Raw genomic sequence first — 142,765 nt, forward strand, 5'->3', positions numbered from 1 at the left:
CAAGCTTCCCCAGACATCCAGGTGGGAGGGGTCTCCCACCTGGAGGGGTGAGTCCCCTCTACTTTGGCTGGTGCCATATTAAGAACTCCCAGGATGCCCATGTGGGAGGCGTCTCCTGACTGGAAGGGGGAGGCCCCTGTATCCTGGCTGCTGTGGTATAGGAGCTCCCCCCCTATACCAAGATGGGAGGTGTCTCTTGCTGAAAGGTAGAGTCCCCTCCACCCTGGTTCTCCAGATACACCAGCTCACCCCCACACTTAGGGTGGAGTGGTCTGTTGCCTTGAGGGGCAAGTCCCCTCTACAATGGCTGTGGCGGGATCAGAGCCTCCCTGACAACCAGGTGAAAGGGGTCTCCCTCCTGGAGGCACGAGTCTCTGCTACCCTCGTTGTAGCTGTATTCCTGCCCCGCTCCAACACCCAGGTGGGAGGTGTCTCCCACTTGGAGGGGCGAGTCCCCTCTACCCTGGCTAAGGCAGAATTCAAGCTCTCCCTGGCACCAAGATGGGAGGGGTCTCTCGCCTGGAGAGGCCAGTGGGCTCTCCCCTGGCTGCTGCTATATACGAGCTCCCCCAGACACCCAGGTGGGAGGGGTCTCCTGTGTAGAGGTGCGAGTCCCTTCTACCCTGGCTGCAGTGGTATAGGAGCTCCCCTGACACCCAGGTGGGAAGGGTTCAGCAAGCAAGGAGGGGCGAGTCCCCTCTACCCTGTGTACAGCTGTATAGGAGCTACCCCCCACCATACCCATGTGGGAGGGGTCTCCATTATGGAGGGTCCAGTGCCCTCTACCCTGGCTGCTGCAGTATATGAGCTCCACCTGACACCCTAGGGAGGGTGTCCCGCCTGGAGGGGTAAGAACCCTCTATCCTGGCTGCTGTGGTATATGACCTCGGCTGACACTCAGGTGGGAGGAGTCTTTTGCCTGAAGGGGTGAGTCCACTCTAGCCTGGCTAAGGTGTTATACATACTCCCCATGACACCCAGTTGAGAGGGGTCTCCTCCCTAGAGGGGAGAGTCCCCATTACCCTGGCTACAGTGGTATATGAGCTCCCCCACCCATACCCAGGTGGATGAGGTTTCCCACCTGGAGGGGTGAGTCCCTTCTACCCTGGCTGGGGCAGTATACTAGCTCCTCCTGACACCCAAGCGGGAGGGGTCTCCCGCCTGGAGTGGCAAGTTTCCCCTACCCTTCCTGTGGCGGTATAGGAGCTTCCCTGGACATTAAGATGGAAGGGGTCTCCCCCCTGGAGGGGCGCATCCCCTGTACCCTGGCTATGATGGTATAAGAGCTCCCTCTGACACTCAGGTGGGAGGCGTATCCTGCCTAGAGGGGCGAATCCCCTATACCCTGTCTGTGGCAGTATAAGAGCTCCCCTGGACACCCAGGTAGGAAGAGACTACCGCCTAGAGCAGCGAATCCCCTCTACCCTAGCTGTTCAGGTATACAAGCTTCCCCAGACACCTAGGTGGGAAGGGTTTTCCGCCTGGAGGGGCGAGTCCCCTTTAATCTGACTGCAGCAGTATAGGGGCTCCCCTAACACCCAAGTGGGAGGGGTCTCCAGCCTGGCTGGGTGAGTCCCCTCTACCCTGGCTGTGGTGGTATATGAGCTCCCCTGGACACCCAGGTGGGAGGGGTTTTGGTCTGGAGAGGTGAGTCCCCTCTAAACTGGCTGCAGCGGTATACAAGATCCCACAGACACCCAGGTGGGAGGGGTTTCCCGCCTGGTGGTGCGAGTACTCTCTACCCTGGTTGGGGCGGTGTACTAGCTCCTCTGACACCCAGTTGGGAAGTGTCTTCTGCCTGGAGGTGTGAGTCTCCTCTACCCTGCCTGAGGAGGTATAGGAGTTCCCCCAGACACCCAGGAGGGAGGGGTCTCCCGCCTGGAGGGGCGAATCCCCTCCGCCCTGCATGTGGAGGTATATGAATTCCCTCAGACATTCACGTGAAAGGAGTCTCCCGCCTGGAGGGGAGAGTCCCTATTACAGGGGCTGCAGCTGTATAGGAGCCCCCCCCACACACTACAAACCCAGGTGGGAGGGGTCTCTTGCCTGAATGGCAAGTCCACTCTACATGGGCTGAGGCAGAATACAAGCTAGCCTGGATACCAAGGTGGGAGGGGTCTCTCACCTGGAGGAGCCAGTCTGCTCTACTCAGGCTGCAGAGGTATAAGAGCTCCACAGACAACCATGTCCCTTTTCATTCACCCAGGCCCAGGTCCTAGTGCTTGGCTCTCCATTACTGGGCCTGACTCCTTGCTTGAGCCCCTGGCGCCCTTCTTGAGGACCCTGTCCCTGTCCCTTGTTTTCAGGCCCCTTTTACCAGCCCTCTCCTGTGACTTCCCTCTGTTCCCCTTATGCTGAGGTATCCTGGCACTGCCCAGACCCTCTGCTCCCCCAGCTTCTTTCTAGACTGGGCTCCTCAATGGGTCCTGACTGCCCACTGACCCCACCCCAAACTCTGAAACCCAAACCACAGGTATCACCTCTCAGTGCCTGCTTTTGCCCCTCCTTTGGTCCAGGTCCTTCTCTGAGGATCTACTCACCTGGGCAGAGGAGCAGAATTGGCTGGCCTCTGCACCCTGAATGCTCCCAGTGGGAAACACAGCCCTGCCACTCACCTGTGCCCCCTTTTGCTGAGAGCCATGCATCATTCCAAGTAGTTGCTGTTTGAACCTACAAGGCTTTGTGGTGGCTTGGTTATTCGTGCCCAGCCAGACCGCGGCACCCTTTGCCACCTGAACCTTGATGCCTGGCAGTTAACATGTGACTTGCTCCAACCCAGCCCTGAGAGATCCCCTCCCTTCTCTCCAGTGCCCTCTTGCCTTGCATGCTGCCCCTACCCCAACCCAGCCTTCACTAACCTTGCTCCGTTGCATTCCACTCCCAGGGCCTGGCTGCTCACCTGAGCCCCTGACCACTTTCCTCATGTCCTTTAGCATAGCATGGAGTCTCTGTATTGGGTCTGACCTGGGGGCCTCCTGCTTTTGCCTACCAGTGGGCTTCCCTAGATGCCCCTTGCACTCTTCTCTGTCTTCTGGTCCTCTTACAACCCCTTCCTCTCATTCCCCTTGAGAATTATCCTGGTGCTTGTGGGTCTCCTTCTCTTTGTGTCTTCCATGCATCTCTTTGGGTCTCTCATCCATGATCTGTTGGGTGGGTCCCTTTCCTGGGCTGCTGGCTTGGGTCCTGGGTCTTGCCCCTGTGAGCACCCACCATGACCCCCCACCTTCTCTCCCATCACCCTCCTCCTGTCCCCCTTTCCTTTTCAGGCCTCCTTTGCCAGGTCCCTGGCCCTGGATTCTAATCTAGGCTAGGGCACCTAATGGAAAACAGAGCCCTGCCCCTCACCTGGGCCCCTTGCTCTTTCTGGGTTGTTGGTCCTGCACCCAGAATCCTGACACCTGACAGTGGCCCTGGGCCTGTACCTGCCTGACCCTGTTGGATCCCCTGCCTTCCCACCCAAGTCTTGCCACTGTCCTGAGCCCTCTGCCCCAGCCCCAGGCCTTGGCTCTCCATTCCCTGTCCTGGCTCTTTTCTTGAGCCTCTGATGCCCCTTGTTGCCCAGAGTGTGCCTGGGTGTTGACTGTGGGCCTCTTGCTTGGGCTGCTTCCCTGCTCCCCTTGGTGTTCCCCCACTGCAGTCCACTAGTGCCACCCATCTGCCCAGTCCTGTCCTTCCCTGTTCTCCCCTGGTGTGGGCCCTCCTCTAGGTCCTAACCGGGGCTCCTTGCTGGGGTCCAGGTCCTACCCAGCACCCATCCTCTGGCCCTTCTGCTGTGCCCTTCTATGGACCTCTTTTCGTTCCTGTCCCTGCAAAGCCCCCTTTCCTGATCCCTTCCCCGGGATTCACACCCACGCCAGGGGAGTCGACCTGGCCTATTGGCCCTCCTGGCTCCCTAAGGGAAAAAGTAGCCCTGCTCCTTGCCTGGGCCCTTTGGCCTCCTTCAGCCGGGGTCCTGCTCCCCAACCCTGACACCTATCTGTAGAGCTGGGCCTTCAGCCTTCATCTCTATGGGCCACCAGCTCCCCTCTTTCCTCTCCCTACCCTCCCCAGCCCTGCTCTGGTCCAGGTGCCTCCCTGAGGATCTACTTACCTGGGGTAGAGGAGTGGAATTGGCTGGCCTCTGTGCACTGAAAGTTCCTATGGGAAACAGAGCCCAGCCCCTTGCCTGAGCCCCTTTGGCTGCCCGAAACTTGATATCTGGCAATGGACTTAGGCCTTGTGCAGACTTTACTCTGCTTGATCCCCTCCCTTCCCACCTCTGCCCTCTTGACTTGCATGCTGCCCCTAACCAAACCCAACTTCCCAGAACCCTGACCCTTTGTGCTCCAGTCTTCAGGCCTGGCTCCTCGCCTAGGCCCCTGACTGCATTTGTTCTTCGTGTGGAGTAGTGTCACATGGCTTCACATGGCGTCTCTTCATGTGGGGTGGGAAGGGGGTCCCTTTCTTTTGCCCCCTATCTCACTCCCCTCAGTACCTTTGCATTGCCCACCTGCCCACTGTCTCCTCATTCTTGTGTCACCTCTTCCTCCCCTTCCCTGCTTGCCACTTGTGCAGTTCCCTATTTGTTGGGTCTCTCATCATCTTGGGTCAGGTCGGTCCCTTGCCTGGACTCCTTGCTTGGTTCCTGGCTCTCGCACCTCTCCACACCACTGGGACCTCGTGTGAAGCCCTCCCCTCGCCTTCCTTCTGGCCCCCTTTCCCTTGCCAGCCACCTTTGCCCAGTTCCTGGCTTTGTTTCCTATAAGCCAATGCAGCTTATAGGAAACAGAGCCCTGCCCCTGGCCTGGGCCCTTTGCTCTCCCTGGGCCCTTGGTCCTGCCCCCGGAGCACTGAAAGCTGGCAGTGGCCCTGGGCTTGGAGCCTGCTTCCTCCATGCGGGATCCCCTGCCTTTCTCCCCACACTTGTCCACTTACCTGAGGCCCTGCTCCAGCCCTTGGCTCTTCATTCTCTGGCCTGGCTCCTCACTTGATCCTCTTGTGGCCCTTCTTGCTCAGGGTTTCCCTCAGGCCCCTCTCTAGGGCTGCTTCCCTGCTCCCCTTGGATTCCCTGTACTGCAGTACCCTAGTGCAGCCCCACCTTACCAGCCCCGCCCTTCCCTGCTCTCCCCATAACTGGGCCCTCCTCTAGGTCCCTAACCTGGGCTCCTTGTTTGTATTATGGCCCATATTCCACCTTTGGGCTGTGCCCTCCTTTGGCCCTCCTGTAGTCCCTGTTAATGCTGGGCCCCTTTTTCTTATCTCTTTCCCAGGATACTGACCCAGGCCAGGAGACTGGACCAGGCCTTTTGGCCCTGCAGACTCCATTTTGTTAAACATAGCCCTTCCGCTTGCATAGGCCATTTGACCTCCATCAGCCCAGGCCCTGTTCCCGGATGCTGACAACTGCAGTGGGCCTGGGCCTTGAACTTCCCTCCTTTGCGCCACCAGCTCCCTCCCTTGCCTTCCTCCCCTCACCAGCCCTGTCTGTTTTCATGCACCTCTGCCCCCAGAACTTGCCCTTGGCTCTCTGTTCCTGGGCCTGGCTCCTTGCTTGAGCCCCTGGCCATCCTTCTTGAGGACCTTGCTCATGTACCTTGATTTCAGGCCCCTTATTCGGGGGCCTGTTATGACGTCCCTCTGTTTTCCTTGTGCTGTGTCATCCTGGGAATGCCTGGACTCTTCCTTTCACTGCTTCTGCCTAGACTGGGTTACTTGATTGGGTCTTGCTCCCTACCAACTCCCCCACCATATCAGGATGAAAGGCATTTCCTCGCAGTCCCCTCCTTTGGCCCTCCTTTGCTTCTGGTCCCTCTCTGAGGATCTACTCACCCAGGGCAGACTACTGGCCTCTCCGTCCTGATATCTCCCTATAGAAACAAAGCCTTGTCCCTCCCCTGATCCCCCTCGCTGCGGAAACCTGACTCCTGGCAGTGGAAGTGTGCTTTGCACCAGACATGCCCTGCACCATTCCCTCCCTTCCCTCACCTGCCCTCTGGCCTTCAATGCTGCTACAACCCTAACCCAGCCTCACTGACCCTGAACCTTCAACTGAGCCCCTGATCACATGCCCTAGCTGCGTGGCATCATGTGGCTTCACCTGGTGTCATTCTATTTTGGGCTCCCTAGGGTGCTTCTCTTGGTTTTCCCTGTGCTTCCAGCTGACTCCTCCTTCTTGTGTTGCCACTTTCTTCCCATCCCCTTATGTTTTACCTGGGCACACCTGGGAGCCTCCTGCTCTTTGGGTCCCTCATTTTTGGTCAGTCGGGTGAGGCACTTGCCTGGGCTCCTTACTTGGGTCCTGGCTCTGGGCCCTCTCTGCATCCACCTTGACCCTGCACCATGCCCTCCCATTGACCTCTTCCAGGGCCCCGTCCCTTGCCAAGCCCCCTTTGCCTGTTCAATGGCCCTGGATTCTCATCTGGGCCAGGGCACCTTATGGGAACAGAGCCCTGCCCCTCACCTGGGCTCCTTGTTCTCCTTTGGTGCTTGGTCCTAAACATGGAACTTGGACACCTGGCAGTGACCCTGGGCCTCCAGCCTGCCTGTCGCCTCTCAGATCCCCTGCCTTCCCTCCCCGGCCCTGTATACTGTCCTCAGTCCCCTGCCCCAGCCTTGGTCCTTGGCTCTCAATTCCCTGTCCTGGATCCTTCCTGGAGCCTCTGGTCCCCCTTCTTGCTCCCAGCTTCCCTAGGCTTTGACTTTGCACCCCTTGCTTGGGCTGATTTTCTGCTTCCCTTCCTTGCAGAACCCTAGTGCTGCCTGACTGCCCATTCCTGTCTTTCCCTGCTGTTCCCTGGCATGAGACCACATCTAGGTCCCTAGCCTGGTCTCCTTGCTGGGGTCCTGGCCCCCAACCCAACAACACACATGGTCTGGCCTATTCTGCTGTGCCCTTCTTTGGACCTCGTGTTGTCCCTATTTCTGCCCTGCCCCTTTTCCTGATCCCTTTACTAGGATGCACACCAGGGCCTGGGACTTGACCTTGCCCTTTGGCTCTTTGAGCTCCCTTTGGGAAAATGTAGCCCTGCCCCTTGCCTGGGCCCTTTGGCCTCCATCAGCTCAGGCCCTACTCCCCAACCCTGACACCAAGCAGTGGACCTGGTCTTTGAGCCCTCCTCTCCCTGCGCCACCAGCACCCATTTCTATTCTCCCTCCCCTCCCCAGCCCTCTCCATTTTCATGAGACACCTGCCTAGGTCCTGCCACTTGGCTCTCCATTCCTTGGCCTTGTATCTCGCTTGAACCCCTGACCACCCTTCTCAAGGATCCTGTCCCTGTCCCATTTTTTCAGGCCCATTTTTCCAGCCCCCTCCTTGGCCTTCCTCTGTTCCCCTTGTACTGTGGTATCCTGGCACTGCCCGGACCCTCTCCTCTCCCTGTTTCACCCTAGTCTGGGATACTCGAAGGGGTCCTGGCTCCCCACTGCCCCCACCCCCAATTCCAGATGCAAGGTAAACCCTTACAGTGCCCTGCTTTGGCCCTCCTTTGGTCTTGGTCTTTCTATGAGTTTACTCACCTGGGGCAGAGGAATGGAATTGATTGGCCTCTGGGCCCAGAAGGCTCCCTATGGGAAACCCAGCCCTGCCCCTCGCCTGAGCCCCCTTCACCTTCCAAACCTTGAAACCTGGCAGCGGACTTGGGCCTTCTGACCTTGTCCTGCATGATCATCTCCCGTCCCTCCCCTACCATCTAGCCTTACATGATGCCCCTACCCCAATCCAGCCCTCCCTAACCCTGATGTTTTGCATTCTAGTTTCCAGACCTGGCTGTTTGCCTAAGCCCCAGACCACATTCCTCATGTTGCATGGCATCCCAAGGTGGCACTTCGCCTTAGGGATTACCTGGGATCCCTTGCTTGGGCCCCTTAGTACACTCCACCGGGTGCACTTTGCTCTGCCCTCTGTTTCCACATCCTAGTGCCAACCCTTCCTCTTCTTCCACTCTCATTTTCCTCTAGAGTGCTGGCCTCCTGTTTCTTGGGTTTCTAATGCTCTGTTGGTGGGATTGGTCTCTTGCCTGTTATCCTGGCTTGGGTCCTGGCTCTTGCCTCTCTCCGCACCCACCACAACCCTCTGCCCTGCCATCCCGTCATCCTCCTCATAGCCCCAATCCCTTGCCAGGCCCTCGTCTGGGCAAGGCAACTCATGAGAAAGAGAGCCCTGTCCCTAGCCTGCACCCTTGGTCCTACTCTTGGAAACCTGAGTCCTGGAAATGGCCCTGGACCTGGAGCCTGCCTCCCCACTGCCATATCCCCTGCCTTCCCCCCTCTGCCATGTCCACTGTCCTGATCCCTGGCCCCAGCCCTGGCCCTTGTCTCTCCATTCCCTGGCCTGTCTCCTCACTTGAGCCTCTGGCAGCTCTTCTTGCTCTCTGCTTCCCTGAGCTTGTACTGGGGGCCCCTCCTTTGGGCTGCTTCCCTGCTTTTCTTGGCTTCCCTGCATGGCAGAACACTAGCACTGCCTGCTTGCCCAGCCCCACCCTTCCCTGATCTTTCAGGATGCAGCCCTCCTCTAGGTCCCTAGCCTGGTATCTCTGCTGGGGTCCTGGCCCCCACCCACTCAAAAGACATCCTGCAGCACTTCCTGCTGTGCCCTCCTGGGACCTCCTGTTGTCACTCTCCCTGAGGTGCCCCTTTTCGTGATCCCTTTACCAGGATGCTCACCAGGGCCAGGGTACTGGACATGGCCTTTGGCCCAGCAGGCTCTCTTTTGGAAAATGTAGTCCTTCCCCTTTTTCTGGACCCTTTGGCCTCCCTCAGCCTGGGCCTAGCTCCCAAACCCTGACACCCATCAATGGACCTGAGCCTTGAGCCCTCCTCTTCCTGCACCAGCTGCGCCCCTTTCTTCCCTTCCTCCCCTCCCTAGATGTATCTGTTTTCATGGGACCCCTGCCCAGGCCAATGCACTTGAATCTCCATTCCTGGGCTGGGCTGTTGCTTGAGGCCACCCTTCTCTAGGACCCTGTCCCTTTTCCTTGATTCCAAACACCTTTTTTGAGCCCCCTCCTGTGCTTCCCTTCTGTTCTCCTTCTATTGAAGTGTCACCCCCTTTCTCTACAGAAAAGTCTTAACTGGGCTTCTCCAGAATTTTTTACCATGGCTGTTTTTAGGACTGTCAGAAAAAGAATCTCTGCAAAAAAGCTCACTGTTGATTAACTTTCTATTTTCCTATTGCCCTGTTTTACTTGGCCACCAGCCAAGTAGATAACAACACTCCAGGTGCTGGGCACCCCTTACTAGCTTTTCACACATATCCAGTATAGTACTTTGTAGAAATGTGTAAACAAGGCTGCTGGCCTTGAGCTGGGCTTCACAGAGATGTCTACATTTTTAAGATATGCTACCAACTGGGCTCCATGGTAACAACTGGCAGGGAGAGGAAAAATGGGGAAAAGAAGCTCTCCCCTTTTCAGGAGTTGTCTTTGAAGAGTTAACTTGCCCAAAACAGTGAAAGAAAAAGCTGCTTTTATGTGAAATTTTTCAGACTGTGTACTTCTGAACCTCTCCCCTTACTTGCTGGGTATAAAATTCTGAAACTACCTGAACTCGGGTTTCATGGGATTGATTGATTACAGCAAAAGCAGTGCCCTCTAAGCCTGGTTGCAGCCAAATAAAACTGTTTCCTGCTATGTTCCGTGCCTTGCCTCGTTTGTCCCTAAAACATTTGTGGGGACCCAGATGGGACAGAGGATGTAGGAAAGGCTATTGTGCCTCTCTTATCTCTGGGGACCCACTTCCCTGGGGTGGTGGGGGTCAGCGTTCCCCTTGGCTCACCCAGGCAACTCTTGGCCTGAAGGAGGATCAACTCACCCAGAAACGTGGGGCTACCACCCCATAGTATAAAGGGACTCACAGGCAGCAGGAACAGAATTAGGATTTTGGAGCACTGCCCAACTTAACAGTTAGGACCTGGATCCATTTGTTTTTGAAGCCCACCTGACTTCCCCTTGGAGGCCTAAGCAGGTGAAGAGAGGCTAGATCAACCTCTGTTGGGTCCCAAGTATTCTCCAAAGTGGTTGGAGCTGAAACAGACCCAGGGAGTTGCCCAAGTAGACAGTGTTCAGGTCAGTGAGCAGAGGGGAAATAGTGACGCCTTTTTTGTTTGGTTTGGAATTGTTGGAATTTGGGCACTATAGAAATTTACTTCTGAACATGTCTGTGAGAAAATTATGCAAATGAGACGGACAAAGGGAAGGTTTCCTACCCAACCCCAGGGCGGAAGCAAGTGTGGAGTCCTAATCTGAGTTTCCATGGCCCCTCATATAGTCTATGGTGGAAATTCACCAACAAACATCTAGGTGAGTGCTCCAGGTCGGGGGTTGAGGCAGACCCGCAAGGCTAAGAGGGCCCTAAGTCCCCACAAAGGGAACAGCCAGAGATGGACAAAGCAAGTCTTGTCCTAAATGTGCAACGCCCATGCAGGCTGGAACATGGGAGGCACACAAAGAAAACTGCCTCTTCTGAAATGTTTGTTAGAAACCTCTAGGAAGGTTTTCCTGGTAACACAATGGTGGCATACTCTCTGAATTACAATGGCCCACCCAAGATATGGGTTGGCCACCAGAAGGATCTTTAGATGAGAGAGTCATTACTGAGGCCCTTTTGATTATTGTTGGAGTCACTTACATTGATTGCTGTCAAGAGATAGTATAGAAACAGCCCCCTTGGTCGAGAGCCTGTCTAGATGGACAGTCCAAGCTGATGTTAGCCAGGAGCCTAGTGGTCTCTAAGACACAGCAGAAAGCAGCTAAACAGAATACCTGATGAAGGAAAAACAGGAAGGGGAACAGTTTTCCCCATGATCCAGAAGAGGACCCACCACATTTTGTGCCACTCTACCCAATATTGCCAAGACCACTGGAACAGCAAACTGTCCCCTCAGCCCCATCATCCTCAGATGCAACAAATGATGGCCCCCAATACTGGCCATTACTTCCTCTTTGGGGTTCTCAGGGCCAAAGGCTTCCTAGAACCAAAGACTCTTAAACCTTCCAAGATTAAGTTGGGAGATTTGCACCAAGAATAGAGCCACAACTTAGAAGAGAGCACTCCAGGTGCTCCTGCAATGCACTAAAGGACCTGCTCATATTGACCAGAGGGAGACACCTGAGGAAGACAAGGCAGTTTTGTGTGGCAGCCTTTCACCTCCATTGTGCTGATAAGCTGGAGAAATCATACTTCCTCCTACATGGAGAAACCCTGGACCATGACTGATTTGATTCAGCTCATTATCCAGACCTAGGATGGGGCCCCAACAAAGAAGAAGGGCTAAAAAGAAAGAGATATCAAGAAGCCCTCATTGGAAGTCTAAGAGAAAAAAATAAGAAAGAAACTGTGCCCAAGAGTTAGAAGGAATCAGAGCCAGCCTTAAGCCCTAGCCTAAGCCCTAGCCTAAGCCAGAGCACATCTACAGACAAACAGAGCTGATCAAAGCCTTCAGCTACTCCAGCATCTCCCACCTTTGATAGCCCTGAACATTTCTCTGGACCCCACATCTTCCTAAGGTCCCTCTGCCTTATGAAACCTGCAGTAATGATCAAAAGATTTGTGCCCAACTGACTCAGAGCTGAGTGTCCAGGCCACTGCCACTGCTGCCCCTCTCACTGCCCAGAGTTGCCCAGGAGAAGAGGGGCTCCATACAAGCATAGCTGCCACGATGCAAGTTTTTCAGGGAACAGAAGCAGAGGCTCAAGCAACAGGTGACCAATGCAGCCTTTGTGGAACAGGCTCAGAGTGACATTTGCCAAAAATTACAAACTGGCTTTACTGAGAAGTGAGCCACAGAGATGATGAAGAGGGCCACCATAGTTTTCCAAAATGGAGACCCAGAGACTCAAAGACATGCAGACTAAAAGATAAAGAGGAGGATGAATCTCCTTATAGCTGCCCTCACCATAAACCCAGAGGTCACTCAAAGGGGGGTCTCACTAGAACAAAACCAATGGTCCAAATGTTTATAAGGAAAAAAAGCATGGCCAGACAAAAGAGGAAGGCTCCAGTGGCCCCGGTGGGCAAGCACTGCCATGCTCAAATGCTAAGCCTTGAACAAAGAAGGATTGAATGTTTTCCCCTAGCCTTTGGCCCCAACCCCTCCTTTCAGTTTCTTCCCAGTTGCTCGGAAGTGGATGATTGACTAATATGGCAGGGGTCCCATAGACACACACAACTGCATCTGATGCATGGGACCCACTACCTCAGGAGGGCTCAGCTGCTGCAAGCCCCAAAATGAACCAGAAATATATTCATGTTAATACCTGATAGTGGGCCATAGTGTGCATACTCCAAAAGGACATGCCACCCTGGCTCCAAAACAAATGCTGTGAGCCACCAACAGGAAGGGACACAGAGCCCCATGAACCAAGGCATAACAAACAAAAACACAAGCAGGGCAGCTACTATACACAATTAGAGCAGGCTCTCACCTACCAAGAGGAGAAAGCCACGCAGACAAAGAGCAACACCTAGGTGAGCACAATGTGGTTGCCACACCAGGACCTTCAGGGAAGCTGTCCTCCAACCTTGGCAGATGGCCCACACTGAGATTGACAAAGGTGCCTTTTATACAAATGATGTCCCAGGTCATCAATCCCTGTGAAGATTGACATTAGATTTGAGAGTTGGACAATCCCAGCAGCCAAGATCCTACACTGGGAGATAACAAAAAAAGTCCTGCATCTTAAAGCGCCAGAGAATCAATGTATGCTCCCCTTCCCTAAATGACATTTCCTCCTAGGGGCTTGAGGACACCATCCTTGAGACAGTACTGGACTCTGACTTAAAAGCCCCTATCTATCAAGGAAAAGGTCAAATACTTTGGTTACCATCTGACTCAGCAACAGAACAGACAATAGCCACTGGGCCTCAAAACTAACAGGAAATCTGCTCAATTCCATTCCTTTCAATCTGCCATCAGACTACAGAATTCTTGGGGGCTACCAGATCCAGCCATATATGGATCCCCAACTTTCAGTTATAGCAAACCCCAATAATAGCCATTTCTTCCTCTTTGGGGTCCTCAGAGCCAAAGGGCTTCCTAGAACCAAAGACTCTTTCACCTCCTAAGATTAAGTTGGGAGATTTGCCCCAAGACCAGAGCCACAACCCAGATGAGAGCACTCTAGGTGCCCCTGTGAAGCCACAATGGGGGGATAATGGGATCCTCTAATATGGGGGCCTGTGGTGAGCCACTTCTGCCGTTTCTGCAGACTATGGTCGCCATTACAAGATGGCGCTGGCTCCACTGTGGTCTGTGACAAACAACTCCTTATTTGGGAAAGTTGGCACATGATTTTTCACCACCCTATGAGAAAGCTCCACGTGGCAGCTTTGCATTGGGGCTTGAGATGCTTTATTAAGGCTGGGAGGGGCATCCGAAAGGGAGAAGAAGAAATATCAAGGGCCTGAATAAACTGCTGAAAGAAGATTCCTGAGTTGCGTCTTCCTTGCGGGCAAGGGGTCGCGACAAGTGGTGCCGAAACCCGGGAACCAGAACTTTCAGCAGTCAGGGGTGGTGCACCGGTTAGTCCCAGGTAAGTGGGATCCGCGACCAAAGCGGGGTTAGTCCCAGGTAAGTGGGATCCGCGACCAAAGCGGGGTTAGTCCCAGGTAAGTGGGATCCGCGACCAAAGCGGGGTTAGTCCCAGGTAAGTGGGATCCGCGACCAAAGCGGGGCAGCTCCTCTGTAAAGAAAGAGAGAGCATTACACTTTATTGCAGCTGCACTGTGTACTTTCACTTTTGTTTTCTGTGTTTTTTTTGTTGTGTCATTTCACTTTTGTTTTTTGTGCTTCTTTTGTTGTTGTGTCATGGGTGCCGCATCTTCAAGTCCGCTTCTCCTGGCCCTAGATGGCCTGTTACGTTCCAAGGGCCTGGAAGTGAAACATAGTACTTTACAGAGATTTTTACAGAAGATAGATATCGCTGCACCGTGGTTTGCATTTTCGGGCAGCCTTACTGTACCTAGTTGGGATAAATTAGGCAAAGATCTTGACTTTGCTTCTGAGCAGGGCATATTAGAGGGTGGGGTGATACCCCTTTGGAAAATGGTCCGTAGTTGCCTTACAGATGGCAGATGTCAGGAAGCACTTACTAAAGGACAGGAAGTTCTAGAGCAATTACATGAGGAGAAATCGGAGACGGCAGGAAGTGAGGTGCCTCAGGAGGATGGGAGTGTGCGGAGCGTGAAACAGGGGAGGAGACGATTGTATCCAGATCTCAGTGCGCTGCGCACACCCCCATGTGAAAGTGGGTCAGAGGAAGAGGAGGATGAGGAGGAAGAGCTCGGGAGGCTGTCTCGTCAGCTAGAGAGTTTAGCTATAGGAGAGGGGAACAGAAATAAACAGGGGCTCAAGAAAAGCGATCCCCCGGATCCACCGCCATATGGTGGGGGTGTTTCGGGGAGAGCTTTCCATGCCCAAACATGGAGGGCTGTTAACGCTGAGATGGGTCTTGCTTATCCAGTTTTTCAGGATGACAATAGGGGAAGATTCCATGAACCCTTAGATTTTAAAATTGTGAAGACCCTGGCGGAGTCTGTGCGCACTTATGGGGTGGATGCCGCCTTCACACTAACTCAGGTGGAGAGTCTGTCTAGATACTGCATGACTCCCTCTGATTGGGCTAGCCTTGTTCGGGCTTGTGTTTCCCCGGGTAAATATTTGGACTGGAGAGCATTTGTGCTAGAGGGCGCAATAGAGCAGGCCGCCCAAAACCATGCGGCGGGACACCCCCATTGGGACAAGGATATGCTTTTGGGGCAGGGTAGATTTGCAAATCAACAGACAGGATTTCCTCTTGAGGCATATGATCAAATTAACAACATTTGCATTCGGGCATGGAAGTCGCTTCCAAATAGAGGAGAGGTGTCTGGTAATTTGACCAAGATTCTACAAGGCCCTACAGAACCCTTTTCAGATTTTGTAGCAAGGATGGTGGATGCCGCTGGAAAGATTTTTGGGGATCCTGATAGAGCCATGCCCCTTATCAAGCAATTGGTCTTTGAGCAATGCACCAAGGAATGTAAAGCAGCAATCACTCCTTATAAAAATAAGGGCATAGAAGCATGGATGAAAGTGTGTAGAGAGATTGGAGGACCTTTAACTAACGCAGGTCTTGCAGCTGCTGTCCTTCGGATTGCAAAAGGGGGCAGTCCTGGTGCCGGAACATGCTTCCATTGTGGTCAACCCAGTCATTTCAGACGTGAATGTCCCAAAAAAGACAATTTTACTGGACCCCCTCACGGTGGCCCTTCCAATGGCCTTCGTCAACCGGGGCTGTGTCCAAAATGTAAAAAGGGAAAGCATTGGGCAAAAGAGTGTAGATCAGTGAGGGACATCCATGGACAGCCTATTTCAGCTGGGCCAAAAAACGGCCGAAGGGGCCCCCGACCCCAGGGCCCACAAATATATGGGGCAGTGGAGAATGTCACACCCGAACCCGAGACATGGCCATCTCTGCGCCATCCCATGAGACGCGGAGAGCCACTACAGGTGCCGCGGGATTGGACCTCTGTTCCACCTCCAGACTCGTATTAACACCTAAGATGGGAGTCCAATTGGTGGAAACTGAGTTCAAAGGGCCTTTACCACCTGGCACTGTAGGTTTGCTAATTGGACGTGCATCCTCTATCTTACAAGGTTTTCATGTCTTTCCCGGAGTCATTAGCCCTGATACTGTAGGGGCAGTAAAGGTTATGGTGGAGGCTCCAAGGGGCATTGTGTCTATCTCCCCAGGGGATCGGATTGCTCAATTACTAATTTTGCCTAGCTTACATAATCACTTCCCTGCTGGTACCACCGGAGGGAATTGTGTCTATTTGTCACTAGATATGAGCAATCGCCCCACTTTGGAATTAAGCATAGAAGGTAAATCTATTGTGGGATTGCTGGATACAGGAGCAGACCGTAGTATCATAGCCCTTAAGGACTGGTCTAAGGGATGGCCAATGCAGACTTCTGATCAATCCCTGAGAGGACTTGGATATGCCCAAGCCCCTCAAATCAGCTGTAGACATCTATCTTGGAAGGACCCAGAAGGACACAATGGCACCTTTCAGCCTTATGTGCTTGATTTACCTATCTCTTTATGGGGCCGTGATCTGATGAAAGACATGGGGTTCACTCTTAGTAATGACTATTCCCCAGTGTCTCAACAGATTATGCAAAATATGGGGTATAGGCCAGGTCTAGGACTAGGAAAACACCTACAGGGGCGTAGGCATCCTGTGCAAGGTCATCAAAAGCTTAACAGATTTGGTCTGGGTTTTTCCTAGGGGCCACTGGGGCTCAAATACCCATAACATGGCTCACCGAGGAGCCTGTTTTGGTGCCTCAGTGGCCTCTTCCCTCGGTTAAATTGGCAGCAGCTCATGATCTAGTCAAAGAACAACTTGACTTGGGTCACATCCAACCTTCTACTTCTCCATGGAATACTCCCATATTTGTTATTAAGAAAAAATCAGGAAAGTGGCGCCTACTGCATGATTTACGAGCAGTTAATGCTCAAATGCAACTTATGGGGCCCATTCAAAGAGGGCTGCCTCTGCTCTCCTCTGTTCCTCAGGGCTGGCATATTATTGCTATTGACATTAAAGACTGTTTCTTTTCTATTCCTTTGCATCCTAAAGACTCACAGCGTTTTGCCTTCACCCTTCCCTCGTGTAACCACGAGGAACCAGATCTAAGGTTTGAGTGGGTAGTGTTGCCGCAGGGAATGGCTAATAGTCCCACGATGTGCCAGATGTATGTGGGGAAGGCACTCGCACCTCTCAGACATAAGTATTCCTCCATCAAGATCATTCATTATATGGATGATGTGTTATTGGCCGCTAAGTTAGAGCAGACAGTTAATGAGGCCTATAAAGAATTAGTAAAGCTGTTAGCTCAATATGGGCTACATATCGCACCTGAAAAGGTTCAAACGGGGAATTCTATTGAGTATTTGGGAGCGATAATTGGGTATGACAAATTAAAACCACAAAAAATCACCATAAGAACTCAGGATCTCCAAACTCTAAATGATTTTCAAAAACTGCTGGGAGATATTAATTGGATAAGGGGATATTTACATATTCCTAATGGTGTGCTCCAGCCTTTGTATGCTACCCTTAAGGGTGATCCAGATCTTGCTTCTCCTCGTAGCCTCACCAAAGAGGCTAGAGCGGCCCTTATAACAGTAGAAGAAGCTATACAACATGCTACTCTATGCAGGCTCCAGAGTAATAAACCTTTCCAGTTATGTGTGCTTGCCACTATGCGGCAGCCTACTGGAGTACTGTGGCAAGATGGGCCTTTACTATGGATCCACCCACATATATCCCCAGGAAAATCCTTAGAATACTATCCTGATGCTGTTGCAGTGTTAGCACTTACAGGGATTCAACAAAGCATTCAATTTTTCGGACAATCACCTTCTTCTCTTATTATACCCTATACTAACGCTCAACTTAATGTTTTGTGTGCTACTCTAGACAACTGGGCTATTCTATGTTGCTCGTTTCAAGGGGATATTGATAATCATTACCCTTCCCATCCATTACTCCATTTTGTTAAAGAACATCCCATCATTTTCCCTAAGGTAACTTCACCCAATCCAATTCTGGGGGCTGTTAATATTTTTACTGATGGTTCCAAGTCTGGAATGGGAGCTTATGTAATTAATGATTCTCCCCCTGTTCAGCATCAATTTGCTCCTGGAAATCCACAATGGGTGGAACTGCAAATTGTTATTGAGGTTTTTAAACAGTGTTCTTTTCCTTTTAATCTTATTTCGGACTCCATCTATGTGGTGCAAGCACTAAAAGTCCTGGAGGCCGTGGGAGCTATTAGTAATGCCCATAATGCATCTGCTTACTTTAATCAGCTTCAACAGCTTATCTGTAGCCGCACTGCTCCTTTTTATCCAATGCACATCCGGGCTCATACCTCTCTTCCTGGTCCGTTATCACAGGGTAATGCCTGTGCGGACTCAGCCACTAGAGGTCAGTTGATATGCTTGGCTTCCTCCTTAGAGGGGGCTAAATTATTTTACCAGAATTTCCATGTTAATGCTTTAACTCTGCGCAGGCGTTTTTCCATTTCAAGAGCGGATGCTTGTTAGATAGTATTACAATGTCCCCATTGTGTCACATTTCTTCATCCCCCTACTTATGGAGTGAACCCACGGGGATTGAAGCCATTGGTTGTCTGGCAAATGGATGTGACGCACATACCTGACTTTGGTAACCTCAAGTATGTACATGTTTCTGTTGATACGTGCTCTGGAGTTATTCATGCTTCTGCTTTATCGGGAGAAAAGGCACGTAATGTTATTACTCATTGCCTAGAAACATGGGCAGCATGGGGTGCTCCTGCATCCCTTAAGACTGATAATGGACCTGCTTATACTGGCAGACAATTTACATCCTTTTGTTCTACCATGGGAGTGCAACTTACTCATGGTCTGCCTTACAATCCTCAAGGACAAGGCATTGTTGAGCGTGCTCATCGCACCTTAAAGGAAACTTTACAAAAACAAAAAGGGGGAATAGGAGCTGAACACACTCCTAAAGAACGCCTGTCCTTAGCTCTCTTTACCATTAATTTTTTGAATTTGGATATTCATGGTCGCTCTGTGGCTGATAGACATGTGTCCCCTCAGCCCTCTGTAATTGGCTATGTTAAGTGGAAGGATGTTCTTACAGGCCAATGGAACGGCCCCGACCCCGTGCTGACATGGGCGCGAGGATCTGTATGTGTTTTTCCCCAGGATCGCACGGAACCGTTGTGGGTCCCTGAACGCCTGACAAGAAGAGTCTTGACATCAACCGACCAGCAACAAGAGATACCACAGCAATCCCGTGATGAGGATCTTCACTCTGCTACGTGCTCTGGTTCTGGTGCTGGTGCCGATGGCACAGACGACACCAATGCAGTGGTGGGCAGTGGCACGGGCTTGGCCAATGCCGATGCCGGTTCATGGTAATTCTAGTGTCCTCCCCACTCTTTTCTCTACCTCATGTGAGATGTCTGCTCCCTGTGCCTCTCCTAGAGGGGACATGGAGAGCATTTTTAATCAATCTCAAGTTAATCTCACAGGAGTTTTTTGTTTCAGCCTTGGAAACGCTAATTGCATCAGCCTTAAGACCAAAAATTTGACTAACTGGGAGGACCCATTGCGGTCCAGTCAGGTCTCAGGGAGCATTATCAGTGCCGTACTGAGCCAAGTAGTTTCAGGGAAGCAATCAGGTTCAGGGACCCCCGCAAATAGCTCTGCTTTAAACATAACTACCTTGGCTATTATCTCCAAGGTACTAATCCCAGTGCCTCCTTCTTCTAATAGTACTTACAATGCCACTCATTTCAAGGCCTCTCCTTACTGTACCCCTAATCTTGGTTTCCCCCCAACATTTACGCCTTGTCAGGATCATTCTTGGGAGAAACATCAAGTTGCTAAAGGTTTCTCCTTTTCCCCCTCTCTTAAGAGATATGTTTATAACTTTAACAACAGTGCCAACTCCTCTACAGGAGTAGGTTGGTCCTGGTTTCAATGGCTGATTTCCAATGAGAAGGGGGCTTCAGCTGATATTTCTGCATTGGCTCAATTGCTGGGAGCCAAAAGCTGGCTGGCTAATGTTTCTGGCACTGTTAGGGAGAGTGAACGAGGTAATAGATTTACATCTGTTTCGTTCAACTCTTTGCTATATAATGCCACATTGCCCCCTGCAATGGTCTGCGTCCAATCCCCGTTCTTGCTCCTTTTGGCTAATGACACCTCGTTGGGGATGCTGGATTGTTCTAGTATTGCCTGTGTCTTATCTGAGTGTTGGAATGGTTCTTGGACTGTAGCAGTGGTTATGAAAATTCCAACTTTTGTCCCAATCCCAGTCACTGCGGACCCAGATAAATTCCCCATTGTTGAGCTACTTAGAGTCCGCAGGGATTTTGGAATTACGGCAGCTATAGTGACAGCTGTGGCAGTGTCTGCTGCTGCAGCGGTTACGGCCGGAGTGGCCATGGCCAGTCAAGTACAAACTGCTGCCACCATTAATCAAGTTGTTCAACAAACTTCCACCATACTTGAATCCCAAAATACAATTAATCAACATATTTTGTCAGGGATATTAGCTGCCAACCAAAGAATAGATTTACTCCAAGCTCAGGTAGAAGAATTGGCTGACTTGGTGCTTTTGGGTTGTGTTGACCAACGTGCACATTTATGCATAACCTCTGTCAGATTTAATGATTCCAGGAATGCCTCCCGCATCATTGGTGAATATTTGGCCGGAAATTGGTCCATGGCAGTGGAAGACATGATCCAGTCTCAACTAACCCAGATAGCTGTCTTGAACAGTACCCGTGTCGATCCCGTGACTTTGGGTCAATTCACCGATTGGATATCTTCTGCTTTTTCCTTCTTAAAAGAGTGGGTGGGAGTAGGCATTTTTGGTGCAATGTGTTGCTTCGGTATGTTCCTCTGTTTGTGGTTTCTCTGTCGCCTTAAGGCCCGCAGTGCTCACGATAAGGCTATGATCATACAAGCTCTTGCAGCTTTAGAAAATGGCAACTCGCCTCAAGTCTGGCTTGCGCATCTTAAACAGTAAACCTTTGACATGGTCGTTACACCCCAAGTTATTATAACATTGCACTGGGATCGACATGACTTTCCTTGTTATTCTCTTAGTGTTGGAAAGCCCTTGCACTCTGCCGGTCTTACTGCCATTGCACGCAGATGGGTTTCCACACTAGCGCTTTTCTATCGTCTTAAAGTCCGTGCCTTTCTTTCAGGGTGCTGTCAACTTGTTTGTCGTTATAAACAGCCACAGTTCAGCCTCAGCTATCCCCCTTCATCCACCATCGTCACGATACAGGATGCGAGGCAAGGCACTGCACTTGAGTGATCCTTGACGTGGACCTCAAGGAGAGCATGTCCTATTGCATGCGGGTTAGACGCGTCCACGCCCCGCCCCAGGAAAAAAGGCGTCGGCTGATATGGCCTCAGATCTGGGGAAGGGCCCTCCTTAGGACTGAGCCATACTATGCAGCCACTTCTGCACAGTGGGATAGGACCTCTACTCTCGCCTGTATTGTTTTAAGAAAACAGAAAGGGGGAACTGTGGTGAGCCACTTCTGCCGTTTCTGCAGACTATGGTCGCCATTACAAGATGGCGCTGGCTCCGCTGTGGTCTGTGACAAACAACTCCTTATTTGGGAAAGTTGGCACATGATTTTTCACCACCCTATGAGAAAGCTCCACATGGCAGCTTTGTATTGGGGCTTGAGATGCTTTATTAAGGCTGGGAGGGGCATCCGAAAGGGAGAAGAAGAAATATCAAGGGCCTGAATAAACTGCTGAAAGAAGATTCCTGAGTTGCGTCTTCCTTGCGGGCAAGGGGTCGCGACAGGGGCCACCTAAGCAAAAGACCTTTGAGGACATTTAACAAGCACTCTCAGTTCATCTGGACTAGGATTCCCTGACCTCACAAAGCTTTACTTTCTGTACATCCAGGAACAGTGTAAAATGTTTGTAGGAGTCTTGACATGGACATCTGTCCAAAGAACTGGGCTCTGTAGCCCAAGATTGTCCACATTGTTTACGAGCCCTTGCAGCCACAGATCTTCTGGTGTTGGAAGCTGATAAACTGGCTATGGGACAACTATTGGTTTTCAGGATTCCTCATTCAGCGTTGACATTGGTAGAGTACAAAGGACAATATTGGTTGACTAATGGTCAATACCATGGCATGTTATGTAAAAAACCTTTGTATCCATGGGGAATTCATCCAGACTCTGAACCCAGCAACCTTGCTGCCCATTGGACCTGGACAAACTGATCACAACTGTATTGAAGTCATGGATGAAATGTTCTCCAGCAGACCACACCTGGCAGACCAGCCCTCAGGAACCCTGATGTGGATTACTTCGCAGATGGAAGCAGTTTTATGAAAGATGGGGTATGTTTTGCTGGATATGCTGTGGTCACTCTGGACTCCACCGTCGTGGCAGAACCTCTGTCTCAGGGAACCTCAGCACAAAAAATAAAACTTATTGCTTTGACTCAAGCACCTCAGTTGACAGAAGGAGTCTGTGTGGATATTTACATAGACTCAAAATATGCGTTTGCTACCCTTCATGTTCATAGGGCCTTATGTAAGGAAAAGGGGCTCATTAACTCAAGAGATAAAAAAGGAATGAAAAATGGGCAAGAAATTCTTAAACATTGGAATGCACTGTGGGCTCCAAGGAAAGTTGTGATTATAGATTGCCAAGGTCATTGAAAGGGAAACACTGTGGTTTCTCATGGCAACCGGAGAGCTGACAGAGAGGCCAGGTTAGCTGTCTGCAAGAAATGAGAAGAAAATCCAATCCCAGGTTTAAAGGATGCCCTTCTGCTTGGCCATCTATTTAACAGAGTGGGAGCCAACATACTCCCAATATGAATGTAAATGGTTTAAGACTGAAAAATAAAATTTTCCCCAGGAGGATGATGGAGATATTGTGATGGCTGGTATAGCCATCCCAGAGATTCTAGCCCCAGCCTTTATCAAACAGTTCCACAGGAGAACATGTTGGACATTCCACACTTGAGACAGTTCTGAGTCAACATTTCTATGTCCCCTGGCTCACAAACTTCACCTGGATATTCTGAAAACAATGTGAGATTTGTGCTCACAACAATCCTTGTCAGGGGCCAGAGCTTCTGCCAGGAATACAAACTATAGGTGGAGCACCTTGTGAAGACTTGGAAGTAGACTTCACTGAACTACCACACTCATGGGGCTATAAGTAACGTTCGGTTTTTGTGTGTTCCTACTCTGACTGGGTGGAAGCCTTTCCCACCTGCCCTGAAAAGGCTAGGGAGATAAACAGGATGCTTCTCTGGGAAATAATTACAGATTTTTATCCCAATCTCTATTGGCTCAGACAATGGGCCAGCTTTTGTACAGAGGTGATATGATTACTGACCAAGAGTTTAAACATCAGATGGAAGTTACATACTGCCTATAGGTTGCAGAGTTATGGTAAAGTTCAAAGGATGGACAGGACTTTAAGTCTCAATTGGGTAAGCTGTTTCTTGAGACTCACTTATATTGTGATGAACTTCTCCCTACTACACTGTTGAGGATTAGATCCACTCCCACTAGGAGGACTGGATTCTCTCACTATGAGATAATGTACATGAGGCTCCCCCTTATTAGGGGACCATTGGGAGACTTAAGAGAGATAGGAGAATTCACCCTGAGATGACAGCTTCAGGCCTTAGGGAAAACTTTACAGGTTCTCAACCAATGGGTTTGAGAAAGATTGCCACTAAGTTTGACCACAGGTGCACACTCCTTCAAGCCTGGAGATTGATTCTGGGTCAAAGAATGGAATATTCAAACACCTAAACTTCTTTGGAAGGGCCCTTTCCCTGTTATTTTATCCACCCCAACTGCAGTCAAGTTAGCAGAAATAGGTCCCTTGATTGACTACACCAGACACAAGCCTCCAGGATTAATATATAGGGAGCATCATTAAAGGGGGGAATTTAAATGACACCCCCTTTCTCCACAGAAAAATCTTACCTGGTATTATAAAGGAATCTTCACCATGGCTGATTTTAAGACTGCCAGCAAAAGAGGCTCTGCAAAAGAGGTCAATGTAGATAAACTTTGTATTTTCCTGTTACCGTGTTTTACTTGGCCACTGGCTGAGAAGATACCAGTACTCCAGGTGCTGGGCACCTTTACTAGTTTTTCACAAACTTATCCTCTATTGTAGTTTGTAGAAATGTGCAAACAACACCTCTAGCCTCTAGCTGGGCTTCACAGAGATTTCTAAATTTTTAACATATGTTACCAAATGGGCTCCATGATAACAACTGGCAGGGAGATAAAAAATGGGAAAAAGAAGCTCTCCCTACTCTAGTATTATCCTTGAAGAGTCAACTTGTCCTAAACAGTGAAAGAAAAAGCTGATTTTATGTGAACTTCTGCAGACTGTGAACTTCTGAGCCTTTCCCCTACATGCTGGGTATAAAATTTTAAAACTGCCTGAAATCAGGGTTCAGGGGATTGATTAATCACAGCAAAAGCTGTTCCCTCTGAGCCTGGCTGCAGCCAACTAAAACTGTTTCCTGCTATGTTAGGTGCCTTGCCTCTTTGACCCTACAACAGTACTATTTTATCCTGGCATTGCCCGGAATCTCCCATTCCACTGCTTCTCCCTAGGCTGGGCTCCAAGATTGGGTCCTGGCTCCCCACTGACCCTTCAATTCCAGACACAAGGTATCCCCTCACAGTGCCCCCCTTTTGTACTCCTTTGATCCAGGGCCCTCTCTGAGGATCTACACCTCTGTGGCACAGGAGTGGAATTGGCTGGCCACTGCCCACTGAAGGCCAAGTGCTGACCTTGCCCTGTCTGGTCCCCTCCCTTCAATCCCCTGCCCTCCAGCCTTGCATGCTGCCCCTACCCCAACCCAGTTCTCCTAACCCTGATGTTTCACGCTCCAATTCCAGGACCAGGCTGCTCAACCTAAGCACCTGATTGCGTTCCTTGTGTTGCGTGGCTTCCCGCGGGGTCTCTTATTGTTGGGACAGATGTGGGGGCCCCTTGATTGGGCCCCCTATTGAGCTCCCCTCCTTGCGCTTTGTGCTGCCCTCTGTCTCCTCATCCTATCAACGGCCCTTTCTCTCCTTTCCCTAGGGCTTTCCCATGGAGTTTGGGCCTACTGCTACTTGGATTCTTAATCTTCTTTTGGGGGGTTGGTCCCTTACCTGGAATCCTTGCTTGGGTCCTGCCTCTTGCCCCTCTCCGCACCCACTGTGACCCTGTGCCATGCCTTGCGGTCGCTGTCCTGCTGGACTTTTCCCTTGCCAGGTCCCCTTGGTCTGGTCCCTGGCCCTTGATTCTCATCTGCACCAGGGCATCTTGTGGGAAAGAGAGCCCTGCCCCTCATGTGGGCCCCTTGCTCTCCCTGGGCTCTTGGTCCTGCACCCGGAACTATGACACCTGGCAGGGGTGCTGGCACTCGAACCTGACTCCCACCGACTGGAACCCAGCCTTCCCTCCCCAGCCCTGTTCACCATCGAGAACCCCCTATCCCAACCTTGGCTCTTAGCTCTCCATTCCCAGGCATGGCTGCTCGCTAAATTCTCTGATGGCCATTATTGCTCAGTGCTTTTCTGCACATTGTCTGAGGGCCTCTCACTGGGGTTGCTTCCTTGCTCCCCTTGGCTTCCCTGTACTACAGTACCCTAATGCAGGCCCGCTTTCCTGGGTCAGCGTTTCTTGCTCTCCCCTGGCCTGGGCCTTCATCTATGTCCCTTGCCTGGGCTCTTTGCTGGGGTCCTGGCCCCAAACCCACTAACACTTGACTTGCGAGCCTTCAGGTTGTGACCTCCTTTGGCCCTCTGGTTCTCGAATGGGTCTTGGCAGCCTAACCGACCACATACCTCCGCAAACCAGGTATCCTTCACAGTACCCTCTTTGGCCCCTCCTTTGGTCCAGGTCCCTCTCTGAGGATCAACTCACTTGGGGCACAGGAGTGGAATTGGCTGGCCTCTGTGCCCTGAATGCTCCCTATGGGAATCACAGCCCTGCCACTCACCTGAATCCCCTTCACTGCCTGAACCTTGAGGCCTGGCAGTTAACATGGTACTTGCTCCAACCCAGCCCTGAGTGATCTCCTCCCTTCCCTACCCTGCCCTCTCTCCTTGCATGCTGCTCCTACTGCAACCCAGCCCTCCCTAACCTGGACCCTTTGCACTCCAGTCCCTGGGCCTGGGCGTTCATGTGAGCCCCTGACAGTGTTCCTCATGTCACTTGGTGTAGCATGGAGTCTCTTCCTGTTGGGTCCCTTGTCTGGGACTGCCAGCTTGCTCTCCTATGTGCCCATTGTGCTTTTCTCTGTCTCCTGGTCCTTGCAAAGCCCTTCCTCTCCTTCCCCTCATGCTTTCCCCTGGCGCTTGCAGGTCTCCTGCTCCTTGGGTCCTTCATCCATGGTCCATCAGGTGGGTCCTTTGCCTGGGCACCTTGCTTGGGTATTGGATATTGCCCCCCCACACCCACTGAGACCCCCTGGAGTGCCTTCCCATCGCCCTCCTCCTGGCCCCCTTCACTTTTCAGGCCTCTTTTGCCATTTTTTTTGTCCCTGGATTCTCATCTGGGCCAGAGTGCCTTATGGGAAACTGAGTCCTGCCCCTCGTCTAGGACCCTTGCTCTCTCTGGGCCTTTGGTCCTGCACCCAGAAACCTGACACCTTGCCATGAGTCTGCGTGCCTCCTGCCAGATACCCTGCCATCCCTCCAAAGTCTTGTTCACTCTCCTGAGGCCCCTGCCCAAGCCCTGGCCCTTGGATCTCCTTTCCCTGGCCTGCCTCCTTGCTTGAGCCTCTGGGGGCCCTTCTTGCTCAGTGCTTCCCTGGGCTTGGACTGGGGCCAGTACCCTGCTGCCCTTGGCTGCCCTAAACCTCAGAGCCCTATTGTTGCCCAGCTGCCAGGCCCCGCCTTTCACTGCCCTTTCCTGGTATGGGCCCTCCTATTAGTCACTAGCCTGGACTTTTCTTTGGAGTCCTGGTCCGCACCCCATCAACACCTTTCCTCAGGCCTTTGATGCTATACACTCCTTCATCCCTCCTGTTGTCTCTGTCCATGCTGGGCCCCTTTTCAAGGTCCCTTTCCCATGATGCCCACCATGTCCAGGGGACTGGAACTGGGCATTTGGCCCTATGGGCTCCCTTTGGGAAAACATAGCTGTGCCCCTTTCCTGGGCCCTTTGGATTCTCTCTGCCCGGGCCCTGATCCTCAATCCTGACACCCAGAAGTGAACCTGGGCCTTGAGCTCTCCTCTCACTGCAACACCTACTACCCTTGTCCCCCTTTCTCCCCTCCCCAGCCCTGTCTGTTTTCATGGGACCCAGGACCGGGTCCTAGTACTTGGCTCCCCATTCTTGGGCCTGGCTTCTTTCTGGAGCCCCCGGTCACTTTTCTCCAGGACCCTGCCCCTGTCTCTTGATTTCAGGCCCCTTGCTTGGCCCCCCTCCTGTGCCTCTTCTCTGTTCCTTTTGTACTGTGGGTTTTTTTTATCATTGCCAGGACCCTCTCCTTTCCCTGCTTCACCCTACCATGGTCTCCTCCAATGGTTGCTGGCTCCCCACCGATAAACTCCCCCAAACTGGACCAAAGGTATCCCTCACATTGCCCTCCTTCGGTTCTGGTCTCTCTCTGAGGATCTACTCACCTGAGGCAGAGGAGTGGAATTGGCTGGCCTCTGGGCCATGAAGGATCCCTATGGACAACACAGCTCTTCCTCTCGCCTGGGCTCCCATTGCCACCCAAATTTGACAACTGGCAATGGGCTTGGGCCTAGTGATGATCTTGCCATGGATGACCCCCTGCCTTCCCTCTCTTGCCCTCTAGGCTTGCAAGCTGCCTTTAAGTCAATACAGCCCTCCCTCACTCTGACCCTTCGCCCTACAGTCCCCTGGCCTGCCAGCCTGAGCTCCTTAATCCATTACTCAGGTTGCGTTACTTTCTGTGGTCTCTTCCTGCCATCTGACCTGGGAGCCCCTTGATTTGACTCCCTAACTCTCTCCCCTCTGTACCCTTTGCGCAGCACTCTGTCTCCTCATCCTAGCACTGATCCTACCTCTCCTTCCCCTAATGCTTTTTCCTGGAGCAAGGGCCTCCTGATCATTGGGTCTCTAATACCTTTTGGTGAAGTCAGTCCCTTACCTGGTCTCCTTGATTGGATATTGGCTCTTGCCCCTCTCTTTATCCCCCACAACCCCCCACTGTGCCCTCACATTGCACTCCTCCTGACCCCTGTCCCTTGCCAGGTCCTTTGTTTGGCCTAGTCCCTGGCCCTTGATCCTCATCTGGGCCAGGGCACTTTATGGCAAACAGAACCCTGACCCTCGACTGGGATACTTGCTCCCTTGGGGCAGCACCAGAAACCCTGACACCTGGCAGTGGCACTGGGCCTTGAGCCTGCCTCTCCCTACTATTTCCCCTGCCTTATATCCCCAGTACTGTCCACTGTCCTGAGCCACCTGCCCCAGGGCTGGCCGTTGGCTCTCCATTCCCTGGACTGGCTCCTCTCTTGAGCCTCTGGGGGTCCTTCTTGCTTTGTACTTCCCTAATCTTGAAATTCGAGCCTCGCTGGGGCTGCTTGCCCACTCCCCTTGTCTTCCTTGCATCTCAGAACCATAGTGCAGCCCCTGCATGCCTGGTCCCACCCTTCCCTGCTCTCCCCTAACCTGGGCTCTATTCTAGGTCCATATCCTGGGCACCTTTCTACGGTCCTGGCCTGCACCTCACAAACAACCTTCTTCTAGAACTTCACGCTGTGCCATCCTTCGGCCCTCCTGTTGTCCTTGTTGAACCTGCTGGGCTCCTTTTCCAGATCCCTTTCCCAGGGTTCACCAGAGCCAGGGGCTGGAACTGGGATGTTTGGCCCTGCGGTCTTCCTTTGGAAAAAAGTAGCAGTGCCCCTTGCCTGGGGGCTTTGGCCTCCTTCAGCCTGGGGCCTGCTCCTCAGTCCTGACACTTTGCAGTGAATCTAGGCCTTGAGCCCTTCTCTCCTTGTGCCACCCTTTCCCCTTACCCCTTTCTCCCCATATACTGCTGCAGCCAGCAGAGGGGGGACTGGCACTTCCAGATGGGAGACCCCTCCCACCTGGGTGTCAGGGAAGCTCCTATGTTCTGTAGCAAGGATACAGGGCACTCCCCACTATAGGTGGGATACCCCTCCCATCTGGGTGGGAGTTACCCCCATTTCCAAGTGGCAGGTGTCTCTCGCCTGGAGGTGCGAGTTGCTGGCTGCGGGAGTTTATGAGCTCACATGACACCCAGGTGGGAGGGGTCTTCCCCCTGGAGGGGCTAATCCTCTCTACCCTGGCTAAGGTGGCATAGGAGTTACCCCCATTCCCAGTTGGGAAGTGTCTCTTGCCTGGAGGTGCAAGTCGCCTCTACCCTGGCTGCTGGGGTATATGAGCTCCATCTGACATCCAGGTGGGAGGGGTCTTCCACCAGGAGGGGCGAGTCCACTCTACCCTGGCTGCAGCAGTTTAGGAGCTCCCCCTGATACCCAGGTGGGAGGGGTCTCCCACCTAGAGAGGTGACTTCCCTTTACCTGGCTGAGAGGTTGTACCAGCTCTCGAAGACACCCAGATGGGAGGGGTCTCCTGCTTGAAGGGGAGAGTCCCCTCTACCTTTCTGCAGTGGTATACTAGCTTTCCCTGACACCCAGGTTGGATGGGTCTAACCCTGGAGGGGCGAGTTCTTCGTACCATGGCTGCTGTGGTAAAGGATCTCCCCCCGACACCCAGGTGGGAGGGGCCTCCTGCCTGGGGCAATTGTCCCCTCTACCCTGGCTGTGGAGATATACAATGTCTCCCAGTCACCCAGGGTCTCCCTCCTGGAGTGGTGAGTCTCTCTATGCTGGATAAGGCGGTATATAAGCGCCCCACTACACACAGATGGGAGTGGTATTCTGCATGGACGGGTGAGTTCTCTGTATCCTGGCTTTGGCAGTATACAACTCTCCAGACACCCAGGTGGGAGGGGTCCCACAATTGGAGGGGCACGTCCCCTCTTCCCTGGCTGTGGAGGTATAGGAGCTCAACCAGATACCCAGGTAGGAGGGGTCTCTCGACTGGAAGGGCAAGTCTGTTCTACCCTGGCTGCAGCGGTAGGAACTCCCCCTGACACTCAGGTTGGAGGGGTCTCCTGCCTACAGGAGAAAGTCCCCTCTACCCTGACTTTGGGGGTATAGGAGCTCCCCAGGACTTCTGGAGTGGTGAGTCTCCTCTACCCTTGTTGCAGCAGTATAATAGCTCCCCCTGAAACCCAGGTGGCACAGGTCTCCCGTCTGGAGGGAAGAGTCCCCTCTACCCTGGCTGTGGCAGTATAGGATCTCCCACCTGGATGACCAAATTTCCTCTACCCTTCTGTGGCAGTATAAAATATCCTCCTGACACACATGTGGGAAGGGTCTCCAGACTGGAACACCGAGTCCCCTCTACCCTGGCTGTGGAGGTATACAAGCTGCCCCAGACACCCAGGTGGGAGGGGTCTCCTGCATGGAGGGGCCAGTCCCCTCTATCCTGGCTGTGGAAGTATATGAGCTCCCACTGAACTCTGGTGGGAGGGGTCTCCCTCCAGGAGGGGCAAGTACTTTCTACCATGGCTGGGGTGGTAAATGAGCTCCAGATGATAACCAGGTTGGAGGGTACTCCCGCCTGGATGGGCAAGACTCCTTCACCCTGTCTAAGGTGGTCTACAAGTTCCCTGCAACACCCTGGTGGGAGGAGTCTCCTACCTGGAGGGGTGAGTCCCCACTACTTTGGCTGCAGCGGTGTAGGCACTTCCCCTCCCCCCAGGTGGGAGAGTCTCCCACCTGAAGGGGCGAGTCCCATCAACCCTGGCTTTGGGGGTATAAGAGCCCCCTCCTACCCCTAGTAGGAGGTGTCTCCCTCTTGAGGGGCAAGTCACTGCTACCCAGGATGCAGGTGTGTATGATCCCCCAACTCCAGCCACCTATGTGGGAGGGGGTCTTCCGCCTGGAGGGGCGAGTCCCCTCTACCCTTGCTAAGGCGGTATGGGAGTTAACCCGATTCCCAGGTGGGAGGTGTCTCTTGCCTGGAGGTGGGAGTCACCTCTTGCTGAGAGGCACAGCCTAGTCGGAATGGCCCCTGGCATTTTGCCAATAGTATTGGTTGAGAGGCGAGCCATTAAGATGATGCTGGATTGATTCAATTGTATATTAGACCTTTACTGTCTGCCTCGGGTGCCTGCTACTTTGGAGTTCTCCAGAGGATTGCCTGGGGAGTTCGTGTTGGTTGGGGAAGTTCCGGGAGAGGGAGTTCCAGTTGGTGTGTGGTGTTCCTGGAGAAGCCGAGTGGGTGGCATTCGGGAAAGTTCCCGTGGAGCGTGTGGAGTGTGCTGGTGGAGTTCAGAAATAAAGTTTGTTTCTGCTTGAGTGGCTCATGATTTGTGCCCAGCCAGACACGTTGCTAGAATGTTATGCCACACTTACAAATTTATTAAAAAATTATAATCTAGAGATAGCAATAGATAAAGTACAATTACATTTTCCAATTAATTATTTAGGAGTTCTACAACCATGGTCCATCCACCAAAAATTCAAATATGAGTAGATGAACTCAAATCACTTAATGGCTTTCAAAAGTTGTTAGGAGACATAAATTGGATAAGGCCTTATCTAGGCATACCAACAGGAGAGCTGGGACCTTTATTTGATATCCTAAGAAGACCATCAGATCCAAATTCACCCCGCATGTTAACACCTGAAGCAAGAAAGGCATTAAAAACTATTGAAACATATATGGAAAATATGCATTTGGATAGAATTGATATAAGTTTGCCTTTATTATTTATTGTAATACCAACAAAAATATTTTTACAGGAGTATTTTGGCAAGAAGGTCCATTATTGTGGATAATTTATCTTATTCTCCTAGCACTATTCTTACTAGGTTTCCTGGGGATGTAGGACAATTAATACTCAAAGGAATAAAAGCAGCAAAAAAGTGTTTGGAATTTCTCCCAATAAAATTATTACTCCATATACTATGGATCAAATTGATGAGTTAGCTAATGAGTTAAATACTTGGGCAATAATCATGTGTAAATCTAATATTTCATTTGATAATCACTTACCATCTAATCCTTTGTTGCCAGAATTCCTATCTTCATCCCAGTGCCATTGAAGACAAAGATAAAACCAAACTACAGCTTCTACGATAGGTATTACAACAAACTGTATAAACTGATGCATCAATGAATAATAACTCAACAAGTAATGCTCAATCAAGGAGTCGATTTACTTTGGGAGGAAATGGACATATTGATGGATTCCTCTGCTTTGAACTGCTTGCAGAACTTGCCTGGACTATGTATCACTTGTATGCATTGTGAACTACCTGTTGGTGCAGCAAATTGTGGTGGTGCTGGGGCATCTTTGCTGATGGTGTCATTGGTGGTACAATTTTTCAAAAAAGAGCCATCATTTGGCTTGGTGTTGTGGCATTTTGCATCCTCCTCCCTTCTACTAGTGATGGTCTAAAATTTGGGGGCCAACAGAGGTGAGGCAAAGAACCTTACCCCCCCACTGGCACCAAGGCGAAATTTGGGGGCCAACAGAGGTGAGGCAAAGAACCTCACCCTTCCCCCCACTGGTGCAAAGGCCTATCCACAAGTATGGCTGTATGCTGGACCAGTAGTCAGTGATGGGTAAGATCCAATTGCAGTGGTACCAACCTAAGACAGGAGGCTGACACCTTGAGGTCAGCTCATCCGATGATGGGTAAGGGCCATATGTAGTATTGGACAACCTAACAGGCATGGTCCTTAAGCCACATTGCTTGTTGTTTAATTAAACAGAAGGGGGGAGATGCTGAGAGCCTCAGCTGAGTCGGAATGCCCCCTGGCATTTTACCAATAGTATTGGTTGAGAGGCGAGCCATTAAGATGATGCTGGATTGATTCAATTGTATATTAGACCTTTACTGTCCGCCTCTGATGCCTGCTACTTTGGAGTTCTCGAGAGGATTGCCTGAGGAGTTCACATTGGTTGAGGAAGTTCCAGGAGACAGGGTTCTGTTTGGTGTGTCTTGTTCCTGGAGGATCCGTGTGGTGGCATTCGGGAGAGTTCCCGTGGAGCGGGTGTGGAGTGTGCTGGTGGAGTTCAGAAATAAAGTTGTTCCTGCTTGAGTGGCTCCTGATTTGTGCCCATCCAGAGTGCGGCAACTTCTACCCTGTTGGCTGCTGTATATAAGCTCCACCTGATACCCAGGTGAGAAGGGATATCCGCTTGGAGGGGCTAGTTCCCTCTACCCTGGTTAAGGCTGTATAGGATTTACTCCCATTCCCAAGTGGGAGGTGCTTCTAGCCTGGAGGGGCAAGTTGCCTCTACCCTGCTGCTGGGCTATATGAGTTCCTCCTGACACCTAGTGGGCGGGGTCTTCCACCTGGAGGGGCGGGCCCACTCTACCCTGGCTGCAGTGGTTAAGGAGCTTCCCCTGACACCCAGGTGGGAGTGGTCTCCTACCTAGAAGGGTGACTTCCCTCTAAGTGGCCTGCAGGGGTTCACCAAGTCTCCCAGACACTCAGGTGGGAGGGATTTCCTGCTTAAAAGACCCTATTCTGGCTGCTGTGGTATATGAGATCCCCCCTACATACCAATATGGGAGGGGTCTCCTTCCTGAAGGAGCGAGTCACCTCTACCCTGGCTAAGGAGATATAGGAGTTACTCCCATTCCCAGGAGGGAGGTGTTTCTTGCCTGGACGTGTGAGTTGCCTCTATCCTGGCTGCTGGGGTATATGAGCTCCACCTGACACCCAGGTGGGAGGGATCTTCCACCTGGAGGGTTTAGTCTCCTCTACCCTGGCTCCAGCGGTTAAGGAGCTCCACCTGACACACAGGTTGGAGGGGTCTCCAGCCTAGAATGGTGACTACCCCCTACCCTGGCTGCAGAGGTTTACTAGCTTTCCCAGAGATCCATGTGGGAGGAGTCTACTGCTTGGAGGGGCGAGTCCCCTCTATTCTGGCTGCTGTGGTATAGGATTCCGCCCCCCCCCAATACCAAGATGGGAGGTGTCTCCCCCTGGAAGGGGCGAGTCCCCTGTACCCTGGCTCTCGAGATACAGGAGCTCCCCCCCACACCCACGGGGGAGTGGTCTCTTGCCTTGAGGGGTGAGTCCCCTCTACAATGGCTGCGGTGGAATAAGAGCTCCCCCTGACCACCAGGTGAAAGGAGTCTCCCACCTGGAAGGGTGAGTCCCAGCTACCCTAGCTGTAGCTGTATACATAACCCCCCTGCAACACCCAGGTGGGAGGAGTCTCCCATTTAGAGGGGTGAGTCCTCTCTACCCTGGCTAATGTGGAATACAAGCTTGCCCTTGCACCAAGATGGGAGGCGTCTCTCGCCTGGAGGAACATGTCCACTGTATCCTGGCTGCAGCAGTATATGAGTTTCCCCTGACACCGATGTGGTAGGGGTCTTCCACCTGGAAGGGCAAGTCGGCTCTCCCTTGGCTGCTACTGTATAAGAGCTCCCCCAGACATTCAGGTGCTAGGGGTCTCCTGCCTAGAGGGGTGAGTCCCGTCTACCCTGGCTGCAGTGGTGTAGGAGTTCCCCTGACACCCAGGTGGGAGGGGTCTCATGCCTGGAGGGGCAAATCCCTAATACCCTGACTCGACAGTATAAGAGCTCCACCAGACACGCAGGTGGGAGGGGTCTCCAGCCTGGCTGGTCGAGTGCCCTCTACCCTGTTTTCAGTGGTATATGAGCTCCCCTCAACACTCAGTTTGGAGGGGTCTTTGCCTGGAGAGGCGAGTCCTCTCTAACCTGGCTGCAGCGGTATACAAAATCCCTGAAACTCTCAGGTGGGAGGGTGAATGTTAGAGTCTGTAAACAAATTTCCAGGTGTTATTTTGACTTGTTTACAGACTCTAACAGGAGGGTTCTCCCCTCCTGGAGGTGCAAGTCCCCTCTACCCTGGTTGGGGCAGTGTACTGGCTTCCCAGACACCCAGTTGGGAGTCATCTCCTGCCTGGTGGGGCGAGTGCCTTCTACCCTGCCTGTGGAGGTATATACAGTTTCCCCAGACACCCAGGTGAAAGGGGTCTCCCGCCTAGAGGGGCCAGTCCCTGCTACTCTGGCTGCGCCTAGAGAAGATTTTCCCCTGACACCCAGTGAAAGGGTTATCCCGCATGGAAGGGCAAGCCCCTGCTGCCCTGGCTGCAGCTGTACACGAGACCCCCCGACTGGGCACCCAGGTGAAGGGATCTCATGACTGTAGGGGTGAGTCACCTCTACATGGGCTGAGGCAGAATACAAGCTAGCCTGGACACCAAGGTGGGAGGGGTCTCTTGCCTGGAGGAGCCAGTGCGGTTTACCCAGGCTGCAGAGGTATAAGAGCTCTCACAGACAACCATGTACTTTTTCATTCACCCAGACCCAGGTGCTAGCAGTTGGCTCTCCATTACTGGGCCCAGCTCCTTGCTTGAGACCCTAGCTGCTCTTCTCAAGGACCCAGTCCCTGTCCCTTGTTTTCAGGCCCCTTTTACCAGCCCCTTCCTGTGCCTCTTCTCTGATTCCCTCAGGCTGTGGTATCCTGGCACTGCCCCAACCCTCTGCTCTCCCTGCTTCTCCCTAGCCTATGCTGCTCAAATGGGTTCTGGAAGTCCCCACCCCACTTCTGCACACCAGGTATCCCCTCAAAGTAACCTTTTTGGCCCTTGCTTTGGTCCAGGTCCCTCTCTGAGGATCTACTCACCTGGGGAAGAGTAGCAGAATTGGCTACCCTCTGCTCCCTGAATGCTCCCTATGGGAAACACAGCCCTGCCACTCATCTGAGTCCTCTTCACTGCCTGAACCTTGAGGCCTGGCAGTTAACATGGACTTGCTCCAACCCAGCCCTGAGCAATCCTCTCCCTTCCCTCCCCTGCCCTCTGGCCTTGCATGCTGCCCCTGCTGAAACTCAGCCCTCCTTATCCCTGACACTTTGTGCTCCAGTCCCTGGGCCTGGGTGTTCTCCTGGCCCTTGGCATAGCAGAGTCTCTTTGTGTTGGGTCTGACCTGGGGGCCCCTTGCTTGGGCCCACTAGCAGGTTCCGGTAGGTATCCCTTGGCTTCTCCTGGTCCTCACGCAGGCCCTTCCTCCCCTTCCCCTCATGCAGGCCCTTCCTCCCCTTCCCCTCATGCTTTTTTTCTGGCACTTGCATGTCTCCTGCTCCTTGGGTCCCCCATCACCATTGATCAGGTGGGTCCCTTGCCTAGGAACCTGGCTTGGGTCCTGGTTCTCTCCCCTATGCGCAACCCACACTGACCTCCTGCCATGCCCTCCCTCCTGTAGGGGTGAGTCCCCTCTACCCTGACTGTGGAGTTATTCAAACTTCCCCCAACACCCAGGTGGGATGGGTCACCCGAGTGGAGGGGCGAGTCCCCTCTACCCTGACTGTAGAGGTATAGGAGCTCTGCTGGACATCCAGGTGGGAGAGGTCTCTCTCCTGTAGGGGTGAGTCCCTACTCTCTTGGCTGAAGCGGTATATGAGCACCCCTGACACCCAGGTGTGAGGGGTCACCAGCTTGTAGGGGCAATTCCCCTCTACTCTGGCAGCTACAGTATAAAAGCTCCCCTATACACCCAGGTGGGTGGTGTCTCCCTCTGGAGTGGCGAGTCCCCTGTATCCTGCCTGAGGTGGCATATGAGCTCCCCTGACAACCAGGTGTGAGGGGTCTCCCGCCTAGTGGGGCGAGTCCCCGCTATCATGGCTGCGGTGGTAAGTGAGTTCCCTCTTCTCTCCCAGATGGGAGAGTCTCATGCCTGGAGTGGCTAGTCCCCTCCACCCTGGCGATATACAAGCTCCTCCAAAACACAGGTAAGAGGGGGTCTCCTGACTGGAGGTACAAGTCCCCTCTACCCTGGATTCAGAGGAATGCAAGCTCCCCCCCCACACATGTAGGTGAGATGGGTCTCACGCTTGGAGGGGCGAGTTCCCTCTACTTTGGCTGGTGCCTTATAAGAGTTCCCGGGACAACGAAGTGGAAGGGGTCTCACATGTGCAGGGATGAGCCCCCTCTACCCTGGCTGTGGCGGTATAAGAGCTGCCCCTCATACCCAGATGAGAGGGGTCTCCTTCCTGAAGGGGCGAGTCCTCTCTATCCTGGCTGCAGCGGGATATGAGCTCCACCCCCCTCCCCACCCCCCGCCACACACACACCAAGGTGAAAGTGTTCTCCTGCCTGGAGGGGCCAGTCCCTGCTACGCAGCTGTAGTTGTATACAGCCCCCCCCCCCACCACACACACACACACACAGGTGGGAGGGGTCTCCCGCCTGAAGGGGTGAGTCCCCTATACCCTGGTTAAGGCGGAATGCAAGCTCGCCTGCCCTGACATCAATGTGGGAGGGATTTATCGCCTGGAGGAGCAAGTCCCCTCTACCCTGGCTGCAGAGGTATAAGAGCTCCCCCTGACACCTTGGTGGGAGGAATCTCCCTCCTGGAGGGGCGAGTCTCCTCTACCATGACTGTGGCAGTAATCCAGGCCCCCGACACCCAGGTGAGAGGGGTCTGTCCCCTGGTCTGGGAGTCTGCTCTATGCTGGCTGCAGCGGTATAGGAGCTCCCCCTGACACCTAGGTGGAAGGAGTCTCCTGCCTGGAGGGGCGAGTCCCCTCTACCCTTGCTGCAGCGGAATACATGCTTCCCCAGACACCAATATGGGAGGGGTCCCCAGCCTAGAAACACAAGTCCCTTCTAACTTGGCTATGATGGTATACATGCTCCCCATGACACCTAGGTGGGAGGGGGTCTCCTGCATGGAGGGTGAATTCCCACTACTCTGGCTGCAGTGGTATATGAGCCCCCCTATGCCGACACTAAGGTGGGAGGGGTCTCCCACCTGGTGGGGCGATTCTCCTCTACTTTGGCTGGTGCCATATAAGAGCTCCCAGGACATCCAGGTGGTAGGGGTCTCCCGCCTGGAAGGACGGGTCCCCTCTACTTTGGCTGGTGCCCTATAAGGGCTCCCTGGACACCCAGGTGGGAGGGGTCTTTGCCTGCAGGGGCAAATCCCTCTACCCTGGCTCTCACAGTATAAAAGATCCCCCAGACACCCTTGTGGGATGGGTCGCGTGCCTATAGGGGTGAGTTTCCTCTACCCTGGCTTCAGCGATATTCAAGATCCCCTTGTCAACCAGGTGGGAGGGGTCTCCCGACTGGAGGGTCAAGTCCCTGCTACCATGGCTGCAGAAGTATGAGCCCCACGACACACACACCCATGTTGGAGGTGTTTCCTGCCTGGAGGAAAGAGTTACCTCTACCATGGCTGCTGGGGTATACCAGCTCCCATGACACCCAGGTGGGGAAAGTCACCCTCCTGGAGGGGAGAGTCTACTCTACCGTGGCTGTGGTGGTATAGGAGTTCCACTCGACACCCATGTGGGATGGGTCTTCCGCCTAGAGTGGTGAGTCCCCTTTACCCTGGCTGCAGCAGTGTATGAGCTCCCCCCAGACACCCAGGTTTGGAGGGGTCTCCCACATGGTTGGGCGAGTCCCCTCTATTCTGGCTGAGGCAGTATAGGATCTCCCCTACACCCAGGTTAGAGGGGTCTCTTGACCGAGGGGCGAGTACCCTCTACCCTGGCTGTGGCAGTATTCAAACTTCCCCCAAAACCCAAGTGGGAGGGGTCTCCGAACAGGAGGGGCCAGTCCCCTCTCCCCTGGCTGTGGCAGGATACAAGCTCCCTTGATACCCAGGTGAAAAGGGTCTCCATCTTGGAGCAACAAGTCCCCTCTACCCTGGCTGCAGCGGTATACAAGTTCCCCAGACTCCCAAGTGGGAGGGGTCTCCTGCATGGAGGGGCAAGTCCCCTCTTCCCTGGCTAAGGCTGTATATAAGCTCGCCCCACACCAAAGCACAGGTGGGCGGAAGCTTTTGCCTGCATGGGTGAGTCCCCTGGCTTCAGCGGTATTGGAGCTTCCCCAGACACCCAGGTGGGAGGGGTCTCCCGCCTGGAAGGACAAGTTCTCTCTACTTTGGCTGGTGCCCTATAAGGGCTCCATGGACACTCAGGTGGGAGGGGTCTTCCACCTGCAGGGGCAAAGCCCTCTACCCTGTCTGTCTCAGTATAGGAGCTCCCCAGACACCCTGGTGGGAGGGTTTCCCGCCTATAGGGGCAAGTTTCCTCTACCCTGGCAGGGGCGGTATTGAAGCTCCCCTTGTCAACCAGGTGGGAGGGGTCTCCTGACTGGAGGGGCGTGTCCCCTATACCCTGGCTGTGGAGGTACAGGAGCACCCCCAACATCCAGGTGGGAGTTGTCTCTCCCCTGGAGGGGTGAGTCCATGCTACCCTGGCTGCAGCAGTGTAGGAGCCCCCCCCCCCACAACTCAGGTGGGAGGGGTCTCCTGCTTGGAGAGGCGAGTTGCCTCTATCATGGCTGCTAAGTTATATGAGCTCCCATGACTCCCCAGGTGGGAGAGGTCTCCCTCCTGGAGGGGCAGGTTCCCTCTACCTTGGCTTAGCGGTATATGAACTCCACATGACACCCATGTAAAAGGGGTCTTCCACCTGGAGGGGCGAGTATGCTCTACCCTGGCTGAAGCAGTATACAAGCTTCCCCTGACAAGCAGGTGGAAGGGGTCTCCTGCCTTCCACGGTGAGTCCCCTATACCCTGGATGTGGCGGTGTATGAGCTCCCCCAGACACCCAGGAGGGGAAGGGTCTCTCTTCTGGAGAGGAGAGTCCCTACTACCCTGGCTGCAGTGGTATACAAGCCCTCTCTGACACCCAGGTGGGAGGAGTCTCCCACCTAGACTGGTGAGTCCTCTCTACCCTGGCTGGGGCGGTATAGGAGCTCCCCCTGACACCCAGGTGGGTGTCTTGACTGAAGTGGCGAGTCCCTTCTACCTTGGCTGCAGCTGTATAGGAGCTCCCCACTCCCCATACCCAGGTGGGAGGGTATCCCGCCTGGAGGGGCTAGTCCCCTCTACCCTGGCTTTGGCGATATAAGAACTCCTCCTGACATTCAGGTGGGAGGGGTCTCCCGCTTGGAAGGGCAGGTCCCCAGTACCCTGGCTTCAGCGGTGTAGGAGCTCCCCAGGACACCCAGGTGGAAGAGGTCACCCGCCTGGATGGGAGAGTCTCCTCTACCATGGCTTTGTCAGTATAAGAGCTCCCCCTGACACCCAGGTGGGAAGGGTCTCCCTCCTGGAGGGGCAAGTCTGCTCTTGCCGCAGTCCGGCTGCAGCAAAATAACCGGGGGATGACGAACAACTTGTGTAGATTGATACAGCAGGAGTGGAAGCCGTTTATTGCAGGACAGGAGTAGTATTTATACATTCCACACAGCTTATCTAATTAGCATAAAGTAGATACATCAGTCAACCAATAAGAAATCTCCACACTTAATGGCTCGCTGGTGTTACTTCACAAACCACTCCCTCTGGCATTTTGCCAGGCGCCATCCAGACTTGTTTACAGACAAATAATTTCCCCTTTTGTTTAATTTAAATAACAATTATAGTGGTTTTTACATAAACACCACAAATAATCTGAGCAGAAGGGGAGGATACAAAATGTCACAATACCAAGCCACTTGATGGCTCCATGCAAGAAGCCCTTGGAAAAATTATACCAGCAATGACACAGTTAGCAAAGATACCGAGTTACAATTTGTTGTAGATTACAGTTTGTTGTCTCAGTCCAGGTAAAGCAGTGTCTCAATAGATTAACTCACAGTCCAGGTAAATTATAGTCCAGGTAAGTTCTGCAGGCAGCTAGCTTAAATCACAGTCCAGGTAAGTTCTGCAGGCAGCTAGCTTGATTCGAAGTCTTGTCCTTTTCTCAGCCGAAGTCTCGTCCGGTTTTCAGCAACACTGGAAATTCTTCCACCCTCAATTTTATTGGCACTGGGATGAAGGCAGGAACTCCAGCAATGATGCTAAAGAAAATCCTGTAGCATTCCACTAAGAAAACAACCTTTTGAACAATTTAGTACATTATGTCAAGGTTTTTTACATTTGAAATAAGCCTTAATAGTGCTCATTACTCATTAGCTTCCAGGTGTGGGAGAACCATTGTAGTTATTGGCCTTGGAAATGACCAAACATCAGGGACACCGGTAGCGTCTTTTGCTGGCTGTAGCGTCCTGGGCAGCCCCAGATGGCCCTGGGGAGAGTCATGCTCTACTTTGGCTGCAGTAGTGTACAAGCTCCTACTAGACACCCAAGTGGGAGGGGTCTGCCGCCTGGATGGGTGACTCGCCTCTACCATGACTGCTGGGGTATATGAGCTCCCTTGACACCCAGGTGGGAGGTGTCCCGTGCCTGGAGGGTAGTGTCCCCTCTACCATGACTCAAACTGTATATAAGCTCCAAAATACACCCATGTGGGAGGGTGGAGAGGAGCGAGTCCACTCTACCCTGGCAGCAGCAGTATAGGAGCTCCCCCTGACACCCAGGTGAGTCCCCTCTACCCTGGCTTTGGTGGTGTATAAGCTCCCCCAGACACCCAGTTGGGAGGGGTCTCCAGCATGGAGGGATGAGTACCCTCTATTCTGACTGAGGTGATATAGGAGCTCCTCCGGATACCCAGGTTAGAGGAGTCTCTTGACTGGAAGGGCGAGTCCCATATTCCCTGTCTGCTGCAGTATTCCAGTTCCTCTGGACACACAGGTAGGAGGGGTCTCTCCTCTGGAGGGGCGAGTCACCTCTCCCAGGCTGCAGAAATATAAGAGCTCCCCAACACCCAGGTGGGAATGGTCCTCTGCCTGGATCCATGAGTCCTCTCTACACTGGCTGAGGGGGTGTCCCACCTACCCGCAAAACGCAGGTGGGAGGGGTTTCCTGCCTGGAGGGGCGAATCCCCTCTATTCTGGCTGCTGTGATATAAGAGATCCCCCCCATACCCAGATGGGCGGGGTCTCCCGCCTTAAGGGGCGAGTCCCATCTACCCTGGCTAAAGCGATATAAGAGTTACCCCCATTATCAGGTGCGAGTCGCACCTGAAGGTGCGAGTGGCTTCTACCCTGGCTGCTGGGGTATATGAGCTCCACCTGACACCCAGGTGGGAGGGGTGTTCTGCCTGGAGGGGCAACTCCTCTCTACCCTGACTAAGGCAGTATAGGAGTTTCCCCCATTTCCAGGTGGGAGGTGTCTCTCGCCTGATGTGCATGTAGCCTCTAACCTGGCTTCTGGGGTATATGAGCTCCACCTGACACCCAGGTGGGAGGGGTATCCCTCCTGCATGGGTGAGTCCTCTCTATGTTAGCTCTTGCCATATAAGAGCTCCCAGTACACCCAGGTGGGAGGGGCTTCTGCCTGGAGGGGCATGTTCCCTCTATCCTGCTGTGGCAGTATAGAGGCTCCCCCCAACACACCCAAATAGGAGGGGTCTCCCGCCTGTAAGGACTAGTCCCCTCTACCCTGGTTGCTGAGTAATCAAGCTCCCCAGTCACCCAGTGGGAGGGGTCTCCCGATTTAAGGGGCGAGTCCCCTCTACTCTGGCTGCAGAGGTATAGGAGCACACCCAGACACCCAAGTGGGAGGGGTCTCCCCTTGGAAGGGGAAGTCCGCTCTACTCTTGCTGCAGCGGTAGAGGAACTCCCCCTGACACTCAGATGGGAGGGCTCTCGCGTCCAGACATGGGAGTCCCCTATACCTGACTGCTTCGGTATAGGAACTCCCCTGACACTCCATTGGGAGGAGTCTCCTGCCAGGAGGCTAGAGTCCTCTCTACCTTGCTGCAGCGGTATAGGAGCTCCCCTGATACCTAGGTAGAAGGGGTCATCAGCATGGAGGGGGGAGTCCACTCTTCCCTGGCTGCTGCCATATATGAGCTCCCCCTGACACCCAGGTGAGAGGGGTCTCCCGCCTGAAGGGGAAAGTCCCCTTTACCATGGCTGCTGTGGTATAAGAGCTCCCCATTATACCTAGGTGGGAGGGGTCTCCTGCCTGGAGGGGCGAGTATCTAATTCCCTGGCTTCGGGAGTATAAGAGCTCCACCCCACACACCCAGGTAGGAGGGGTCTTCCCCCTGGAGGGGCAAGTCCACTTTACCCTAACTGCAGAGATATAGGAGCTGCCCCTCCACACACCGGGGTGGGAGGGTCTCCTGCCTGTAGGGGCGAGTCCCCTCAACCTGGCTGCAGGGGTATAAGAGCCCCCTCCTACCCTCAGGAGGGAGGTGTCTCCAGCCTGGATGGGGGAGTGGCTGCTACCACAGCTGCAGCAGTATATGAACCCTCCCTTGCCAGACATCCCTGTGGGAAGGATCTTAAGCCTGGAGGGGCAAGTCCCCTCCCTCTACCATGGCTAAAGCGGTATAGGAGTTACCCCCATTCCCAGGTGGGAGGTGTCTATCACCTGGAAATTCAATTTGCCTCTACCCTGGCTGCTGGGGTATATGAGCTAGACCTGACACACAGGTGGGAGGTGGGAGGGGACCTCCACCTGGAGGGGTGATTCCACTCTACCCTGGCTGCAGTAGTATACCAGCTCCACCTAACACTCAGGTAGGAGGGGTCTCCCGCCCAGAAGGTTTACTCCCCTCTATCCTGGCTGAGGGGGTGTACCAGCTCTCCCAGGCACTCAGGTGGGAGGGGTCTCCTGCTTGGAGGGGAGAGTCCCCTCTATTCTGGCTGCTGTGTTATACGAGCTCCCCCCCACACACAGATGGGAGGGATCTCCCGCCTGAAGGGGCAAGTCCTGTCTACACTGCCTGCGGTTGTATAGGAGCTCCCTTGGAAACTCAGGTGGAAGGGGTCTCACGCCTGGAGGGGCGAGTCCCCTCTACCCTGACTGCAGTGGCATAAGAGCTCCCCCTGAAACCCAGGTGGGAGGGGCCGCCCGCCTAGAGGGGCGAGTTCCCTTTACCCTGGTTGTGGTGGTTTAGTATTTCCCCCACACACCCAGGTGGGAGGGGTCTCCCGTCTGGAGGGGCAAGTTTCCTCTACCCTGTCTGTGGCGGTATAAGAGATTCCCCTGACACACAGGTGGAAAGGGTCTCCCGACTGGAGCAGCAAGTCACCTCTACCCTGGCTGCAGAGGTATACAAGCTCCCTCAGACACCCAGGTGGGAGGGGTATCCCACATGGAGGGGTGAGTCCTCTCTATCCTGTCTGTGGCGGTATATGAGTTCCCCCTGACACCCTGGTGGGAGGGGTCTTTCGCCAAGAGGTGCTAGTACATTCTACTGTGGCTTTGGAGATATATGAGCTCCCGCAGACAGCCAGGTTGGAGGATCTCCAGCCTGGATGGGCGAGTCTCCTCTACCCTGGCTAAGGTGGTATAAAAGTTCCCCGCGACACCAGGTGTGATGGTCTCCCGCCTGAAGGGGCGAGTCCCCTCAACCCTGGATGCTGGGTTTAAATGCCCCCTCCTTCCCCCTGGTGGGAGGGATCTCGTGCCTGAAGGGGTGAGTCACTCCTACCCCAGCAGCAGCTCTATACATCACCCCCTCCCCAGACATCCATGTGGGAGGGGTCTTTGGCCTGGAGGGGTGAGTCCCCTCTACCCTGGCTAAAGCGGTATAGTAGTTACCCCCATTCCCAAGTGGGAGGTGTCTCCAGCCTGGAGGTGAGAGTTGCCTCTACCCTGGATTCTGGGGTATATGAGCTCCACCTGACACCCAGGTGGGAGGGGTATTTTGCCCAGAGGGGTGAGTCACCTCTCACCTAGCTGCGGAGGTATATAGTTCCCCCAGACACCCAGGTTGGAGGGGTCTCCTGTGTAAGAATCCCCTCTATCCTGGCTGCTGTGGTATAGGAGCTCCTCTTTCACTGAGGTGGGAGGAGTCTCCAGCCTGGAGGGGAGAGTCCCTTATACCCTTCCTGCATCAGTATAGGAGCTCACCAGGACATCCAGGTGGAAAGGGGGCTCCCTTCTGGAGGGGAGAATCCCCTCTACCCTGGATGTGGTGGTGTATGAGCTCCCCCAGACACCCAGTGAAACGGGTCCCCCGCCTGGAGGGGCGAGTTCCCTCTATCCTGGCTGTGGCAGCATATGAACTCCCCCTGACACCCAGGTGGGAGGGGTCTCCGTCCTAGAGGGGTGAGTCCCCACTACCCTGGCTGCAGTGGTATACTAGCTCCCCTTCCCAAACCAGATGTGAGGGGTCTTCTGCCTGAAGGGGCGAGAACCCCCTACCCTGGCTGCGGTGGTATACTAGCTTTCCCTGACATCCAGGTGGGAGGGTACTTCTGCCTGGAGAGCTGAGTCACCTCTACCCTGGCTGTGGCAGTATACAACCTCCCCCTGACACCCTGGTGGGAGGGGTCTCTCGCCTGGTGCAGCAAGTACCCTCTACCCTGGCTGCAGTGGTATATGAGCTCCCTCTGATACCTAAGTGGGAGAGGTCTCCTGTCTGGAGGGGTAAGTCGGCTCTACTCTGGCTAAGGTGGGATACAAACTCCCAGAGACACCCGGAATAAAAGGATTTCCCTCCTGGAGGTGCTAGTCCCCTCAACCCTGGCTGCTGCAGTGTAGGAGCTCTGCTGACACCCAATTAAGAGGAGTCTCCCGCTTAGTGAGTAGAGTCCACTGGACACTTCCTGTGGCTGTAGAGGAGCTCCCACTGACAACCAGGTGGGAGCTGTCTCCTGCCACGAGGGGTGAGTCCCCTCCACCCTGGCTCTGGAGATATAGGAGCTCCCCCCCCACACCTAGAAGTGAGGGGTCTCTTGCCTTGAGGTGCGAGTCCCCTCTACAATGGTTGCAGCAGGATAAGAGCTCCCCCTGACAACCAGGTGAAAGGGGACTCCAGCCTGGAGGGGCGAGTCTCTGCTACCCTGGCTGAAGTTGTATACCTGCCCCCTTCCAACCCCCAGGTGGCAGGGGTCTCCTGCTTGGAGGGGCAAGTCTGCTGTACCCCGGCTAAGGCGGAATTCAAGCTCCAGTGGCACCAAGATGGGAGGGGTCTCTCTCCTGGAGGGGCAAGCGGGCTCTCCCCTGGCTGCTGCTATATGGGTCCCTTTCCTGGGCTGCTGGCTTGGGTCCTGGGTCTCACCACTCTGAACACCCACCAGAACCCACCTCCATGCCCTCCCGTTGCCCTCCTCCTGTCCCCCATCCCTTGGCAGGATCCCTTTGCCCATTCCATGGCCTTGGATTCTCATCTGCTCTAGAGCACCTTATGGGAACAGAGCCCTGCCCCATGCCTGGGCCCCTTGCTCTCCTTTGGCCCTTGGTCCTGAACACGGAACTTGGACACCTGGCAGTGGCCCTGGGCCTCCAGCCTGCCTGTCACCTCTTGGATCCCTTTCCTTCCCTCCCCGGCCCAGTATACTGCCCTGAGCCCCCTGCCCCAGCCTTGGCCCTTGGCTCTCAATTCCCTGGCCTGGCTCCTCCCTGGAGCCTCCAGTGCCCCTTCTTGTTCCCAGCTTCCCTGGGATTTTACTTTGAGCCCCTTGCTTGGGCCGATTTTCTGCTTCCCTTGGCTTCCCTTCCTTGCAGAACCCTAGTGCTGCTCACCTGCCCTGCCCTGCCCTTACCAGCTCTGCCCTGGCATGGGACCACATCTAGGTCCCTAGCCTGGTCCCTTGCTGGGGTCCTGGCCCCAACCTAACAACACACATCCTCTAGCCTATTCTGCTGTGCCCTTCTTTGGACCTCCTATTGTCCGTGTCCCTGCCATGCCCCTTTTCCTAATTCATTTACTAGGATGCACACCAGGGCCAGGGACTTGACCTGGCCTATTGGCCCTTCAAGTTCCCTTTGGGAAAATGTACCACTGCCCCTTGCCTGGGCCCTTTGGCCTTCATCAGCCCAGACCCTACTCACCAACCCTGACACCTAGCAGTGGACCTGGTCTTTGAGCCCTCCTCTCCCTGTGCCACCCGCTCCCATTTCTATTCTCCCTCTCCTCCTCAGCCCTGTCTGTTTTTATGAGACACTGGCCTAGGTCCTGCCACTTGGCTCTCCATTCCTTGACCTCGTCCCTTGCTTGAACCCCTGGCTGCCCTTCTTGAGGATCCTGTCCCTGTTGCATTATTTTAGGCCCATTTTTTCTGGCCCCCTCCTGTGCCTCCCCTCTGTTCCCCTTGTACTGTGGTATCCTGACACTGCCTGGACCTTCACCTTCCCTTGTTTCTCCCTAGCGTGGGATCCTCAAAGTGGTCCTGGCTCCCCACCAACCCTTCCCCCTATTCCGGACACAAGGTATCCCCTCACAGTACCCTCCTTTGGCCCTCCTTTGGTCCTGGTCTCTCTGTGAGGTTCTACTCACCTGAGGCAGAGGAGTAGAATTGGCTGGCCTCTAGGCCCTGAAGGCTCCCTATGGGAAATTCAGCCCTGCCCCTTGCCTGGGCCCCCTTTGCCTTCCAAACACTGACACCTGGCAGTAGACTTGGGCCTTCCACTACCTTGCCCTGCTCCATCAACTCCCTTCCCTCCCCTACCATCTAGCCTTGCATGATGCCCCTACCCCAACCCAGCCCTCTCTAACCCTGACGTTTTGCGTTCCAGTTTCCGGACCTGGCTGCTTGCCTGAGCCCCAGACATGTTCTTGGTGTTGTGTGGCATTGCAAGGTGTCACTTCACTTTGGGGATTAACTGAGGTCCCTTGCTCGGGCCCCTTAGTGTACTCCACTGGGTGCCCTTTGCTCTGCCCTCTGTTTCCACACCTTAGCGCCAACCCTTCCTCTCCTTCCACTTGCACTTTCCCCTGGAGTGCTGGCTTCCTGCTTCTTGGGTTTCTAATGCTCTGTTGGTGTGTTTGGTCCTTTACCTGGGATCCTGGCTTGGGTCCTGGCTCTTGCCCCTCTCTGCACCCACCGCGATCCCCTGACTGCCCTCCTGTCATCCTTCTCATGGCTCCAATCCCTTGGCAAGCCCCCGTCTGGGCAGGGCACCTCATGGGAAAGAGAGCCCTATCCCTAGCTTGGGCCTCTTGCTCTCCCTGGGCCTTGGTCCTACAATTGGAAACCTGAGTCCTGGCAATGTCCCTGGGCCTGGAGCCTGCCTCCCCACTGCCATATCCCCTGCCTTTCTTCCTCTGCCATGTCCACTGTCCTGATCCCCTGGCTCCAGCCCTGGCTCTTGTCTCTCGATACCCTGGACTGTCTCCTCACTTGAGCCTCTGGTGGCTCTACTTGCTCTGTGCTTCCCTGGGCTTGTACTGGGGGCCCCTCATTTGGGCTGCTTCATTGCTCCTCTTGGCTTCCCTGCACAGCAAACCCTAATGCTGCCTGACTGCCCAAAAACCATACCTTTCCCTGCTCTTTCAGGATGGGGCTCTCCTCTAGGTCCCTAGCCTGGTATCTCTGCTGGGGTCCTGGCCCCCACCCCATTAAAGGTGTCCTCTGGCACTTCCTGCTGTGCCCTCTTTGAGACCTCCTATTGTCACTGTCCCTGTGGTGCCCCTGTCCTGGTCCCTTTACCAGGATGCTCACTAGGGCCAAGGCACTGGCCCTGGCCTTGGCCCTGGAGGCTCTCTTTAGGAAAATGTAGCCATTTCCCTTTTTCTGGACCCTTTGGCCTCCCTCAGCTTGGGCCTTTCTCCCCAACCCTGACACACTTCAGTGAACCTGGGCCTTGAGACCTCCTCTCCCTGTGCCACCCGCCCCCTTTCTCCTCTCCCTCCCCTCCCTGCCCTGTCTGTTTCTATGGGACCCCGGCCTGGGCCAATGCACCTGGATCTTCATTCCTGGCCTGTCTCCTTGCTTGAGGCCACCCTCTTCAGGACCCTGTCCCTTTCCCTTGATTTCGAGCCCCTTTATCAAGCCCCCTCCTGTGCCTCCCCTCTGTTCTCCTTGTATTGAAGTGTCACCCCCTTCCTCCACAGAAAAGTCTTAACTAGGCTTCTCCAGAATTCTTCACCATGGTTGATTTTAGGACTTTCAGCAAAAGAGTCTCTGCAAAAGAGTTCAATGTAGATAAACTTCCTATTTTCCTATTGTCCTGTTTTACTTGGCCACTGGCCAAGAACATACCAACACTCCAGGTGCTGGGCATACCTTACTAATTTTTCACAAACATATCCAGTATAGTAGTTTGTTTAGAAATGAGCAAACAAGCCCACTGGCCTTATGCTGGGCTTCACAGAGATGTCTACATTTTTAAGATATGTTACCAACTGGGCTCCATGGTAATAAATGGCAGGGAGAGGAAAAATGGGGAAAAGAAGCTTTCCCCTTTTCAGGAGTTGTCCTTGAAGAGTTAACTTGCCCAAAACAGTGAAAGAAAAAGATGCTTTTATGTGAACTTACTGTGAACTTCAGAACCCCTCCCCTTACATTCTGGGTATAAAATTCTGAAACTACCTGAACTCGAGTTTCATGGGATTGATTGATTACAGCAAAAGCTGTGCCCTCTGAGCCTGGCTGCAGCCAAATAAAACTGTTTCCTGCTATGTTCAGTCCCTTGCCTTATTTGACCGTACAATAGTACTGTGCTATCCAGGCATTGCGCGGACTCTCCCCTCCCACTGCTTCTCCCTAGGCTGGGCTTCAAGAATGGGTCCTGGCTCCCCACCGACCCTTCAATTCCAGACACAAAGTATCCCCTCATAGTGCCCTCTTTTGGCACGCCTTTGATCCAGGTCCCTCTCTGAGGATCTATACATCTGGGGCACAGGAGTGGAATTGGCTGGCCTCTGCCCACTGAAGGTCTAGTGCCAGTCTTTCCCTGCCCAAACCCCTCCCTTCAATCCCCTGCTCTGTAGCCTTGGATGCTGCCCCTACCCCACCCCAGCCCTCCTAACCCTTACATTTTGAGCTCCAATTCCATGACCAGACCTCTCACCTGAGCCCCTGATAATGTTCCTTGTGTCGTGTGGCTTCCCATGGGGTCTCTTGTTGTCCAAACAGACCTGGGGGCCCCTGGATTGGGCCCCCTTTTGAGCTCCCCTCCTTGCCCTTTGCGATGCCCTGTCTCCTTATCCTAGCACTGCCCCTTCCTCTCCTTCCCCTAGCTCTTTCCCCTGGAGAGTGGGCCTTTTGCTCCTTGGGTTCCAAATCCTCTTTTGGGCAGGTTGGTCCCTTACCTGGAATCCTTGCTTGGGTCCTGGCTCTTGCCCCTCTCTCCACTGACTGCAACCCTGTGCCATGCCTTGCTGCTGCTGTCCTCCTGGACTTGTCCCTTGCCAGGCCCCCTTGGCCTGGTCCCTGCCCCTTGATTCTCATCTGAGCCAGGGCATCTTGTGGGAAATAGAGCCCTGCCCCTCATGTGGGCCCCTTGCTCTCCCTGGGCCCTTGTTTCTGCACCCGGAACCATGACACCTTGCAGGGGCACTGGCACTTGAACCTGGCTCCCACAGACAGGATCCCAGCCTTCCTTCCCCAGCCCTGTCCACTGTCCTGTATGCCTATCCCAGCCTTGGCCCTTAGCTCTCCATTACCAGGCCTGGGTCCTCACTTGAGCCTCTGGTGGCCATTCTTTCTCAGTGCTTTTCTGGGCATTGTCTGAGGGCCCCTCGTCGGGGCCGCTTCCCTGTTCCCCTTGGCTTCTCTGTACTAGTGCAGGTCCGCCTTCCTGGGCAGGCATTCCCTGCTCCCCCCTTGCCTGGGCCTTCATCTAGGACCTTGCCTGGGCTCCTTGTTGGGATCCTGGCCCCTACCCTATTCACACCCTGTCTTTGGCCCTTCAGATTGTGCCCTCCTTTGGCCCTCCGGTCCTCAAATGGGTCCTGGCAGCCTAACACCCCTCCCACCTCCACAAACCAGGTATCCTCTCACAGTACCCTCTTTGGCCCCTCCTTTGGTCCAGATCCCTCTCTGAGGATCTATTCCCCTGGGGCACAGGAGTGGAATTGGCTGGCTTCTGCGCCCTGATGCTCCCTATGGGAAATACAGCCCTGCCACTTGCCTGAGTCCCCTTCACTGCCTGAACCTTGAGGCCTGGCATTTAACATGGACTTGCTCCAACCTAGCCCTGAGCGATTCCCTCCCTTCCATCCCCTGGTCTCTCTCCTTGCATGCTGCCTGTACTGCAACCCAGCCATCCCAAACCCTGACCCTTTGCACTCCAGTCCCTGGGCCTGGGCGTTAGCCTGAGCCCCTGAGTGCATTCCTCATGACTCTTGATATAGCATATAGTCTCTTCATATTGGGTCTTACGAGGGAGCCCCTTGCTTGGGCCTGCCGGTGGGCTCCCCTAGGTGCCCCTTGGCTTCTCCTGGTCCTCCCAGAGGCCCTTTCTCCCCTTCCCCTTGTGCTTTTTTCTGGTAGTCACGGGTCTCCTGTCTTTGGGTCCCTCATCACCACGATCAGGTGGGTCCCTTGTCTGGGTGCCTGGCTTGGGTCTAGACTCTCGCCCCTCCACGCATCCACTCCGACCCCCAGCCGTGCCTTCCCATCACCCTCATTCTGGCCCCCTTCCCTTTCCTGGCCTCTTTTGGGAGGACTCTGGCCATAGATTCTCATCTCATCCAGAGCGCCTTATGGGAAACAATGCCCTGCCCCTCACTTGGGCTCCTTGCCCTCCCTGGGTTCTTGTTCCTGCACCAGGAATCCTGAAAACTAGAGGTGGCCTTGGGCCTGAAGCCTGAATGCCCACTGCTGGATCCCCTGCCTTCCTTCCCAAATCTTTTCCACTGTCCTGAGCCCCCTACCCAAGCCCTGGCCCTTGGCTCTCAGTTCCCTGGCCTGGCTACTCTCTTGACCCTTTGGTGGCCATTCTTGCTTACTGCTTTTCTGGGCATTGTCTCAGAGCCCCTCGCTGGGGCCGCTTCCCTGCTCCCCTTGGCTTCCCTGTACTATAATACCCTACTGCAGTCCCGCCTTCCTGGCCCGGGGTTCCCTTCTCTCCCCTGGCCTGGGCCCTCCTCTAGGTCCCTTGCCTGTGCTCCTTGCTGGGGTCCTGGATCCCACCCCACCCACACCAGTCCTGCAGCCCTTCAGGCTATGCCCTTTTTCAGCCCTCCTGTCCTTTGTGTCTCTGCCACGCCTGCTTTCCTGAACTCCTTCCCAGGATGCTCACTTGCGTTAGAAGATATGACCTTTGGGAAAACATAGCCCTGCCCCTTGCCTGGGCACTTTCATCTCCCTCAGCTGGGGCCCTGCTCCTGAACCCTGACAACCTGCAGTGGACCTGGGCCTTGAGCTCTCCTCCCCCTGTTCTGGCTGCTCCCCTTTCTTCCCTCCTGCCCCTTCCTAATCCATTTTTCTTTTCATTCACCCAGGCCCAGGTGCTAGCACTTGGCTCTCCATTACTGGGCCCAGCTTCTTGCTTGAGTCCCTGGCTGCCCTTTTCTTGGACCCTTTTCCTGTCCCTTGGTTTCAGGGCCCTTTTTCCAACCCCCTCCTGTGCCTCCTCTCTGTTCCCCTCATGCTGTGGTAACCTGGCACTGTCCAGACCCTCTGCCACCCCTGCTTCCCTCTAGCATAGGCTCCTCAAATAGGGCCTGCAGTCCACCAACCCCCCACACCCCAACCTCTGCAGGACAGGTGTACCCTCACAGTACCCTCTTTTGCCCCTCTTTGGTGCAGGTTCCTCTCTGAGGATCTACTCACCTGGGGCAGAAGAGCCAAATTGGCTTATCTCTGCACCCTGAGTGCTCCCTATGAAAAACACAGCCCTGTCAGTCACCTGAGTCCCCTTCAACACCTGTATGTTGAGGCCTGGCAGTTAACATTGGACTTGTTCCAACTCAGCCCTGAGCAATCTCCTCCCTTCCCTCCCCTGCCCCTGGCCTTGCATGTTGCCCTTACCACAACCCAGCCCTCTCAAACCTTGACCATTTGTGCTCCAGTCTCCAGGCCTGGGTGCTTGGCCTGGAGACTGGAGCACAAATGGTCAGGGTTTGAGCCCTTGACCACATTCATCATGTCCCTTGGCATAGCATGGGGTCTCCTCGTGTTGGCACTGACTTTACTTGGAACCCCAGTAGGCTCCATTAGGTGCCCCTTGTGCTTTCTTCTATCTCCTGGTCCTCATGCAGCCCTTACCTCCCTTCCCCTGGTGCTTTTTCATGGTGCTTTTAGGTCTCCTGCTCCTTGGGTCCCCCATCACCATCGATGGGGTGGGTCCCTTGCCTTGGTGCCTGGATTGGATCCTGGTCTCACCCCTATGTGCACACACTCTGATGCCCTTCCATGCCCTCCTGTCTCTCTCCTTCTGGCCTCCTTCCTTTTACTAGCCTCCTTTTCCAGGACCCTGGCCGAAGATTCTCCTCTGATCCAGGACACGTTATGGGAAACAATGCCCTGCCCTTCCTCTGGGTCCCTTGCTCTCCCTGGATGCACCAGGAACCTTGACACCTGGAGGTGGCCCTGGGCCTGGAGCCTGTCCCCTGCTGGATCTCCTGCCTTCCCTCCCAAATCTTGTCCAGAGTCCTTAGCCCCCTGCCCAAGTCCTGGCCCTTGGCTCTCTGTTCCCTGACCTGGCTCCTCGCTTGAGCCTCTGGTGGCCCTTTTGCTCACTGCATTTCTGGGCATATCTGAAGGCCCCTTGCTGGGGCCGCTTCCCTGCTCCCCTTGGCTTTCCTGTACCTCAGTACCCTAGTTCAGCCCTGCATTCATGGCCTGGTGTTCCTTGCTCTCCCCTGGCCTTGCCCTCTTCTAGGTTCTTTGCCTGGGCTCCTTGCTGGGTTCTGGCCCCAACCCCACCCACACCCATCCTGCGGCCCTTCAGGCTGGGTCTTCCTTTGGCCCTCCTGTCCTTTCTCTGCAACACCTGCTTTCCTGATCCCCTTCCCAGGATGCTCACCTGGGCCAGGTGACTTGACCTGGCCTCGTGGACCTGGGGGGTCCCTTTGAGAAAACGTAGCCCTGCCCCCTTGCTTGGGCCCTTTGGCCACCCTCAGCCCGGGCCCTGCTCCCGAACCCTGATACCCGGCAGTGGACCTGGGCCTTAAGACCTTCTCCCTCTGGGCCACCCACTCCATTTTCTCCCCTCCCACTGCTCCCCCTCCATGTTCCCTTTCATTCACCCAGGCCCAGGTGCTAGCACTTGGCTCTCCATTATTGGACCCAGCTCCTTGCTTGAGACCCTGGCTACTCTTCTTGAGGACCCTTTCTCTGTCCCTTGGTTTCAGGCCCCTTTTGCCAGGCCCCTCCTGTGCCTCCCCTGTGATCCCCTCATGCTGTGGTATCCTGGCATTGGCCGGACCCTCCACTCCCCCTGCTTTTTCCTAGCCTATGCTGCTTATTGGCTCCTGGCAGCCCGAAACCCCCCACACTTCTGTACACCTGGTATCCCCTCAAAGTACCCTCTTTGGCCCCTCCTTTGGTCCAGGTCCTCTCTGAGGATCTACTCACCTGCAGAAGAGGAGCGGAATTGGCTTGCCTCTGCTACCTGAATGCTCCCTATGGGAAACACAGCCCTGCCACTCGCCTGAATCTTTCATTGCCTGAACCTTGAGGCCTGGCAGTTAACATGGGACTTGCTCCAAGCCAGCCCTGAGTGATCCCCTCACTTCTCTCCCATGCCCTCTGGCCTTGCATGCTGCCCCTACCCGAAACCAGCCTTCCCTAACCCAGACCCTTGGTGCTCCTGTCCCCATCTTGTGAGCTCCCTTGAGCCCCTGATGCTTTCCTCATGTCCCTTTGCATAGCGTAGTCTCTTCATGTTGGATCTGAACTGGGGACCCCTTGCTGGGGCCCACCAGAGGGCTCCACTAGGTACCTCTTGAGCTTCCCTCTGTCTCATGGTCCTTGTGCAGCTCATCCTCTCAATCCCCTCATGAACTCCCCTGGTGCTCCTGAGTCTCTTCCTAAGTTGGTTGGGTGGGTACCTTGTTTCTGCACCTGGCTATGGTCCTGGCTTTCCTCCCACCATGCACCTACAGTGACCCCCAGTCATGCCCTCCCATATCCCTCCTTCTGGCCCCCTTACATTGCCAGGCCTACTTTGCCAGGTCCCTCTCCATGGATTCTCATCTAGGCCAGAGAGCCCTACGGAAAACAGAGCCCTACCCCTCATCTGGGCCACTTACTCTTTCTGGAGTGGAACTGGGCATTTGGATCTGTTGGTTCCCTTTGGGAAAACATAGCTGTGCCCCTTGCCTGGGACTTTGGACTCTCTCCACCAGGCTCTGCTCCTTGATCCTGACACCCAGCAGTGAACCTGGGCCCTGTGCCACCCACTACCCTTGCTACCCTTTCTCCCCTCCCCTTCCCTGTCTGTTTTCACAGGACTCAGGACTGGGTCCTGACACTTGGCTCCCCATTCTTGGGCCTGGATCCTTGCTGGAGCATCTAGTTGCCCTTCTTGAGGACCCTATCCCTGTTCCTTGATTTCAGGCCCCTAGCTTGGCCTCCCTCCTGTTCCTCTTGTACTGTTGTATTTTGTCATTGCCAGGACCCTGCTCTCTCCCTGCTTCTCCCTAGCCTGGTCTCCTCCAATGGTTGCTGGCTCCCCACTGACACCCCCCCCAATCCCAGATAAAAGGTATCCCTTACATTGCACTCCTTTGGTCCTGGTCTCTGAGTATCTACTCACCTGGGGCAGAGGAGTGAAATTGGTTGGCCTCTAGACCCTGAAGGATCCCTATTGGCAACACAGCCCTGCCCCTTGCCTGGGCCCCCTTTGCCCTCCAAACTTGACAACTGGCAGTGGACTTGGGCCTAGTGATGACCTTGCCCTGGGCGATTCCCTCCCTTCCTTCTCCTGCCCGCAAGCCTTGAAAGCTGCCCCTAAGACAACCCAGCCCTTCCTCACCATGTCCCTTTGCCCTACAGTCCTCTGGCCTGGCTGCCAGCCTGAGCTCCTTACTGCATTACATGGGTTGCGTTCCTTTCTGTGGTGTCTCTTCCTGTCTCGTCTAACCTGGATGCTGCTTGATTTTGCCCCTAAGCTCGCTCCCCTATGTGCCCTTTGCACAGCCCTCTGTATCCTCATCCTAGCGCTGATCCTACCTTTCCTTCCCCTACTGCTTTTTCCTGGAGAATGGGCCTCTTGCTCATTGGGTCCCTAATACCTTTTGGTGGGGTAAGTCCCTTATCTGGGCTCCTTGTTTGGGTCCTGGCTCTTGCCCCTCTCTGCACTCACTGCGACCCCCCACTAAGCCCTCACATCATACTCCTCCTGGCCCCTGTTTCTTGCCAGGCCCTTTGGCCTGGTCCCTGGCCCTTGATCCTCATCTGGGCCAGGGAGACTTATGGAAAATAGAACCCTGACCCTCAACTGGGCAACTTGTTCTCCCTAGGCCCTTGGGGCAGCACCCAGAACCCTGACACCTGGCAGTGGCACTGGGCCTCAAGCCTCCCTCCCCCCTGCTGGATCCCCTGCCTTACCTCCCAAGCCCTGTCCACTGTCATGAGCCCAATGCCCCAGCGCTGGCCCTTGGCTCTCCATTCCCTAGACTGGCTCCTCTCTTGAGCCTCTGGAGGTCCTTCTTGCTCCGTGCTTCCCTGGGCTTGAACTGTGGGCCTCGCTGGGGCCACTTCCTGGCTCCCCTTGTCTTTCCTGCATCTTAGAACCCTAGTGCAGTCCATGCCTGCCTGGCCCTGCCCTTCCCTGCTCTTCCCTAGCCCGGGCCCTCCTCTAGGTCCCTAGCCTGGGCTCCTTTCTGTGGTCCTGACCCGCACCCCAAAAACACCCTTCTTCCAGAACTGCCACAGTCTGGCTGGGCACAAAATCACAAGCCACTCACAGCCTTGTAGATTCAAACAGCAATTCTTTTCCTCGGGGGTGAACAACTTCAAACTTTGAGTCAACCATTTTCCCCAGTTTGCCTGAGAAATTTCTAGGAACAGGCCACTCACAGCCTTGTAGATTCAAACAGCAATTCTTTATTCCTGAACTCACATCGGCACTCTACATGCACATTCTGGGCAAAATCCACACTCTCCACCGGGCTCTGAATCCCAACTACTCTCTGAATCCCGCAAGAACTCAACGGGAACTCAAGGCGCCTGAGGCAGCAGGATACGCCCTATTTCCAGCAGGAATCACCTTAAACCTGGAACCGCCCTAAACCCTGATCTGCCCTAAACCCTGATCCACCCTAAACCCGAATCCGCCCTGGTCCTTGAGCAAGGTCACCTTTCATGCAAAGTCACTGCAAATGCCCTGGGTCCAAGGCAAGCCCATTTCCACAATGGAGAGTCCTCCCTCTAAGCAACATGGGGTAGGCTGACAAAGAAATTGCCATGCGTCATTCTTACTTAGCTATGGCTCTCAGCACAGAACTTCATGCTGTGCCTTCCTTTGGCCCTCTGCTGCACTTGACCCTGATGGGCTCCTTTTCAAGATATCTTTTCCAGGATCCTCACCAGAGCCAAGGGATGGAACTGGGATGTTTGGCCCTGTGGTCTTCCTTTGGGAAAGAGTAGCAGTGCCCCTTGCCTGGGGGCTTTGTCCTCCTTCAGCCTAGGCCCTGCTCCTCAATCCTGAAACCCTGCAGTGAATCTGGGCCATGATGCCTCCTCTCCATGCATCACCCATTCCCCTTAATCTCCTTTCTCCCCATTTTCAGCTGCAGCCAGGAGAGTGGGGACTTGCCCTTCCACATGGAAGGCCACTCCCAGCTGGGTTTTGGGGGAGCTCCTATAGCCCAGCAGCCAGGGTAGAGGGACTCCCACCTCCACGCGGGAGACCCCTCCCACCTGGGTGTTGGGGGAGCTCCTATACTGCTGCAGCCAGGGTAGAGGGCACTCGCCCCTATAGGCAGGAAAACCCTCAAACCTGGGTGTTGGGGGGAATTCAAAACAGCCTCAGCCAGGGTATAGGTGACTCACCCCTCCAGGTGGGAGACCCCACCCACCTGGGTTTTGGGGGGAGCTCATATACCTCCACAACCAGGGTAGAGGGGATTCACACCTCCAGTCCCCTTATCCTGTATAGCTTGGTGTACAAGCTCCCTGCAATACCCAGGTGGGAGGGGTCTCCTTCCTGGAGGCCAGAGTTTCTTCTACACTGGCTAAGGCAGTATACAAGCCCCCCACTGGACACCTAGGAGGGAGGTGTCTTCCTCTTGGAGGGGCAATTCCCCTCTACCTGGCTGCTGTGGTATAGGAGCTCCCCCTGACACTCTGGAGGGAGGGGTCTCCTGTCTGGAGGGGTGAGTCTTCTGCTAAGATGGTATACAAGCTCCCTTTGAGACCCAGGTGGGAGGAGTTTACTGTCTGGAGGGGCAAGTCCCCACTACCCTGGCTGCAGTGGTATAAGAGCTTCCCCACCCTGACACCCAGGTGGGAGGGGTCTCCAGCCTGGAGGGACAAGTTCCCTCTGCCCTGGCTGAGGGGTTATACTAGCCCCCTCCAACACCCAGGTGGGAGGCATCTCTAGAGTGGAGGGGCCAGTCTCTGTACCCTGGGTGCAGCTGTATAAGAGCTTCTTTTAATACCCAGGTGGAATGGATCTCCTGCCTGGAGTGGCACATACCCTATACCCCGGCATCTATTGTATAGGAGCTCCCCCCACCCATACCTTTGTGGGAGGGTTCTCTCACCTGGAGTGGCGAGTCCTTTCTACCTTGGCTAAAGTGGTATACAAGCTCCCCACGACACACAGGTGGGAGGGGTTTCCTGTCTGGAGGGGTGAGTCACCTCAACTCTAGCTGTGGCTGTTTGGATTTCCACCCAACACCCAGGTGTGAGGGGCCTCCTGCTTAAAGAGGTGAACCCCTCTTCCTGGCTGTGGCAGTATAGGAGTTCCCCCTGATACTCAGGTGGGAGGGGTCTCCCGCCTGTAGGGGCGAGTCCCCTGTACCCTGACTGCAGAGTTATTCAATCTCTCCCAATACCCAGGTGGGAGGGTCACCCGCCTGTAGGGGCGAGTCCCCACTCTTCTGGCTGTGGTGGTATATGAGCTCCCCCTGACATCCAGGTAGGAGGGGTCGCCTGCTTGGAGGGGAGATTCCCCTCTACCTTGGCTGCGGCAGTATACAAGCTCACCTGTACACCCAGGTGGGTGGGGTCTCCCGCCTGGAGTGGTGAGTCCCCTGTATCCTGCCTGAGGTGGCTTATGACCTCCCCTGACAACCAGGTGTGAGGGGTCTCCCGCCTAGTGGGGCCAGTCTCAGCTATCATGGCTGCAGTGGTATGGGAGCTCCCCCTTCAATACCCAGATGGGAGAGTCTCATACCTGGAGGGGCGATTCCCCTCCACCCTGGCTAAGGCGGTATACAAGCTCCTCCAAAACACAGGTGGGAGGGGTCTCCTGACTGGAGGTGCAAGTCCCCTCTACCCTGGCTTCCGAGGAATGCAAGCTCCCCACGACACCCAGGTGGGATGGGTCTCCCCCTTGGGGAGGCGAGTCCCCTTTACTCTGGCTGGTGCCTTATAAGAGTTCCAGGGACAACCAGGTGGGAGGGGTCTCCCGCATGCAGCAGTGAGTCCCCTCTACCCTGGCTGTGGCAGGATACGAGCTCCCCTTGGCACCCAGGTGGAAGGGGTCTCCCGTCTGGAAGGGTGAATCTCCTCTACCCTTGCTGCAGCGGAATACATACTCCCCCAGACACCAATATGGGAGTGGTCCTCAGCCTAAAGGGGCTCATCCCCTCTTCCATGGCTGAGGCAGTATAAGAGCTTCCCCCAACACCCAGGTGTGAAGGGTCTCCTGCCTAGTGGTGTGAGTCCCCTCTGCCCTGGCTAAGTCGGTATACAAGTTCCCCTGAACACCCAGGAGAGAGGGGTCTCCTGGCTGGAGGGGCGAGTCACCTCTACCCTGGTTGCAGCGGTGTGAGAGTTCCCAACCCCATACACAGGTGGGAGGGATCTCTTGCCTGGAGGGGAGAGTCCCCTCTACTCTGTCTGGAGCAGAATACTAGCTCCCTCTGATACCCAGGTTGCAGGGGTCTCCCGCCTGCAATGGCGAGTCACCTCTATCCTAGCTGAAGCGGTGTTTGAGGTCCAGCAGACAAGCAGGTAGGGGGGTCCTCTGCATGGAGGGGGGAGTCCCCTCTACCCTGGCTATGGAAGTATAGGAGCTCCCCCGACACCCAGGTGGGAGGGGTCTCCCGCCTGGAGGGGCAAATCACCTGTACCCTGCCTGCAGCTGTATATGAGGCCCCCTGTACACCCAGGTGGGTGGGTTCTCCCGCCTGGAGTGGTGAGTCCCCTGGGTGAGGGGATTCCCACTTAGTGGGGCAATTCCCCTCTATCCTGTCTGTTGGCTGTATACAAGCTCTACCCCGCCCCCCCCCCCATAGCCAGATTGGAGGGTCTCCTGCCTGGAAGGGCGAGTCCCCTCTAGACTGAATGCTGTGGTATAGAAGTTCCTGCAGACACCCAGGTGGGAGGGGTCTCTTGCCTGGAGGGGCGAGTCCCCTCTACCCTGGCTGCAGTGGTATATGAGCATAGGAACCTCCTACACACATCCGGGTGGGAGTGGTCTCCCGAATGGATGGGCAAGTCCTATCTATCCTGGCTGCTGTGGTATATGAGCTCCCCTGACACACAGGTGGGAGGAGTCTCCCGACTGGAGGGGAGAGTCATTTCTACCCTGCCTGAGGTGGTATAAGTGCTTCCCCTGACACCCAGGATGGGTCTCCAGCCTGGAAGGGTCCAGTCCCCTGTACCCTGGCTGCAGAGTTATATAAGTTCCCCCAGACACCCAGGTGGGAGGGGTCTGAGGCCTGGAGGGGTGAGTCCCCTCTGCCCTGGCTACAGGGTGTATGAGTTCCCCTAGACACCCTGGTGGGAGGGGTCTCCCGCCTGTAGGGGCGATTCCCCTCTACACTTTTGGCAGCAGTAATGGACCTCCCCCTATACCCAGTTGGGAGGGGTATCCCGCCTGGAGGGGCCAGTCTGCTCTACCCTGGCTGAGGAGATATATGAGCTCCCAGAGACACCCAGGTGGGAGGGGTCTCCCGAATGGAGGGACGAGTCTACTCTACCCTGGCTGCAGTGGTATAGGAGATCCCCACCATTCCCAGGTGGGAGGGTCTTCCACCTGAACGGCAAGTCCCCTCCACCCTGGGTGCCCATGATGTACTAGCTTTCCTTGACACCCAGGTGGAAGGAGTCTCCCGCCTGGATGGGCAGGCCCATTCTACCTTGGCTGCAGTGGTATATGACCCCCCCCCAAAAAAAAAAAACACACACACACACAGGTGGGAGGGGTCTCCCACATGGAGGTTCCAGTCCCCTCTATACCAGCTGCAGCAGTAAAGGAGCTCCCACTGACACCCAGGTGCCATAGTCCAGCTGGGCAAATAACCGGGAGGTGACAAGCAACTTGAAGGTTGAAGCGGGAACTACTTTATTGCAAGTGAACTCAGCAGGAATTGAGTGAGAACTCAAAGTAGCGGGCTCCTAAGGTAGTGGAACCGCTTCTCTGTGGGACAGCAGAGGTATATATACCTAACTAATTACACACAGCTTGACTCAATTAACATCATCTAGATACAGCAGTCAGCCACAAAGGAATCCTCATCATCTTAATGGCTCAATGGCGTTGCTTCACAAATCACTCCTCCTGGCAAACTGCCAGGCGCCATCTTGACTTGATTTGCATCCCCAACTCCCAGGTGAGATGGGTCCCCTGCCAGGAGGGGCGAATATTCTCTAGCCTGGCTGCTGTGGTATAGGAGCTCCCACACACACCCAGGTGGGAAGGGTCTCTTGCCTGGAGGGGCGAGTCCCCTCTATCCTGTCTGTGGTGGTATAGGAGCTCCCCCCAAAACCCAGGAGTGAGGGTTCTCCCGTTTAGTGGGGAGAGTCGGCTCAGCCCTGGCTAAGTAGGTATACAAGTTCTCCTGGACACCCAGGAGGGAGGGGTCTCCCACCTGGAGGGGCTAATGAATTCTACCCTGACTATAGCAGAATAATAGCTCCCCCTCCATACACAGGTGGGAAGGATCTCTTGCCTGGAGGGATGAATCCCCTCTTCCCTGGCTGTGACAGTATAGGAGTTCACTCCTGACACCCAGGTGGGAGGGATCTCCTGCCTGGAGGGATGAGTCAGCTCTACCCTGGCTGCTGCTGTATAGAAGCTCCCCTGACACCAAGGTGAAAGGGGGTCTCCTGATTGGAGGGCTGAGACCACTCTACCCTGGCTGGTGTGGTATAGGAGCCCCCCCACACACCCAGGTGAATGTGATCTCCAGCCTGGAGGGGAGAGTACTCTCTACCCTGGCTGTGGTGGTATAAGAGTTTCCCACCCCCAAACCCAGGTGAGAGGGGTCTCTTGCCTGGAGAGGTGAGTCCCCTCTACCCTGCCTGTGGTGGTATACTAGCTTTCCCTGACACCAAGGTGGGAGAGGTCTCTCGCCTGGAGGAATGACTCACCTCTACCCTGGCTGCAGCAGTGTACAAGCTCCCCCAGACACCCAGGTTGGAGGGGTCCCCTGCCTTGAGGGGAGAGTCCCCTCTACCATGGCTGACATAGTATAAAAGCTACCTCAACAGCCAGGTTGGAGGTGTCCCCCACCTTGAGAGGCAAGTCCCCTCTACACTGGCTGCAGCTGTATAGGAGCCCCCCATACCCAGATGGAAGGGTTCTCACACCTGAAGGGGTGAGTTCCTTCTATCCTGGCTGTGGTGGTATAGTAGCTTTCCCTGACACCCAGGTGGGAGAGGTCTCCTGCCTAGAGGGGACTTTCACTTGGAGGGGTGAGTACATTATACTCTGGCTGGAGCTGTATAGGAACTCCCCCCTGTCACACAGGTAGGAGGGGTCTCCCGGCTAGAGGGGCTAGTCCCCTCTACCCTGGCTGCTGCAGTATAGTAGCACTCCCACCCATACCCAGATGGGAGGGGTCTCCCGCCTGAAGGGGTGAGTTTCCTCTATCCTGGCTGTGATGGTATACTAGATATAACTGACACCCAGGTGGGAGGGATCTCCTGCCTAGAGGGGTGAGTCCCTTATAACCTGGCTAAGGTGGTGTACATGCTTCCTGTGACACCCAGGTGGGAGGGGTCTCCTGCATGGAGGGGAGAGTCTCCACTAGCCTGGCTGCAGCGGTATAGGAGCCAACCCACACACGCCAGGTGCGAGGGGTCTCCGGCCTGGAGGGGCAAGTCCCCTCTACCCTAGCTGTGGGGGTTAGGAGCCCCCTCAAACATCCAGGTGGGAGGGCACTCCCACCCGGAGAGGTGAGTCCCCTCTACCCTTGCTGCTGCGCTATATGAGCTCTCCCTGACACCTGGTGGGAGGGGTCTCCCGTCTGGTGGAGCAAGTACCCTCTATCCTAGTTTTGGTGGTATTAGAGTTCCCCCCAACAACCAGATGGGAGGTGTCAGCTGCCTGGAGGGGCGATTCCCCTCTACCCTGGCTAAGGTTGTGTATAAGCTCCCCACAACACCCAGGTGGGCAGGTGTCCTGCCTGGATGGGTGAGTTTCCACTATCCTGGCTGTGGAGATATAGATGCTCCCCACACACCCAGGTTAGAGGGGTCTCTTGACTGCAGGGGCGAGTCCCGTCTACCCTGGCTGCAGCAGTATTGGAGCTTCCCCTGACACCCAGGTAGGAGGGGTCTCCCGGCTGGAAGGGTGAGTCCCCTCTACTTTGGCTGGTTCCCTATAAAGGCTCCCTGAACACCCAGGTGGAATGAGTCTTCCACCAGCAGGGGTGAACCCCTCTACATTGGCTCTGGCAGTATATGAGCTCCCCCAGACACCCTGGTGGGAGGGGTTTCCCGCCTATAGGGGCGAGTTTCCTCTACCCTGGCTGCAGCAGTATTCAAGCTTCCCCTGTCAACCAGGTGGGAGGGGTCTCCCAACTGGAGGAGCGAGTCCCTGCTACCCTGGCTGCAGCAGTATACAAGCGCCCCCGGCCTCACACACCCAGGTTGGAGGGGACTCGTGCCTGGAGAAACGAGTTGCTTCTACCATGGCTGCTAGGGTATACCAGCTCCCATGACACCCAGGTTGCAGGGGTCCCCGTCTTGGAGGGGCCAACCCACTGTATCTTGGCTGCAGTGTTATAGGATCTCCATCTGACACCCACGTGGGAGGGGTCTTCCGCCTGGAGGGATGAGTCCGCTCTACCCTAGCTGCAGCAGTGTACAAGCTCCCCCAAACACCCATGTGGTAGGTGTCTCCCACCTAGAGTGGCGAGTCCCCTCTACCCTGGCTGCGGTGGTGTATGAGCTCCCCCAGACACCCAGGTGGCAGGGTCTCCTGCATGGAGGGGCAAATCCCCACTATTCTGGCTGAGGCGGTATAGGAGCACTCCCGACACCCACATTAGAGGGTTCGCTTGACTGGATGGGTGAATCCCCTCTCTCCTGGCTGCAGCAGTATATGAGCTCCACCAACAACCAAGTCGGGAGGGGGGGCTCCAGCCAGGTGTTAGGAGCACTGGCTGCACTGGTATGCAAACTCCTCCAGACATCCAGGTAAGAGGGGTTTTCCACATGGAGGGGAGAGTCTCTTCTACCCTGGCTAACTAAGGTGGTATATAAGCTCCCCCAGAAACCCAGGTTGGAGGGGTCTCCCTCCTGGAAGGGCGAGTCCCCTCTACTTTGTCTGGTGCCCTATCAAAGCTCCCTGGGCACCCAGGTGGGAGAGGTCTCCCGCCTGCTGGGGCGAAACCCTCTGCCCTGGCTGGGGCAGTACACGAGCTCCCCCCTCAATACCCAGATGTGTGGGTCTCATGCCTGGAGGGGCGATTCCCCTCCACTCTGGCTAAGGCGGTATAGAAGCTCCTACAAAACACAGGTGGGAGGGGTCTTCTGCCTAGAGGTGAGAATCCCCTCTAGCATGGCTTCGGAGGTGTACAGGCTCACCCAGACACACAGGTAGGAGGGGTCTTCTGCTTGAAGGGGTGAGTCCCCTCTATTCTAGCTGCTGTGGTATGCGAGCTCCCCCATACCCAGATGGGAGGGGTCTCTCCCCTGAAGGCGTGGTCCCCTCTACCCTGGGTGCAGTGGTTTACTAGCTTTCCCTGACACCCAGGTTGGATGGGTATCTCTCCTGGAGGGGCGAGTCCGCTCTACCCTGGCTGCTGCAGTAATCAAGCTCCCCAGGACACCCAGGTGGGAGGGGTCCCCAACTGGAAGGGCAAGTCCGCTCTACCCTGACTGCAGCGGTATAGGAACTCCCTCTGACACCCAGGTGGGAGGGGTCTACAGCCTAGAGGTGCAAGTCTCCTCTACCTTTGCTTCAGCGGTATAGGAGCTCCCCTGACACCCAATTGGGAGAAGTCTCCCGCCAGGAGACTAGAGTCCCCTCTAACCTGCTGCAGTGGTATAGGAGCTCCCCAGGACATCCAGGTGGAAGGGGTCTCCCGTCTGGAGGGTAGAGTTCCCTTTACCCTGCCTGTGGCGGCATAGGAGCTCCCCCCGACACACAGATGGGAGGGGTCTCCCGCCTTGAGGGGCGAGTCCCCCCTACCCTGGCTGCAGCAGTATAAGAGCTCTCCCTGAAACCCAGGTGGGAGGGGTCTCCCGCCTGGAGGGGCGAGTCCCCTCTACCCTGGCTGTGGGGGTATAGGATCTCCCCCCCATATCCCAGGTGAGAGGGGTCTCCCGCCTGGAGGGGCAAGATTGTGGCGGTATACAAGATCCCCCTGATACACAGGTTGGAAGAGTCTCCCGACTGGAGCGGTGAGTCCCCTCTTCCCTGGCTTCGGAGGTATACAAGCTCCTCCAGACACCCAGGAGGGAGGGGTCTCCCGCATGGAGGGGCGAGTCCCCTCTATCCTGGCTGTGGCGGTATATAAGCTCCCCTTGACACCTTGATGGGAGGAGTCTCCCGCCAGGAGGGGCAAGTACTTTCTTCCCTGGCTGTGGTGGTATATGAGCTCCCGCTGACAACCAGGTTGGAGGGGGTCTCCCGCCTGAAGTGGCCAATCCCTTCAACCATGGCTGAGGGGTGTAAGAGTCCCCTCCTACCTCCAGGGACTTCCACCCAGAGGGGCGAGTCACTGCTACCCCAGCTGCAGCTGTACACGAACCGCCCTCAACAGACACCCATATGGGAGGGGTCTTTCGCCTGGAGGGGCAAGTCCACTCTACCCTGGCTAAGGTGGTATAGAAATTATCCCCATTCCCAGGTGGGAGGTGTATCTCGCCTGGAGGTGCGGGTCACCTCTACCCTGGCTGCTGGTGTATATGAGCTCCACCTGACACCCATGTGGGAAGGGTCTTCCGCCTGGAGAGGCGAGTCCACTCTACCCTGGCTGCAAAGGTTAAGGAGCTTTCCCTGACACCCAGGTGGAAGGGGTCTCCCGCCTAGAGGAGTGACTTCCCTCTACCCTGGCTGAGGGGTTGTACCAGCTCTCCCAGACACCTAGGTGGGAGGGGTCTCCTGCTTGTAGGGGCGAGTCCCCTCTATTCTGGCTGCTGTGGTATAGGAGATCCCACCCCATACCCAGATGGGAGGGATCTCCCGCCTGAAGGGGCAAGTCCTCTTTACATTAGCTGCAGTGGTTTACTAGCTTTCCCTGACACCCAGATTGGATGGGTCTCTCGCCTGGAGGGGCGAATCTCCTCTACCCTGGCTGTGGCGGTAAAGGATCTCACAGACACCCAGGTGGGAGGGTCTCTGGCCTGGAGAGGCGAGTCCCCTCTATACTGGCTGCAGTGGTATAGGAGGTTCCCCCTACAGCCAGGTGGGAGGGGTCTCCCGCCTCGAGTGATGAGTCCTCTCTACCCTGCCTGTTGCAACAAGGTGGAAGGGATCTTCAGCCTGAAGGGTCCAGTCCCCTTTCCCTGGCTCTGGCTGTATAGGAGCTGCTCCGGTTATGAGGTCTCCTCACTGGAGGGGCGACTCCCCTCTACAATGGCTGCAGAGGTATAAGAGCTCCCCCCCACCCCGACACCCAGGTAGGAGTCTTCCGCCTGGAGGGGCCAGTCCCCTCTACCTGGGCTAAGGGTGTATAGGAGTTACTCCCATTCCCAGGTGATAGGTGTTTCTCGCCTGGAGGTGCAAGTTGCCTCTATCCAGGCTGCTGGGCTATGAGCTCCACCTGACACCCAGGTGGGAGGGGTCTTATGCCTGGAGGGACAGTCCACTCTACCCTGGCTCTGGCGGTATAGGAGCTCCCCCTGACACCCAGGTTATGGGGTCTCCTGACTGTATGAGTGAGTCGCTTCTACACTGGTGCGGGGGTATATGAGCTCCCCCAGACACCCCGGTATTAGGAATCTCCCTCCAGGAGCAATGAGTCCCCTCTACTCTGGCTGTGGCTGTATACAATCTCTCCTAGACACCCAGTGGTAGGGGTATCCCTCCTGGAAGGGCGAGTCCCCTCTACTTTAGCCCTTGCCATATAAGAGCTCCCAGTACACCCAGGTGGGAGGGGTCTCCCGCCTGTAGGGGCGAGTCCCCTCTACCCTGGCTGCTGCAGTAATCAAGCTCCCTGAAACACCCAGGAGAGAGGGGTGTCTTAATTTTTTTTTTTTTGGAGATGCGAGTCCCCACTACAGTGACTTCGGATGTATAGGAACTCACCCATATACCCAGATGGGAGGGGTTTCCCGCCTAGAGGTGGGAGTTCCCTCTACCCTGGCTGCTGCGGTATAGGAGCTCTTCTGACACCCAATTGGGATAAGTCTTTGACCAGGAGGCTAGAGTCCCCTCTCCCTGCTGCAGCAGTATAGGAGCTCCTCAGGACAATCAGGTGGAAGAGGTCTCCCGTCTGAGGGTAGAGTTCCCTCTACCCCGCCTGTAGCAGTATAGGAGCTCCCCCGAATCCAGGTGGGAAGAGTATCCCGCCTGTAGAGGTGAGTCCCCTCTTCCCTGGCTGAGGCGGTATAGGAGCTCTCGCGGATACTCAAATGGGAGGGGTCTCCCGCTTGAAGGGGAAAGTACCCTCTACCATGGCTGCAGTGGTATAAGAGCTCCCCCTGACACCCAGGTGGGAGGGGTCTCCTGCCTGGAGGGGAAGAGTCCCCTCTACCCTGGCTGCTGCAGTAATCAAGCCTCCCTGGACACCCAGGTGGGAAGGGTCTCCCGATTGGAGGGGCAAGTCCCCTCTATCTTTGCTGCGGAGGGATAGGAGCTCACTCAGACACGCAGGTGGGAGGGATCTCCCGAATGGAAGGGTGAGTCTGCTCTACCCTGGCTGCAGTGGTGTAGGAACTCCCAATGACACTCAGGTGGAAGGGGTCTACCGCCTAGTGGTGCAAGTCCCCTCTACACTGGCTTCAGCGGTATAGGAGCTCCCCAGGACACCCAGGTGGAAGGGGTATCCCAACTGGAAGGGCAAGTCTGCTCTATCCTGACTGCAGCGGATAAGAAGCTTCCACTCCACACTAGCTGCTGCAGTAATCAAGCTCCCTCAGAAACCCAGGTGGGAAGGGTCTCCCGCCTAGTGGTGTAGGATCTCCTCCTCACACCCAGGTGGGAGGGGTATCCCGATTAGAGGTGGGAGTCCCCTCTACCCTGGCTGCTGCAGTATAGGAGCTCCCCTGACACCCAATTGGGAGGAGTCTCCGGCCAGGAGGCTAGAGTCCCCCTCTACCCTGCTGCAGCGGTATAGGCGCTCCCCAGGTGGAAGAGGTCTCTGGTCTGGAGGATAGAGTTCCCTCTACCCTGACTGCAGTGGTATAGGAGCTTCCAAGAAACATAGGTGGGAGGGGTCTCCCGACTGGGGGTGTGTGTCCTCTCTTCCCTGGCTGAGGCGGTATGGGAGCTCCCCCCTACACCCAGGTGGGAGGGGTCTCCAGATTGGAGGGACGAGTCCCCTCTACCCAGGCTGTGGAGGTATTGGAGCTCACCCAGACACCTATGTGGGAGGGGTCTCCCAATTCGAAGTGCAAGTCCGCTCTACCCTGGCTGCAATGGTATAGAAACTACCCCTGACACCCAGGTGGAAGGGGTCTCCCTCCTGGAGAAGCGAGTCCACTCTGCCCTGGCTGCAGCGGTATGCAAGCTCCCCCAGACACCCAGGTGGGGGAGGTCTCCTGCCTGGAGGGGCGAGTCCCCAGTACCCTGGATGCAGTTGTATTCAAGCTCCACCACCGCCTGGAGGGGTGATTCCCTGCTACCCCATCTTCAGGTGTATAAGATCCTCCCCTCGCCAGATAGCCATGTAGGACATGTCTTTCGCCTGGAGGAGCGAGTCCCCTCTACCCTGGCTAAGGCAGTATAGAAATTACCCCCATTCCTAGGTGGGAGGTGTCTCTCCCCTGGAGGTGTGAGTTGTCTCTACCCTGGCTGCTGGGGTATATGAGCTCCAACTGACACCCAGGTGGGAGAGGACTTCTGCCTGGAGGGGCGAGTCCCCTCTACTCAGGCTAAGGTGGTAGAGGTGTTTCTCGCCTGGACTGCGAGTTGCCTCTACCTTGGTTGCTGGGATATATGAGCTCCACCTGACACCCAGGTGGGAGGGGTCTTCCGCCTGGAGGGGCAAGTCCTCTCTACCCTGGCTGCAGTGGTTAAGCAGCTTCCCCTGACACCTAGGTGGGAGGGGTCTCCCACCTATAGGGGTGACTTCCCTCTACCCTGCCGAGGGGGTGTACCAGCTCTCTCAGAAACCAGGTGGGAGGGGTCTCCTGCTTTGAGGGGTGAGTCCCCTCTATTCTGGCTGCTGTGGTAGGAGTTCCCCTACCATACCAAGATGGGAGGAGTCTCCCGCCTGAAAGGGAGAGTCCCCTCTACCCTGGCTGCAGTGGTATACTAGCTTTCCCTGACACCCAGGTTGGATGGGTTTCTCCCCTGGAGGGGCCAGTTCCCTGTACCATGGCTGCTTTGGTAAAAGATCTCCCCCTGACACCCAGGTGGGAGGGGTCTCCTGCTTGGAGCAATGAGTCCCCTCTACCCTGGCTGTGGCGATATACAATGTCTCCCAGACACCTGGGTGGGAGGGGTCTCCTGCCTGGAGTGGCGAGTCTTCTCTAAGCTGGCTAAGGTGGTATATAAGCACCCCACTACACTCAGGTGGTAGTGGTCTTCTGCATGGATGGGCGAGTCCCCTATACCCTGGCTTTGGCAGTATACAAGCTCTCTGGTCACCCAGGTGGGAGGGGTATCCCGCCTGGAAGGGCGAGTCCTCTCTACTTTAGCTCTTGCTATATAAGAGTTCTCAGTACACCCAGGAGGGAGGGGTCTTTTACCTGCAGGAGCATGTTCCCTCTACCCTGGCTGTGGCAGTATAGGAGCTCCCCGTGACACCCAGGTGAAAGGTGTCTCCCGCCTGTAGGGGTGAGTTCCCTCTACCCTGGCTGCTGCATAAATCATGCTCCCCCCCGACATTTGGAGGGGCGAGTCTTCTCTTCTCTGGCTGTGGAAGTATAGGAGCTCAACTAGACACCCAGGTGGGAGGGGTCTCCCGACTGGAAGAGCAAGTCTGCTCTACCCTGGCTACAGCGGTATAGGAACTCCCCCTGACACCCAGGTGGGAGGGTTCTCTGGCCTAGAGGAGCGCGTCCTCTCTACCCTGGATTCAGCGGTATAAGAGCTCCCCAGGACACCCAGGTGGAAGGGGTCTCCCCTCTGGAGGGGCAAGTCTCCTCTACCCTGGCTGCAGTGGTATAATAGCTCCCTCTGAAACCCAGGTGGGACAGGTCTCCCACCTGGAGGGGAGAGTCTCCTCTACCCTGGCTGTGGCGGTATAGGATCTCCCCCCCCCCCACATACCCAGGTGGGAGGGGTCTCCCACCTGGATGAGCAAGTCCCTTCTACCCTTGCTGTGGCAGTATATGATATCCCCCTGACACACAGGTGGGAAGGGTCTCCCAACTGGAGCAGCAAGTCCCCTCTACTCTGGTTGTGGAGGTATATAAGCTGCCCAAGACACCCAGGTGGGAGGGGTCTCCTGCATGGAGGGGCGAGTCCCCTCTATCCTGGCTGTGGTGGTATATGAGCTCCAGATGACAGCCAGGTTGGAGGGGTCTCCAGCTTGGATGGGTAAGCTTCCTTTACCATGTCTAAGGTGGTCTACAAATTCCCTGAAACACCCTAGTGGGAGGGGTCTCCTGCCTGGAGGGGCGAGTTCCCCACTACTTTGGCTGCAGAGGTATAGGCACTCCCCCCACCCAGGTGGGAGGGTCTCCCTCCTGATGGGTCGAGTCCCTTCTACCCTGTCTTGGGGGGTATAAGAGCCCCCTCCTACCCCCAGTAGGAAGGGTCTCCCGCCTGGAGGGGCGAGTCATTGCTACCCAGGGTGCAGATGTATATGATGCCCCCTCATCAGACACCCATGTGGGAGGGGTCTTCTGCCTGGAGGGGCGAGTCCACTCTATACTTGTTAAGGCGGTATACGAGTTAACCCTATTCCCAGGTGGGAGGTGTCTCTCGCCTGGAGGTGCGAGTCACCTCTACCCTGGCTGCTGGTGTATATGAGTTCCACCTAATACCCAGGTGAGAAGGGATTTCCGCCTGGAGGGGCAAGTCCCCTCTACCCTGTCTAAGGTGGTATAGGATTTATTCCCATTCCCAGGTGGGAGGTGTTTCTCATCTAGAGGTGTGAGTTCCCCTTACCCTGGCTGCTCGGCTATATGAGCTCCTGCCGCTGTCTGGCTGGGCACAATCAGGAGCCACTTGTCAAAAGAAACAAACTTTATTTTTAGAACCACACAGGCCAAACAAAACAGCTCCTCAGGAAAAACCCTCAGAGCCCCAACTGCCACCACCAGCTTCCCACACGCCTCTCCCTCAACCACAAGCCTCACCACCTCCCACCATCCTCCTGCTCTTGAGGCCGATTGGCTGGGTGCGTGAGCGGAGCCAAAAAAGTCCCCCAATGAGCAGCTCTGTGGTCTGAAAGGGCAGGGAAACAGCCCAATGAGCATCACCGCAGAGGAGCCAATCAGCTAGATGTTGCTGGGGCCACTGTGAGCCAATCATCAGCCGGCAGCTGGAAGTTTGCTGGCAGCAGGAAGTTTGCTGGGGCCCCTTCAGGCTGTGGCTCTCAACAAGCTCCACCTGACACCCAGGTGGGCGGGGTCTTCCGCCTGGAGGGGCGAGTCCTCTCTACCCTAGCTGCAGTGGTTAAGGAGCTTCCCCTGACACCCAGGTGGGTGTGGTCTCCCACCTAGAAGGGTGTCTTCCCTCTACCCAGCCTGCAGGGGTTTACCAGCTATCCCAGACATCCAGGTGGAGGGGCCTCCTGCTTAAACACCTCTATTCTGGCTGCTGTGGTATAGGAGATTCCCCTACATACCAAATGGGAGGGGTCTCCAGCCTGAAGGGGCGTGTCCCCTCTCCCCTGGCTAAGGCGGTATAGGAGTTACCCCCATTCCCAGGTGGGAGGTGTCTCTTGCCTGGAGGTGCAGGACGTCTCTACCCTGGCTGCTGGGGTATATGAGCTCCACCTGACACTCAGGTGAGAGGGGTCTCCCTCCTGGAGGGGCCAGTCCACTCTACCCTGGCTAAGGCGGTATAGGAGTTACTCCCATTCTCAGGTGGGAGGTGTTTCTCACCTGGAGTTGCGAGTTGCCTCTACCCTGGCTTCTGGGGTGTATGAGCTCCACCTGACACACAGGTTGGAGGGGTCTTCCGCCTAGAAGGGTGATTTCCCCTTACCCTGGCTGCAGAGGTTTACCAGCTTTCCCAGAAACCCAGGTGGGAGGGGTCTCCTGCTTGGAGGGGCGAGTCCCCTCTATTCTGGCTGCTGTGTTATAGGAGCTCCCCCACATACCAAGATGGGAGGTGTCTCCTGCTGGAAGGGGCGAGTCCCCTCCACCATGGCTCTGGAGATACACGAGCTCCCCCACACACACGCAGGGGGGGGGGGTGGTCTCTTGCCTTGAGAGGCGAGTCCCCTCTACAATGGCTGCGCAGGGATAAGAGCTCCCCCTTACAACCAGGTGAAAGGGGTCTCCCGCCTGGAGGGGTGAGTCCCAGCTACCTTGACTGCAGCTGTATACCTGCCCTTGCAATACCCAGGTGGAAAGATCTCCCGCTTGGAGGGGCGAGTCCTCTCTACCCTGGCTAAGGCAGAATACGAGCTCGCCCTGGCACCAAGATGGGAGGGGTCTCTCACCTGGAAGAGCATGTCCACTCTACCCTGGCTGCAGCAGTATGTTAGTTTCCCCTGACACCCAGGTGGGAGGAGTCTTCCTCCTGGAGGAGTGAGTTGGTTCTCCCGGGCTGCCGCTGTATAGGAGCTCCCCCAGATATCCAGGTATGAGGGGTCTCCTGCCTAGATGGGAGAGTCCCTTCTACCCTGGCTTCAGTGGTGTAGGAGCTCCCCAAGACACCCAGGTGGGAGAGGTCTCCCACAAGGAAGGGCGAGTCGCCTCTACAATGGATATGGCTGTAATATGAGCCCCCCCCCCACCATATCCACTTGGGCGGGGTCTCCAATATAGAGGGGCGAGTCCCCTCTAACCTGGCTGCTACAGTATATGAGCTCCCCCTGACACCCTGGTGGGAGGGGTCTCCCTCCTGGAGGGGCAAAAACCCTCTACCCTGGCTGCTGTAGCATATGAGCTCCCCTGATATCCAGTTGGGAGGAGTCTCCTGCCTGGAGGGGTAAGTCCCCTCTACCCTATTAAGGTGTTATACAAGCTTCCAGCTACACCCAGGTGGGAGGGTTCTCCTCCCTGGAGGGGCGAGTCCCCACTACCCTGGCTACAGTGGTATATGAGCTCCTCCACCCACACCAAGGTGGGAGGGGTCTCCCGCTTGGAGGGGCGAGTCCCCTCTACCCTGGCTGGCACAGAACTAGCTCCACCTGACATCCAGGTGGGAGGGGGGTCTTCAGACTTCAGTGGTGAGTTTCCCCTATCCTTTCTGTGGCGGTATAGGAGCTCCCCTGGACACCCAGGTGGAAGTGGTCTCCTGCCTAGAGGGGCACATCCCCTCTACTCTGGCTGTGGCGGTATAAGAACTCCCCCTAACACCCAGGTGGGACTGGTATCCTGCCTGGAGGGGTGAATCGCCTCTACCCAGGCTGTGGCAGGATAAGAGATCCCCCTGACACCCTGGTAGGAAGGGCCTCCCGCTTAGAGCAGGGAATACCCTCTACCCTAGCTGTAAAGGTATGAAAGCTTCCCCAGACATCCAGTTAGGTGGGGTCTCCCGACTGGAGGGGAGAGTCCCCTCTACCCTGGCTTAGTGGTATACAAGCTATACAAGACCCCAGCACTTAGATGGGAGGGGTCTCCCACTTGGAGGAGCGAGTCCCCTCTACCCTGGCTGGGAGGTATAGGAGCTCCCCCGGTCACCCAGGTGGGAGGGGTTTCCCGACTGGAGGTTCAAATCCCCTCTAAACTGGCTGTAGTGGTATAGGAGCTCCCCTGACACCCAGGTGGGAGGGGTCTCTCGCCTGGAGGGGTGAGTCCCTACTACCCTGAGTCAGCAATATAAGAGTCCCCCCAGACACGCAGGTGGGAAGTGTCTCCAGCCTGGTGGGGCAAGTGCCTTGTATCCTGGCTGCGGTGGTGTATGAGCTTCCCTCGACACCCAGGTTGGAGGGGTCTTTGCCTGCAGAGGTGAGTCCCCTCTAACTTGGCTGCAGCGGTATACAAGATCCCCACAACACTCAGGTGGGAGGGGTCTCCTACCTGGAGGCACAAGTCCCCTCAACCCTTGTTAGGGCAGTGTACTAGCTCCCCCGACACCCATTTGGGAGATCTCTCCTGCCTGGAGGGGCGAGTCACCTCTTCCCTGCCTGTAGAGATATTCAAGTTCCCCCAGACACCCAGGTGAAAGGGGTCCCCCACCTGAGGGGCAATTCCCTGTTACCCTGCAGCTCTATAGGAGCCCCTTATACAAACCCAGGTGTGAGGGGTCTCTTGCCTAGAGGGGCGAGTCCCTGCTACTCTGGCTGCAACTGTACACGAGCCCCTATCCACTGGGCACCCAGGTGAAAGGGATCTCATGACTGTAGGGGTGAGTCCCCTCTAAATGGGTTGAGGCATAATACAAGCTAGCCTGGACACCAAGATAGGAGAGGTATCTCGCCTGGAGGAGTCAGTTCAATCTACCCAGGCTGCAGGGGTATAAGAGCTCCTACAGACAACCATGTCCTTTTTAATTCACCCAGGCCCAGGTGCTAGCACTTGGATCTCCATTACTGGGCCCGGCTCCTTTCTTGAGCCCCTGGCTGCCCTTCTTGAGGACCCAGTCCCTGTCCCTTGACTTCAGGCCCCTTTTGCTGGCCCCCTCCTGTGCCTCCCCTCTGATTCCCTCATGCTGTGGTATCCTGGCACTGCCGGAACCCTCTACTACCCCTGCTTCTCGCTAGCTTATGCTGCTTGAATGCATCCTGGCAGCCCCCCCCCCCCAACACACACACACACTGCAGCACACCAGATATTTCTCACAGTACCTTCTTTGGCCCCTCCTTTGGTCCAGGTCCCTCTTTGAGGATCTACTCACCTGGGGCAGAGGAGCAGATTTGGCTCACCTCTGCAACCTGAATGTTCCCTATGGGAAACAGCCCTGCCACTCTCCTGAGTCCTCTTCACTGCCTGAACCTTGACGCCTAGCAGTTAACATGGACTTGCTTTAACCCAGCCCTGAGCAATCCCCTTCCTTCCCTCCCCTGCTGTGTGGCCTTGCATGCTGCTCCTACCACAACACACCCATCCATAACCCTGATCATTTGTGCTCCATTCCCTGGGCCTGGGTGTTCACCTGAGCCCCTGACCACAATCCTCATGGCCCTTGGCATAACAAGGAGTCTCTCGTGTTGGATCTGACATGGGGGCCCCTTGCTTGGGCCCGCAAGCGGACTCCCCTAGGTGCCCCTTGGCTTCTCCATGACCTCACACAGCCCCTTCCTCCCCTTCCCCTCACACTTTTTTTCTGGCGCTCACAGGTCTCCTACTCCTTGGGTCAGCCATCACCATTGATCGGGAGGGTCCCTTGACTGGGCGCCTGGCTTGGGTCCTAAGTCTTGCCCCTATTCACACCCACCCTGACCCCCTGCCATGCCCTCCCTTTGCCCTCCTTCTGGCATCCTTCCTTTTTCTGGCCTCCTTTGCCAGGAACCTGGCCCTAGATTCTCATCTGATCCAGGGCGCCCTATGGGAAACAATGCCCTGCCCCTCGCCTGGGACCATTGCTCTCCCTGGGTTCTTGGTCCCGCATCAGAAATCCTGAAACCTGGAGGTGGCCCTGGGCCTGGAGCCTGACTGCCCCCTGCTGGATCTCCTGCATTCCCTCCCAAATCTTGTCCACTGTCCTGAGCCCCCTGCCCAAGCCCTGGCCCTTGGTTCTTCGTTCTCTGGCCTGGCTCCTTGCTTGAGCATCTGGTGGCCCTTCTTGCTCACTGCATTTCTGGGCATTTTCTGAGGGCCCCTCACTGGGGCTGCTTCCCTGCTCCATTTGGCTTTCCTGTACTGCACTACCCTAGTGCAGCCATGCCTTCCCAGCACTGCATTCCCTGCTCACCCGTGGCCTGGGCCGTCCTCTAGGTTCTTGCCTGGCCTCCTTGCTGTGGTCGTGGCCCCCATCCCACCCACACCTGTCCTGTGGCCCTTCAGGCTGTGCCCTCCTTTGGCTCTCCTGTCCTTTCTGTCTCTGTCACGCCCACTTTCCTGATCTCCTTTCAAGGATGCTCACCGGGGCCAGAGGATATGACATTTGGGAAATCATTGCCCTGCCCTTGCCTGGGCACTTTCCCCTCCCTCAACCTGGGTCCTACTCCTGAACCCTAACACCCTGCAGTGGACCTGGGCCTTGAGCACTCTTCCCCCTGTGCCAGCGACTCCCCTTTCTGCCCTCACGCCCCTCACTATCTATGTTTCTTTTTGTTCACCCAGTCCTAGGTGCTAGCATTTGGCTTTCCATTTCTGGGTCCGGCTCCTTGCTTAAGCCCCTGGCCGCCCTTCTTGAGGATCCTGTCCCTATCCCTTGGTTTCAGGCCCCATTTGCCATCCGCCCCCTGTACCACCCCTCTGTTCCCCTCATGCTGTGGTATCCTGGCACTGCCAGACCCTCTGCTATCCCTGCTTCGCTCTAGCCTAGGATCCTCAAATGGGTCCTACAGCCCATCGAAACCCCACAACCTGCACACAGCTGGTATCCCCTCACAGTACCCTCTATTGCACCTCATTTGTCCAGGTCCCTCTCTGAGGATCTACTCACCTGGTGCAGAGGAGCGGAATTGGCTAGTCTCTGGACACTGAATGCTCCCTATAGGATACACAGTGCTGCCAGTCACCTGAGTCCCCTTCACCACCTGTAACTTGAGGCTGGCAGTTAACATGGGACTTGCTCCAACCCAGCCCTGAATAATCTCCTCCCTTCCCTTCCCTGCCTTCAGGCCTTGCATGGTGCCCCTACCCCAATCCAGCCCTCCCTAACTCTGACCCTTTGTGCTCCAGTCTCCGGGGCTGGGCGCTCGCATGAGCCCCTGACCGCTTTCCTCATGTCCCTTGGCATAGCATGGAGTTTCTTCATGTTGGGTCTGACCTGGGGGCCCCTTACTTGGGCCCCCCAGTGGGCACCTAGGTGCCCCTTGTGCTTCCCTATGTCTCCTGGTCCTCAAACAGCCCCTAACTCCCTTCCCCTCGTGCTTTTTTCTGGTGCTTGCAGGTCTCCTGCTCCTTGGTTCCCTCATCACAATTTGTTGGGTGGGTTCCTTGCCTGGGCACCTTGCTTGGTTCCTGGGTCTCGCCCCTATGCACACCCACCCGAAGCCCTTCTATGCCCACCCATACCACTCCTTCTGGCCCCCTTCCTTTTACTGGCCTCCTTTTCCAGGACCCTGGCCATATATTCTCATCTGATCAAGTTTGCCTTATGGGAAACAATGCCCTGCCCCTCACTTGGGCCCCTTGCTCTCCCTGGGTGCTTGGTCCAGCAGCAGGAATCCTGAAACCTGGAGATGGCCCTGGGCCTGGAGCCTGACTGCCCCCTGCTGGATCCCCTGCCTTCCTTCCCAAAACTTGTCCACTGTCCTGAGCCCCCTACCCAAGACCTGGCCATTGGCTCTCAGTTCCCTAGACTGGTTCCTCACTTGAGCCTCTGGTGGCCCTTCTTGCTCACTGCTTTTCTGGGCATTGTCTGAGGGTCCCTCTCTGGGGCCACCTCCCTGCTCCCCTTGGCTTTCCTGTACCACAGTACCCTAGTGCAGCCCTGCCTTCCAGACCCAGCATTCCCTGCTCTTCCCTTGGGGTTCTTGGGGAGGTCCTCACCCCAACCCCACCCACAACCGTCCTGAGGCACTTCTGGCTGTGCCCTCCTTTGGCCCTCCTGTCTTTTCTCTCTCTGACATGGTGGCTTTCCTGATCTCCTTCCCAGGATGATAACCTGGACCAGGCGACTTGACCTGGCCTGGGGGCTTGTCTCTGGGGGTTCCCTTTGGGAAAATGTAGACCTGCCCCTTGCCTGGGCCCTTTGGCCTCCCTCGGGCCCTGTTCCTGACTCCTGACACCCTGCGGTGGACCTGGGCCTTGAGCCCTTCTCCCCCAGTGCCAACTACTCCACTTTCTCCCGTCCAGCTGCTCCCCCTCCATGTTTCTTTTCATTCACCCAGTCCCAGGTGCTAGCACTTGGCTCTCCATTACTGGGCCTAGCTCCTTGCTTGAGACCCTGGATACCCTTCTTGAGGACACTTTCCCTGTCCCTTGGTTTCAGGCCCCTTTTGCAAGTTCCTCCTGTACCTCCCCTCTGTTTCCCTCAAGCTGTGGTATCCTGGCACTGCCTGGATCCTCTGCTCCCCCTGCTTCTCCCTAGCCTATGCTCCTCAAATGGGTCCTGGCAGCCTGACACCCCCACTTCAGGACACCAGGTATCCCCTCACAGTATGCTCTTTGGCCCCTCCTTTGGTCCAGGTCCCTCTCTGTGGATTTACACACCTGGGGCAGAGGAGCAGAATTGGCTTGCCTCTACGCCCTGAATGCTCCCTATGGGAAACACAGCCCTACCACTCACCTGAGTCCCCTTCACTGTCTGAATCTTGAGGCCTGGCAGTTAACATGGACTTACTCCAAGCCAGCCCTGAGTGATCCCCTCCCTTCCCTCCCCTGCCCTCTGGCCTTGCATGCTGCCCCTACCACAACCCAGCCCTCAGTAGCCCTGACCCTTTGCTCTCCATTCCCTGGTCCTGGGGTTTTGCCTGAGCCCCTGACTGTGTTCCTCATGGTCCTTGGCATAGCAAGGAGTCTCTTTGTGTTGGGTCTGACCTGGGGGCCCCTTGCTTGGGCCCACCAGCGGACTTCCCTAGGTGCCCCTTGGTTTCTCCTGGTCCTCACGCAGCCCCTTCCTACCCTTCCCCTATGCTTTTTTACTGGCGCTCGCAGGTCTCCTGCTCCTTGGGTCCCCCATAACCATTGATTGGGTGGGTCCCTTGCCTGGGTTCCTGGCTTGGGTCATGGGTCTTGCCGCTATGCGCACCCACCCCGAACCCCTGACGTGCCCTCCCATTGCCCTCCTTCTGGCCCCCTTCCTATTCCTGGCCACAATTGCCAGGACCCTGGCCTTAAATTCTCATATGATCCAGGGCACCTTATGGGAAACAATGCCTTGCCCCTCGCTAGGGCCCCTTGCTCTCCCTGGGTGCTTGGTCCTGCACCAAGATTCCTAAAACCTGGAGGTGGCCCTGGGCCTGGAGCCTGACTGTCCCCTGCTGGATACCCTGCCTTCCCTCCCAAATCTTTTCCACTTTCCTGAGCCCCCTGCCCAAGCCCTGGCCCTTGGCTCTCAGATCCCTGGCCTTGCTCCTCGCTTGAGCCTCTGGTAGCCTTTCTTGCTCACTGCTTTTCTGGGCATTGTCTGAAGGCCCCTCGCTGGGTCTGCTTCCCTGCTCCCCTTGGCTTCCCTATTCTTCCCTGTTCAGTACCCTAGTGCAAGCCCGCCTTCCAGGCTCAGCGTTCCCTGCTCTCCTGTGGCCTGGGCCCTCCTCAAGGTCCCTTGCTTGGGCTCCTTGCTGGGGTCCTGGCCCTTGCCAGAGCTGCACCTGTCCTGCAGCCTTTCAGACTATGCCCTGCTTCGGCTCTCCAGTCCTTTTGTCTCTGTCACGCCCGCTTTCCTGATCCCCTTCCCAGGATGCTCACCCAGGCCAGGCTACTTGACCAGGCCTCTTAGCTCTGGGGGCTCCTATTGGGAAAACATATCCCTGCACCTTGCCTGGGCCCTTTGGCCTCCCTCAGTCCGGGACCTACTCCCGACCTCTGACATCCTGCAGTGGATTTGGGCTTTGAGCCCTTCTCCTCCAGTGCCACCCACTCCACTTTCTCCCTTCCCGCTTCTCTCCCTCCATGTTCCTTTTCATTCACCCAGGCCCAGGTGCTAGCACTTGGCTCTCCATTACTGGGCCCAGCTCCTTGCTTGAGACCCTGGCTACCCTTCTAGAGGACCCTTTCCCTGTCCCTTGGTTTCAGGCCCCTTTTCCTGGCCTCCTCCTGTGCATCCCCTCTGATACCATCATGCTGTGGTATCCTGGCACTGCCTGGACCCTCCACTACCCTTGCTTCTTCCTAGCCTATGCTGCTCGAATGGGTCCTCCCACCCCAACCCCATCTCACTTCCGCACAACAGGTATCCCCTCATAGCACCCTCTTTGGCCCCTCCTTGGTCCAGGTCCCTCTCTGAGGATCTACTCACCTGGGGCAGAAGAGCAGAATTGGCTCCCCTCTGCACCCTGAATGCTTCCTATGGGAAACACAGCCCTTTCATTTGCCTGAGTCCCCTTTACTGCCTGAACCTTGAGGCCTGGCAGTTAACATGGACTTGCTTCAACCCAGCCCTGAGTGATACCCTCCCTTCCCTCCCCTGCTCTTTGGCCTTGCATGCTGCCCCTACCACAACCCAGGTGTCCCTAACCCTGACCCTTTATGCTCCAGTCCCTGGGCCTGAGCATTTGCCTGAGCTCCTGACCACATTCCTCATGGCCCTTGGCATAGCAAGAAGTCTCTTCGTATTGAGTCTGACCTGGGGGCCCCTTGATTGGGCTTGCCAGCAGGCTCCCCTAGTTAAGCCTTGCCTTCTCCTTGTCCTCACACAGCCAGCCCCTTCCTCCCCTTCCCCTCGCGCTTTTATCTGGCACTCTCAGGTCTCCTGCTCCTTGGGTCCCCCATCACCATTGATCAGGTGGGTCCCTTGCCTGGGTGCCTGGATCTCGCCCCTATGTGCACCCACCTCCAACCCCTGCTGTCCCCTCCCATCGCCCTCCTTCTTGCGCCCTTCCTTTTTCTTGCCTCCTTTGCCAGGACCCTGGCTGTAGATTCTGATCTGATCCAGGGCGCCTTATGGGAAACAATGCCCAGCACCTCGCCTGGGCCCCTTGCTCTCCCTGAGTGCTTGGCCCGCCACCAGGTACCTTGAAACCTGGAGGTGGCCCTGTGCCTGGAGCCTGACTGCCCCCTTCTGGATCCTTCACCTTCCTTCCCAAATCTTGTCCACTGTCCTGAGCCCCATACCAAAGCCCTGGCTCTTGGCTCTCTGTTCCCTGTCCTGGCTCCTCACTTGAGCCTCTCGTGGCCCTTCTTGATCAATGCTTTTCTGGGCATCGTCTGAGGGCCCCTCACTGGGGTCACTTCCCTGCTCCCGTTGGCTTCCATGTACTTCAGTACCATGTGCAGCTCTGCCTTCCTGGCCCAATGTTCCCTGCCCTCCCCTGTCCTCTGCTCTCCTCTAAGTCCCTTGCTTGGGGTCCTTGCTGGGGTCCTGCCCCCACCCCACCCACACCCTTTCTATGGCCCTTCAGGCTGTGCCCTCCTTCGGCCCTCCTGTCCTTTCTGTCTCTGCCATGCCCACTCTCCTGATCCACTTCCAGGATCCTCACCAGGGCCAGGCGACTTGACCTGGCTTCTTGGCCCTGGGCGTTCCCTTTGGGAAAATGTAGCCATGCACCTTGCCTGGGCCCTTTGGCCTCCCTCAGCCCTGGCCCTGCTCCCAAATCCTGACACCCTGGAGTGGACCTGGGCCTTGAGCCTTTCTCTCCCTCTGCCACCCATTCCACTTTCTCCCTCCTGCTGCTCCCTGTCTATGTTCCTTTTCATTCACCCAGGCCCAGGTGCTAGCACTTGGCTCTCCATTACTGGGCCCAACTCCTTGCTTGAGCCCCTGGTTACCCTTCTTGAGGACCCTGTCCCTGTATCTGGATTTCAGGCCCCTTTTGCCACCTCCCTCCTTTGCCTCCCCTCTGATCCCCTCATGTTGTATTACTTTCGCACTCTCCGGACTCTCCTCTACCCCTGCTTCTTTCTAGGCTGGGATCCTAGAATGGGTCCTGGCAGCTCAAGGATCCAAACTCCAACATCCACACGCCAGGTATCCCCTTACAGTGCCCTCTTTTGCCCCTTGTTTGGTCTAGGTTTCTCTCTGAGGATGTACTCACCTGGGATAGAGGAGTGGAATTGGCTGGCTTCTGCTCCCTGAATGTTCCCTATGGGAAACACTGCCATGACATTGCCTGCATCCCTTTCACCTTCTGAAACTTGAGGCCTGGCAGTTAATATGGGACTTGCTCCAACCCAGCCCTGAGAGATCCCCTCCCTTCCCTCATCTGCCCTCTGGCCTTGCATGCTGCCCCTACCCCATCCCACATCCTTGGCTCTTCTGTCCCGGGGCTTGTGTGCTCCCTTGAGCCCCTGACCGCTTTCCTCATGTCCCTTCACATAGCATGGAATCTCTTCTTGTTGGGTCTGAACTGGGGGCCCCTTGCTTGGGCCCACCATAGGGCTCACCTAAGTTCCCTTTCAGCTTCTCTCTGTGTCCTGGTCCTCGTTCAGCCCATCCTCCCCACCCCCTTGTAAATTCCCTTGGTGCTCCTGAGTCTCCTGCTCCTTGGGTCCCTCGTCCTAGGTTGGTAGGGTGGGTACCTTGTCTGAGCACCTGGCTCTCCTCCCACCAAGCACCCACTGTGACCCCTGGCCATGCCCTCCCATAGCCCTCCTTCTGGCCCCCTTCCATTGCCAGGCCTCCTTTGCCAGGTCCCTGTCCATGGATTCTGATCTGGGCAGGACACCTTATAAGAAACAGAGCCCTGCCCCTTGCCTGGACCACTTACTCTTTCTGGGGGCTTGGTCCTGCACCAGGAACCCTGATACCTGGTTGTGGCCCTGGGCCTGGAGCCTGACTGCCCCCTACTGGATCTCCTGCCTTCCCTCTCAAGTCTTGTCCACTGTCCTAAGCCCCCTGCCCAATCCCTGGCACTTGACACTCCATTCCCTAACCTGGCTCCTGGCTTGAGCCTCTGGTGGCTTTTCTTGTTCCTTTCTTTTCTGGGGTTTGTCTGAGGGACCCTCGCTAGGGCGCTTCCCTGCTCCCCTTTGCTTCCCTGTACTGCAGTACCCTAGTGCAGGACCGCCTTACTGGCCCCGCCCTTCACTGCTTTCCCCTGGACTGGACACAACTCTAGGTCCCTTGTCTATGCTCCTTGCTAGAGTCCTGACCCCCACCCCACCCAGACCTGTCCTTCGGCCTTTAAGCCTGTGCCCTCCTTTGGCCCTCTGGTTGTTTCTGTCTCTCTCAGGCCCATTTTCCTCATCCCCTTCCCAGCATGCTCACCAGGCCAGGTACTTGACCTGGCCTCATGGCCCTGTGGGCTGTCTGGGAAAATGTAGCCCTGCCCCTTGTCTGGGCCCTTTGGATTCCCTCAGCCCATGCCCTGCTCCTTGATCCTGACACCCAGCAGTGAACCTGGGTCTTGAGCCCTTCTCTCGCTGCACCACTCACAACGCTTGCTCCCCTTTCTCCCCTCCCCAGCCCTGTCTGTTTTTGTAGGACTTGGTACTAGGTTTCCGTAGGACTTAGGCCCTATTCTTGGGCCTTTCTCCTTGCTGGAGCACCCAGCCACCCTTCTTGATTTCAGGCGCCTTGTTTGGCCCCCCTCCTGTGCCTCCCCTCTGTTTCCCTTGTACTGTGGTATTTTGTCATTGCCAGGACCCTGCTCTCTCACTTCTTCTCCCGAGCCTGTTCTCCTCCAATGGTTGCTGACTCCCCACCAACACCCCCTCAAAATGGATCAAATGTATCCCTCACATTGCCCTCCATTGGTTCTGGTCTCTCTCTGAGGATCTACTCACGAGGGGCAGAGGAGTGGAATTGGCTGGCTTCTGGTCACTGAAGGATCTCTTTGGGCAACACAGCCCTGCCCCTCGCCTGGGCCCCCTTTGCTGTCCAAACTTTACCACTGGTAGTGGACTTGGGCCTAGTGATGACCTTGCCCTGGGCAATCCCCTGCCTTCCCTCTCCTGCCCTCTAGCCTTGCAAGCTGCCCCTAAGCCAACCCAGCCCTTCCTCACCCTGACCCTTCACCCTACAGTCCCCTGGCCTGGCTGCCAGCCTGAGCTCCTTACTACATTACTCTAGTTGCATTGCTTTCTGTGGTGTCTCTTCCTTTCGTGTCTGACCTTGGATACCTTTTTCTTGCCATATCTTCTTTCTTTCTTTATTTTTTTGGTATTGACTCACTTGTATTTCAATATGTAAATACTTTTGACCTTGGGTACAATTAATTCTTTTTTTATTATTATTATTGGTTCATTTTTGCAAACCTGGCAACTCTAGCCAGTTCCAGGATTCTTTTTTTTTATTATTAGTTGTTCAAAACATTACAAAGCTCTTGACATACCATATTTCATACATTTGATTCAAGCATATTATGAACTCCCATTTTTACCCTGTATACACATTGCAGATTCACATGGGTTACACATCTACTTTATACATACTGCCAGACTAGTGTCTGTTGTATTCTGCTGCCTTTCCTATCCTCTACTATCCCCCATCCCCTCCCCTCCCCTCCCCTCCCCTCCCCTCCCATCTTCTCTCTCTACCCCATCTAGTGTAATTCATTTCTCTCTCTTGTTTTTTTCCCCTTTCCCCTCACTTCCTCTTATATGTAATTTTGTATAACAATGAGGGTCTCCTTCCTTTACCATGTAATTTCCCTTCTCTCTCTCTTTCCCTCCCCCCTCTCGTCCCTGTTAAATGGTGATCTTCTTCTCATGCTCTTCCCCCCTATTCTGTTGTTAGTGCTCTCCTTATATCAAATATGACATTTGGCATTTGTTTTTTAGGGATTGGCTAGCTTGACTTAGCATAATCTGCTCTAGTGCCATCCATTTCCCTGCAAATTCCATGATTTTGTCATTTTTAGTGCAGAGTAATACTTCATTGTGTACAAATGCCACATTTTTTAATCCATTCATCTATTGAAGGGCATCTAGGTTGGTTCCACAGTCTAGCTATTGTGAATTGTGTTGCTATGAACATCGTTGTAGCAGTATCCCTATAGTACGCTCTTTTAAGGTCTTTAGGGAATAGTCCAAGAACGGGAATAGCTGGGTCAAATGGTGGTTCCATTCCCAGCTTTCCCAGGAATCTCCATACTGCTTTCCAAATTGGCCGCACCAATTTGCAGCCCCACCAGCAATGTCCAAGTGTACACTTTGCCCCACATTCTCACCAGCACTTGTTGTTGTTTGACTTCATAATGGCTGCCAATCTTACTGGAGTGAGATGGTATATTAGGGTGGTTTTGATTTGCATTTCTCTGACTGCTAGAGATGGTGAGCATTTTTTCATGTACTTGTTGATTGATTGTATTTCCTCCTCTGAGAAGTGTCTGTTCAGGTCCTTGGCCCATTTGTTGATTGGATTATTTGTTATCTTATTGTTTAATTTTTTGAGTTCTTTATATACTCTGGATATTAGGGCTTTATCTGAAGTGTGAGGAGGAAAAATTTGTTCCCAGGATGTAGGCTCCCTATTTACCTCTCTTATTGTTTCTCTTGCTGAGAAAAAAAAAAAACTTTTTAGTTTAAGTAAGTCCCATTTGTTGATCCTTGTTGTTAACTCTTATGCTATGGGTGTCCTAATAAGGAATTTGGAGCTCAACCCCACAATATGTAGATTGGAGCCAACTTTTTCTTCTATCAGACACAGAGTCTCTGATTTGATATCAAGCTCCTTGATCCATTTTGAGTTAACTTTTGTGCATGGTGAGAGAAGGGGATTCAGTTTCATTTTGTTGCATATGGATTTCCAGTTTTCCCAGCACCATTTGTTGAAGATGCTATCCTTCCTCCATTGCATGCTTTTAGCCCCTTTATCAAATATAAGATAGTTGTAACTTTGTGGATTAGTCTCTGTGTCCTCTATTCTGTACCATTGGTCCACCCACCTGTTTTGGTACCAGTACCATGCTGTTTTTGTTACTATTGCTCTGTAGTATAGTTTGAAGTCTGGTATCACTATACCGACAGACTCACACTTCCTTCTTAGAGTTGCTTTTGCTATTCTGGGTCTTTTATTTTTCCATATGAATTTCATGATTGCTTTATCTATTTCTACAAGAAATGCCGTTGGGATTTTGATTGGCATTGCATTAAACCTATAGAGAACTTTTGGTAATATAGCCATTTTGATGATGTTAGTTCTGCTATCAATGAACAGGGTATATTTTTCCATCTTCTAAGATCTTCTTCTATTTCTCTCTTTAGGGTTCTGTAGTTTTCATTGTATAAATCTTTCACCTCTTTTGTTAGGTTGATTCCCAAGTATTTTATTTTATTTTTTTTTTTTTTGAGGATATTGTGAATGGGGTGTTTTTCCTCATTTCCATTTCAGAAGTTTTGTCGCTGATATACAGAAATGCCTTTGATTTATGCATGTTGATTTTATATCCTGCCACTTTGCTGAATTCATTTATTAGTTCTAGTAGTTTCTTTGTAGACCCTTTTGGGCCTTCTAGGTATAGAATCATGTCATCTGCAAATAGTGATAATTTAAGTTCGTCTGTCTAATTGCTCTGGCCAGTGTTTCGAGAACTATATTGAATAAAAGTGGTGATAGAGTGCATCCCTGTCTTGTTCCAGATTTTAGAGGGAATACCTTCAATTTTTCTCCATTCAGAATGATGCTAGCCTGAGGCTTAGCATAGATAGCTTTTACAATGTTGAGGTAAGTTCCTGTTATCCCTAGTTTTTCTAATGTTTTGAAGATAAAGGGATGCTGTACTTTGTCGAATGCTTTATCTGCGTCTATCGAGATGACCATATGGTTCTTATCTTTAAGTCTATTGATGTGGTGAATAACACTTATTGATTTCCGTGTATTGAACCATCCTTGCATCCCAGGGATGAATCCTACTTGATCATGGTGCACAATTTTTTTGATGTGTTTTTGTATCCGATTTGCCAGAATTTTATTGAGGATTTTTGCATCTAGGTTCATTAGAGATATTGGTCTATAGTTCTCTTTCTTTGAGGTGTCTTTGTCTGGTTTCAGAATCAGGGTGATGTCGGCCTCATAGAATGAATTTGGAAGAGCTCCCTCTTTTTCTATTTCCTGAAATAACTTGAAAAGTATTGGTATTAATTCTTCTTTAAAGGTTTTGTAAAACTCTGCTGTATACCCATCCGGTCCTGGGCTTTTCTTGGTTGGTAGTTTTTTAATTGCTTCTTCTATTTCATCCATTGATATTGGTCTGTTCAAATTGTGAGTATCCTCCTGACTCAGTCTGGGCAAATCATATGACTTAAGAAATTTATCGATATCTTCACTATCTTCTATTTTATTGGAATATAGGGTTTCAAAATAATTTCAAATTGTCTTCTGTATTTCTGTAGCATCTGTTGTGATATTGCCTTTTTCATCCCGTATGTTAGTAATTTGAGTTCTCTCTCTTCTTCTCTTCGTTAGCATGGCTAAGGGTCTGTCGATCTTATTTATTTTTTCGAAGAACCAACTTTTAGTTTTGTCAATTTTTTCAATAGTTTCTTTTGTTTCAATTTCATTGATTTCCACTCTGATTTTAATTATTTCTTGCCTTTTGCTATATTTGCTTTTGTTTTGCTCTTCCTTTTTTAGGGCTTTGAGATGAAGTGTGAGCTCATTTATTTGTTGGTTTTTTTTCTTTTTTTTTGAGGAATGACCTGCAGGTGATGAATTTCCCTCTTAAAACTGCTTTCATTGTGTCCCATAGATTCCAATATGTTGTGTCTGTATTTTCATTTATCTCTAAGAATTTTTTGATTTCCTCCTTTATGTCTTCTGTAACCCATTGATCATTCAGTAACATATTTTTCATTTTCCATGTGATGTAGGATTTTTCCTTCCTTCTTTTATCATTGATATCCAGTTTCATTACATTATGATCAGATAAAATTCATGGTATTATTTCCACCCCTTCATATTTACTGAGGGTTGCCCTATGGCATAATATATGGTCTGTTTTTGAGAAGGATCCATGTGCTACTGAGAAAAAAGTATTTCCATTTGATGATGGTTGATATATTCTATATATGTCAGTTAAGTCTAGTTTATTGATTGTGATATTTAGTTCTATATTTTCTTTATTCAACTTTTGTTTGGGGGATCTGTCCAATGGTGAGAGAGGTGTGTTGAAGTCACCCATAATTATTGTGTTATGGTCTATTTGATTCTTGAACTTGAGGAGAATTTGTTTTATGAACGTCGCAGCACCCTTATTTGGTGCATAAATATTGATAATTGTTATTTCTTGTTGGTGAATGGTTCCTTTTAACAGTATATAATGTCCTTCCTTATCTCTTTTGATGAACTTAGTCTTGAAGTCGATTTTATTTGATATGAGGATGGCCACCGCTGTTTGCTTACGAGGACCGTGTGCATGGTATATTTTTTCCCAACCTTTCACCTTCAGCCTGTGTATGTCTTTTCCAATCAGATGTGTCTCCTGGAGGCAGCATATTGTTGGATTTGTTTTTTTAATCCATGTTACCAGCGTATGTAGCTTTATTGGTGAGTTTAAGCCATTAACATTTAGAGTTACTATTGATATATTGTTTGTACTTCCAGCCATGTTTGATTATTTATCTTTTTTTTTTTTAATTTGGTTTGTTTCTCCATGATTAGCTTTCCCTCCACCCTCTGGCTTTACTGAGGTACTTCCCACTGTTGGTTTTGGTTATTGTTTTTCATTCCTTCCTCATGTAGTGTTTTGCTCAAGATGCTTTGCAATGCTGGTTTTCTGGCTGCAAATTCTTTTAACTTTTGTTTATCATGAAAGATTTTTATTTCATTATCGTACCTGAAGCTTAATTTTGCTGGATACAAAATTCTTGGTTGGCATCCATTGTCTTTCAGTGTTTGAAATACGTTGTTCCATGATCTTCTCGCTTTCAGTGTCTGTGATGAAAAATCCGTTGTTAACCTTATTGGTTTTACCCCTGAATGTAATCTGCATCCTTTCTCTTGTAGCTTTTAATATTTTCTATTTGTTCTGTATATTGGATATCTTCATAACAATGTGTCTTGGCGTTTGTCTACTGTGATTCTGTATGCTCGGTGTCCTGTATGCATCTACAATTTGTACATCCATTTCCTTTTTTATTTCTGGAAAATTTTCTATAATTATTTCATTCAGCAGGTTGCTCATTTCCTTGGTTTGAACCTCTATACCTTCCTCTATCCCGACGACTCTTAAATTTGTTTTTTTTTTTAATCCCATATCTCTTGGATGTTTTTCTTGTGATTTTTTACCAGCCTTTCTGAGTTGGCTAGACTCTTTTCAAGTTGATATATTTTGTCATCATTATCTGACATTCTGGCTTCTACTTGCTTCACTCTGTTAGTGATACTCTCATTTGAGTTTTTAATTTGGTTTATAGTTTCCTTCATTTCTAGAATTATTGTTTGATTTTTTAAATAATCTCTATCTCCTGATAAAGATGCTTATTTGCTTCTTTTATCTGTTTATGTAATTCATTTTCAATGTGTTCTTTCATTGTTTGAATTTGCTGTCTCATATCCTCTTTAAGATTCCATTCCATCTGTCTAAGGTATTCCTTGAGTTCTTTATTTGACCATTTTTTCTGATGCCTCTAGGTCCTCCTGAGTATTTAGGCTGTCCTGCATTGTTTGTACTCCTTTTATTCCTTGCTTTTTCATGCTGCTCATGTTACTTCTTGTTCTGTTTGACTGCTGAGTTACTGTTTACTCCTATAAATTTATTTGGTTTTGTGTGTCTCTGGGGTCTCTCTTTTGTGATGGGAGACTATGACTAGAGATGATGAATTTTGTTGCACTTTAATGCAGATTCATTCATTTCCTCAACTGTGTACATATAGCGGTCTGCTGTTTGGTCTTGGGACTTATATTTAGGTCAAATGATGTGATGGTATTGAGGTTGGTATCTCTTGGCAACCTTGGAGGTTGCTCTACTGACGAGGGATATTAACAGGAGAATGGTCTGGAGTATTTGAGGGTAGCTAGGGACTTGGTAGCACTATATAACGCCTTGGAACATTGACCTATACATATTTAGTAAATTACACATAAACAGCATCATGATGCTTGGGAGGAAAGGTATTAGAAGGGAAGGGAAGAAGTCACTAAAGAGAATGAGAGTAAACAGGTAGAATTCAAGGAAAGGGGAATAAGGAAATTGAAAAGAAATGAAAAGACAAAAAAAAAATAGAAGATTAAAAAAAAGAAAAAAATTTAAAAAAATAAAAAAAACCTTGAAAATAAAAAAAATAATTAAAAAAATTTAAAAAATTAAAAAAAGAAAAAAAACCCAAATAATAAAAATAAAAATAAATAAAAAAATGAAAAAAATTAAAAATGCAGTCTTAGAGTTGGATTAACTTCTCTTCCAGTAGGTGGAGCTGTGCCCACCTGGCCAAGCTTCTCCTCTCAATATGTGGGAACCAATCACTGTGCAGCAGCTCCTCCTCCCCGACTGGGCGGGTCTCCAATCCTGAGTGCTTAGGGCCTTGTCTTGTGTCTAGTCACTTTCCCACTTTTCCTCCAGCCAGGCCCCGTTCACCGGTGACGTTCACCACAATACTGGCTACACGCCAGGTCTGCTGCACCCAGGAGCCCTATTTTCTTGAACGACTGGGCACACTCTCCCTGCTTGCTATTCCCTCAGACCCTAAGGTTGTGGAGCTTGGGGCTGAGAACCCTCAGCATATTTTGCCTGCACTCAGGTAGCCACACCCCTGGGAGCTGGAGAACTCAGTTTTCAGCGCTGGTTGGAGCGGTAGGCGGGGGTCCCGCGCCCGCCGCTCCTGATTCACTCGGTCTGACTATCGCGCTCTCGGGAGAGCTGGGAGGGGCCCTTGAGGTTTCCCCGCTGTGTGGAGAGGGAAGGCTAGGGGGTTACACAACTGCTGCCGGCAGTTTCAATGAAGTTATCTCCTCTGCCGCATTCTGGTGATGTCAGTTCTCTGCCATGGTGGTATCCCAAGCAAATGGTGACAGTTCGTTCCCTTTGCTGGGTGACCAATGCAACTGGTGGGTCCTGACCAGTTCTCCCAAGCCCTGTCTCAATCCTGTGGCCACTGCCTATGAAGGCTTGGTTGGTATTAACCTCTCCGGGTTCAGAAGGGCTGACCAGTTGTTTCAGCGGGATCATTTAGCACTGAATCACAGCAGTTTGTCTGTGAGACACAGGTGAATGGTAGCCTGAATTCAGCCAATCCAGGCTCGGTGTGTGTTCTGAGAGGCGCAGACTGTTCGCCCCAGATCCACGTTAGCTCAGCATTTAGATGGTTTAAGACTCCCTATGCCCACGCAGCTGAAGAGGTCAGAGACTTGATCTCTCCATGCCTGCCGCCATGTTGGATCTCCCCTTGGTGATTGGCCCCAAGCTCGCTCCCCTCTGTGCCCTGTGCACAGCCCTCTGTCTCCTCATTATAGCGCCAATCCTACCTCTCCTTCCCCTACTGCTTTTTCCTGGAGCAGGGGCCTCCTGCTCATTGGGTCCCTAATACCTAGACTCCGTGATTGAGTCCTGGCTCTTTCCCCTCTCTACACCCACCCCGACCTTGGCTAACTTGGTATACAAGCTCCCTGCAATACCCAGGTGGGAGGAGTCACCCAGGTGGGTAGAGTCCCCTCTACCCTGGCTAGGGCTGTATACAAGTCCCCCCACTGTACACCTAGGTGGGAGCGGTCTTCCACCTGGAGTGGTGATTCCCATCTACCCTGGCTGCTGTGGTATAAGAACTCTCCCTAACACCCTGGAGGGAGGGGTCTCCTGCCTGGAGGGGCAAGTCTTCTCTACCCTAGCTAAGATGGTATACAAGCTCCCCATGAGAGCCAGGTGGGAGGGGTTTCCTCTCTGGAGGGCCAAGGCCCCACTACCCTGGCTGCAGTGATATAAGAGCTCCCCCACCCTGAAACCCTGGTGGGAGAGGTCTCCAGCCTTGAGGGGCGAATTCCCTCTACCCTGGCTGCGGGGGTATACTAGCCCCCTCCAACACCCAGGTAGGATGGATCTCCCGCCTGGAGTGGCATACACCCTGTACCCTGGCTTCTACGGTATAGGAGCTCCCCCCTGACATGCTGGTGGGAGGGGTCTCCTGCCTGGAGTGGCGAGTCCTCTCTACCCTGGCTAAGGTGGTATACAAGCTCCCCACCACACCCAGGTGGGAGGGGTTTCCTTTCTGGAGGGGCAAGTCCCCACTGCCCTGGCTGTAGTGGTATAAGAGCTCCCCCCCCACACACAGATGGGAGGGTTCTCCCGCCTGAAGTGGTGAGTCCCCTTTTCCCTGCCTCTGCGGTATATGAGCTCCCCTGACAACCAGGGTTTAGGGGTCTCCAGTCTAGTGGGGCAAGTCCCCTCTCTCCTGGCTGCAGAAGTATACGAGCTCTCCTCCACCCATAGCAAGATGGGAGGGGTCTCTTGCCTGGAGGAGCTAGTACCTTCCACCCTGCCTATTGCACTGTACAAGCTCCGGGACACCCAGGAGGGAGGGATTTCCCGCCTGGAGGTGAGAATTTACCTCTACCCTGGCTAAGGTGGTCTAGAAGCTCCCTGTGACACTCAGGTTGGAGGGGTCTCCTGACCAAAGGGGTGAGTCCTCTTTTCCCTGGCTGTAGTGGTATACTAGCTTTCCCTGACAGCCAGGTGGGAGGGGTCTCCTGCATGGAGGCATGTGTTCCCTCTACACTGGCTGTGGCAGTAAAGGAGCTCCCCCCAACACCCAGGTGGGAGGGTCTCTGGCCTGGAGGGGCAAGTCCCCTCTACCGTGGCTGTGGTGGTATACGAGGACCCCAAACCAAAACCTACATGGGAAGGGTCTCCCTTCTGGAGGGGCAAGTCCCCTCTAGTCTGGCTGCATCAGTATAAGAGCTCTCCCTGAAAAAAACTGGTGAGATGTGTCTCCCACCTGGAGGGGCAAGTCCCCTCTATCCTGATTGTGGTATAGGAGCTCCCCAGACACCCAATTGGGCGGAGTCTCCTGCCAGGAGTCTAGAATCCCCTCTACCCTGCTGCAGCAGTATTGGAGCTCCCCAGGACACCCAGGTGGGAGAGGTCTCCTGCCTTGAGGGGCGAGTCCCCTCTCCCTTGGCTGGGGCAGTATATGAGTTCCCTCTGACACCCAGGTGGGAGGGGTCTCCGCCTGGAGTGGGGAGTCCCTGGTACCCTGGCTGCTGTGGTATAGGAACTCTCCCTGAAACCCAGAGATTTCCCGTCTGGAGGGGCAAGTCAGCTCTACCCTGGCTAAGGTGGTATACAAGCTCACCATGACACCCAGGTGGGAGGGGTCTTCCACCTGGAGGAGCGAGTCCACTCTATCTTGGCTTCAGCAGTGTAAGAGCTCCCCCCAGACACCCAGGTGGGAGGGGTCTCCCACCTAGATGGGCGAGTCCACTCTACCCTGGCTGCTGTGTTATAGGAGCCCCCCCCAGTACCCAGGTGGGAGGGGTCTCTTGACTGGAGGGGCGAGCACCTTTACCATGGTTGCCACAGTATAGGAGCTCCCCCACACTCAGGTGGGAGGAGTCTCCCGCCTAGAGGGGCAAGTCCCCTCTACCCTGAATTCGGGGGTGTACAAGCTATCCCCAGACACCCAAGTCAGAGGGGTCTCCCCCATGGAGGGGCGAGTCCCTTCTACCCTGGCTTGGGCGGGATATGAGCACCCCCACCCTACACCTAGGTGGGAGAGGTCTCCCGTTTGGAGGAGTGAATCCACTCTACCCTAGCTGTGGCAGTAAAGGAGCTCCCCTGACACTCCAGTGGAAGGGATGTCCCGGCTGGAGGGGAGAGTCCCCTCTACCCTTGCTGTTGCTGTGTACATGCTCTCCCAGATACCCAGAAGGGAGGGGACTTTCGCCTGGAGGGGCAAGTCACCTCTACCCTGGCTAAGGCGGTATGCAAGCCCCCCACCCCCACACTCAGGTGAGATGGATCTCCCGCTGGAGTCCCCTCTACCCTGGCTGGTGCTCTATAAGAGCTCCAGAAATACCCAGGTTGGAGGGGTCTCCCGCCTAAAGAGGCGAACCCCTCTACCCTGGATGTGGCAGTATTCGAGCTCCCTCCTACATCTAGGTGGGAAGGGTGTCCCTCCTGTAGGGGCGAGTCCCCCGTAATCTGATATCTGTGGGGTTATTCGAGCTCCCCCCAACCCCCAGGTGGGATGGGTCACCGGAGTAGAGGGGCCAGTCCCCTCTACCCTGACTGCAGAGGTATAGGAGCTCTGCCGGACACACAGATGGGAGGGGTCTCCCTCCTGCAGGGACAAGTCTCCACTCTGGCTGTAGCGGTATATGAGTTCCCCCTGACACCCAGGTGGGAAGGGTTGCCCACTTGGAGGGACCATTCCCCTCTACCCTGGCTGCGACAATATACAAGTTCCCCTGTACACCCAAGTAGGTGGTGTCTCCCTCCTGGAGTGGTGAGTCCCCTCTGAGATGGCATATGAGCTCCCCTGACAACCAGGTGTGAGGGGTCTCCCGCCTAGTGTAGTGAGTCCCGGCTGTCCTGGCTGCAGTTGTACACAAGCTCCCTCTTCAATACCCAGATGGGAGGGTATCATGCCTGGAGGGGCGATTCCCCTCCACCATGGTGGTATACAAGCTCCTCCAAAACACAGGTGGGAGGAGTCTCCCTACTGGAGATGCAAGTCCCCTCTACCCTGGCTTCAGAGGAATACAAGCTCCCCCCGACACCCAGGTGGGATGTGTCTCCCACTTGGAGGGGCGAGTTTCCTCTACTTAGGCTGGTGTCTTATAAGAGTTCCCAGGACAACCGGTGTGAGGGGTCTTCCGCGTGTAGGGGTGAGTCCCCTCTACTCTGGCTGTGGCAGTATATGAGCTGCCCCCCATACCCAGATGAGAGGGGTCTCCCGCCTGAAGGGGCGAGTCCCCTCTATCTTTGCTTCGGCAGGATATGAGCTCCCCCCAACACCCAGATGAAAGTGTTCTCCCGCCTGGAGGGGCCAGTCCCTGCTACCCGGCTGCAGTTGTATATGAGCCCCACCCCCACCCCGCCACTGACACCCAGGTGGGAGGGGTCTCCATCCTGGAGGGGTGAATCCCCTATACCCTGGATAAGGCGAAATTCAAGCTCGCCCTGACACCAAAGTGGGAGGGGTCTCTGCCTGGAGGAGCAAGTCCCTTCTACCCTGGCTGTGATGGTAATAGAGTTCCCCCAACACCCAGGTAAAAGGGGTCTTTGGCCTGGTGCAGGGAGTCTGCTCTACCCTGGCTGCAGCAGTATTGGAGCTTCCTCTGACACCCAGGTGGGAGGGGTCTCCCGCCTGGAAGGACGACTCCCCTCTACTTTGGCTGATGCCCAATAAGGGCTCCCTGGACACCCAGATGGGAGGAGTCTTCCGTCTGCAGGGGCAAATCTCTCTACCCTGGCTCTCACAGTATAAAAGTTCCCCCAGACACTCTGGTGGGAGGGGTCTCCCGCCCGTAGGGGAGAGTTTCCTCTACCCTGGCTGCAGCAGTATTCAAACTTCCCCTGTCAACCAGGTGGGAGGGGTCTCCCGACTGGAGGGGAGAGTCCCTGCTACCATGGCTGCAGCAGTATATGAGCACCCCACACCACCCATGTGTGAGGGGTCTCCTGCCTGGAGGAACGAGTTGCCTCTACCATGGCTGCTGGGGTATACCAGCTCCCATGACACCCAGATGGGAGGGGTTCCCTTCCTGGAGGGGTGAGGGGTGAGTCCACTCTACCTTGGCTGTGGTGGTAAAGGAGCTCCACCTGACACCCACGTGGGAGGGGTCTTCTGCCTGGAGGGATGAGTCCGCTCTACCCTAGCTGCAGCAGTATACAAGCTCCCCCAAACACCCATGTGGTCGGGGTCTCCGGCCTAGCCTGGTGAGTCCCCACTACCCTGGCTGCGGCAGTGTATGAGCTCCCCCAGACACCCAAGTGGGAAGGCCTCCCGCATGGAGGGGAAAGTCCCCTCTATTCTGGCTGAGGTGGTATAGCAGCACCCCCGACACCCACGTTAGAGGGGTCTCTTGACTGGAGGGGAGAGTCCCATCTACCCTGACTGCAGAGGTATTCAGGCTTCCCCCAAAACCCAGGTGGGAGGGGTCTCCCGCCTGGAGGGGCAAGTCCCCTCTCCCCTGGCTGCAGCAGTAAATGAGCTCCACCAACAACCAAGTGGGGGGGCCTCCGGCCTGGTGTTAGGAATCCCCTCTACATTGGCTGCTGCGGTATACAAGCTCCCCCAGACACCCAGGTAAGAGGGGTCTCACGTATGGAGGGGCAAGTCCCTTTTACCCTGGCTAAGGTGGTATACAAGCTCCCCTGGAAACCCAGGTTGGAGGGATCTCCCGCCTGGAAAGGCAAGCCCCTCTACTTTGGCTGGTGCCCTATCAAAGCTCTCTGGACACCCAGGTGAGAGGGGTCCCCGCCTGCAGAGGTGAAACCCTCTGCCCGACTGAGCTCCCCCCACACACTGGTGGGAGGGGTCTCCCAATTGGAGGGGAGAGTCCCCTTTACCATGGCTGCAGTGGTATAGGAGCTCCCCTGACTCCCAGGTGGGAGGGGTATCTCCCCTGGAGGGGCGAGTCCCTGCTACCCTGGTTGCTGAGGTATATGAACCTTCCCCCGCTGACACCCAGGTGGGAGGGGTCTTCCGCCTAGAGTGGTTAGTCCAGTCCATTCTACCCTGGATGTTGAAGTATAGGAGCTCCCCTGACACCCAGGTTAGAGTGGTCTCTTGACTGGAGAGGCGAGTCCCCTCCACACTGGCTGTGGCTGTAAAGGACCTCCCCCTGAACACCCAGGCCGGAGAGGTTTCCCGCCTGTAAGGGCGATTCCACTCAACCCTAGCTGCAGTGGAGTTCCCCCCACCACCGTGACCCATGTGGGAGGGGTCTCCCCCCTGGAGCAGCGAGTCCCCTGTACCATGGATGAGGAGGTATACAAGCTCACCCAGACACCCAGGTGGGAGGAGTCTCCCGCCTGGTGGGGCGATTCTCCTCTACTTTGGCTAGTGCCATATAAGAGCCCCCAGGACACCCAGGTGGGAGGGGTCTCCTGCCTGCAGGGACAAGTCCTCTCACCCTGGCTGTGGTAGTATGTGAGCTCTCCTTGACATCCAGGTGGGAGGGGTCTCCTGCCTTGCGGGAGTCTCCTGTACTTTGAGTGGTGGCATATAAGATCTCCCTAGACACCCTAGTGGGGAGGGGTCTCCCTGGCTGCAGCCGTCTTCGAGTTTCCACAGACAACCAGGTGGGAGGGATCTCCCGCCTGGAGCAAAAAGTCCCCTGTACCCTGGCTTCGGCGGTATACAAGCTCCCCTAAACACCCAAGTGGGAAGGGTCTCCCGCATGTAGGGGCAATTCCCCTCTACCCTGGCTAAGGCAATATACAACTTCCCCCTGACACACAGGTGGGATGGGTCTCCCGCCTGGAGGGGTGAGTCCCCTCTACTTTGGCTGGTGCCCTATAAGAGCTCCCTGGATACCCAGGTGGGAGGGGTCTCCTGCTTGCAGGGGCGAATTCCTCTACCCTAGCTGTGGCAGTATAGGAGTTCCCCCTGACACCCTGGTGAAAGGGGTCTCCCGCCTGTAGGGGCGAGTCTCCTCTACCCTGATTGCAGCAGTATTCGAGCTCCCCCCACAACTAGGTGGGAAGGGTCTCCGACTGGAGGGGCGAGTCCCCTCTACCCTGGCTGTGAGGTATAGAAGCTTCCCCAACACCCAGGTAAGAGGGGTGTCTCCCCTGGAGTGGCGAGCCACTGTTACCCTAGCTGTGGCGGTATATGAGTCCCACCTCCATCACCTAGGTGGGAGGGGTCTCCCGCCTGGAGGGGTTAGTCCCCTCTACCCTGGCTGTGGTATACAAGTTCCCGCTGATTCCCAGGTGGGATGTGTCTTCCGCCAGGAGGGGTGAGCCGTATCTTCCATGGCTGCTGGGGTATAAGAGCTCCCATGACACCCAGGTGGGAGGAGTCTCCCACTCAGGGGTGAGTCCCCTCTACCATGGCTGCAGAGGTATAAGAGCTCCACCCAACACCCACATGAAAGGGGTCTTCCGCCTGGAGGGGCAAGAACGCTCTAGCCTGGCTGCAGCAGTATAAAAGCTTCTCCTGACACCCAGCTGGGAGGGGTCTCCTGCCTTCAGTGGTGAGTCCCCTCTACCCTGGCTGTGGGAGAGGTCTCCCACATGGAGGGGCGAGTCCCCTCTATTCTGGCTGAGGGGGTATAGGACCTCCCCTTTACACCCAGGTTAGAGGGGTCTCTTGACTGGAGGGGCGAGTACTCTCTACACTGGCTGTGGCAGTATTCAAACTTCCCCTGACACCCAGGTGGGAGGGGTATCCCACCTGGAGGGGCCAGTCCCCTCTCCCCTGGCTGTGGCAGGAAACAAGCTCCCCTGATACCCAGGTGAGAGGGTTCTCCTGCCAGTAGCAACAAGTCCCCGCTACTCTGGCTGCAGCGGTATACAAGCTCCCCAGACACCCAGGTGGGAGGGGTCTCCTGCATGAAGGGGCAAGTCCCCTCTACCCTGGCTAAGGCTGTATACAAGCTCGCCCCACCCCAAAGCACAGGTGCGAGGGGTCTTTCGCCTGCGTAGGCGAGTCCCCTCTACCCTGACTGCAGCAGTATTGGAGCTTCCCCTGACACCCAGGTGGGAGGGGTCTCCCGCCTTAAAGGACGAGTCCCCTCTACTTTGGCTGGTGCCCTATAAGGGCTCCCTGGACACCCAGATGGGAGGGATCTTCCGCCTGCAGGGGCAAACCCCTCTACCCTGGCTGTTGCAGTATAGGAGCTCCCCCAGAAACCCTGGTGGGAGGGGTTTTCCGCCTATGGGGGCAAGTTTCCTCTACCCTGGCTGCTGCGGTATTCAAGCTCCCCTTGTCAACCAGGTGGGAGGGGTCTCCTGAATGGAGGAGCAAGAACCCTCTATCCTGGCTGCGGAGGTACAGGAGCTCCCCCAACATCCAGGTGGGAGGGGTCTCTCCCCTGGAGGGGCGAGTCCCTGCTACCCTGGCTGCAGCAGTGTAGGAGCCCCCCTCCACACACACACGCAGGTGGGAAGGGTCTCCCGCTTGGAGAGGTGAGTTGCCTCTATCATGGCTGCTGGGGTATATGAGCTCCCATGACTCCCAGGTGGGAGAGTTTCCCCGCCTGTAGGGGCAAGTTCCCTCTACTATGGCTTTGGTGGTATGTGAGCTCCACATGACACCCATGTGAAACGGGTCTTTCAACTGGAGGGGCCAGTATGCTTTACCCTGGCTGCAGCAGTATACAAGCTTCCCCTGACACACAGGTGGGAGGGGTCTCCTGCCTTCCATGGTGAGTCCCCTATACCCTGGATGTGGCAGTGTATGAGCTCCCCCAGACACCCAGGAGGGGAAGGGTCTCTCTTCTGAAGAGGAGAGTCCCTGCTACCCTGGCTGCAGTGGTATACAAGCCCCCTCTGACACCCAGGTGTGGGGGGGGTCTCCCACCTAGACTGGTGAGTCCTCTCTACCCTGGGTGGGGCGGTATAGGAGCTCTCCCGGACACCAGGTGGTTGTCTCGACTGGAGGGGCGAGTCCCTTCTACCTTGGATGCAGCTGTATAGGAGCTCCCCACTCCCCATACCCAGGTGGGAGGGTATCCCGCCTGGAGGGGCTAGTCCCCTCTAACCTTGGCGATATGAGAACTCCCCCTGACACTCAGGTGGGAGGGTCTCCCGCCTGGAAGAGTAAGTCCCCAATACCCTGGCTTCAGCTGAATAGGCGTTCCCTAGGACACCCAGGTGGAAGGGGTTTCCCGCCTGGATGGGAGAGTCCCCTCTACCATGGCTTTGTCAGTATAAGAGCTCCCTATGACACCCAGGTGAGAAGGATCTGCCGCTTGGAGGGGCAAGTCCACTCTACTTTGGCTGCAATGGTGTACAAGCTCCCTCTGGACACCCAGGTGTGAGGGGTTTCCCGATTGGAGGGGTGAGTCCCCTCTGCACCGGCTATGGCGGTATATGAGCTCCACAGACACCCAAGTGGGAGGGGTCTCCCGCCTAGAGGAGCAAGTCCCCTCTCCCCTGGCTGCGGCAGTATATGAGCTCTCTCTGACACCCAAGTGGGAGGGGTATCTTGACTGGAGGGGCGAGTACGCTCTACCCTGGTTTGGCCGAATTCAAGCTTTCCCCAAACCGAGGTGGGAGGGGTCTCCCAACTGGACAGTCGAGTCCCCTCTATGGTGGCTGCAGCAGTATAGGAGCTCCACAGGACCCCCAGGTGGGAGGAGTCTCCCACATGGAGGGCAAGTCCCCTGTACACTGGCTATAGTGGTATACAAGGTCCCCCTGACACACAGGTGGGAGGGATCTCCTGCCTGGAGAGGGGTCCCCTCTACATTGGCTGGTGCCCTATAAGAGCTCCCTGGACACTCAGGTGGGAGGGTCTTCCACCTGCAGTGGTGAACACCTCTACCCTGGCTCTGGTAGTATAGGAGCTTTCCCCAACACCCTGGTGGGAGGGGTCTCCCACCTGTAGGGGCGATTCCCCTACACCTTGGCTGCAAAGGTATAGGAGCTCCCCTGAATCCAGGTGGGAGGGTCTCTCCCCTGGAGGGGCAAATCCCTGCTATCCTGGTTGGAGTGGTATATGAGCCCCCACCCCAGGACGCCCAGGTGGGAGGGGTCTGCCACCTGGATGGGTGACTCGCCTCTACCATGGCTGCTGGGATATATGAGCTCCCTTGACATGCAGGTGGGAGGTGTCCCATGCCTGGAGGGTCGTGTCCCCTCTACCATGGCTCAAGCTGTATATAAGCTCCAAAAGACACCCACGTGGGAGGGGTCTTCCCACTGGAGGAGGGAGTCCACTCTACCCTGACAGCAGCAGGACAGGAGCTCCCCGTGACACTAAGGTGGGATGGGTGTCCCGCCTAGAGTGGTGAGTCCCCTCTACCCTGGCATTGGCGGTGTATAAGCTCCCCTAGACATCCAGTTTGGAGGGGTCTCCAGCATGGAGGGGCGAGTGCCCTCTATTCTGGCTGAGGTGGAATAGGAGCTCCTCTCGACACCCAGGTTAGAGGGGTCTCTTGACTGGAAGGGCGAGTCACCTCTCCCTGGATGCAGCAATATAGGAATTCTCCCAACACCCAGGTGCGAAGGGTCCTCTGCCTGGAGTGATAAGTCCCCCCTACACTGGCTGAGGGGGTTACCAACTACCTGTGAAACCCAGGTGGGAGGGGTCTCCTTCCTGGAGGGGTGAGTCCCCTCTATTCTGGCTGCTGTGATATAGGAGATTCCCCACCCCCCATACCCATACTCGCCTGAAGGGGCGAGTCCCCTCTACCCTGGCTAAGGTGATATAGGAATTACCCCCATTATCAGGTGGAAGGTGTCTGTCACCTGGAGGTGCGAGTTGCCTCTCCCCTGGCTGTTGGGGTATGTGAGCTCCACCTGACACCCAGGTGGGAGGAGTGTTCCACCTAGAGGGGAAGTACCCTGGCTAAGGCGCTATAGGAGTTTCCCTCATTCCCAGGTGGGAGGTGTCTCTCGCCTGCTGTGCAAGTCTCCTCTAACCTGGCTGCTGGGGTATGAGCTCCACCTGACACCCAGGTGGGAGGGCTATCCCACCTGGATGGGAGAGTCCCCTCTACTTTAGCTCTTGCCATATACGAGCTCCCAGTACACCCAGGTGGGAGGTGCTTCCGCCAGGAGAGGCCTGTTCCCTCTACCCTGCTTTGGCAGTACAGGAGCTCCCCACCCACATGCAGGTGGGAGGGGTTTCCCTATTGAAGGGGCGAGTCCCCTCTACCCTGGCTGTGGCAGTATACAATCTCCCCCTGACACTCTAGTAGGAGGGGTCTCTCACCTGAAGGGGCCAGTACCATGGCTCCCAGTGGTATATGAGCTCCCCTCAATACTCATGTGGGAGGGGTCTCCTGTCTGGAGGGGTAAGTCGCCTCTACCCTAGCTAAGGTGGTATACAAGCTCCCTGACACACCCAGGTGGAAGGGGTTTCCTGCCTGGAGGGGAGAGTCCCCTCAACCCTGGATGCTGCAATATAGGATCTCTGGTGACACCCAGGTGAGAAGAGTTTCCAGCCTGGAGGGTAGAGCTCCCTGGACCCTGCCTATGGCAGTATAGGAACTCCACTGACACCCAGGATTTAGGTGCCTCCCAACAAGAGGGGTGAATCTCCTCCACCCTGGCTCTGGAGATCTAGGAGCTCCCCCCAAAACCCAGGGGGGAGAGGTATCTTGCTTTGAGGGGTGAGTACCCTCTATAATGGTTGCTGCAGGATAAGAGCTCCCCCTGACAACCAGGTGAAAGGGGTCTCCTGCCTGGAGGGGCGAGTCCCTGCTATCCTGGCTAAGGTGGAATACAAGCTCACCCTGGCACCAAGATGGGAGGGGTCTCTTGCCTGGAGGAGCGTGACACTCTACCTGGCTACTGCAGCATATGAGTTTCCCCTGACACCCAGGTGGGAGGGATCATCTGCCTGGAGGGGCAAGAACCCTCTACCCTGGCTAAGGCGGTATAAGAACTCTTCTCCATCATACCTACTTGGAAGGGGTCTCCAATATGGAGAGGTGAGACCCCTGGACCCTGGCTGCTGCAGTATATGAGCTCCCCCTGACACCCTGGTGGGAGGAGTCTTGTTGAGGGCTGAAATCAAGTCAAGATGGCACCTGGCACTTTGCCAGGAGGAGTGGTCTGTGAAGCAATGCCAGCAAGCCATTAAGATGATGAGGATTCCTTATTGGTTGACTGCTGTATCTAGTTTATGTTAATTGAGTTAAGCTGTGTGTAATTAGTTAAGTATATACACCTCTGCTGTCTAGCAGAGAAGGGGCTTTTGCTATCTCCGGTGCCCGCTACTTTGAGTTCTCGCTCAGTTCCTGCTGAGTTCACTCACAATTAAGTAGTTCCCGATTCAACCTTCAAGTTGCTTGTCACCTCTCAGTTATTTAACACAGCCGTACTATGGCAAATTGTGGCCCTTAGGGGGAACACCTTCCTCCCCCTGCTGGATCCCTTGTCTTCCCTCCCCACCCTTGTCCACTCACCTGAGACCCCTTCCCCAGCCCTTGGCTCTTCATTCCTGGCCTGGCTCCTTGCTTGAGCCTCTGTGTCCATTTTGCTCAGTGTTTCCCTTGGCTTGGGTGTGCGGGCCCTTCTCTAGGGCTGCTTCCCAACTCCCCATGGACTCCTTGTACTGGGGTACCCTAGTTCAGCCCCACCTTAATGGCCCCGTCCTTCCCTGTGCTCCTGCTCCCCTGGCCTGGGTCCTCCTCTAGGTCCCTAACCTGGGATCCTTGATTGTACTCTGGCCCACACTCCACCCACACTGGTCCTCTGGTCCTTCAGGCCATGCCCCCTTTAACCCTCCTATATTCCCTGTCGCTGCTAGGCCCCTTTTCCTGATCCCTTTCCCAGGATACTTACCCAGGCCAGGAGACTGGACCAGGCCTCTTGGCCCTGTGGGCTCCATTTTGTTAAATGTAGCCCTTCTCCTTGCATAGGCCGTTTGGCCTCCCTCAGCCCGGGCCCTGCTCCTGGACACTGACACCCTGCAGTGGGCATGGGCCTTGAACCTCCCTCTTTTGCACCACCAGCTCTCTCCCTTGCCTCCCTCCCCTCCCCAGCCCTGTCCATTTTCATGCATCCCTGGCCCTGGCCCTTGCACTTGGCTCTCTGTTCCTAGGCCTGGCTCCTTGCTTGAGACCCTGGCTGCCCTGCTCGAGGACCTTGCTCATGTACCTTGATTTCAGGCCCCTTACTCGGGGCCCTGTTATGCCTCCCCTCTGTTTTCCTTGTGCTGTGGTATCCTAGCACTGCCTGGACCCTTCCCTTCATTGCTTCTGCCTAGACTGGGCTCTTGATTGGGTCCTTGCTCCCCACCAACTGCCCCTCACATCCAGGCGAAAGGCATTTCCTCACAGTTCCCTCCTTTGGCCCTCTTTTGCTTCTGGTCCCTCTCTGAGGATCTACTCATCCAAGGCAGACTACTGGCCTCTAAATCCTGAAATCTCCCTATGGAAACACAGCCCTGCCCCTCGCCTGATCCCCCTCACTGCCAGAAACCTGACACCTGGCAGTGGAAGTGTGCTTTGCACCAGACATGCCCTGCACCATTCCCTCCCTTTCTTCACCTTCCCTCTGGCCTTCAATGCTGCTACAATCCCAACCCAGCCCTCCCTGACCCTGAACCTTCAACTGAGCCCCTGACCACCACGAGTCAAGTTGCATCTTGTGGCTTCGCCTGGTGTCATTCCATTTTGGGACCCCTAGCGTGCTTCTCTTGGTTTTCCCTGTGCTTCCAACTGACTCCTCCTTCTCGTGTCACCCCTTTCTTCCCATCCCCTTGTGTTTTACCTGGGCACACCCTGGAGCCTCCTGCTCTTTGGGTCCCTCATTTTTGGTCGGTTGGGTGAGACCCTTGTCTGGGCTCCTTGCTTGGGTCCTGGCTCTGGGCCCTCTCCGCACCTACTGCGACCCTGCACTGTACCCTCCTGTTGCCCTCTTCCTGGGCCCCGTCCCTTGTCGGGCCCATTTTTCCCCATTCAATGGCCCTGTATTCTCATCTGCACCAGGGTACCTTATGGGAACAGAGCCCTGCCCCTCACCTGGGCCCCTAGCTCTCCTTTGGCCCTTGGTCCTGAACATGGAACTTGGACACCTGGTTATGGCCCTGGGCCTCGAGCCTGCCTATCACCTCTCAGATCCCCTGCCTTCCCTCTCCAGCCCTGTATACTGTCCTGAACCCCAGCCTTGGCCCTTGGCTCTCAATTACCTGTGCTGGCTCCTCCCTGGAGCCTCTGGTGCCCCTTCTTGTTCCCAGCATCCCTGGGCTTTGACTTTACGCCCCTTGCTTGGGCCAATTTTCTGCCACCCTTGGCTTCCCTTCCTTGCAGAACCCTAGTGCTGCCCACCTGCCCAGTCCTACCCTTCCCTGCTCTGCCCTGGCATTGGACCACATCTAGGTCCATAGCCTGGTCTCCTTGCTGGGGTCCTGGCCCCCAATCCAACAACACACATCCTCTGGCCTATTCTGCTGTGCCCTTCTTTGACCCTCCTGTTGTCTTTGTCCCTGCAATGCCCCTTTTCCTGATCCCTTTACTAGGATGCACACCAGGGCTGGAACTTGACCTGGCCTTTTGGTCCTTTGAGCTCCCTTTTGGAAAATGTAGCCCTGTCCCTTGCCTGGGCCCTTAGGCCTCCATCAGCTCAGGCCCTACACCCCAACACTGACACCCAGCAGTGGACCTGGTCTTTGAACTCTCCTCTCCCTGTGCCACCCACTCCCATTTCTATTCTCCCTCCCCTCCCCAGCCTTGTTCATTTTCATGAGACACCATCCTAGGTTCTGCATTTGACTCTCCATTCCTTGGCCTCATCCCTTGCTTGAACCCCTGGCTGCCCTTCTCGAGGATCCTGTCCCTGTCCTGTGATTTTAGACCCATTTTCCCGGTCCCCTCCTGGGCCTCTCCTTTGTTTTCCTTGTATGGTGGTATCTTGGCACTGCCTGGACCCTCCCCTCCCCCTTGTTTCTCTCTAGCCTGTGATCCTCGAAGGGGTCCTGGTTCCCCACCATCCCCACCCCCAATTCAGGACATAAGGTATCCCCTCATAGTGCCCTCTTTGGCCCTCCTTTGATCCTGGTCTCTCTGTGCTGTTCTACTCACTTGGGGCAGAGGAGTGGAATTGGCTGGCCTCTGGGCCCTGAATGCTCCCTATGGAAAACCCAGTCCTGCCCCTCACCTGGGCCCCCTTCTCCTTCCAAACCTTGATACCTGGCAGTGGACTTCTCCTTCCAAACCTTGATACCTTCAGCTGACCTTGCCCTGTTCCATCATCTCCCTTCCCTCCCCTACCATCTAGCCTTGCATGATGCCCCTACCACAACCCAGCCCTCCCTAACCCTGATGTTTTGCACTCTAGTTTCCAGACCTGGCTGTTTACCTAAGCCCCAGACCACATTCCTCATGTTGCATGGCATTCCAAGGTGGCAATTCACGTTGGGGCTTACCTGGGGTCCCTTGCTTGGGCCACTAGTGCACTCCACTGGGTGCCCTTTGCTCTGCCCTCTGTTTCCACATCCTAGCGCCAACCCTTCTTCTCCTTCCACTCGCACTTTCCCCTGGAGTGCTGGCCTCCTGCTGCTTGGGTTTCTAATGCTCTGTTGGTGGGATTGGTCCCTTGCCTGGGATCCTGGCTTGGGTCCTGGCTCTTGCCCCTCTCCACACCCATCGTGACCCCACACCCTGCCCTCCCATCCTCCTCCTCATGGCCCCCATCTCTTGCCAGTCCCCTGTGTGGGCAGGGAACCTCATGGGAAAGAGAACCCTGTCCCTAGCCTGGGCCTCTTGCTCTCCCTGGGCCCTTGGTCCTACTTTTGGAAATCTGAGTCCTGGCAATGGCCCTGGGCCTGGAGCCTGCCTCCCCACTTCCATATCCCCTGCCTTCCCTCCTCTGCCATGTCCACTGTCCTGATCACCCAGCCCAGTCCTGGTCCTTGTGTCTCAATTCCCTGTCCTGTCTCCTCACTTGAGCCTCTGGTGGCTCCTCTTGCACTGTGCTTCCCTGAGCTTGTACTGGGGGCCCCTCATTTGGTCTACTTCCCTGCTCTCCTTGGCTTCTCTGCATGGAAGAACTCTAGTGCTGCCTGCCTGCCCAGCCCTGCCCTTCCCTGCTCCTTCAGGATGGGGCCCTCCTGTAGATACCTAGACTGGTATCCCTGCTGGGGACCTGGCACCCACCCCATCAAAGGTGTCCTCCAGCACTTCCTGCTGTGCTCTCCTTGGGACCTCCTGTTTTCACTCTCCCTGTGGTGCCCCTTTTCCTGATTCCTTTTCCAGCATACTCACCAGGGCCAGGGGACTGGACCTAGCCTTTGTCCCTGCGGGCTCTCTTTGGGAAAATGTAGCCCTTCCCCTATTTCTGGACCCTTTGGCCTCCCTTAGTCCAAGCCCTGCTCCCCAACCTTGACACACATCAGTGGACCTGGGCCTTGAGACCTCCTTTCCCTGTGCCACCCATGCCCCTTTCTCCCCTCCCTCCCCTCCCTGCTCTGTCTGTTTTCATGGGACCCCTGCCAGGGCCAACACACTTAGATCTCCATTCCTGGGCCTGGCTCCTTGCTGGATGTTGCCCTTCTCCAGGACCCTGTCCCTTTCCCTTGATTTCAAGCCCCTTTATCAAGCCCCCTCCTGTGCCTCCCATCTGTTCTCCTTGTATTGAAGTGTCACCACCTTCCTTCACAGAAAAGTCTTAACTGGGATTTTCCAGAATTCTTCACCATGGCTGTTTTTAGGACTGTCAGCAAAAGACTCTCTGCAGAAGAGTTCAATGTTGATCAACTTCCTATTTTCCTATTTCCCTGTTTTACTTGGCCACTGGCCTAGAAAACACCTGCACTCCAGGTGCTGGGCACCCCTCACTAGTTTTTCACAAACATATCCAGTATAGTAGTTTGAAGAAATGTGCAAACAAGGCCACTGCCCTTGAGCTGGGCTTCACCAAGATGTCTACATTTTTAAGATATGTTACCAACTGGGCTCCATGGTAACAACTGGCAAGGAGAGGAAAAATAGGGGAAAAAAGGCTCTCTCCTTTTCAGGAGTTGTCCTTGAAGAGTTAACTTGCACAAAACAGTGAAATAAAAAGCTGCTTTTATGTGAACTTCTGCAGACTATGAACTTCTGAACCCCTCCCCTTCCATGCTGGGTATAAAATTCTGAAACTACCTGAACTCGGGTTTCATGGGATTTATTGATTACAGCAAAAGCTGTGCCCTCTGAGCCTGGCTGCAGCCAAATAAAACTGTTTCCTGCTATGCTCGGTGCCTTGCCTCATTTGTCCCTACAACATTTGTTGGGACCCAGATGGGACAGAGGGGGTAGGGAAGGCTATTGTGCCTCTCTTGTCTCCATGGACCCACTACCCTGGGGCAATGGGGGACAGCATTCCCCTTGGGACACCAAGGCCACTCTTGGCCTGAAGGAGGATTGACTCACCCAGCACCCTTGGGCTGCCACCCCACAGCACAAAGGACCCACAGGCAGCAGGAACCAGAATTAGGATTTTGGAGCACTGCCCAACTGAACAGTTAGGACCTGAGTCCATTTGTTTTTGAAGCCCACCTGACTTCCCCTTCAAGGCCTCAGCGGGTGGAAGAGAGGCTTGATCAACCTCTGTTGGGTCCCAGGTATTCTCCAAAGAGGTTGGAGCTGAAACAGACCTGGGGAGTCACCTGAGTAGACTGTTTGGGGTCAGTGAGCAGAGGGGAAACCATGATGCACTTTTTGTTTGGTTAGGAACTGTTGGAATTTGGGCAGTATAGAATTTTTTTCTGACCATCTGTGGGAAAAGTATGCAAATGAGAAGAAAAAGGGAAGGTTTCCTACCCAACCCCAGGGCCGAAGTGAGTGTACAGTCCTGAACCAAGGTTCCATGGCAACTCATACAGTCTATGGTGGAATTTCACCAACCAACGTCTAGGTGAAAGCTCCTAGTCTGGGGTTGATGCTGACCCCCAAGGCTAAGAGGGTCCTAATTCCCCCTGCAAGGGGAACAGCCAGAGATGGACAAAGCAAGTCTTGTCCTAAATGTGCAATCCCGATGCAGGCTGGAACATGGAAGGCACACAAAGAAAACTGCACCTTCTGAAATGTTTGTTAGAAATCTTTAGGAAGGTTTTCCTGGTAATTGTGGGGTGGAACTCACTCCACAATGGTGGCATACTCTCTGAATTAGAATGGCCCACCCAAGATGTGGGCTGGCAACCAGAATGATATTTAGATGAGAGAGTCATTGCTGAGGTCATTTTGATTATTGTTGGAGTCCCTGACCCATTTCTCTTACATTGATTGCTGTCAAAAGATAGTACAGCCCCCTTGGTTGAGAGCTTGTCTATATGGACAGTCTAAGCTGATGTTAGTCAGGAACCTAGTGGTCTCTAAGACATGGAAAGCAGCTAACCAGAATACCTGATAGAGGAAAAACAGGAAGGGAAACGGTTTTCCCCATGAGCCAGAAGAGGACCCACCACCTTATGTGCCACTCTACCCAACATTGCCAAGACCACTGGGACACCAAAATGTCCCATCAGCCCCTTCATCTTCAGAAGCAACAAATGATGGCCCCCAATACTGGCTATTTCTTCCTCTTTGGTGTCCTCAGAGCCAAAGGCTTCCTAAAATCAGACTCTTTCACCTCCCAAGATTAAGGAGGGAGATTTGTCCCAAGACCAGAGCCACAACCTAGATGAGAGCACTCCAGATGCCCCTGCAAAGGATTAAAGGACCTGCCCATATTGACCAGAGGGAAACACCTATGGGAGACAAGGCAGTTTTGTGTGCCAGGCTTTCACCACCATTGCACTCATAAGCTGGAAAAATCATACTTCCTCCTACATGGAGAAACCCTGGACCATGACTGATCTGATGCAGCCCATTATCCAGAGCTAGGATAAGGCCCCAACAAAGAAGAAGGGATAAACATAAAGAGATATCAAGAATCCTTCATAGGAAGTCTAAGAGAAAAAAAATAATAAAGAAACTATGCCCAAGAGTTAGAAGGAATCAGAGCCAGCCCTAAGCCCTAGCCTAAGCCAGAGTGCATCTGCAGACAAACGTAGCTGAACAAAGCCTTATGCTGCTCCAGCATCTCCTTCTTGCACCTTTGATAGCCCTGAACATGTCTCTGGACCCCATATCTGCCTAAGGCCCCTCTGCCTTATGAAACTGGCAGTAATAATCAAAAGAATCTTGCCCACCTGACTCAGAGCTGAGTGTCCGGGTCACTGCCGCTGCTGCCCCTCTCCCTGCCCAAAGGTGCCTGGGAGAGGAGGGGCACCATAGAAGCATAGTTGCCACAATGCACGTTTGTCAGGGAACAGATGCAGAGGCTCAAGAAATAGGTGACCAATGCAGCCTTTGTGTAACAGGCTCAGAGTGACATTTGCCAAAAATTACAAACTGGCTTTCCTGAGAAGTGAGCCAGAGAGCTAACAAAGATGGCCACAGTTTTCCTCAGTGGAGACCCAGAGGCTCAAATACAGACAAACCAAAAAGATAAAGAGGAGGATGGATCCTCTTACAGCTTCCCTCACCACAAACCTAGAGGTCACTCAAAGGGAGGTCTCACTAGAACACAGCCAATTGTCCAAATGCTTATAAGGAAAAAAAGTGTGGCCAGACAAAAGGGGAAGGCTCCAGTGGCCCTGGTGGGCAAGAAACTACTGCTATGCCCAAATGCTAAGACTGGAACAGAGAAGGAATGAATGTTTTTTCCCCAGCCTTTGGCTTCAACCCCTCCTTTCAGTTTCTTCCCACTTGCTCGGAAGTGGATGATTGACAAATATGGCAGGGGTCCCATAGACACACACAACTGCATCTGATAGCCTGGACACAGCGCCTCAGGAGGGCTCCACTTCTGCAAGCCCCCAAATGAACCAGAAATATATTCTTGTTAATACTAGATAGTGGGCCATAGGGTGCACACTCCAAAAGGACATGCCACCCTGGCTCCAAGTCACATGCTGTGAGCTCCCAACAGGAGGGGACATAGAGCCCCATGCACCAAGGCATAGCGAGCAAAAACACAAGTGGGGCAGCTACATATACAATTAGAGCAGGTTCCCACCTGTCAAGAGGAGAAAGCCATGCAGACAAAGAGCAACACCTGGGTGAGCAAAATGTGGCTGCCACACTAGGACCTGCAGGGAACCTGCCCTCCAACATTGGCAGATGGCCCATGATGAGATTGACATAGGTGCCTTTTATACAAATGATGTCCCAGGTAATCAATCTCTGTGAAGATTTACTTTAGATCTGAGAGTTGGAGAATTCCATCAGCCAAGATCCTACACTGGGAGATAACAAAAACATTCCTGCATCTTTTAGTGCCAGAGGATCTATGTGTGCTCCCCTTCCCTAAAGGTCAGTTCCTCCCAGGGGCTTGAGGACACCATCCTTGGGACAGTACTGGACTCTGACTTAAAAGCCCATATCCATCAAGAAAAAGGTCAAATACTTTGGTTACCATCTGACTCAGCAACAGAACAGACAATAGGCACTGGACCTCAAAAGAAACGGGAAATCACTCAATTCCATTCTTTCACCTGCCATCAGACTAGAGGATTCTTGGGGGCTACCAGATTCAGCCATATGTGGAGCTCCAACTTTCAATTATAAAAAACCCCTTTATGAATCCACAAAGGGGAGAGGATGGGATCCTCTAATATGGGGGCCACCTAAGCAAAAGACCTTAAAGAAGCACTCCCAGTGCATCTCGACTAGGCTCCCTGACCTCACAAAGCATTACTTTCTGTGGGTCCAGGAACAGTCTGGAATGGCTGTAGGAGTCTTGATATGGACATCTTTCCAAAGAGCTGGGCTCTGTAGCCCAAGACTGACCACCTTGTTTATGGGCCCTTACAGCCACAGATCTTCTGGTGTTGGAAGCTGATTAACCAGCTATGGGACAAAAATTGGTTTTCAGGGTTCGTCATTCAGTGTTGACATTGGTAGAGTACAAAGAACAATATTGGTTGACTAATGGTCAATACCAGGGCATTTATGAGAAAACCCATGTATCCATGGGGAAGTCGTCCAGACTCTGAACCCATCAACCTTGCTTCACATTAGACCTGGACAACCTGATCATAACTGTATTGAAGTCATGGAGGAAATGTTCTCCAGCAGACAACACCTGACAGATCAGCCATCATGGACTCTGATGTGGAGTACTTTACAGATGGAAGCAGTTTTATAAAAGATGGGGTATGTTTTGCTGGATATGCAGTGGTCACTCTGGACTCCACTGTCAAGGCAGAACCTCTGCCTCAGGAAACCTCAGCACAAAAAGCAGGACTTATTGCTTTGACTCAAGCATCTCAGTTGACAGCTGTAGTCTGTGTGGATATTTACATAGACTCAAAATATGCATTCACTACCCTTCATGTTCATAGGGCCTTATATAAGGAAAAGGGGCTCATTAACTTAAGAGAAAAAAAAGGCATGATGTATGGGCAAGAAATTCTTAAGCATTTGGGATGCACTGTGGACTCCCAGGAAAGTTGTGATTATATATTGCCAAGGTCACTGAAAGGGAAACACTGTGGTTTCTCAGGGAAACTGGAAAACTGAAAGAGAGGCCAGGTTAGCTGTCTGCAAGAAATGAGAAGAAAATCCAGTCCCAGGTTTAAAGGCTGCCCTTCTTCCTGGCCAAATATTTAACAGAATGGGAGCCAACATACTCCCAACATGGACATAAATGGTTTAAGATTGAAAAAGAAAATTTTCTCCCAGTAGGATGATGGAGATATTCTGATGGCCGGCATATCCATCCCGGAGATTCTAGCCCCAGCGTTTATCAAACAGTTCCACAGGAGAACACATTGGACATACAGCACTTGAGACAGTTCTGAGTTAACATTTCTATGTCCCCTGGCTCACAAACTTCACCTGGATATTCTGAAAATAATGTGAGGTTTGTACTCACAACAATCCTTGTCAGGGGCCAGAGCTCCCACCAGGAATCCAAACTATAGGAGGAACACCTTTTGAAGACTTGGAAGTAGATTTTACTGACTTACCATGGTCAGGGGGCTATAAGTAACTTTTGTTTTTTGTGTGTTCCTGCTCTGACTGGGTGGAAGCCTTTCCCACCTGCCCTGAAAAGGCTATGGAGATAAACAGGATGCCTCTCTGAGAAATGATTCCAGATTTTTTATCCCAATCAGTTTTGGCTCAGGCAATGGGCCAGCTTTTGGGCAGAGGTGATATGATGACTGAACACGAGTTGAAACATCAGAAGTTACATACTGCCTATAGGCTGCAGAGTTATGGTAAAGTTCAAAGGATGAACAGGACTTTCAGTCTCAATTGGGTAAGCTGTGTCAAGAGACTCACTTACATTGTGATGAACTTCTCCTTGCTACACTGTTGAGGATTAGATCCACTCCCACTATGAAGACTGGATTCTCTCCTTATAAGATAATGTATGTGAGGTCCCCCTCTTATTAGGGGACCATTGGGAGACTTAAGAGAGATAGGAGAATTCACCCTGAGATGACAGCTTCAGGCCTTAGGGAAAACTTTACAGGTTCTCAACCAATGGGTTAGAGAAGATTGCCACTAAATTTGACCACAGGTTCACACTCCTTCAAGCCTGGAGATTGATTCTGGGTCTAAGAATGAAATATTCAAACACCTAAACTTCTTTGGAAGGGCCCTTTCCCTGTTATTTTATCCATCCCAACTGCAGTCAAGTTTGCAGAAATAGGTCCCTGGATTGATTACACCAGACCCAAGCCTGCAGCTGCAGACTGGGCATGCACTCCAGATGCTGCTATGCCCTTGAAGCTGACTGTCTATAAAAAAAAAAAAGGAGCACCAGACAATCTCGAGGGTCAGAAGGACAACAGCCCTGCTCCAGTCACTCCGAAAGCTGACTAGTGTATGCACAGCTGAAGCTTGAGGAGACAGCGGCCCTGCTTCAGCCACACAGGAGGGACTGGCTGATCAATGCACCATGAAAGATAAACTTCCCACCATGGCTAATGAACACTTTCAACCCCTAAAATAGTTCTTATACTATAATGCATTGCGACCCCTTGCTTCTAGATATATACATAATTCTCTGGTTTTGCCACTGGTTTAATAACAGTAGCTCCTACTGACTGGACACTGGGTAAAAATAAATCATTTATACTTTTTTATCTTGCTTATATAAATTTTCTAGGATTTGTTTGGTGTTATTAGTTTTGCTTTGTTAATTTATGCTGCTTAACCTATGCTAACCAAAATGTTAGTCTGTTATTTAGTTTGATTTCCTTTGATAACCTTAAAAGGTTCCATTCTACTCCTATTCCAACCATGGAGATCATGTGAACCATATGTCAAGTCAATCCACTATAACCAAGAGGTGGTTAAACATATAATTAGGACCTGTCCTGCCAGAGGAATGCAATGGATCAATGACTGTTTGGAAAGACAAAAGAGGTACATTGGGAAGTAACTTGATTTAGGAGGTAACCAATCTTGGGGTGAAGATAACTGGCCACCCCAGAGGATCATTGCCACATATGGTCCTGCTACCTGGGCACAAAATGGCAGTTGGAGTTATAGAACTCCTATTTACCTGTTAAACAGAATTATTCACTTACAAGCTGTACTAGAAATTATTATTATTATTATTTTTTGAATTTCTATTCTTTTTTTATTTTATTTTTTTAAAAATTTTTATTGTTGGTTGTTCAAAACATTACATAGTTCTTGACATATCATATTTCACACTTTGATTCAAGTGGGTTATGAACTCCCATTTTTACCCCATATACAGATTGCAGAATTACATCAGTTACACATCCATTGATTTACATATTGCCATACTAGTGTCTGTTTTATTCTGCTGCCTTTCCTATCCTCTACTATCCCCCCTCCCCTCTTCTCTCTCTACCCCCTCTACTGTCATTCATTTCTCCCCCTTGTATTATTTTTCCCTTTCCCCTCACTTCCTCTTGTATGTAATTTTGTATAACCCTGAGGGTCTCCTTCCATTTCCATGCAATTTCCCTTCTCTCTCCCCTAATATCCAGAATATACAAAGAACTCAAAAATTAGACAATAAGAAATTATTATTAATCAGACTGCCACAGCCTTAGACCTCCTAGCCACAAGACTGGCCCGATGCAAGTGGTAACTATCAAAACTGCTTGGCATTAGATTACCTACTGGCTGAGGAAATAGAAATATATGGAGAGTTCAACAGCTCAGATTGTTGCATCCAAATGAATGACAATAGACAAACAGTTAAGAATACAGCTAACAACACAAGAGAACTAGCACATGTGCTAGTGCATACCTAGAAGGGCATTCAACTTTGGGTCCCAATCACACTTTTGGGAGATGGTTATCAACCCTTGGTAGATTTAAAAGCTTAACTGCTCTCATGGGTATTCTGCTGTTAACCTGTTTATTGCTCCAATATTTGGCTCCAATGTGCATTAAAACTAATGGGTTCACTATGGAAGTTGCTTTTGAAAAGATGTCAACAACTAATGTTTTGACATTATATATGGGCTTAAGTCAATATAATGGTAATGATGCTCTTAAATTTAAATGATTAATTTATGAGGATCATTATTAAAGGGGGGAATTTAAGTGATACCCCCTTTCTCCACAGAAAAATCTTACCTGGAATTCTAAACAAATCTTCACCATGGCTGATTTTAGGACTGTCAGCAAAAGAGTCTCTGAAAAAGAGTTTAATGTCGATAAACTTCCTATTTTCCTGTTGCCCTGTTTTGCTTGGCCACTGGCTGAGAAGATACCAGCACTTCAGGTGCTGGGCACCCCCTTACTAGTTTTTCACAAACACATCCTGTAAAGTACTTTGTAGAAATGTGCAAACAAGGCCTCTGGTCTTGTGCTGGGCTTCACAGAGATGTCTACATTTTTAAGATATGTTACCCACTGGGCTCCATAGTAACAACTGGCAGGGAGAGAAAAAATGGGGAAAAGAATCTCTCCCCTTTTCAGGAGTTGTCCTTGAAGAGTTAACTTGCACAAAACATTGAAAGAAAAAGCTGCTTTTATGTGAACTTCTGAAGACTGTGAACTTCTGAGCCCTTCTCCTTACATGCTGGGTATAAAATTCTGAAAGTACCTGAAATCGGAGTTCATGGGATTGATTGATTACAGCAAAAGCTGTGCCCTCTGAGTCTGGCTGCAGCCAAATAAAACTATTTTTTACTATGTTCGGTGCCTTGCCTCATTTGACGCTACAACAGTACTGTGCTATCCAGGCATTGCCCGGACTCTCCCCTCCCACTTCTTCTCCCTAGGCTGGGCTCCAAAAATGGGTCCTGGCTCTCCACCAACCCCCCCAATTCTGAACACGGGTATATCCTCATAGTGTCGTCTTTGGTAGTCCTTTAATCCAGGTTCCTCTCTGAGGTTCTACACATCTGGGGAAGAGGAGTGGAACTGGTTGGACTCTGCCCACTGAAGGCCTAGTGCTGACCTTGCCCTGCCTGATATTCTCCCTTCAATCCCCTGCCCTCTAGCCTTGCATATAGCTCCTACCCCAACAAAGCCCTCCTAACGGTGACATTTTGCACTCCAATTCCAGCACCAGGCTGCTCACCTGAGCCCCTGATTGTGTTCCTTTTGTCACATGGCTTCCCAAGGGGTCTCTTGTTGATGAGACAGACCTGGGGGCCCCTTGCTTGGTCCCCTATTGAGCTCCTCTCCTTGCCCTTTGCACTGCCCTCTGTCTCCACATTCTAGCACTGCCCCTTCCTCTCCTTCCCCTAGCACTTTACCCTGGAGAGCAGACCTCCTGCTCCTTGGGTTCCTAATCCTCTTTAGGGCGGGTTGGTCCCTTACCTGGAATCCTTGCTTGAGTCCTGGTTCTTGCCCCTCTCTGCACCCACTGCTACCCTGAGTCATGCCTTGTGTTTGCTGTCCTCCTGGACTTGACCCTTGCCAGGCCAATTGGCCTGGTCCCTGGCCCTTGATTCTCATCTGCAGCAGGGCATCATGTGGAAAACAGAGCGCTGCCCATATCATGGGCCCCTTGCTCTCCGTGGGCCCTTGGTCCTGCACCCACAACCATGACACCTAGCAGGGGCACTGGCATTCGAACCTGGCTCCCTCTGACTGGATCCCAGCCTTCCCTCCCCAGCCCTATCCACTGTAATGAACCTCCTCCCCCAGCCTTGGCTCTTAACTTTACATTTCCAGGCCTGGCTTCTCGCTTGAGCCTCTGGTGGTTATTCTTGCTCAGTAATTTTCTGGGCATTGTTTGAGGGCCCCTCGCTTGGGTCGCTTCCATGCTCCCCTTGGCTTTCCTGTATGACAGTACTCTAGTGTAGGCCCGTCTTCCCAGGTGGGCATTCCCTGCTCTCTCCTGGCCTGGGCTTTCATCTATGTCTGTTGTCTGGGCTCCTTGTTGGTATCTTGGCACCTACCCCACTCACACTCAACCTGAAACCCTTCAGGTTGTGCCCTCCTTTGGCCCTCCAGTCCTCAAATGGGTCCTGGCACCTCTGCAAACCAGGTATCCTATCACAGTACCCTCATTGGCCCCTCCTTTGGGCCAGGTCCCTCTCTGATAATCTACTCACCTGGGGCAGAGGAGTGGCATTGGCTGGCCTCTGCGCCCTGAATGCTTCCTATGGGAAACACAGCCCTGCCACTTGCCTGATTCCCCCTCACTGCATGAATCTTGAGGCCTGGCAGTTAACATGGGTCTTGCTCCAACCCAGTCCTGAGTGATCTTCTCCCTTCCCTCCCCTGCCCTCTGGCCTTGCATGCTGCCCCTATTGCAAACCAGCCCTCCCTAACCCTGACAATTTGCACTCCATTCCCTGGGCCTGGGCATTTGCCTGAACCCCTGACCGCATTCCTCATGGCCTTTGACATAGCAAGGAGTCTCTTCATATTGGGTCTGACCTAGGGCCCATTGCTTGGACCTGCCAGTGGGATCCCTTAGGTGCCCGTTGTGCTTTTCTCTGTCTCCTGGTCCTTGCGAAGCCTTTCCTCCCATTCCCCTCGTGCTTTCCCCTGGCGCTTGCAGGTCTCCTTATTTTTGGGTCTTGCATCCATGGTCAGTCAGATGGATCCTTTGCCTCTGCACATGGCTTGGGTCCTGTATCTTGCCCCCAAAGCACCAACCGAGATCCCCCGCTGTGCACTCCCATCTCCCTCTTCCTGGCCCCCTTCACTTGCCAGGCCTACTTTGCCAGGTCCCTGTCCCTGGATTCTCATCTGGGCCAGAGCATCTTATGGGAAACTGAGTCTTGCCCCTCACCTAGGTCCCTTGCTCTCTCTTGGCCTTTAGTCCTGCACCCAGAACCCTGATACCTGGCAGTTGCCCTGGGTCAGGAACCTGCCTGCCCCCTGCCGGAACTCCCTGAACCTCTGAGCTCTACTGTTGCCCGCCTGCCCAGCCCTGCCCTTCACTGCCCTTTCCTGGCCTGGGCCCTCCTGTTGGTCCCTAGCGTGGGCTCCTCTCAGGAGTCCTGACCCGCACCCCATCAACACCCTTCCTCTGGCCTTTCACGGTGTACCCTCCTTCATCACTTCTGTTTTCCCTGTCCCTGCTGGGCCCCTTTTCAAGTTCCCTTTCCCATGATGCTCATCAGATCCAGGGGAATGGAACTGGGTGTTTGGTCCTGTGGGCTCCCTTTGGGAAAACATAGATGTGCCCCTTGCCTGGGCCTTTTGGGCTCTCTCAGCCTGGGCCCTTTTCCTCGATTCTGACACCCAGCAGTTAACCTGGGCCTTGAGCCCTCCTCTTGGGGTGCCACCCACTACCCTTGCTCCTCTTTCTCCCCTCCCCAGCCCTGTCTGTTGTCATGGGATGCAGGACTGGGTCCTGGTAATTGGCTCCCAATTCTTGGGCCTGCCTCCTTGCTGGAGTCCCTGGTCGCCCTTCTCCAGGACCATTGTCCCTGTCCCTTGATTTCAGGCCCCTTGCTTGGCCCCTTCCTGTGCCTCCACCTCTGTTCCCCTTGTACTGTGGTATTTTGTCATTGCCAGGACCCTTCCCTTCCCCTGCTTCACCCTAGCCTGGTCTCCTCCAATGGTTGCTGGCTCCCCACTGACACCCCCCCCCCAGTCCTGGACCAAAGGTATCCATCCCATTGCCCTCGTTTGGTCCTGGTCTCTCTGAGGATCTACTCACCTGGGGTAGAGGAGTGGAATTGGCTGGCCTCTGGGCCCTGAAGGATCCCTATGGGCAACACAGCTCTTCCTCTCACCTGGGCCCCCTTTGCCCTCCAAACGTGACAACTGGCAGTGGACTTGGGCCTAGAGATTACTTTGCCTTGGGCAATCCGTTGCCTTCCCTCTCCTGCCCTCTATCCTTGCAAGCTGCCCCTAAGCCAACCCAGTCCTTCCTCACCCTGACTCCTTTGCCCTACAGTCCCCTGGCCTGGCTGCCAGCCTGAGCTCCTCAATCCTTTACTTGGGTTGCTTCCCTTTCTGTGGTGTCTCTTCTTGTCATGCCTAACCTGGGCGCCCCTTGATTTGGCCCCCAAGCTTGCTCCCCTCTGTGTCCTTTGCACAACCCTCTGTCTCCTCATCCTAGTGCCAATCCTACCTCTCCTTCCCCTACTGCTTTTTCCTGGAGAAGGGGCCTCCTGCTCATTGGGTCCCTAATACCTTTTGGTGGGGCTGGTCCCTTATCTAGGCTCCTTGATTAGGTCATGGCTCTTGACCCTCTCTGCACCCACCGTGATCCCCCACTGTGCCCTCACATCGCACTCCTCCTGGCCCCTGTCCTTGCAAGGCCCTTTGGCCTGGTCCCTGGCCCTTGATCCTCATCTGGGTCAGGGCACCTTATTGCAAACAGAACCCTGACCCTCGACTGGGCTACTTGCCCTTCCTAGGCCCTTGGGGCAGCACCAGGAACTCTGACACCTGGCAGTGGTGCTATGCCTCAAGCCTCCCTCCCTCCTGCTGGATCCCCTGCCTTACCTCCCCAGCACTGTCCACTATTCTGAGCCACCTGTCCCAGTGCTGGCCCTTGGCTCTCCATTCCCTGAACTGGCTCCTCTCCTGAGCCTCTGGGGTCCTTCTTGCTCCATGCTTCCCTGGGCTTGAACTGGGGGCCTCGCTGGGGCTGCTTCCCCATTCCCCTTGGCTTCCCTGCATCTCACAACCCTAGTGCAGCCCCTGACTACCTGGACCCACCCTTCCCTGCTCTCCCCTAGCCTAGGCCCTCCTCTAGGTCCGTAGCCTGGGCTCCTTTCTGTGGTCCTGGCTTGCCCCCCACAAACACCCTTCTTCCAGAACTTCACGCTGTGCCCTCCTTCGACCCTCCTATTGTCCTTATCCCTGATTGGCTCTTGTTCCAGATCCCTTTCCCAGGATGCTCACCAGAGCCAGGGGCTGGAACTGGGATGTTTGGCCCTGCAGTCTTCCTTTGGGAAAATGTAGCAGTACACCTTGCCTGGGGGCTTTGGCCTTCTTTAGCCCAGGGCCTGTCCCTCAATCCTAACACCCTGCAGTGAATCTAGGCCTTGAGCCCTCCTCTTCCTTTCCACCATTCCCCTTACTCCCCTTTCTCCCCATATACTGTGTTGTAAACAAGTCTGGATGGCGCCTGGCAAAATGCCAGAGGGAGTGGTTTGTGAAGTAACGCCAGTGAGCCATTAAGTGTGGAGATTCCTGATTGGTTGACTGCTGTATCTAGTTTATGTTAATTAGATAAGCTGTGTGGAATGTATATATATCGCTCCTGTCCTACAATAAATGGCTCCCACTCCTGCTGTATCAATCTACACAAGTTCCTCGTCACCCCTCGGTTATTTTGCCCAGGCAGTCGGACTGTGGCAATACTGCTGCAGCCAGTAGAGAGGAAACTTGCCCTTCCAGATGGGAGACCACTCTCACCTGGGTGTTGGGGGAAGCTCTTATACCGCTGCAGCCAGGGTACAGGGCACTCACCATTATAGGCAGGAGACCCCTCATGCCTGGGTGTTGGGGGAGCTCAAAACATCCACAAACAGGGTAAAGGTGATTCACCCTCCAGACCAGAGACCCCACTCACCTGGGTTTTGGGGGGAGCTCATATACCACCACAGCCAGGGTAGAGGGAACTCATACCTCCAGTCCACTCTACCCTGGATAACTTTGTATACAAGCTCCCTGCAATACCCAGGTGGGAGGGGTCCCCCACCTGGAGGGGCGAGTTTCCTCTACCCTGGCTGAGGCAGTATAGAGCACTACCTGACACCCAGGTGAAAGGCGTCTCTGGCCTAGAGGGGAAAGTCCCTTCTAGCTGGACACCCAGGAGGGAGGACTCTTCCGAATAGAGGGGCAAGTCCCCTCTACCCTGGCTAGGACGGTATACGAGCCCCCCCCCCCCACAGGACACCTAGATGGGAGGGGTCTTCCACCTGGACGGGTGATTCCTCTCTACCCTGGCTGCTGTATTATAAGAGCTCTCCCTGACTCCCTGGTGGGAGGGGTCTCCAGCCTGAAGGGGCGAGTTCCCTCTACCCTGACTACAGTGGTATAGGAGCTCCTCCTGACACCCAGGTGGGAGGGGTCTTCTGCCTCTAGGGGCGAGTCCCCTTTACCCTGACTGCTGTGTTATATGAGCTCTCCCCCCCATACCCAGATGAGAGGGGTATCCTGCCTGGAGGGAGGAGTCCCCACTACCCTGGCTGCAGTGGAATATGAACTCCCCTGCACACATGGGTGGGTGGGTCTCCCACCTGAAGGGTTGAGTCCCCTCAACCCTGGCTGCAGGTGTATAAGAGCCCCCTCCTACCCCCAGGAGGGAGGGGTCTCCTGACTGGAGGGGCAAGTCACTGCTACCCCAGCTGCAGCTTTATACGAACCCCACCCCCTGCCAGACACTCTGTGGGAGGGGTCTCCTGCCTGGAGGGGCGAGTCCCCTCTACCCTGGATAAGGCAGTAAAGGAGTAACCCCCATTCCCAGGTGGGAGGTGTCTCTTGCCTGGAGGTGCAAGTTGCCTCTTTCCTGGCTACTGGGGTATATGAGCTCCACCTGACACCCAGGTGGGCGGGGTCTTCTCCCTGGAGGGGCGAGTCCCCTCTACCCTGGCTAAGGCGGTATAGTTGTTACTCCCATTCCCATGTAGGAGGTGTTTCTCACCTGGACTTGCGAGTAGTCTCCACCCTAGCTGCTGGGGTATATGAACTTCACCTGACACCCATGTGGAAGGGGTCTTCCGCCTGGAGGGGTGAGTCCACTCTACTCTGGCTGCAGTAGTTAAGGAGCTTCCCCTGACACCCAGGTGAGAGGGATCTCCCGCCTAGAGGGGTGACTCCCCTCTATCCTGGCTGAGGGGGTGTATCAGCTCTCCCAGACACAGGTGGGAGGTGTCTCCTGCTTGGAGGGGCGAGTCCCCTCTATTCTGGGCGCTGTGGTATATGAGCTCCCTCCACATACCCATATGGGAGGGGTCTCCCACCTGAAGGGGCAAGGCCCCTCTACCCTGGCTGCACTGGTTTTCTAGCTTTGCCTGACACCCAGTTTGGATGGGTATCTCTCCTGGAGGGGTGAGTCCCCTCAACCCTGGCTGTGGTGGTAAAGAATCTTCCCCTGACAGCCAGTGGGAGGGTCTCCAGCCTGGAGAGGTGAATCTCCTTGACACTGGCTGTAGTGGAATAGGAGCTCCCCCCTACACCCAGGTGGGAGGGGTCTCCCGCTTCTAGTGGTGAGTCCCCTCTACCCTGCCTGTGGCAGTATATGAACTCCCCTTACAACCAGGTGGAAGGGATATTCCACCTGTAGGGTCGAGTCCCCTCTCCTCTGGCTCTGGCGGTATAGGAGCTCCCCCACACCCAGGTTATGGGGTCTCCTGACTGGAGAGGCAAGTCCCCTCTACACTGGCTGCGGGGGTATACAAGCTTCCCCCAACATTGAGCATTGAGTCCCCTCTACCCTGGCTGTGGCCTTATACAAGCTCTCCCAGACACCATGTGGGAGGGTTCTTCCTCCAGGAGGGGCAAGTGGTCTCTACCCAGGCTAAGGCGATATACAAGCACCCCGCTACACACAGGTGGGCATGGTCTTCCACATGGACACCCAGGTGGGAGGGATTTCCCACCTGTAGGGGCATGTCCCCTCTACCCTGGCTGCTGCAATAATGAAGCTCCCAAAGTCATCCAGGAGGGAGGGGTCTCCCACATGGAGGGGCGAGTTCCCTCTATGCTGGCTGTGGCAGTATATGCACTCCCCCTTGTTAGGTGCAGGACAGGCTGAAAAAACATTAGCTGCAGGATAACCCAAACACTCAAACCCCCCTCTGTCTGGTCCTTTATCACCTGTTTGCATCAAGTCTGAATACTCAACCCCATTCAAGGCTGATCACTCGACCCCCACCTGTCTGGTGCAGCAGAAACCTACATCTGACCTGCTCCATCTGCCTGAAGGCAGAAGATGACACCCTTAGAAACTACTGTGTGGTCCAATCATTGTCTGTCAACAAGGCAGCTTGCAGACCCGGAGACCCCATTAGAATTTGGCTATAAAAACTCCCTCCTGCCGGGAACCCCTCTCTTGCTTTCACTCTCCCTTGCTCTCTCTTTCTTCTCTCTCTCTCTCTCTCTCTCTCTCTCTCTCTCTCTCTCTCTCTCTCTCTTTCTCTTCTTTGGTACTGCTGTAATAAAACAGTGGTCACTCCGAGAGTGTGGTCACTTTCCTTTCACCCCTGACACCCTGGTGGGAGGGGTCTCCCACCAGGAGGGACAAGTACTTTTTACCCTGGCTGTGGTGGTATATGAGCTCCCGCTGACAGCCAGGTTGGAGAGGTCTGCCACCTGGATGGGCGAGTCTCCTCTACCCTGCCTAAGGTGGTATGCAAGTTCCACTCGACAACAACGTGGGAGGGTCTCCTGCCTGAAGGGTTGAGTCCCCTCAACCCCGGCTGCAGGGGTATAAGAGCCCCCTCCTACCCACAGGAGGGAGGGGTCTCCTGCCTGGAGGGGCGAGTCCCCTCTACCCTGGCTAAGGCAGTATAGGAGTTACTCCCATTCTCAGGTGGGAGTTTCCTCTACCCTGGCTGCTGGGGTATATGAGCTCCAACCCACAACCAGGAGAGAGGGACCTTCTGTCTGGAGGGGTGAATCCATTCTACCCTGGCTGCAGTGGTTAAGGAGCTTCCCCTGATACCCAGTTACCAGGGGTCTTCTGCCTAGAGGGGTATAACTCCCCTCTACCTGGGCTGAGGGGTGTACCAGCTCACCCAGACACAAAGGTGGGAGGGGTCCTTTGATTGGAGGGGCAAGTCCCCTCTATTCAGTCTGCTTTGGTATTTGAGATCCCCCCTTACCAAGATGGGAGGGATCTCCCGCCTGAATGGGAGAGTCCCCTCTATCCTGGCTGCAGTGGTATACTAGTTTTCCCTGACACCCGGGAAGGATGGGTCTCTCACCTGGAAGGGTGAGTTCCTTCTACACTGCTGTGGCAGTATATGATCTCCCCTGACAACCAGGTGGAAGGGATCTTTGGCCTGCAGGGGAGAGTCCTCTCTACCTTGGCTAAGGCAGAATACAATTTCCCCCCAAAACCCAGGTATGTGGAGTCATCCACCTGATTGGGGAGTCTCCTCAACACTGGCTACAGTGGTATAGGAGCTCCCCACTACAACCAGGTGGGAGGGGTCTCCCATCTCGAGTGGTTTGTCCCCTCTTCCCTGCCTGGGGCAGTATATGAACTCCCTGACAATCAGGTGGAAGGGATTTTCTGCCTGGAGGGTCAAGTCTCCCCTGTCTCTGGCGGTATAGGAGCTCCCCCGACACCCAGGTTATGGGTTCTCCCGACTGGAGAAGTGAGTCCCCTCTACACTGGCTGTGGGGTATACGAGCTCCCCTGACACCCAGGTGGAAGGGGGTCTCCCACCTGGAGCAATGAGTCCCCTCTACCCTGGCTGTGGTGGTATACAAGCTCTCCCAGACACCCAGGTGGTCGGGTTCTCCCGCCTGGAGTGGCAAGTCTTCTCTAACCTGGCTAAGGCAGTATATACACAGGTGGGAGTGATTTTCCACATGGGCAGGTGAGTCCCCTCTACCCTGGCTCTTGCAGTATACAAGCTCCCTTGACACCCAGGTGGGAGGTGTATCCCACCTGAAAGGGCGAGTCCCCTCTACTTTAGCTCTTGCTACATAAGTGCTCTGTTTGTCCCCTCTACCTGGCTGTGGCGGTATATGAGATCCCCCAACATACAGGTAGGAAGGGTCTCTGGACTGGAGGAGTGAATCCCCTCTACCCTGGCTGCAGAGGTATACAAGTTCCCCCTGACACCCAGGTGGGAGGGATCTCCTGCCTGGAGGGCGAGTCCTCTCTATCCCAGCTGTGGTGATGTATGAGTGCCCCCCCCCCCCCGACACCTTGGTGGGAGGGGTCTCCCACCAGGAGGGGATTTATTTTTATTTTTTTAGTTTTTGGCGGACACAACATCTGTTTGTATGTAGTGCTGAAGATCAAACCCAGGCTGCTCGCATGCCAGGCGAGCACGCTACCGTTTGAGCCACATCCCCAGCCCAGGGAAAGTACTTTCTACCCTGGCTGGGGTGGTATATGATGAGTTCCCACCAACTGCCAGGTTGGAGAGGTCTTCCGCCTGGATGGCCGAGTCTCCTCTACCCTGGCTAAGGTGGTATACAAGTTCCATGCGACACCCAGTTGGGAGGGGTCTACTGCCTGGAGGGGAAAGTACCCTCTACCCTGGCTGTGGCAGTATAGGAGATATCCCTGACACACAGGTGGGAAGAGTCTCCTGAAAGGAGCTTCAAGTCCCCTCTACCCTGGCTGAGGTGGTATTTGAGCTCCCCAGACACCCAGGTGAGAGGGGTCTCCAGTCTGAAGGGTAACATACCCTCTACATGGCTGCAGTGGTATAAGAGCTCCCCCCAGACACCCAGGTGGGAGTCTCCTGCCTGGAGGGGCGAGTCCCCACTATCCTGGCTGCAGGGGTATAGGAGCTCCACCACCCACACCCAGGTAGGAGGAGTCTCCCATCTGGAGAGGCTAGTTCCCTCTACCATGGCTGCTGTGGTATAGGAGTTCCCGAGACAAGTAGGTGTGAGGAGTCTCCAGCCTGGAAAATGGCATCCCTTCTACCCTACCTGTGGCTGTATAAGTGCTCCCACAGACACCCAGGTGGAAGGGGTTTCACGCCTGGAGGGGCAAGTCCTCTTTTCCCTGGCTGTGGCAGTATACAAGCTCTCCCAGACACCCAGCGGGGAGGATCTGCGGCAGTCTGGCTGGGCACAAATCACAAGCCACTGAAGCAGGAACACAACTTTATTTCTGAACTCTACCAGCACACTCCACACATGGTTCCGGGAACTCCCCCGAACGCCACGCGGCTCCTCCAACAACCACCAACCGGAACTCCCTCCTCCGGCACTTCCCCAACCAATGCGAACTCTCCAGGAATCCCCACGAGAAGTCCAAAGTAGCAGGAGAACTCCAAAGTAGCGGGCTGAGGTGGATAATAATAGCTCCCCTCTCAACCAATACTGTTGGCAAAATGCCAGGGGCCATTCTGACTCGGCTGTGGCTCTCAGCATCTCCCCCCTTCTGTTTAATTAAACAACAAGCAATGTGGCTTAGGGACCATGCCTGTTAGGTTGTCCAATACTACATATGGTCCTTACCCGTCATCGGATGAGCTGACCTCAAGGCGTCAGCCTCCTGTCTTAGGTTGGTACCACTGCAATTGGATCATACGTGTCACTGACTACTGGTCCAGCATACAGCCATACTTGTGGATAGGCCTTTGCACCAGTGGGGGGTGAGGTTCTTTGCCTCACCTCTGTTGGCCCCCAAATTTTAGACCATCACTAGCAGAAGGGAGGAAGATACATAAATGCCACAACAAGAAGCCAATTGATGGCTCCTTTGGAAAAATTGTACCACCAATGACACCATCAGCAAAGATACTCCAGCACTACCACAATTTGCTGCACCAACAGATAGTTCACAATGCATACAAGTGATACATAGTCCAGGCAAGTTCTGCAAGAAGTTCAAAGCAGAGGAATCTATTAATATGTTCATTTCCTCTCAAAGTAAATCGACTCCTTGATTGAGCATTACTTGTTGAGTTATTATTCATTGATGCATCAGTTTATACAGTTTACTGTGATAGCTATCGAAGAAGATGTAGTTTGGTTTTATCTTTGTCTTCACCGGCACTGGGATGAAGATAGGAATTCTGGCAATGATGGCTTAAAAAAATTATGTAACATTACAACAGGTACTAAGAAAACAATTTTCTGAACAATTTATATTATCCTGAACAGAATTATTAAATATAATGAAAAGGAAAGGTGAAAGTAAACAAACAGATCTGTTAACCTCCTTTTTTTTGTTCACATATTAAAACAATCCTCAACAGCTGTTTACCCAATTTAAATTAAACCATTTAAACCACATGAATAAAAAAATTCGGATCCATTTTTTTCATGAGCACTCCTCATGACATACGCACATATGCATATACAGACATACAACACCAAACAGAGGTGTGCACACATAACATAATACATACAACACATAACATAATAGTAAAGGCCTTGTAGCTTTTCACAGCTGAAATCTCCATTGCAATGTTTAAAAACTCCACAGTCAAAAAATAAAACTGATCAGAAAAACATCAACCTAGTTCTGTATGAGCTCAAAAAATAAAATAGAACTTTATGATGTGGGAAAGGGCAATAATAAAATAGATATTGAAAAAAGACATCCTGTTTACCACCTGGGTTTGACTCTTTTTTGGATATCCCATCCTTTTTTCTGTAACTTGCATATGGGTCTGAAGGTATTCCCACAAGCAAGCCTCAAGGTTTTTCACATTTGAAATAGGCCTCAATGGTGTTCATTATTCATTAGCCTTCAGGTGTGGGAGAATCACTGTTGAAGATGTAAGAATAGCCAAGCTGGAGCTCAGGATATCTGCTGTTATGGATTTGAGTCAAATCATCTTCTTTTTGGTCTGTAGAAATCACTTTGGTTAATCTCTCTGGAATCCAAATCGGCTGCTGTTCTCCCTGTGGAAACACACAAACAGACCCCTGACTCCAGACAATCAATGGGTCAGGACCTTTCCATTGTATTGTTAGAATATCCTTCCAAAGTACCTTAGGCTTATGTACATTTTTTGGACAAGTATGCCTTTCTGCAGCACTAAGCTCTGATGAATCCAAATTTAAAACGTTCAGAGTAAAAAGGGTTATTTTAAGTTTATCTTTGGGGGATATATACCCCTCTCCAATTCCCTCTTTTTGCTTTAATAAGTACATTTTAATAGTTTGATGAGCTCTTTCAACTCTGCCTTGTCCCTGTAGATTGTATGGGATTCCTGTTATATGAGTAATGCCAAATGATGAGCACAATTGTTTAAAAGAGGTAGAAGTATAACCAGGACCATTATCTGTTTTTAACTGTTTTGGAATGCCCACAGTGGCAAAATTTTGTAAGCAATGAGCTATAATATCTTTAGTTTTTTCTCCGGCATGAAGGGAACCCATCAAAAATCTGGAAGAAGTATCAACTGTAACATGCAAATATTTTAATTTTGCAAATTCTGGCAAGTGTGTGACATCCATCTGCCAAATATGGTTAGGTATCAATCCTCTGGGATTGACTCCAAGATTAACTTGTGGTAAAAATGTCACACAATTTTGACATTGTTTTATTATTATTTGTCTAGCTTGTTTCTTAGTTATTTTAAAATGCTTTTGTAAAGTATTAGCATTGACATGGAATCTTTTATGAAAATTTGTAGATTCTTCTAGTGTAGAGAAAATATGTATGTCATGTGTAGTTTTATCTGCTAAATCATTGCCCAAACTAAAGGCTCCAGGCAATCCTGTATGTGCCCTGATATGTCCTATAAAGAATGGATCTTTTCTGTCCAGATTAGACTTTGAATAGTGGACAACAAAGAGAAAACAGTAGAGGAAGGAGAAATCTTACCATCATCTTCAAGGGATACTATAGCACTAACTACATACTGACTATCAGAAAATAAATTAAATACAGAACCTTTAAACATCACAAAAGCTTGTAATACTGCATTAAGCTCTACCTTTTGAGCTGATTGTTTGGGTACTAAAAATGTAAAAGTTTGATCAGGGGTAACTATTGCTGCTGTACCATTATTTGACCCATCAGTGAATATATTTGGAGCATTCATGATAGGGGTTTTTCTTGTAATTTTTGGAAAAACTACAGGATGCGAAGACCGAAAAGAAAATAAAGGCTTAGATGGTAAGGGATTATCAAATGAAACATTAGATTTACACATGATTATTGCCCAATTATTTAACTCATTAGCTAAGTCATCAATTTGATCCATAGTATATGGAGTAATAATTTTATTGGGAGAAATTGCAAACACTCCCTTTGCTGCTTTTATTCCTTTGAGTATTAATTGTCCTACAGCCTCAGATTACCTAGAAAGAATAGTGTTAGGAGAATAAGATAAATGTATCCATAATAATGGACCTTCTTGCCAAAATACTCCTATAGGAATATTTTTTGTTGGTATTACAATGAATAATAATGGCAAACTTATATCAATTATATCCAAATGCATATTTTCCATATATGTTTCAATATTTTTTAATGTCTTTCTTGCTTCAGGTGTTAACGTGTGGGGTGAATTTGGATCTGATGGACCTTTTAAGATATCAAACAAAGGTCCCAATTCTCCTGTTGGTATGCCTAGATAAGGCCTTATCCAATATATGTCTCCTAAAAACTTTTGAAAGTCGTTAAGTGTTTTAAGTTGATCTACTCATATTTGAATTTTTGGTGGATGGACCATGGTTGAGGATAATAGAACTCCTAAATAATTAATTGGAAAATGTAATTGTACTTTGTCTATTGCTATCTCTAGATGATAATTTTGTAATAAATTTGTACGTGTGGCATAACATTCTAGCAATGTGTTTTTATCTTTGTGTGCTAACAATATATCATCCATATAGTGAAATATTTGTAGTTCAGGATTTTGATTTCTAAGTGGCTGGATTGCTTTGTTAACATAAATTTGACACACAGTTGGGCTGTTAGCCGTCCCTTGAGGGAGTACTTTCCATTCATATCTCTGATCGGGACCTTCATGATTTAGTGCAGGGATAGTAAATGCAAAACGTGGACTATCCTCAGGATGAATTGGAATTGAAAAAAAAAATTAATATCTGTAGCTAAAACATACCAGGTTTTTGGCAAAGCAGACAATTGGGGAATCCCTGATTGAGCAGGTCCCATAATAACCATCTCATTTTAATGGCTGTTAAATCTTGCAATAATCTCCATTTACCAGATTTCTTTTTAATGACAAAAATGGGAGTATTATGGGGAGATATGGAAGGTTGTATATGTCCCTCCGCTAGTTGTTGTTTGACCAGGTCATGGGCTGCTTGTATCTTTTCTTTAGTCAGGGGCCACTGAGGAACCCATACTGGTCTTTCTGATTTCCAAGTAATTTTTATTGCCTCAGTGACCCCTTCTGAAAACCCAATTCATGTCTATTTATTCCTTGATTTATTTGAATTGGTGCTGCTATACCTTGTTCTCGTTCTCCTTATCTTTTTTCTTTCCTGAAACATTGTCTAGCCCTAATAGTGGGCGCATTTGGATTGATGTTATTTGTTAATGTCAAACCTAATTGATCTAGGACATCTCATCCCCATAAATTTATAGGAAGATGATCCAATACATATGGCTGTATAGTTCCTTCACATCCTTCAGAATCCTTCTAATCTAATACCATTGCACTTCTATGGGGATTAGTCACCACTCCTAGGCCTTGAAGCGTTAGAGTGGCTTGTTGTAATGGCCAATGTTTCGGCCATTCTTGAGGAGAGATGATGCTAAGGTCTGCACCTGTGTCCAGTAGCCCATTAAATTCATGTCCTTGAATATTTAGTTTTAGCATTGGGTGAGAATCTAAATTTAAAGACAGCATAGCCCTATCTACACCTGTGGAGCCTAATCCCCTGGAATCTCTTTCTATACTACTGCTGGAAAATTTATCATGTAGGCTGGGTATTATTAATAACTGTGCTATTCTACCTCCTGGTGAAATTACTGATATACCCTTCAGAGAATTAGCTATAATTTTTATTTCACCTTCATAATCAGGATCAATTACCCCAGGACTTATCATAAGTCCTTTTAGAGTAGAAGAACTGCATCCTAACAATAAGCCTACTGTTCTTTGGGGAAGAGGTCCTTTTACTCCTGTGGGAATGATTTGAACTCCCATCTCTGCAGTTAGTACTGCTGTGGCAAAGGCACAGATGTCCAACCCTGCGCTCCCTGTGGTTTGTCTGATGAGAGATCTGATGGATAATGTGTCCTGGGCACTACCCTGATGGTGTTGCTGGGTTCCTCCATTGTGTTTCTGGGTTCCTCCAGTGCCCCATATATTTTTGGTCATGGGCCCCGGAGCATTGGGCCCCCCTGTCCGTTTTTTGGCAATGGAGCCTGATGCCTTTCTCCATGATGTCATGGGTAAACACCTGGTTCTTGTCTGTTTTTGGATAACGGAGTACCCTCTATGGTGGTTTGAGAATAGCATTCATTAGCCTAATATCTCCCTCTATGGCATCATGGGAAATACCCTGTATTCTACCCCTTTGATACCTAGTTTTGTTAAACCCTCCCCCTATGGGGCACTTTCTTTTAAAATGTCCTGTTTGTTCATAATTGTAGCATGGTTTTGGCCTAGCATCTAAAGCCTGTTGTACTGCAGCTGCCAAATTTTGCCCTTGTTCATTAATGTCTCTACATAATTCTTATATATGCATTTAAATCTTCATGTTTCCTTGGTCTAATGACCTCTCTGCACCAATGATTTGCTTGCTCATAAGCCAGTTGTTTTATTAATGGCATTGCTTGTTCTGTGTCCCCAAAAACTCTGGAAGCTGTTTGAATAAGCCTATCTACAAATTCAGCGTAAGGTTTATTAGCTCCCTGTATTACCTTAGATAATTGACCTTGTAAATCTCCATGTCCTTGTAAAGTCTTCCATGCCCTAACTGCATCTGCAGCAATTTGTGCATATATAGCAGGATCATATTCAATTTGTTGCCATTGACCCTCATAAGGTCCTTTTCCTAACAACATATCTAGATTTCTTTGAGGGTAACCAGATGCTGTATTTCACCTAGCTGTTTCCGTGCAAAATTCCTCTTTGGCAACCTTCCATAACAAATATTGTCCTCCATTTAGCACAGCTTTACACATGCTAGCCCAGTCTGCTGGTGTCATGTCCAAGTTGGTAATGGATTCTACCATGCTTACAGTGAAGCGTGCTTGGGGACCATAGGTTGTCACAGCCTCCTTTAACTGCTTCATTGTTTTGAAATCTAAAGCATGGTGAATTCGCTGCCCTCCTGCCTGATCAAGTACAGGACATGCTAATCTTTGAGGTCCTGTCTCAGGATCCCATCTATCAACTACGGGGGTTGAGGGCCACTCAGCTGTCTCCATAGGTGGAACTGTTGGTTGAATTACGCCCTCTGGTGATAGAACAGAGTTAGTAGCAGCCTCCTGTTGTAGCTTCCCCCCTGATAGCTCTTTCTTCTCTAAGCTTTCTTCCTTTAAATTTTCTTCCTCTATCTGACTAGCTTGAGAGACCTTCTCTTTTGCTCAATCTATCATGTTTTCTACCATAGTCTGGACCTCTAACAATTTACTTAACACTCTTTCAGTTTTTTTACTAATTTCTAATCTACTATAAAGATAACGCAACCCAACAAGATAACACAAAACAAAATCGAAACAGAATGAAACAAAAACGGAACAAAAAATCGTTGTATCAATTTTCCTATTTTCTTGACATGTGCATTTGTGGTCTATTTCTACCTCTTCCTCAGGGGCGAACAACTTCAAACCTTGAGCCAACCATTTTTCCCAGTTTGCCTGAGAAAATTCTAGGGATAGGCAGCTTGAAACAAAAACAAAACAAATCAAAACAAGAATACATTGTTTTTTGAAATGGTCACCCATTCTCTCGCCTTCCCCCAGGGGCAAGGAATTTCACTTACCTCTGAGCTTCAGGTGTTCCCCGCATGGGCTGCCAAATGCCGCAGTCTGGCTGGGCACAAATCACAAGCCACTGAAGCAGGAACAAACTTTATTTCTGAACTCTGCCAGCACACTCCTCACATGCTCCCGGGAACTCCCCTGAACACCACGCAGCTCCTCCAGCAACCACCAACCGGAACTCCCTCCTCTGGCACTTCCCCAACCAATGCAAACTCTCCAGAAATCTCCATGAGAACTCCAAAGTAGCGTGAGAACTCCAAAGTAGTGGGCCGAGGCGGATAGTAATGGCTCGCCTCTCAACCAATACTGTTGGCAAAATGCCAGGGGCCATTCTGACTCGGCTGTGTCTCTCAGCAAGGATCTCCCACCTGGAGGGGCAAGTCTTCTCTACCCAGTCTAAAGCAATATACAAGCACCCCCCTACACACAGGTGGGAGTGGTCTTCCACTTGGACAGGCGAGTCCCCTCTACTCTGACTTTCACAGCATAGAAGCTCCCCTGACACCCAGGTGGGAGAGGTATACCACCTGAAAGTGTGAGTCCCCTCTATTTTAGCTCTTGCCATATAAGAGTTCCCAGTACATCCAGGTGGGAGGTGTCTTCCACCTGCAAGGGCATGTTTGCTGTACCCTGGCTGTGGCAGCAAGGAGCTCCCCATGACACCCAGGTGGGAGGGGTCTCCCGATGGGAAAGGAAAGTCCAATCTACCCTGGCTGCAGTGGTATAGATACTCCCCCTGATACCCAGGTGAAAGGGGTCTCTCACCTAGAGGTGTGAGTCCCCTCTACACTGGCTGCTGCAGTATAGTAGCTCCCTTGATACCCTGTTGGGAGGAATCTCCCACCAGGAGGCTAGAATCCCCTCTAACCTGCTGCAGCGGTATAAGTGCTCCCCTGACGCCCAGGAGGGAGGGGTTTCCCTCCTGGAGGGGTGAGTCCCCTCTTCGCTGGCTATGGCGGAATAAGAGCTCCCCTGACACCCTGGTGGGATGGGTCTCCTGTCTGGAGGGGCGAGTCCCCATTCCATGGCTGCAGGCATATGCTAGCTATACCTCCGCACCCAGGTGGGAGGGGTCTCCCGTCTAGAGGGGGGGAGTCCCCTCTACCCTGGCTGCTGTGGTATAGGACATCCCCTGACAACTAGGTGTGAGTATTCTCCATCCTGGAGGCTAGACTCCCCTCTACCCTTCCTATGGCTGTATAGGTTCTCCCCTTAACACCCAGGTGGAAGAGGTTTCACTCCTGGAGGGGCAAGTCCCCTCTACCCTGGCTGCAGTGGTATTAGAGCTCCCCACTTTTGAGAAGTCTCCTGCCTGGAGGGGCGAGTCCACTCTACCCTGGCTGTGGTGGTACGCTGCATTCTGGCTGGGCAAACTAGCCGGAGGGTGAAAAGCAACTTGTGAAGGTCGATACAGCAGGAGTGGGAGCCATTTATTGTAGGACAGTAGGGGTATATATACATCACTGAATACACAGCTTGTTCTTAATTAACATAAACTAGGTACAGCAGTCAACCAATAAGGCATCATCTTAATTATTACACACAGCTTAACTTAATTAACATAATCTAGACACAGCAGTCAGTCGTTAAGGAATCTCTATCATCTTAATGGCTCACTGGCGTTACTTGTTACTTCTCAAACCAGTCCCTCTGGCAAAATGTCAGGCGCCATCTTGACTTGTTTACGGACCCTAACAACTACCCCAACATACAGGTTGGAGGGGGTCTCTCGCATGTATCCTAGCTTTGGAGGGATACAAGCTCACCCCACACCCAGGTGGAAGGGGTCTCCCACCTGGAAGGGCGAGAGTCCACTCTACTTTGGCTGGTGCCATATAAGAGCTCCCAGGACACCCAGGTGGGAGAGGTCTCCTGCCTGCCGAGGTTAAGGCGGAATACAAGTTCCTCTGAACACCCAGGTGTGAGGGGTCTTACACCCAGAGAGGCAAGTCCCCTCTAACCTGGCTGCAGTAGTATAGGAGCTCCCCACTACACCCAGGTGGGAGGGGTCTCCCGCCTACAATGGCCAGTCCCTTTTCCCTGCCTGTGGCAATATATGAACTCCCCTGACAACCAGGTGAAAGGGGTCTTCTGCCTGGAGGGTCGAGTCCCCTCTCCCCTGGCTCTGGCGGTTTAGGAGCTCCACCTGACACCTAGGTTATGGGGTCTCCTGACTGGAGGGGCGAGTGACCTCTACACTGGATATGGGGGTATATGAGCTCCCCCTGACACCCTGGTTGGGCGGGTTTCCCAACAGGAGGGGCAGGTAATTTCTACCCTAGCTGTGGTGGTATATGAGCCCCCGCTGAAACCCAGGTGGGAGGGGTCTCCTGACTGGATAGGTGAGTCTCCTCTACCCTGGCTAAGGTTGTATACAAATTCTCTGTGACACCCAGGTGGGAGGGTCTCCCGCCTGAAGGGGCGAGTACCCTCAACCCTGGCTGCAGGGGTATAAGAGCCCCCTCCTACACTCAATATGGAGGGGTCTCCCACCTGGAGGGGCAAGTCGCTGCTATCCTAGCTGCAGCTGTATGAGAACCCAAACTCGCCAGACACCCATGTGGGAGTCCCCTCTACCTGGGGTAAGGCAGTATAGGAGTTACCCCCCTCCCCCAGTGGTAGGTGTCTATATCCTGGAGGTGCGAGTTGCCTCTACCCTGGCTGCTGGGGTATATGAGCTCACCTAACACCCAGGTAGGAGGGTTATTCCACCTGGGGGGCGAGTGCCCTCTACCGGGCTAAAGGGGTATAGGAGTTACTCTCATTCCCAGTTGGGAAATGTTACTTGCTTCAGGTGCGAGTTGCCTCTACCCTGGCTGCTGGGGTATATGAGCTCCATCTGAAACCAAGTTAGGAGGGGTGTTCCGCCTGGAGGGTCTAGTCCACTCTAACCTGGCTGCAGCAGTTAAGGAGCTTCCCCTGACACCCAGGTGGGAAGATCTCCTGCCTAGAGAGGTGACTTCCCTCTACCCTGGCTGAGAGGGTGTACCAGCTCTCCCAGACACCCAGATGGGAGGGGTCTCCTGCTTGGAGGGGCGAGTCCCCTCTATTATGGCTTCTGTTGTATACGAGCCCCCCCATACCCAGATGTGAAGGTTCTCCCGCCTGGAGGGGCGAGTACCCTCTACCCTGGCTAAGGCGGAATACAAGGTCGCCCAAGCACCAAGATGGGAGGGGTCTCTCGCCTGAAGGAGTGTGTCCACTCTACCCTGGCTGCAGCAGTACATGAGTTTCCCCTGACATCCAGATTGGAGGGGTCTTCTCCTGGAGGGGCGAGTCGGCTCTCCCCTGTCTGCTGCTGTATAGGAGCTCCCCCAGACATCCAGGTGCGAGGGGTCTCCTGCCTAGATGGGAGAGTCCTTTCTACCCTGGATGCAGTGGTGTAGGAGCTCCCCCAGACACCCAGGTGGGAGAGGTCTCCCGCACGGAGTGGCGAGTCCCCTCTACCCTGGATATGGTGGTATACAAGCCCCCCCACCACACCCACGTGCGTGGGGTCTACAATATAGAGGGGCAAGTCCCCTCTACCCTGGATGCTGCAGTATATGAGCTCCCCTTGATACCCTGGTGGGAGGGATATCCTGCCTGTAGGGGCAAGAACCCTCTATCCTGGCTGCTGTAGTAGATGAGCTCCCCTGACACCCAGGTGAAGGTGTCTCCGTCTGGAGGGGCAAGTCCCCTCTACCCTGGCTAAGGTGTTATACAAACTCCAAGCTACACCCAGGTGGGAGGGGTCTCCTCCCTGGAGGGTCGAGTCCCCACTACCCTGGCTACAGTGGTATATGAGCTCCTTCACCCACACACAGGTGGGTGGGGTCTCCCGCCTGGAGGGGCAAGTCCCCTCTGCCCTGGCTGACCCAGTATACTAGCTCCACCTGAAACCCAGGTGGGAGGGGTCTCCCGCCTGGAGTGGCGAGTTTCCCCTACCCTTTCTGTTTCGGTATAGGAGCTCCCCTGGACACCCAGGTGGAAGGGGTTGCCTCTACTCTGACCTTTTCCTGGCCTCCTTTGCCAGGACTCTGGCCGTACATTCTCATCTGATCCAGAGTGCCTTATGGGAAACAATGCCCTGTCCCTTGCCTGGGACCCTTGCTTTCACAGAGTACTTGGTTCTCCACCAACAGCCCTGAAATCTGCAGGTAGCTCTGGGCCTGGAGCCTGACTGCCCCCTGCTGGATCCCCTGCCTTCCCTCACACATCTTGTCCACTGTACTGCATGCCCTGTCCAAGCCCAGATCTTTGGCTCCCAGTTCCCTGGCCAGACTCCTCGCTTGAGCCTCTGGTGGCCCTTCTTGCTCACTGCTTTTTGGGCATTGTCTGAGGGCCCCTCGCTGGGGTCATCTCCCTTCTCCCCTTGGCTTTCCTGTATTCAGTACCCTTGTGCAGCCCTGCCTTCCAGAACCGGGGTTCCCTTCTCTTCCCTGGCTTGCACCCTCTTCTAGGTTCCTTGCCTGGGCTCCTTGCTGGGGTCCTGGCCCCCACCCCATCCATACCCATCCTGCGGCCCTTTAGGCTGTGCCCTCCTTTGGCCCTCCTGTACTTTCTGTCTCTGCCATGCCCGGTTCCTGATCCCCTACCCAGCATGCTAACATAGGCCAGGCAACTTGACCTGGCCTCTTGGCTCTTGGGGCTCCCTTTGGTAAAATGTAGCCCTGCCCCTTGCCTGGGCCCTTTGGCTTCCCTCACCCCAGACTCTGCTCCTGACCCCTGAAAACCCTGCAGTGCACCTGGGCCTTGAGCCCTTCTCCCCCTGTGCCACCCACTCTAGTTTCTCCCCTCCTGCTGCTCCCTCTCCATTTTTATTTTCATTCACCCAGGCCCAGGTGCTAGCACTTGGCTCTCCATTACTGAGCCTGGCTCCTTGCTTGAGACCCTGGCTACCCTTCTTGGGACCCTTGTCCTGTCCCTTGGTTTCAAGCCCCTTATGCTGGCCCCCTCCTGTGCCTCCCCTCTGATCCCCTCATGCTGTGTTATCCTGGCACTGCCTGGACCCTCCACTTTCCCTGCTTCTTGCTAGCCTATGCTGCTGGAATGGGTTTTGGCAGTCCGTCCCTCCCCGTGCTACCACACAACAGGTATTCCCTCATAGTATCCTCTTTGTCCCTTCCTTTGGTCTAGGTCCCTCTCTGAGAATCTACTCACCTGGAGCAGAGGAGCAGAACTGGCCCTCCTCTGACCCTGAATGCTCCCTATGGGAAACACAGCCCTACCACTCTCCTGAGTCCCCTTCACTGCTTGAAACTTGAGACCTGGCAGTTAACATGGACATCCTCCAACCCAGCCCTGAGCAATCCTGTCCCTTCCCTCCCCTGCCCTCTGGCCTTGAATGCTGCCCTCACCACAACCCAGCCCTCCCTAGCACTGACCCTTTGCTCTCCAGCCCCTGGGCCTGGGTGTTCGCCTGAGCCCCTGACTGGGTTCCTCATGGCTCTTGGCATAGCAAGGAGTCTCTTTGTGATGGGTCTGATCTGTGGTCCCCTTTTTTGTCCTGCCAGTGGGTTTCCCTAGGTGCCCCTTTGAAGTGGCACCCCCTTTCTCAACAGAAAATCCCTCTTCACCATGGCTGATTTTAGGACTGTCAGCAAAAGAGTCCTTGTGAAAGAGTCCAATGTAGATAAACTTCCTATTTTCGTGTTGTCCTGTTTACTTGACCACTGGCTGGGAAGATACCAGCACTCCAGGTGCTGGACACCCCCTTACTATTTTTTTGCAAACATATCCAGTATAGTAATTTGAAGAAAATGTGCAAACAAGGCCTCTGGCCTTGAGCTAGGCTTCACAGAGACGTGTACATTTTTAAGATAAGTTACCAATTGGATTCTATGGTAACCACTGGCAGGGAGAGGAAAGAAAGGGGAGAAGAATCTCTCCCTTTCCCAGGTGTTGTCCTTAAAGAGTTAACTTGCCAAGAACAGTGAAAGAAAAAGCTGCTTTTATGTGAACTTTTGCAGACTGTGAACTTCTGAGCCCCTCCCCTTACATCCTGAGTATAAAACTCTGAAACTCCTTGAACTCGGGGTTCAGTGGATTGACTGATTACAGCAAAAGCTGTGCCCTCTGAACCTGGCTGCAGTCAAATAATGAATCTGTTTCCTGCTTTCTTGCCTAGTTTGTCCCTACAACATTTTTTGTGACCACGAAGAGATAGAGGAGGTAGGAAAGGCTATTCTGCCTTCTTGTCTCCAGGGACTGGCTTTCATGGGATGATGGGGGACAAAGGTCCCCTTGGTGAGCCCAGGCCACTTTTGGCCTGAAGGATGATCAACTCACCCAGCACCCTGGGGCTGCCACCCTGGAGCACAAAGGAACCCACAGGCAGCAGGAACCGGAATTAGGTTTTGGAGCACTGCCCAACTGAACAGATAGGACCCGGGTCCATTTGGTTTTGCAGTCCACCTGACTTCTCCTTCAAGGCCTAAGAGGGTGGAAGAGAAGCTTGATCAACCTGTGTTGGGTCCCGAGTACACTCCAAAGTGGTTGGAGCTGAAACAGACCCTGGGAGTCAACTGAGTAGTCTCTGTTCAGGGTCAGCAAGCAGAGGTGAAACCATGACTCCCTTTTTGTTTGGTTTGGATTTGTTGGAATTTGGGTGGTATAGAAATTTTGGCCATGTCTGTGTGAAAGTGTGTGGCCAAAGCGAGTGCAGAGTCCTGATCCGTGGTTCTGTGGCACCTCATACAGTCTATGGCGGAATTTCACCAACCAACATCTAGGTGAAAGCTCCAGGTCAGGGGTTGATACTGACCCTCAAGGCTAAGAGGGCCCTAAGTCCCTGAGTGGAATGGCCAGAGATGGACAAAGCGAGTTTTAGCTTAAGTGTATTTTGTGCTAAGTGTGGGACACCCATGCAGGGTGGAACATGGGAGGTACACTAAGGAAACTGAGCCTTCTGAAATGTGTGTTAGAAACTTTTAGGAAGGTTTTCCTGGTAACTGGGGTGAAACTCACTCCACAAAGGTTGCATACTCTGTGAATTAGAGTAGCTCACCCAACATGTGGGCTGGCCACCAGAAGGATCTTTAGATGAGAGAATCATTGCTGAAGTCCTTCTGATTCTTGTTGGAACCCCTGAACTAATTCTCTTATATTGATTGCTGTCAAGAGATAGTACAGAAACAGCCCCCTTGGTTGAGAGCCTGTCTAGGTGGACAGTCCAAGCTGATGTTAGCCAGGAGCATAGTGGTCTCTAAGACCCAGCAGAAAGCAGCTAAACAGAAAACCTGACTAGGAAAGACAGGAAAGGAAACAGTTTTCCCTGTGAGCCAGAAGAGGACCCAGGACATTATGTGCCACTCTACCTAATTTTGCCAAGACCATTGGGACAACAGACTGTCCCCTAGCCCCCTAGTCCTCAGAGGCAACAAATGATGGCACCTGAATACTGGCTGTTCCTTCTTCTGTGATGTCCTTAGAGCCAAAGGCTTCCTAGGACCAAAGACTCTTTCACCTCCCAAGATTAAGGTGGGAGATTTGTCCCAAGACTAGAGCCACAACTCAGATGAAAGCTCTCCAGATGCCCCTGCAAGGGATTAAAGGACCTGCCCATATTGACCAGAGGGAAATACCTGAGGGAGACAAGGGAGTTTTGTGTACCAGCCTTTCTCCACTACTGTGCTCATAAGCTGGAAAAATCATACTTCCTCCTACATGGAGAAACTCTGGGCCATGACTGATCTGATGCAGCCTATTATCCAGACCCAGGATGGGGCCCCAACAAAGAAAAAGTTCTAAAGATAAAGAAATGTCAAGAGTCCCTCAGAGAAAGTCTAAAAAAAGAATAGAAAAAAAAAAGAGAACAAAACACACTGTCTGTGCCCAAGAGTTAGAAGGAATTGGAGCCAGTTCTGAGCCCTAGCCTAAGCTAAGCACATCTGCAGACAAACAGAGCTGAGCTAAGTCTCCTGCTGCTCCAGCATCTCCCTCTAAAACCCTCGATAGCCCTGAACATTTCTCTCAGCCCCACATCTGCCTAAGGCCCCTCTGCCCTGTGAAACTGGCAGCAATGATCAAAAGAAATGTGCCCAACTGACTCAGAGCTAAATGTCCAGGCCACCAGTTCTGCCACCCCTCTCCCTGCCCAGAGGTGCCCAGGGGAAGAGGGGCACCATACAAACATTGCAGCCAAAGTGCAAGTTTGTCAATGAAGAAATGCACAGGTTCAAGCAATAGGTGATCAATGCAGCCTTTTTGGGACAGGCTCAGAGAGACATTTGTCAAAAATTACAGTCCTAGAGGGCTTTACTGAGACATGTGCCAGTGAGCTGATTAAGGTGGCCACCACAGTTTTCATCAATCGAGATCCAGAGGCTCAAAGACAGGCAGACCAAAAAGATAAAAAGGAGGATGGATCTCCTTATAGCTGCCCTCACCACAAACCCAGAGTTCACTCAAAGGGGGGTCTCACTAGAACAAAGCCAATGGTCCAAATGTTTATAAGGAAAAAAAGCATGGCCAGACAAAATGGGAAGCCTCCAGTGGCCCCGGGGGGCAGGCACCCACTGCCATGCTCAAATGTAAGCCTTGAACAAAAAAAGGAATGAATGTTTCCCCCGAGCCTTTGGCCCCAGCCCCTCCTTTCAGTTTCTTCACACTTGCTTGGAAGTTGATAATTGACAAATATGGCAGGGATCTGATAGACACACACAACTGTGTCTGATGCATGGGACCCAGCGCCTCAGGAGGGCTCAGCTGCTGCAAGCCCCCAAATGAACCAGGAATATGTTCATGTTAACATCCAATTGTGGGCCATAGGGTGCTCACTCCAAAAGGACATGCCACCCTGGCTCCAAGAGAGTGGCTCCAAGCCACATGCTGTGAGCCACCAGCAGGAAGGTGCACCTAGGCATACTGAACAAAAACACAAGTGGGGCAGCTACTATATAAAATTAGAGCAGGCTCTCAACTGGCAGGAGGAGAAAGCCATGCAGTTAGAGAAACACCTATGTGGGCACGATGTGACTGCCACACTGGGACCTGCACAGGACCACGCCACTGCTCTCCAACCTTGGCAGATGGCCCATGGTGAGATCGACATAGGTGTCTTTTATACAAATAATGTCCCAGGTCATCAGTCTCTGCTAAGATTTACATTAAATGTAAGAGTTGGAGAATCCCATCAGTCAAGATCCTGCACGGGGAGATAACAAAAAAATTCCTGCATCTTAAAGTGCCAGAAGCTCTATGTATGCCTCCCTTCCCTAAATGACAGTTCCTCCCAGGGGCTTGAGTACAACATCCTTGGGACAGCACTGGACTCTGACTTAAAAGCCCATATCTATCAAGAAAAAGGTCAAATACTTTAGTTACCATCTGACTTAACAATGGAACAGAACCACCACTGGGCCTCAAAAGAAACAGGAGATCTGCTCAATTCCAGACCCTTCAACTTGCTGTCAGACTAGAGAATTCTTGGGGGCTACTGGGTTCAGCCATATATGGATCCCTAACTTTTCAGTCATGGCAAAACCCCTCTATGAAGCCACAAAGGGACGAGAACGAGATCCTCTGATGTGGGGGCCAATTAAGCAACAGGCCTTTGAGGACATTAAACAAGTACTCATCAGTGCACCTGGATTAGGGCTCCTTGACCTCACAAATCCTTTCTTTCTGTATGTCCATGATCTGTCTGGAGTGGCTGTAGGAGTTTTTACTCAGATGCTGGGGACATGGCACCGTCCAGTGACCTATTTGTCCAAAGAGCTGGACTCTGTAGCATAGGGCTGGCCACCTTTTTTACGGGCCCTTGCAGCCACAGCTCTACTGGTGTTGGAAGCTGATAAACTGGCCATGGGACAAGAACTGGTTGTCAGAGTTCCTCATTCAATTTTGACATTGTTAGAATACAAAGGACACTATTGGTTGACTAATGAAAGAATGGTCAAATATCAGGGCATGTTATGTGAAAATCCACGTATCTGCATTGAGGTCATCAGAACTCTAAACCCAGCAACTTCGATGCCCATTTGGACCTGGAAAACCTGATCACAAATGTGTTGAGGTCATGGATGAATTGTTCTCCAGCAGACCAGACCTAACAGACCAGCCTCTCTAGGAGGCTAATGCAGAGTACTTCACAGATGGAAGCAGTTTTATAAAAGAAGAGGTATGTTTTGCTGTATATGCAATGGTCACTCTGGACTCCACTGTCAAGTCAGAACCTCTGCCTCAGGGAACTTCAGCACAAAAAAGTAAAACTTATTGCTTTGATTCAAGCACCTCAGTTGACAGCAGGGGTCTATGTGGATATTTACATAGACTCAAAATATGCGTTCTCTACCTATCATATTCATAGGGCCTTATGTAGGCTAATTAACTCAGGAGAGGGAAAAAAAAAGGGACATGATGTATGGGCAAGAAATTCTTAAACTTTTGGATGCACTGTGGGCTCCCAGGAAGGTTGTGATCATATATTGACAAGGTCATTGAAAGGGAAACACTGTAGTTTCTCAGGGCAACTGGAGAGCTGACAGAGAGGCCAGCTTAGCTGTCTGCAAGAAATGGGAAGAAAAATCTGTCCCAAATTTAAATGCTGCCCTTTTGCCTGGCTGACTAGCTAACAGAATGGGAGCCAACATACTCCCAACATGAAAGTAAGTGATATAAGACTGAAAAAAAAATTCTCCTAGGTGGATGGTGGAGATTTTCTGATGGCCAGAATAGCCATCCTGGAGATTCTAGCCCCAGCCTTTATCAGACAGTTTCACAGGAAAACATGTTGGACATACGTACTTGGTACTTGAGACAGTTCTGAGTCAACATTTCTATGTTCCCTGGCTCACAAGCAACACCTGGATGATCTGCAAACAATGTGAGGTTTGTGCTCACAAGAATTCCTGTCAGGAGCCAGAGTTCCCACCAGGAATCCAAACTATAGGAGGAGCACCTTTTGAAGACTAGGAAGTAAACTTCACTGAACTACCACACTCACCGGGCTATAAGTAACTTTTCATTTTTGTGTGTTCATCCTCTGACTGGGTGAAAGCCTTTCCTACCTGCACTAA

This window comes from Marmota flaviventris, chromosome 6, assembly GCF_047511675.1.
Source record: "Marmota flaviventris isolate mMarFla1 chromosome 6, mMarFla1.hap1, whole genome shotgun sequence".
NCBI classification, from domain to species: Eukaryota; Metazoa; Chordata; class Mammalia; order Rodentia; family Sciuridae; genus Marmota; species Marmota flaviventris.